A 128,667-nucleotide genomic window follows, 5' to 3' on the forward strand; every position below is an offset into this window, starting at 1 on the left:
AGTGTGGGTAACTTCCCTAGAATCAGGGGCTGAACAGGCAGGGGTTGGAGCTTGACTTTCATCTACCTCCACAGTGGGGCAATTTTTTTCATGCTGTTCAGTTCAAAACTCTCTGGGGTGGCTGGATGGGGGCAACTCTCTCTTCCCAAGGAGAGTGAAGGGCAAGGTGCAGCTTCTTGGGCATCAGGAGATGGGAAGCAGTGACATGACCTGCTCCCTGAAGACAGCATCTTCAGAGACTTCGGCTTTTAAGCTCTAGCATGCCTGTACATGCCCTAACTCCTGATTTAACAAAACCTAGGGTTTTTCAGGAAGAGGAAAGCATTCTTGGCATAAAGATTACCCCACTAACTGTCAAGCTTATTGGGTATCCACTGAGGGTCTACCTTTAAGAAACCAATTGCCTTTTACATTCTTCACCCTCTAGTGACAGGAATGAAAACAGGAGACCTGACATCGAATTCATAAGAGGCTTGGAGGGAATTATCCATTATGGGCTCTTTGCCTTTTCTCAGAATCCACAGTTAAATGCATTACACCAATGTCATGCACCTCCTTTATCAGAATTGCATCATAATCTTTGCATTACATAAATCCCTCAGAAATGTGAGCTCACAGAAGCAGATTTTGTATGGTTGCTTTCAGCTTCTTGAACACAGACAAGCAAAATAAGCTTCTGTTTTATGGGTTTCAGTTTAATACAGTTTGGAGGGGAGAAAATCCACTGCTTTTAACTGCTGAACTACCTTAAAAAAAAAAAATTCTACTTTTTACTCCACTAGAGGTCACCAGCACTATATTTTTCAAAGCATACTACAGGAAAGAACAATCTAATTTCAGTTCAAGGACTTCACTTGAGACTTAATTATGTGAAGTGTTTGATCAGCTAATCATTCCAGAATAACAGTACCAAACTACTTTTGAGAACCATCTCACAGAGATTTTTTGCTTTGATAGCTGATAATTTTTAAGAAAAAAACCCAAAATAAAAACAAAACAGAACAAAAAAAAAAAAAACAACCAACTAACACAAAACCCCACCCACCCACCCAACCAACAAAACCCCAACACTTTAATTTTGTACTAGTTTATTCACACCACAAAGGATAGCTTAGAAAAGTTAGATCATACAAAATAAGTACACTGAACAATTATTTTGAAGCGCTGAGGGCACAAGTAAAAAGAGGGATATTCACTAATGGCAGAGCAAATTAAAATAACAATTTGAAATTAGATTCTGTGCTCCTCCTTTCTTGTGGCCAGCTCAGTAAATGAGGACCAGAGAGGATGTTTTATGTCAAGACATTAACCCAGACTTGAGAGTAGCCCTATGGCTACTCCAAAGTCTGTAACACTTAGCAGTAGGCTGGCAGATACCCCTACCTGTGGCACTTCTGCTGCCTCCTCACTGCAGCCATATGGGGACCTAGTCTGGGGTCCCAGCAGCAATTTAACTCATGAGGGACACACTCAGGTCAGGCACTGCTTTTCCTGCAGTGCTGTTCTCTCAGCTATCTTACCTCTTCCTGGGGGCTTGGACCTGAGCTCAGCAAGTGGTTGTCACATCCCCATTGTGGGTGGAATCACAGCTGGCTAATATCAAATTTCTTGTGATAAGTTATAAAACACCCTCATCAGAGCCAAGGGTGGCAGTAACAGTTATTAAATTATTAAATTAAGTTATTAAATTGGTTCCCTGTCTCTCACATATCTGGAGATAGGAGTATCCTAAAGGGACCACCAAAACTGCCCTTCCACTGCAGCAATCTGAGGCTTCTCACAGCTCCCCTCTTGCTTCCCTGCAGCACTGTTGCATCCACTTTTCTCCCCCTTGAGCTGCACTGTGCAGTTATCTCCCTCCATGTCACTGCAGCAGTGTCAAGTTGAAGCCCTACTTAACCTGTTATCCTAAGGCCTTAGCATGGCCTTGTCTTGACACCTCATCCTATAAAAAGGATCAGGTCCTAGAGCCACAGCCTATCTATACTAGTCCACATTGTATTTTTCCATGGATAATGCAATCACAGGCCTCAGCATGCTTTTCCAGAGGGGAGTAGGGCCATCACACATCCTGCTGCTCCTGGAGATAAGGGTGCACAATAGCCCAGTTCATGGTGCACAGCCCATAGCACACCAAAAGGAACTTCACTTTTGCTGACAGACCAGGTCAGGGGCCAGGCAACGGGAAACAAAAAGAGTGTCTTCCCAGAAAGTCGTGCACTGCTCATGAATCAACAGATATCAACAGCAAATACAGCTGCCAAACACTGTGCAGCTCCATGAGCAATGGCTTACACATAAAACATTTCTTGAGTTCATATGCACTTTGCAGAAATCTTCCCTTTCTGTGTTCTGCCCCCAACACTTTGCAAAGCCTTACCCCAGTTATTTCCTTGTTCTTCTGTCCACTTTTGGGCCTACCCACATTCCCAACCTCACCCCTCAATGGACATCACCTTGTCTGTGCTCCACCAAAGGAGGTCAGCAGACAAGGGACCATCCTCCTACATGAAACTCAGAGCCCCCACAGTCCCCATCAGCAGCAGAGCAGTTCAGCTTCTGCCTGTGAGAGAGCAGCAGGTGTCAGGCAGGGAGCAATTCACAATAGGGCACCAAATGTGTTGGTTGTATTGTCTCTGGGCTTTTCGAGTGCTTGCCAAAATGCTAACTCCTTGCAACACTCAGCTGTGGGAGGAACATGGCAGAGAGATAGAGAAGGTAGCTGCAACTTCCTAGTGTTTCTGGCAGCAAGGAGTGATTTAGAGGTATCAGAGACAGCAAAACCCCACCTGCTTAGCTCGGCCACTCATGTTTGGGATGTCTGGAGCATGAACTAGAGCAAATACTTTCCAGTGCTCCACTGTGAACTACAATTTTGGAAGGAACAGCTAAGCCACTGTATATGTGAACAATTTTATTCCACACTTACACAAACATCAGTCATCCTTATTTCATGGCAGCTAGTGCCTCTCAGCAGCATTGTCACTGCAATGAAATCTGTGTGGTTTACAAAGAACACGGTGCTTCTCTAGTTCTCCTCCTGGTCATTGTTAACATCGCTTTTGCCCTTTCTTGTTCAGGGTCAAAGAACCAATGTGCACAGCTTAAGCAAGGCCCCTGGATGGAATAAAATTAGCCTTTCACTAAATCATGGATGTTCACCCCCCTTACTTTTGCTCTCCTCAAGCTCACTTATGAATCACAAGTGGCATGGACAGGGTGAACAGGGATTGATCATTCACTGTCCTCTTAACACAGTAATTCTAGGTCATCAGGGAAAAGAGGTAGAAGAGAGATCTGGGAGAAGAAATAGCTCACAGCCACAACCAAACACCATGGCTGTCCTCCCACAGTAGAAACTGACAGGCAAGACATGACCTCTGGTGTCCAACCTGACACTTTTATCTCATATCAGGAAACGTGGAAGATCTGTTGCCCCAAGAAGGTGTGATGACAGGACAGGGAAATGCACTTTGTTGAAACTTAATCTGGTGAGCCGGAGTACAAGCGGTAGTGAAGAACACTTTCTGTGGTTTCTGCACAAGCTCACTGCAGAAGTGAGCATTGTATGTCCCCTGTGGGCCTGCAGAGCCGAGACTGAAAGCCTAGCTGTCTCACCTTGCTCACTGTAGCTGTCAGAGTTGACCAGGATAAACATCGATCAAGCTAACGATGTCCCTGCAGCAGAATTGAGTGCAGGCTGTCACACCCAGCTAAGAAGCACAGTAAGTATTTGACCTGTCAAACTCCCTGCTAGCAGCCCTCTGCCGAGGGTTTGGGATGTTCACGCCATCTCCTTCGTCAGAGCAGCTTACAGGTACCTTAAATTTAGTTCAAGGCTGCCTGTGCGTTCATGCAGGCACGCTCTGGTTACTGGATGTACACCCTCCCAGGGTGGGTTCGACCTACAGTTTGGGAAAAAGGATTTCCTACTGCTGACATGCAATACCATGCCCCCTCCTAAGTATGGCAAACTGGTGCTTTCGTCGTGTAATTTTGGATTAACCCAAATGGGAAAAGCTTCTTATATCACTTACCTGGAGGGCAGAAAACCTGACCTATTGTGCTCTTCTTGCTATTGAGGTAAAAAGGATTAAGATAGAAGTAGTATACGTAGAGTGAGAAAATATCAGGGTATACCTCTGCTGATTTCAAGATGCAGCTGCTATCAGTGTTTGGGTTTGTGCTTCTACACCTTCTCTTTTGTTATATTTGGAGCATAAATTAACTTGTCATACAAGTCATTAAGGAGATGTCATTAATAAGCTTATTTGCAGAAAATCAGCACAGAATATTTAAAATAAGTGCAAATAATGCTCTTCTGATGAAGAGTTTATAAAAGTTCTATAATCCTAGCTTTGGAAGATATATTGGTAAACTGACACTATATTCAAAGGAGGGAAGGGGATTAGATTTTGCACTAGATGTGATCAGCTAGGTTCTGAATTGATTCTTCATTTTAGTAACAGTGCTTTTCCAGCTGCCTTTTCAGAGTGAAGATTTTAATAATAATAATAATAATAATAAAGCCACATTTATAGAGGACTAAGCTTCCTGGAAATACCGCAATTGAACTCACAAGCTTCTTAACATCCTTTTTATATCCTGATGGTGTAATCAGTGTATTTTTGTCCTTAGCCAGCAAGTAATTTGGCATTAGCGCTTCACCTTATTTAGGTCGGTTGCAAAAGACTCCTGATTTATGGTCAACATAAAGGGAGAATGTAAAATTGTAAAGACCAACAGCCTAAATTTAGGAAAGGTAACAGAAAGCATTGTACTCAGAGCTAATAGTATTGTGGGAACAGGGTACGGTCAGGTGTTTCAGTTCTTAAGCAAGACTCCCTATTTTGTGATGATAACAACCATGATGGCCAGATTTTGCCTTCAGTTTTAACTATGAAAACCCATAAGACTCTTTGGCCTTACTGTAATTTATGTTGACATAAATAAAAGCAGATTTTTCTCCTTTTTTTTATTATTATTTAAAATTTTACCTTATTTGAAAATTGGCCAGTTTAAAAAAGATTTAAACAATATTTTCAGTCTTTCAGATAGAAATAAATTTCTATTTGGATTTAGAGCCTCCAGGACTAATTTGGAACCTAACTATTCTGCAACAAGTTGTTTTTGAGGTTATGAATTAAAAATCTCAGTTAGAATAAAAGTTTCCCTGGAAATAAAATGTGAGCAATGGAGTCAGGAAAAGCTGAGATGTGAAAGGCCTTACATTTTAGATCTGAAAGGATATCGTTAGAGATGTCTACAACTCAAAAAAAATTTGGATCAGATTGTAGAGGCTTGCTATGCCATGATCAGGGCAGAACCTGAATCAAAAGACTTAGAAAGCAAGCTGTCAAAGGTGCACGTCAGTGCTTTCTACAGAAAATTAAGCTACTATCTCTAGAGGGAAAAGAGAAGATGTGAGATTTCTTGTTTGCAGAGAAAATGTGTCTGAATCTGACAAGGACTCAGAGATGAGGGTGTGACAAAGGGCAGACAAATAGAGGGGGTCACAGGTAACTGGGGTGATGGGTTTTCAGGTGTCACCTTTGTGAAACCAAATTCTAATTACAATTCACTACTCAGTGGTGGGTAAATAGAGAGGTATAATAGATCCTACTTTTAATATGCCATTACATGAGTAGCTGTTGGATTCTAAACTGTAAGCAATGTGTATCTTATCTCCACGTGTTGTGGGTTTGGGTACTGCATGTGCCTGTATGACTAATACTGTATACCCAAGTGTCATCCATCAGTGCTGAACACTGTGCCAGGAGAACAAGAGCAGTGAAAACTGAGTTCTGAATTCTCATCCAGGGAAGGGTATTAACCTCTGTTTTTAAGTAGTCTATTCAAAAAGGCAATTCTGGAACTATTGCAGCACTTTTTTTTTTTTTTTTTACTTGAAGAGGACTCTCAGGATGATATGGTAACATAAAGGTGTATTTGCTGCAAACAGATGAAAGACCTTAGCTGAAATGAAAACACTGAATAGCGACCATATACTTGGCTACACATGGAAAAAATAGTCATTTCTTGGCTCATGTACATCCATAAAATGCTAAAGGATAGATGAAAATAATCTGTTTGCAATTCCTCACACTTGGTAGATATTTGTGACTTGTTTAATTTAGTCTTATAAACTGTCCCCAACAGAAAATGGTAAAGATATATTGTAAAAAAATATTTTCACTATAAAAACTTGCTTGCAATTTTCAAGTGGTTGTGGGACTAAATTTTTTTAATTGCTCAGGAAGCTCAGACAAATTCCAGTAAAGTCAATCTTGTTGTGCCAGAACCAAACTGACAGAAAGAAAGGAGAGAATCAAGCTCACTCTGGTTTTTTTCACTTCACAATCAGTGATCTACCCAAATTAATTTTAGCAAATTATATTTATCAAACTTATCAAGTTAAAAGGTGTGAACTGCATTCAGACAGTCAAGTATGAGCATTCTTGGATTTCTGAAATGACTGGAGACCTAACTACATAATGGGAAGAAGAAAATCTTGGATGCACGAACATCTTTAGGAGAAGATTATCTTCCATCCGTGCTTATGTGAAAGATGACACTGCTTCTCTCAGAGCCTTCATGTGGACACTATAGTTGAAAGATAGGAACCGTGTCAAAATGTTGCACAATCCATGAACATTCCAAGTCCATGTTGGAGCATGGCTGTTGGGGTCTTGGGCCCTGACACATAGGGTTCTACACAGCAAAACAGAACAAAGGTCCTGTTGCCAATAGCCAAAAGCCTGCAGTCTCAAGCCAGCACCTCTAACCTCCAGTTGCAATCACACAACTCAAAGGGATTGCTTTCCCATAGCTCAGCTGGACGACCATCAGTGGCTTTAGCACATACGTGAGAATGCTGAGACAAAGTCTCACTTTTGCCAAAATATTGCTGTTCTGTGTCCCTTTACAATTCCACCCCTGTGCTGGACCATTATTCTGCGCCATAATAAGGAAAAGGTTATGGGACCCTTCTCTCTTGATTAAATGAACTGCTATTTTGGCTCAGTGGTCTGTGAAAACACATTGGCACTGTCGGTCTAACCCAGATGTTGAGTAAAGCAGCACTTACGTAGCTTGACCGTGTAAGTTTTACTTTACAGCCTCCAGCAGGGACAAAAGCCACCTCAGCAATGGCTCCATAAGTCAAGGGAGGGAATTCACAAGCTCTGCTAGCAGTTTTTCTTACCAGGCAGTTCCAGTCAAGGTGACATGGAAACCAAGAGACATTGTATGTCTGGCCTGTCCACTGCAACAGGAGCTGCACAGCTGGAGTGAAGGAAAACAGTAAATACATAACTCTTTACTGTGAGGGTGGCAAGGCACTGGAACAGGTTTCCCAGAGAAGCTGTGGATGCCCCACCCCGAAAGTGTTCCAGGCCAGGTTGGATGGAGCCCAGAGCAACCTGGTCTAGTGGAAGGTGCCCCTACCCATGGCAGGAGGGTTGGAACTAGATGATATTTAAGTTCCCTTCCAACCCAAACCATTCTCTGATTCTACAATTATATGAAAAATACACATTGGAATGTACCAGCAAGAGCTATACTACACGCAGCAGTAGAGCAGGTACCCACCAGCATTAACTTTGATTCATGTAAACTGTCCCAGTGGAGTGAATATGTCGTGGGCTTTGTGTGTTACAAGGCTCTAAAATCTGGCTCAGTGACTAACCGCAGTATTTTAGCATGAACAGTTGGCAAATTATTTTTGACCCAGATGGTAACAGGCCCTCATCAAATGTTTGGTTTGACTCATGCCAGCTGAATGGCTCTGCAAATGATGCTCTCATGTTATACGAGAAACTGGTTTACAGGTTTACATGATTTAGTATAACTCCCTGTAGATTTTGGCACTGTTTCACACAAGAACTACTCTGCTGATTTTCTAATGGAGTGTACCAGTGTCTTATCTATTTTCAGCTCTTTGTCATTACCTGTCATAATACTGTGCATGATGGCAACATGCCAAGAGATGCAATGTCATGTTAGTAATTGTTAATATATAATGTATATTTCAGGGCAGATATCCAAAGTGATAGGTGTTTTAGAAATAATAAAACAATTTTTTTTTTTTTGCTTTTCATATTTCTTTTCTAGCACTTTCTGTTTTATTGGCTGCTTGTTCTACTTCTCATCTCCTTGTTGTAGTTGCTGAAATACTTCTTTGTAGTGGCCACAAAATAAGGAGCGGTATATCACTAGTCATCTGTAAACCTTAAGTTAAAAATCCATGCTTTGGAAGCTGGTCATCACATCTGTTAAGCCTTCTACTGGCTTGCAGTCATGTTTTAAACAAATACAGCTTTTTTCTGCTAAATGTTTTTAATTGCTTGCAGGGCTTATCAGCATCTGCAGAGGTAAAATACTTCAACTCCCTAGTGAGCTGCACCATTTCCAGTTAGTTCCATGTCTTTTGATATCAATCCCATGTGCCCAGGATGTGATCTGCTAAACACACACCAACCGTGAGCAAAATATGCACATGCCAAATGATCATCTGAGAGGGAGGAGGAATCTGTTTTAAGCTACTGCATTAACAAGTCAGTGAAAACTCCATTTATAGGCAATGGAAAGAAACCATCCCCTCCAGAGCACCCAGCATCTCTGTTTAAGACAAGTGAGATCATTTTCTCTCTCTGGGTACCTGGAAAGTTGCTGTAAAGAGACTAGGTTGCATGCTCAGGTCTGATCCATACTGATCAAGAGACATGATTCAATTAACTTAGCCACAGATTGTTGACTGACGTGTGGCCCAGTGTATCTCAGTGAGATGATATTCCATATTCAGGGCTGAAAAATTAATAACTGGATCATCTCTTATTAAGCAGGAATGGTTCTTACAAGTCTGCAAATTTATCATTCACAGCGCGTCAGTGAAATATAACCTGATGTCTGGAAGCCAAAGTGATCTTGGAATACAGAGAAACTTTAGACCCAAATCTGGAAACATAAGTCACATTCAAGACCCTCTTTAGCATTAGCTGATTAAGCACATCCCGTAACTCACTTCATGGTCATCACTTAAAAGAAGTATATGGACTATTTTGTCCCTTCAGAAAAGCTAGGTCCCTGTATACCCACACATCATTCTTACTTTTTATTTCAGTGTTCACTTCAGTACAATCAGTCATTAACTGTGGTTGTATGGTATATATTACTTGTGTTCAAATCCATACGAAGTCTATTTTTTGCATCTATAATTGAATTGATACAAAAGAGTTCTCAGGAGGAAGCCACTCTGTATGGCACATACTTTGTACTTGGGGAGACATTAGCTGTACAGCTGTCTTAGAGCAGGATGTGCATTTACCTGAACTGATAAATTTATTTCCCTGAGAAAAGTAAAAATGGCAACTGATTGACTTCCAATATATTTTTGAAGATATATAGGACTGTCTGCTAGATTTCTACTCTCCAGTAGACCTTTAAAGAATATTATTTCTTTAGAAAAGTAAAGAGAGATTTCTGTACATTTCAAAAGTAAGTATATGGATTTTCTATACCAGAGCAGAAAATCTCAATACCAAACCACTAGAGAACAATCATAGGTATAGACTCCAAAGTGCAGAGGGAAAGATGTTTACAAGAACTGAGAAAGCAGGATAAAGTCTAAGAAGGCTTAGGCTTTATCCTATAAACCACAGCTTCATGTATTACATTCATAAAAGATGGCCTGAACTGTGGGATATCTCCTCCTCATCAACATGCAAGAGACCATCCACAGAGTACCGAGTTCTTCACGTCCTCACCCATGGGGAGAAATGATTCCGTTAACAGAACCCTAAAAAATAAACAGGCCGAGGCTGTGGATCATTTCCCACATAGCCTAACCTTTCCAAATAAGGAACTGCTGAAGGAGCCATGGACGCGGTGCAGTGTTGTTCTCGCCTGGTGCTGCCTATCCTTCTGCTGGAGAACAGGGAGAGAGGCAGCATCCATTGCAGCAGCTGGCAATCTAGGCACCCAAAAATACTCTGGAGGGAACTCCTGTGTTAGCCAGGTGCATCTCAGAGGCAGATGAGTCCAGATGGGGATGTTACAGGGAAAACTGAATCTGACAGAAGGAAGCCTGGGCTGAGTGACGCTGGCACAACTCCAGGAACGCAGCCCCTCTATCATCACGAGTTGATGCCTCTCTGCGCAAGTGACATCGCTCCTGCCCCTCTCTCAGCCGCAGCTTGAACGTGGCTCATGCAGGTGCAGGAGGAGGGCACCGTTTCCCAGACGCGCCGTCTCCCACGCCCTCCTGTTCCCGCGTTCTGGCAGCCATCCACCCACCCACCCCAGCCTCTCCCTTCCCAGCGGGAGCCGAGCGCTGCCCGGCGGCACCGCAGGGTGTCACCCTCGGCGCGGGCCGGCAGCGCGGGGGCACCGAGCGCACAGCGCAGCCCCGCTCCCTCGGGCCCTACAAACAGCGCAGCCCCGCTCCCTCGGGCCCTACAAACAGCGCAGCCCCGCTGCCTCGGGCCCTACGAACAGCGCAGCCCCGCTGCCTCGGGCCCTACAAACAGCGCAGCCCCGCTGCCTCGGGCCCTACAAACAGCGCAGCCCGGCTCCCTCCGGGCCCTACAAACAGCGCAGCCCCGCTGCCTCGGGCCCTACAAACAGCGCAGCCCCGCTGCCTCGGGCCCTACAAACACCCAGAGCTGCAGGTGACCAAACAGACGCGCATGGGGACCATACGCTGTCACTGCAGTGCCCGTGCCTGTGCAGGAAAGCCTCAAGCTACCACATTTCAGTCTGTGAAAATAGAGACCTTTCATTCAGAGCCTGACCTGACTCTAGAGCAATCTGCTGGACAAATTGTGTCTGACCCAAAACATAAATGCAATACATATCTTTATTAATTGTTTGGGGAAAGTTTTGGAAGCATTTTTGCAGAAAAGTTCCATGATCAGTTCTAGCCAGCATGGAAAATTTTATGCCGGTCTTGAAATGTAGACCTTCAAGCAGAAACTGCAACTGTGGGGAGCAACAGAAACCTTTACTGCAAGCTGTCATACCAGCCCTGCTGGAGTGACTACAGCCACATGGTATCACATAAACATCTGTAGATCTGGTAACTACAGTTAAATAGGAACTTAAGGGTGTGCAACATTTCATTTCTCTTCTTAGAAGAGTCCAGATGGGCCCGGATTCATGTCCCCTACCTTTAGGTACCCCAGGTAAGATGATGAATTAGGGCCAATAGCCAAACCACTTGTCTAAGCAGCATCCCTCATTTTTAGCACCTATCTGTAGAACTGTTTCACTGGAGGTGGAAGGCTGTGCTAGAATCTCGATTTTTTTCATTAATTTCTCCAGGCTCTTTATAAGTGTACAGAGGGTGGGCATAAACTACTTTTACTCATATTTTGGAGGAGAGACAGGAACCTCCTGCTTAATTTGCTTATGATCCAATCTGTCCTCCAGTCTGCTGAGTATAAGGAACTCCAGAAAAATAGTCACTAAGAAGTTTCTCTTATCTCCATAAGGCTCATGAAACGGTTCGTGGCTTATGGGACATGGAGATAAGTAGCATATACAAACCACGTGAGATGTCTGCATTTACGTATTTAAATGTTTTTGCATGCATTACCAATACACTCCACCCAAAGAGCATATGAAAGCCCAAGCATGCTTGCCATGCAGAATACAATATAGTAAGTGTTTTAAGTTTTGTTGCATCGACCATTCTGCTAAATAAAGCTATCCAAGCTGGTGGTGGTTACAACACTGCCACCAGCAGAAAGTGTGGACGACTATTTCCATTTTATAAATGAGTGAAATTAAACCACAGATTCAGCTCTTAGTCAAAATAACACATAATTCCTATGTCACCTGTCAGGAGTCCTAGCCCTTTGCTTCCCAGTGCAGAGACTTTTCTCTAAAGGAAATACAGACCTTACAGGCACAGAATTCGGTAAAACAAACCAACAAATCCAAACCCCAGCTGACTTCCACAGATTCTCCCTACAGGCATGACGGTAATACATTAAAATCAGTGAGATTAAAATCATGGACAACTTTTTCCCCTTTTCTACACCAAACAATTGAGGCGGCATGTGTTGAATATTCATTGCTAGCAGTTGCAGACTTTTGCAGAAAGCAGCAGCAGCATAATAAGCCTACGCATGGTAGAACAGTTAGAATTACAATCAGACATTGTTTTTTAAAAGTAACCCATTAAAATAATACCCTACGTCTTGGCAGAAATGAAAAGCACACGATGTACACCTTTGAGTCGCTGAAGTTTTATGCTTCTTTGTTATTAATTACTCCAGCAGGTTTTTTCCTTAAAAACGATAGATGGTATTTAATTTTCTGTTACCCTGGGGCTGCAGTTCTCGGCTCGTGTATCTGCACGCAGCACCTTGCTCATGACTGGGAAATGTGAGGCAAAGATAATGTGTATGCACAGCTTCGTCGCTTAGCAAGTAGAGTTTCATTTTCTGTAGAGACAAATTAGCACTATATATTTTAACATCTCTAGCCTACAAGTCATCGTCACAAAAGATGTTTCAGAAACATTATAGCCGTGGAAGACTTTGCAGAGCCTGTCAGTACACTATTCAAAGAGTTATTGAATGCATGAATTTGGGAGTTTGTTGGGAGTTTGAGGGGGAGGTGACTGCATCTCTTTCAGATAATAACGGGATCTGAAAGGTTTCTTGGCTGCGATAAATTAGCATTTTCAGCTCTGAGTGTGGTCTCCCAGAAACAGTTCATAGCGGAAGCCATACACGTTTTTCTGTTCCTACATCCAATGGATAATAAAACATGGAAAATTACTGCAGGCTTTTATCTCAGAAATGAAATGAACAGAAATACCACCCCTATTAGAGATTTGCTTACACTGCTGTTATCGCAGCAGCCTAAGCAACATGCAACTGTCCAACTTTTCTCAGCAACTGCTCATCTGGGTTCTCAGAATTGCTACCACCACCAACTGCAGTGCCCAGTGGATAATGGGAGCTGTAAATAAGGTGCAGATGCTCAGCTCCTCAAACAAGAAAGCCATCCATCACCACACAAAAAACTGAATAGGATCACCCCAGAAGTGGTTATCTTACTTCTTGGCCCAGGAGTCCCCCTCTTGCAGGCCATCTGGTAGTAGTACTCAGTAATAAAAAACTATTCAATAGTTTTAGATGAATAGTCAGTTTTACCCCATCTGCAAGCATATGATCAGTGGGTGAAACTCAGCTCCTGAATAGATTTTGGAACACTGGTAAACTCGAGGTACAGTGCACTGCCCCACATCACAGCAGCAATGTTTCTTGCTCCAGGACGGAGTCCCAGCAGGGACTGCTTCCATCAGCCTCATGAGAGCCGGCTTCTAGTGTAGGTCTGCAACACATTGTTAAACAGCTCCAGTCTTTGTTACCTAAGGACATAATTCAAGTGTAGTTATGCATTGTCTACACCAGAGAGCAGTACCTTTAGTGGCAGAGAAACTCATTTTGGGGAAGTGGGAGTATTTGCACCATGAAAGAAAACCCACTCTGATACACAACCACTCTTCACAGCCCTTGGAAGACCAAGTTGTATCCATGTACTTTGCCAAATTGTATCCATGGTAAGAAGTCTACAGATGGAATAACCATCACACACCTAAGCAAAATTATCTTAGCTGATTGGCAGCTTGGATTTATTTTTAATTTTTTTCTTTTTTTAAATCTTGCTAAAAACCTTTGTTTTAAAATAAGACAGAGTTTATGGAAGTATTTTTCAGGATTTTACTGCAAACCAATGGGTCTGGTCACAAAAAAATATGATACATATAACCAGGTTAATTATATTACATTACAATGACGGTATACATTACAAGTAAGTCTGTAAGTTTAAATATACATCTAGAGTTACAACTGAATGTACAGATCTTTTTTACAATACATACAATCAGGAATGAAAATCCCTCAAACCCCAAGACCATAAATAATGCCCATTTTACAGATGATATATTTTAAACTAAAAGAGAGAAAAAAAAAAAAGAAAAAAAAAAAAAAAAAAAAAAAAGAAACCAACAGCTTTGACCGACTGCAGTTGGGGCATTTTGGTCCATAAAAACCCTTTCTAAAAATAGAAATCTTTTTTTCATAGCAGCAATGCTTTCTTCAAGCATTTGGATACAAGTAATTGTGAGCTCATTTCAATAATTTTAGTTGACAGTATAGATTTACAAAAGAAATTTCAAAATTACACTTAATTTATCTTCCAAATATGGAAGAAACAAACAATGCCCCACATTGTGGTATCCTGCAAGTGTCACACTGATGCTTTAAACTAAGTCCATCTGTAGTACGCAGACCACACGCATACCATTTGTTCACATAGTAAACCCACATAAATGAACTGAGAAACACACTCTGCAACAGGGAGAGCTTTGGAGCTCACAAGATCTCATCAGAAAAAAAGGCACATTTCATAAAATCCTTATCACGTTCAGATAGATCTTCAGGCAAGGCTTTTCGAGCACGATTACAAAACAGCTTGTTCTTACTCCTACGATCTGCCGTAGCAGTCTATGGCAGCAGTCACTCTGTTTTTTCTTTCCCAAGGAGGCAGCACCACTTTGGGGGAAGAACAAATGGAAATGAAAAGCCTGTAAAGCTCATTTAGAGAGTGATGTGCTCTTCAAAAAAGCTTCCAGCAAACAGTGTTGTTGAAATTAAGGCTGCAAAGCTGCCATGGTGGAAATGTGCAAATTCTCTTTCAAGGTGACTGGTCAACTGGCAGTTCCACCAGAAGGCCAAACAAAAAATAAAAATAATGGTAGTTATTATTATTAAAAAAAGAATTAAAGAAAAACGTTCACAAGAAAGAGTCCACAGGTGGGGCATAAGAGAAGCCCAAAAAAGCCTCAGCGGCTTCTTTGACGCTGGCGGTGATGAGGATGCTGTCTGGGGACTGGCCAATGGAGTTGGGGACTGGCTCATCTGTAAACTCCGGATCAAAGTGTCGCAGGTCACTGGGGCCGCTCTGTGGAAAGGGCAGAAGAGGAATTTAGACCCAAATATTTTGTGAGTGGGCAGTTCAATTCAATATGGAGACAAGCACCCTTGTGTGGACACTCACAGTGTTATCACCTCAGGCCCACTGTTTAGCAGCTTTTGACAGTTTTAGTTTGACCTTTATTTTGTATCCTGTTGCACACTGTCTCACTAAAAAAAAGATGATTCAATTTACTATGGCTACACTCACACTAAGCTCATGCAGCAGAAGCTAAATGCAAACATGCCACTCTGCCTCACAGCAGTTTGCAGGGGAGGACCTTGATCTCCTAGTTATTAAATGTAGTTTATAAAATGCTCAGGAAACAATGGGGAACAACCTCCACAACCTGATCCCTCACTTCCCATGTTAGTATCTGACAAGCCAAATGTAACTCTGCCTTAGGGAAGCTCATTGCTCTCTGTACCTTAACTTCCCCTTGGTAAAATGGGGAGGCTGGGGATTATTTTAAAATTGCCATGCAAATGAAGCATGTGAGACAACAAAAAAACCAGCTAAATTTAAATGGATTATCAGCAAAAAGTCAATTACCACTTATTTTTAACTTTGGACAGACAGGGGAAGGAAAGTTGCACTCCCCAAACACAGCCGTCTGGCCACTTGCCCCTGGCTCCTGGGCAGCCCACAAAGACAAGGGGTAAAAAGACACTCTCCATGCACTCTATAATTAGAAGTGATACGTACCACATTTGGGTTAAAAGGGGGTGTAATCTTCTTATTAATGAGATCATCCCAGTTAATTGGGGAGAAGAAGATGTGATTCTTAATCTCCATCTGTTAAGAGAGAGAAAAATAGATTAATTCAGACCCAAGCTAATGTAAACAGAATGGCCCAGTCATCGTCCCGCACTCCATGTGGGCACTGGCCAGTTTGCACTTACAAAGTCCTCCTTGGCACCAAGTCTCTTTGTCCTGTCCTTCTGCAAGAGGCCTTCCAGGAGATGTCTAGCCGAGTTGGTAATATTTGGCTTCAGCTGCAAGGGTTTGTTCAAGATATTGTCGTACATTTCTGCGGTGTTCCTGCTGTAGAAGGGTGGCTGTGGGAAGCAGAAAAGAAGTTAATGAGGCTGACAGGCAGGCATGGGGTTTCTTGTGGGGAAAGGTCGAGTTAGCTAGTTTGATCTGTCATGAAGGATTCGTTGCTTACCAAGCCATAAAGCATCTCATACAGGACTGCTCCAAGGCACCACCAGTCCACAGTCCGGTCATAGGGCTGCTTATGAAGAACTTCAGGAGCAAGATACTGTGTAAGAGAAGGGAGAGATCCATGTGAGCTACAAGGATCTTTACATCAGGAAAGCCTCCCCATTCTTAAATGAAAGCAGCTTACTGAATCCCAGCAATAGCTAAGCTAAAGGAAAGCTACAAGACTTTTACAAACAGGCAGATGGTTTGAGAGCTGCTCTCTCCTGCTCAGCAAGCTCCACGTGTCCTACATGCCCTCACTGGCAGCCCTGTATTAGAAGGCCCTACTCATCTAACCAGATGTACATACACGTGGGACAAGTCAGTTTTCACTGATGAGAACAGCTCTTGCTGTTGCTCTGAGAGTGGGGGCTGAGGGCTGGCTGTACCTCTGGTGTGCCGCAGAAGGTGGAGGTCGTGCCATTGTGCTCTATGTTTTCTTTGCAGAGTCCAAAGTCAGTCAAGACAATGTGCCCCTGTGAATCAAGCAGGATGTTCTCTGGCTTCAAGTCCCTGTAGGAGGAGAAGAAAGAAGAAAAATGTTAGAGGAGGTGCAGTGAAAATATTTTGGGTGCAGATGTTTACAGAGGTTTACTAAGCCACCACAAAATATTAAAAGCAATCCCAAGCACCTACTGAGCTGAACTTTTCAATGCTTATTCAACAAAGCACATATTTCTTCTGTACAACAAACTGAACAAGGCTGCTCACCGATAAACGATGTTCAGGGAGTGCAGATAGCCCAGTGCACTGGCAATTTCAGCAGCATAAAATCGGGCTCTCGGCTCCAGGAAGCAACGCTCCCTCTGGAGATGGTAGAACAACTACAGGAGACAGAGAGAACAAAGTTGTGTAAACGGCGCCAAAGCCTGTTAACAATGCACTTAATTAGACTCAATATATATAGCAAAGGAGAACAATAGCAGGAAATGGCCTAACGATCCTTCGGTAGTTCAAAACTTGGCAGGCAGAAGCATTCAATCTAGTAACTTCTCCCCCATGACTTTTCCCCTTGCAACTCTTTTTGTATTTAAAAGGAAGGGTGAAAATGTCTACCCTACCACCATGCACATGATAGGAAATAATATTAAATTTTCTTACTGCTTACCTCTCCACCATTGATGTAGTCCAGGACAAAATACAATTTATCTGCAGTCTGGAAGGAAAAGTGAAGCCCGACCAGGAAGGGGTGTTTCACATTTTTCAGCAAGACGTTGCGTTCTGACATAATGTGCTTCTCCTGAAACACCAGAAATCATTAATGTTTAGTACACTTGCTTAGTAGTTGCAGTAAAAATGTATTTGATGGACATTGGAATGGCATCGTGAAAGGTAGCTTACCTCTTTCTTCTTCAGGATTGCTTTTTTCTGCAGGACTTTAACAGCATAGAACTGCTCTTCTGCCTTATGCCGTGCAAGGAGGACCTGAAAGTGCATAAAATTCCAGAACTGAGCAATACTGAAATACAGAACAACTCGTAAACACAACAAGCAACAAGCCTTTACGTTAACTGCTGAGCACTGCTACATCCCTCTGGTTCAGTGTGCAAGCCCTTTGCTGGAAATGCCTAACACTGTTACCATGCTGGCAGATTAATCTAGCCCAAAGATACGATGTCTAGTTTCTTTCCCTTCCAAAAGCAAAGTAAATCTATTCTTCACAGCTCTAGTGAACCGAATTCCCTGGCTCTTTTATGACTCATTCGAATGCAGCATCCCTGCTCCCACTCCCTCTCCCTGCACTGGGCAGCAGGACGTGCTCAGGTTTAAGTGACCACCATTAACCAAAGGCAGTACAAACCCCACTCTCCAGTATTTCACAGAAGAGCTCAAGAGTAAATAAATTAAAAAAAAAAAAAAGTTAAGTTTACCTTCCCAAAACTGCCTTTTCCAATCACTTTTAAGAAATGGAAGTCTGATGGTTTGGCATGTGGGTTGGATGATGGGCCAAGATTGATCTGCTGTGAAGGACTGGGCTAGAAAAATGAGCAGAAACCACATTCACTAAAACAGTTCAGCAGTGAGAGTCTCAACAATTTCTCTTTTTAAAAAATGTAATTAAAGTCACCTTGAAAATAAAGATTAACACTCTTCTTGCCACTAAAACTTGATTTTTAACAGATATATTAAGTTAATAGGCACTGCCTAAGAGGAGTCTAACAACCATAGCTTACTTAGAAGTTCTTGTTGAAGTCTTAGACTAATTCCAGAATGAAATAACAACTAATAACACTTTTTAAGAATTTCTTCTTCATGTTTGAAACAAAAAAGTTTCAGTCCAACCCGATTACTCTTTCTTGTTTACATTAGTGTGCTATGAGCTGAACTAGCACAGTATTCATGATGCTAATTTTGCTACACTTCTATTAGTGGCAGAACTGATGTTCTAAAAACGTCACACTTGAGTAAAATCTACTTACCGGAGGAGAAGGATTAGCATTCATAAGTTCAGGCTCTTGAGGCTGAGAGATTTTCAAGATAGACTGAACTTCAGGGCTGCAAGGATAAGAGCACGCATTATTAGGAGAGTCGCCAGGAGCAGCAGGCAGATCTTTCCACCAGAGGGCAAGCGTGTATCGCGGAAGAGAAGTTCTGGTTGAGCCTGCTACAGAAGGCAACCAAAACAATCCATTCGATTTAAGGAGTAAAATTTTTCTAGAGACAGTAAGTTTCATCGTACAAAGAAAATTATTTATACGCTAAGTACTGCACAAAATAGGGACGGGTCCCTAGAAATCTTCTCTGACTTATTTGTCCCAAACCGAGCTCACAGAGATCGTTGAGAAGTGAGTAACACCTCAACAAGACAAATTAACTCTTCCGTAACAGTCATGCCGGAGGCATTACAGTAAACAAGCATTATTTTTAAACTAGATCTCGCAATATGTAGTGGTATTTGTGACTGAAATCCCCCCAAAAATTCTGATACTTACTGCTTGCATGCATAGGAGTTGGTGGCTATCTTCTGAATGAAGTCGTTTAGTCCCATTCTTCTCTGCTTCATAAAAGCTATAATGTAAAAGGAAAAGAGAAACAAAATCGTTAAGCCAGAAAAAATCACAGAGAGAAAAACCACAGCCCCTTGAATATCTTCAAAGAAGCCCCCACGCCGCTCACCGATGAGGATGGCCACCATCCCTCTCATCTTCGAGTAGGTCAAGGTAGAACCAGACGCCTCAGCTGCTTTCACGGTCATTTTGAAGCGAGAGGGGGATAAACAGTAAGCGCACCACCAGCTCCCAGCACCGCACTGACTTGGCGGAGCACCCGACGGCGTTTAAGTGGCGGCGGTGATGGGCGGGACCGGGGCGGGGCGGCGACGATCGCCCCCCCTCGACGTCCTTTGGGGGGCGGCCACTGGTCGCCTCGGAGGACGTCGAGGGTGGGAGGGGAAGGCAATCGTCGCTGCCTTTACCACCGCCCTACCTTGGGCGCAGCCCTCAGGGGAGCCCCCCCCCCTCCAGTACCCGCCATAGCACCTTGCCTCAGGATGCCTAGCATCCACAGGCAAACGCATCAAATCCCTTTTTTTTTTCCTTGACAGCAAACTCCCGAACCCCGGCTCTCTCTCCCTCTTTCCTTTTATTTTTTAATCCGGCCCTACTTATTTTACGGTTATATAAAGTTGAAATCTGGCTCTGTCTTTAGGACGACCACCTCTTCCGAAATTGTGGGTGTCCCCCCCACCGCCCCGCAGCCCGCGTCCGCTCACGGTCCCGCCGCACCGGCTGAGCGGCGATAAGGGACGCTGACGTTTCCCTGAAGGAGCCGCAGTGACTCAGAAGAACAAAATTTCCTGCCCGGTTTTCAATAAAACAAACAAATGTCCCTTCTGTGCACTGCCCTGATCCTGGCTGGGGCATAACTAAAAGGAAAATAAAATTAAAAAACCAAAATGCCAAAAAGGGAAACAAAGGGGTGAAAATAATCTGTTCCCTGAACTTGAAGGAGAGAGCAGAAATCTGCTTCTAGAAAAGGTAGGGAGATGACCGAGGGCTGGACAAGTGCAGTAACGGAGGGGGGGGGAAGAAAAAGGGAAACAACTCTGCTCTGCAGATTTGGTTTTTACTGTACACGGTCATTTGGGAACACCGTATACCTGCGATTTAATGGCTCAGTCGCTTCCTTGCGGGCGCGCCGGGGGCACATCAGGAGCGCTGGTGCATGCACAAAGCCCAGGGTGAAAAACGATGCAGCCAGGGCCCTCCTGCCGGGGAGCGCGGGAAGGCACGGCGGGCTCCCGTCAGGCTCCCCCTCCGGGCGCATCCCCGCTCCCAGCCCTGGCACGGGTCAGGCGCGTCCGGCGGGTGCCGAGCTCCTGCGCCCTACCGGCGGCTGGAACTTTCCACCCGACGGGGTGTTATTCATGCGCGTGTTTCGCCTCGCTGTCTGAACGAAGGGCGCTGGGCTGCGGCCAGCGGCTCCAGCTGCAACCTGCCCCCATCCTCCCCCCGCCCGAAGACCGTCTTTTTACTCTTTATTTTCTTTCTCCGTACCCGCTGCTGCTGCCTCCCCCCACAACCACTGCCGGCCGCTGGGCGGCATCCCTTGGCAGCTGCCTGTACCTCCGCCTCGGAGGGGATGGCAACCACCGCAGCACAGCAGCCGTCACAGGCAGCAGCTCGCCCTGAACAGCAAGACGGATGACCCGGAGAAGAGAGAGACCCCTGTGAATTTGGCACAGGTCTTTAAAAAAGTGCTGGAAAGGCCTTATAGGGAAAGAGCAAAGAGGGATGATTGCCGGCTCCGCTCCGAGCCTCCGGTGTCCTTCCCGGAGCAAGGGGCCCTTCCCGCCGTGCCGGTGCGGGAAGTGGAAGGGAGCCGGCGCCAGGGAAGGAAGCGGCGACGGGAGAAGCAAGGAAATGGGGACCGCAGCTGGCAGGGATCTAGGTTCTCCCACTTGTTGCTTTCCTGACTCTGTTGCACACAGAAATTGCCACTCTCATTAATGTAAATGAAGAGCAAAAAAAAAAAAAAAAAATCCCCCAATAAAATGTGGGATTCAAAACTATCCTTAAAAAACCAGGCTTGATAGATTGGAAGAGACACAGTTTTTTCTTCCCCTTTGTACTGTTTTCAGAGTGCTGCAGTTAAAAACCTCTCGAGGTCCACTGTTTGGAGGGTCACCGGAATCCCCGTCCCCTGCCCGCTGCCCCCTGGCATCTCCAGGCTACACGACGACGGCCCCCCGGCACGCTCCTGCCAGCGTGCAGAGGCACAGAGGCGAGTGGCTCCCAGCCCCCGGGCAGTCTCCAGCACAACCCACCCGCTGTTCTGCCCAGCTTGCTGGGCTGACACCCACTGCCCTCCTCCCCGCTCAGCCGCGGCCCCCCACCCGGCCCGCAAGCGCCCCCGCTCCAGACGGCTACACCAGCGCCCTCGCCCCCGCTCCGCGTCGGTCTTATTGCAAGGGCTCTGCTGCTCTCGCCAAGTCACCTGGCCTCTGTTCGTGCCAAGAGCTGCCTCAGCTGTACCCCACACGCACCCGCCTGTATTCCCCGGTGCACCGCTGAGCGGGGACCCCGCTGCTGGAAAGGTTCTTTTCCCCGCGGAGAACAGTTCTCCTGCCAGGGCGGAACGGTGAACCCACCTTTCAGCGATGACTTCTCCTCTTTGCCCCTCATCTTGCTGCCTGCCGGGACCCCGGGCGCGGCGCGGCGGTGCGGAGGCTGTGGCTGGGCTCCCGCTCCCGGCCGCTGCTGCAATCCCGAATAACTCCCCTTCCTGGCCGGGCGGCCCGCAGGCAGGAGGGAGGCGGCGAGGGCGGCGAGGCCGGCCGGCGCTCCCGCTGACCCCTTTATGGACGCAATATCGAGGGCGGCTGACATGCGGGAGCGTTATAAAGTTCAGCACGGGCCGCCCCGCACACTCTGCCCCGTTGCAACATCACCCTCAAAATTACTGTAATCAGCGCGCACACAAACACGCACGGGCGGAGCGGGGCGGGGGGGCCGCTCCGGCCCTCCCTGACCTGCCGGCCGCGGCCAGCCCTGCCCCACGGAAGCTTGCGCTGCCCACGCTCCCCCCGGCAGGGCGCGGTGCGAGCGGCCGCGCACCCACGGCGCTGGTCCTGCGCCCTCTTCCCTCCGGGACGGGCGGAGGCGGGGTGGGGGCTGCTGCTGCTGCTGCCCGCGGGGGGCGCGGGGCTGCTGCCCCCGACCGGGCTTCCCCGCCGGCCGGATAGCGCCGGGGCGGCACCGGCGCCCCGCTCCGACCTGGCACCCTGCGCCTTCCGCCGGCAGCGCCCCGGCGGCGCCCCCCGCCCGCGCGGCACCGCTCCCCCGCCGCCCGCCACCGCCCGGCCCGGCCCGGCGCCGCGCACCCCGGCCGCGCCCCGCCGCGGGAAGCCGCTCGCCGCCCGTGCGGCACCCACCTGCCGGCTTCCGCAGCCGGCAGGGCCCTCGCCCCCTCCTCGTGCTCGAGGTGCCTCGCAGCATTGACGTTCTTAACGTGGAAGGGAGGAATGACACCCAAGGGACGAATTATTATTATTATATTAGTTAAAATTCACGCAGCTTTTGAAGATGATGAGCTGGGTTCTCCAAAGCCCAGTGTGTCCTAAGGTTGCATTTTAAAACTTTTCCCTACAGTGGCGGCAGCAAACCTCAACAGCTGAAAGGCATGAGGGAACACAAGAAAGGAATAAGTAACCAAAGATCCCATTTCTCGGATGCCAAACCTTATGGGAAAGCATCAGACCTTGTGAATATCTCAATAAATTGCATTAAGAATTTGTATAGACAATGGTACAGCTGAAAAATAAATACAGGAAAAGAATCAAAGAATTACAGTGATGTTCCACACTCATGTTGCACTTCTACCTCAGTGTAAAAAAATTGACAAACTGTCCTGAAATTCTAAATTAAGAGTTTTTCAAAGCAAAATGAATAATAATAAAAAAAGAAGGTGGATGTTGAAAATAAAAAGGGAGATTCCACAAATGGAATATTAAAAGTCTGTAGAACTCTGCCCCAGAATATGCGCACTCCAAAAGAATGGATGAGTTCAAGAATGGATGGACAAATTAATAGGAAAAAACACTCAAGATCTGACTACACAGACAGCATGTCTGACCTTCAATATTCCTGTACCACAAATTCCTGTAAGCCAGGGATAGGTTGGAGCATATCTCTGAATAGTTGCCTGTTCTTTCCTTCTCATGTATTAATGCAGTGTTAGATAGTGATAACTAACCAGCTAACCCAGTAACCCAGACTGACCTGCCCCTTCTGACCTTCTGACAGTCTTATATTGCACTTCTGAGTGGCATGATACTGCTTTATTAGTACCAGAGTTTAACCAACTCAGAAAACTCCAGGAACTGCTGCTCACTGGCAAGAAGGAAGATAACTGATTTGATTTGTAACCTAATGTGAAGCATTTGACTCTGCCAAGTAACTGTATTCCACGTAAAAGTAGCACTAGGTAAACTGATGCTCATCAAACTCTTCACCAGGACAGCATCCAAAACAGAGCCCTGCATCCAGGCTGTGAGAGATGCAGAAAGACACAGACTCTGCTGGAACCATGGGTGGCTTAGGCAGAGGGCAGAGCAGACAACGTGCTGGCTCACTGGTATGGGTCACGCCAGGGTCCTGCTGATACAGAGATTGGGACGTACCTGAAGTAAAGCCAGGAGGGATGTGAATCAATTTATCTTAAAGAACGAACAGCAGCTCATCACTAGTGTGGTCCCGTATTGCTCAATGCAGTTCAAAGCTCATTCAGCAGTAGCTGAGCTGTGTAAATTCGTCTCCCTAGAAAAACCTCGCTGCTTGGAGGGCTTCTTCATCTGTGGCGGGCAGGCAGGTGGTAGTCCTGCCTGATACTACTTACAGGACACACAGAAGCTTCTCCCTCTTGCCCTTCAGGAAGGTCAGAGGCTTCAGCAGCCCACATGGTAACTGGAATCTGTGAGCTGTCTTCTGATTCTGTCCTGGTCCTCATTGTCTAATGTGGAATTCAGTGCCTCAATCCTTCAGGAATTCAATTCTCTGATAGCTTCTGAACTTCAGTTTGGCAATTAATTCAATGCTGAATAAATGAATTCCTGCTTACTTATCTTGCTGAATCAAGACCTTAGGATGCAGCAGGTTCCTAAAATTACTTGGCTGACTCTGGAAGGAAACTTCTTCAAATTCTGCAAATATTTTCAGCAGTATTTGGCTTTGGGTTAAATAAATGAAGATGAAATTCCGGCTTTGGACTGCAGGGATGACACAGTCCCCAACTACAGAAGACAATGGCACTCATTAACAGCATCTGTCTTCTGAAGCAAAATCTCGGAAGCTTTTATTTTCCTCCTGTAAATCCTGAACAAACAAGTCTCTGACCTTAGTAATTTTCGTGTGCAACAGCCAAAACTTTCAGTCAAGACCTTCATGCTGTCCCCACAAATGATGTCTACAAGTAGCAGCAAACAGATAAGGAACTGAGTAACAGCTTTAATAACATCCCCAACAGAGATTTTAAATCGGGAGCTTTCGAATGCTGTCAACAAGTCTTGTGGACATTGTGTTGACAGGAAGTTTATTGGCTGAAGCTCCCATTGATCTGGAAACATCTAATTGATTTCAGTGTCATATTTTGTCAAATACAAATTTGGAACATCTTTTATTTCCCTTTTCTGATGCTTACAGAGCAGGTTTACTGCATAGTCAATAAGAGGCTTTAGTGCCAAGGGATTACTCTCACAGCATCATAGAGTGATGCAGGGCTCTGCTGAGAAAATGTAATTCCCATCCTTGTAGAAAGAGTGGAAAATTACAGCATTCTTTAGGTGAACTGACCTCTAGTTAAAATAGCTGATAAACAATGCCCTGACCTCTGATTTTATTTCCAGCACAGGGTTTTGAGTCTAACACAGTTGTTGTTGCTGTGACTTTATGAGTAAATGTTGCAGGTATTTCAGCCTGTAGCAGCCAGAGAGGGATGGCTGCAGAAAAACCATATTTGTGTGCCTTCCTCTGGGTGTGCCTTCCTGGGAGTGTGCTGCCCCAAGGTTAGTAAAAGTCCTTGCAATATTGTGTAGTCTGTCTAGCTTATTCTCATAAAACCTCATTGGATGACAGATACCTAAATTCATTATTGATGTTATGAACTGTGACTGGACAGAACAAGGTCTTATCAGAATTGAATAATGCTAATATGGAAAAGGAAGTGAAAACATATGATGGAAAAGTTATTAAAAAAAAACGAGTCATGAGAAAAATGAAGATTCTTAGTGATGCTATGAGTTCAGTCTGCTGGTTTCCTTTGGTCATGAGACAGCCGTATGTGAGGAGCTCCAGAATTAATAGTATAAGCATGTACTGTCAGCTGACTCTTGCATTCAGGTTTTTTCTTCCAGAACTTCAATTTTGAAAGGATAATAGCAGAGGGGCATTTAGGCATTTTCTATCAAGGACATAATTTGAACAAGTTTTCCTTGCACATCTTGCATGAAATACGTGGCCTGAAATACAAATATCAACTGAACTAACCTAGCTATGAGGTCACCTCTTTTTCCCTTATCTCTTCATCTGGTGTTCCACTAGGTGTTGGCTACCACGATATCTCGATGTCTTTTATGTATAAACAAAATCCTCATCATCATGATTGTCATCATCATCAGTTCATTATCTTAAAAGAAAGGGTGTGAATCCTCCAGCAACCTTGCAGATAAGGGGCCAAATGATGTAAATAGTGAGAGAATTTGTCAAAGAGAAGAATTTTTGCTAGAGAGAAGTTCATCTGGGTCCAAACTCAAAACAACAATTCAGATTCTTGGCAATGTGAAAACAGAGGCCTGATAAAGGAAGATGCACACTGCCAGGTGTCAATGCTCTTCCTCTTGGTGATACCACCATGTCTCTTGCCATTATATTGACTGCTTCAATATTCCTTGTTATTTGTAGGAGGTTTTCTTTCAAGAAGTGTTAAAAGGTGTCCCAGGCAGAAGGATGCAAAACATGCATGCTGAACAGGGCTTTATCTATAGTCATTTGTGTTCAATGATTTATAATTTTAGGAGACATTGGGTCCCTTGCATGACCCAGATAAATGTGGGGTTATTACAGTATCTCTGAGCATAGATTAATTAGTCTAAGATAGAGAGCAAGGGAAGAAGTGTTAATTTTGCCCTAGGTAACTGGTCCAGAATAGAGTAAAAATATTTTTATATTCAGTCATAATATATTTACTCTCCTTAAGTTTTGTTACTTGAGTTAGGCATATAGTCACCAAAGGTACCCTCCTTGGTCAGAAGAGACAAATAAGCACCCTGAAGGCAACTCAGTGCATCTGTGGCCTGAGTCAGGCAGTGTCTGCTGTTAAGTTGAAGGAGTTTGGTCCTGAAACCCACAGATAACAAGAGGCTGATTTGAATTACAGGTGATTTTTTTCTTTCCTTTTTCTGAAGCTTTACATATAAAAGATGTGGAATCACTTTAGGGGATCATTTAGTCAACATACACTGAGAGAGCTGGTCATTTTATTCCTGATCTATCTATATTTACAAAAAAGAAAAAATCCTGTGGCAAGTTTAAACAACACATATGTTAGCCAGAGATTCCCAACCTTAGTCCAATTTAGTTATGGACCTGAAAGAATACTTTCAACATGGTTATAACTCTCCATAGTGCTCCTCAAGATCGAATTATACATGTTGGCTTCCAGTTAGCAGCCCTGTGTGGTTGTGTGGTGCAGTGGATATACAAGACATACCAGTTTTCTTAAAATTAATTGACTTTATCTTGCCTTGCACTGAGTCTGATGTCATCTCAGACAGATGTGAAAGTATTAGTTCTGTTTTACAAAGGTGAGAATTGAACCACAGGGTAGACAATGTGTCTCATCTGAGGGAGGTCTGCGGCAGAACCAAAAATTAAATGTGGAGCTAACTTTCTCCCATTCTAGTATCTAGATTAAGATTACTGTACAGCAACGTATATTCCATATCTGCCTTTTTGTGTACCCTTATTTGTGTAATAACACGCATTGTAAACAGACAGTTTTGGATGGCAAGAGCCAGAGCAAGCACTGCAGGTATTTGCTGTACCTTGGAGGAATGCTACTGAGATATCTGATATTACTATAGCCCTGGTTCCTTTCCCAGCAGGAGCCACTCATCACAGTGAAAAATGAGGGACTTGGAACACTGACACCTAAAAGGCTGTTATGCCAGGAAGGACCTGAATCCAGATTTGTGAGGAAGGAAGGAAGTATAACCATATTCACATTGAACTGGCAAGTGGTAGCATCACCTGCCACCATCCAACACGTTGGAAATGCCAAGAAAGTGCTTTTCCCACAGCACAAGATCACCACAAAGAATATTACTGTAAGACAACAAGTCCCACAGCTGTTTCACAGGCTGACACAGAAACAAAAAGCCACAAATATTCCCAGCATTAATTTCTCTTTTTCACTTCCAGATGCCATCTTCAAACCTGTTCAGTCATTCACTGCACTGTGAATCTCTTTGTAGTGTTCCAATTAGTCAATTTTTTTTAACACCTTAAGCCCTAAAGTGAATTGGAAACCTTTGATATGGGTTTTATTTACTTTGCTAGAAGCTGTCTTTACCTTTTTTGTAAATGCTTTGTGTGACTCCACAAAGAAAAGCTCAAGTGTTTTGTCCAGATATTTACTAGGCTTCAAGACCAAAAGAAGATGCTGGAACATATAACCTGGCTGTCTGAGTAACAAGTCTTGCATTTGCTGCTATGTATATCAGATCCAACAACTTTACCTCTGAGGTTTCTTGTCTCTTCCTCTTAACTCATATTTGACTATCTCCAAATTTTCATCCAATTCAGGGATAAGAATCACAAGGCTTGACAAGCACAGACACCCACCCATGCACAGTCATGCAGTGGGCCACAGGCTGTGAGTATATGACCTTTCCAGCCTGCAGCAAGGGCTGCCTCGCCCCTGTACATCTGCATCTGCTCATCAGCAGCCACATGGTGGGTGTTACCAACCCTTGGATCAGCTGGCAGATCTCCGTATGGGAGCTCCCACTGACTTGCATTAGTCAGCCAGGTGATGAGCAGCTGGGCACAGCCTCTTTAGCTGCCGCAGCTGAAGCTGGAGGCAGACATGTCCCAGCCCACTCAGTGGGCAAGGCATAGTGCCATTGGCCTTGCACACCTTCCCTGCACCGTTATTTTAAACTCGTAAAAAAAAAAGGAATACAGATTTGCAAGTGTGCCATGCTCCAACTACTTCTGAAATTTCTGTAATGCTCCTGTCAGAACCTTATAATATTATATTTTTTTCAGAAAATGCTTGCATGCAGGAATGGAGAAGAGCAGGTCTAGCTTACTGGATTCCTGGTGAATGCAGTGTGACTGGTACATAATTCTCAGTGTGACACTAATCTCTGTACCCTCAGTGAGATGACCACAACACCTCTCTGCCTAGCTGAATATAATGCCTCAATCTTTCACACAAGGCAGGCTTAATAACACTATAGAATTTATTTTTTTATTAAAAGGAAGAACATGAGAAAGAAAATCGACCATCTCTATATATTTTTAATAGGGCATTAGAAAAATTAAGTCCTGGAACTCTGAGTTGTTGTGAATGTGCCAATGTGCCTTGTTGCAATAGGAAACATTACTAAGCAGCTTGTACGTTGTTGACAGTGGAGTTCTTTAGAAATACGGATAGAGTGCCAGCTGAAGAAATAAAAGCATAAAGAGATTAAGCAAGGTACTCTCCAATGAGATGGGGGACTGAAAACAAGACTTTTGGCCTTTGGTATTCTACCCCTAGTGCAGACAGACGAACCACTGATGGCAAATTTAAAGTTTAAATGCAGAAAGGCTAAGAATAATTTAGCTGCTAATGGCAGCATTTAGTCACTTGCAAAGCATAACACTGTGGACTTCTCTACACTTATAGGGAACTCCATTACTAGTGCTGTTATTCACGATTTTCACTCAGCAATGATTTTCACTTATGCATGTTTTTATCCTGAGCCCTTTAAACCTTCACACAGGCAAATATTAACGGTGACATTTTAAAGAATGAGGAGATGGGGAAGTTGGATGACTTGGGCCACTGTCATATGATGATCCTGAAACAGAATAAACATTTTGTAAGGCTTGTGACTTTCAATCTCATGCTCAACTCATTTGATATATAGCCCACCTTCTACAAAGCAAAACATTTTTTGCTCCTTTGGTGACTGACCCAGACAGACTGACTGACTCAAAACAGTGGTTTAAATTACAACTATTGGACTTGGGATCAAAGTCGAATGCTGTCTTCTCCCAGGTTCCATGAGGTTTGAAAGTAGCACTCTGTTTTTGACCTGATCCACAGTTTTGAATTCTTTAGTGCTTAGTGGCAGACAAGAGGCACAGAAAGGAAAGATATTTCTCAGAAAGGAAAAGGTGTTTGTGCCAGTGTTTGAGATATGAAAGTATGAAATAAGCAATGATCTGCATATGCCAGATTCAGCTGAGTAGTAACTCTACAACTGCCTAATCTATTTTGATTTCACTATATCTGTTTCAAAATGAATAGAATGGTAGTAAAATATGCTTAGCTTTGTCTGGAGATAGCATTATGAAGCATTTTTTACAGACCACATTTTTCTCGTATTTAGCAGTATGTATAGATATATATTTATATATTTTTTGCTGTGATTGTGTTTTTAATGGAATACATATTTATTCTATCTTGTTTAACTCTTCTATGTTGAAAAGGATACACAGAACTTACAACTCTTTCATCAAGTCTCAGGTCACACTGATGAAAGGTCTGTAACCACTCCAACCCCAGAGCATTTGCCTTGATTATTTCATGTATATTTGTCTTTAGGTGCTGCAACCACAACTAGAGAACTTCCAAGTCACTTTGGCTGTGTGAGTTGAATCATAGAATAATATAAAATGACTTCTATTCATGCGTTTGTGCTCACTGAAACATATGTACAGTAGTGACTAATGAATTAGTGAACATATTTGTTAGAAGCAGCTTAATAGGAAAATGTGTTTTGTTCTTGGAGGGGGGGAAGGCTATTACGAGGTTAGAAACTGTGAGAACCAACATTATTTCATTAATATAATGAGTGTTTTCCCTTTATACATATTTTTATTCTCAGATGTGGTGTTTTTAAATATTGAAGAATATTATGAGACTGATACATCAGGTCCCACTTTGTTAAATAAGCTTATTCGTGGCTGCCAGGAAAGGACATAAACATCTCTGAACATTTCTCATTATCTTGTGCCTTTAACAGTGTCTCTCAAGTCCTGTTAATTCAGGGATTGCTTAGTTTTTTGGAAAACTATCAACGGACCATCTTGTGCAGCACAGCTACAGGATTCAAATTCACAAAAAAACCCTATAATGAAGCTAAGCTTTGAGTGTTCACTCACTTGCCTTTATCAAGAGTGTTTTGAGAATATTATTTCCTTTATTTCTGTGTTTCTTCTGCTTTACTGATTACCTAGAAAAAAATTTGCAGCTATTACTTTAGGTCACCATCTGATGTTTAATGGACTTCCTGTACTGTCAAAGACCGTGAAACACCTCTGCATGGTACCTAACACGAACCATTACTGGAGATGAGATCCTGGACCAAGAGAACCTTTGCTTGGAACGAAGAGGCAATTCAAATTCTCTTTAAGCAATTTAAGAATGCTAAACTGGTTAAAAACTATTTTATCAGTATATTACAGCTATCGACTTGTAAAAAGTCCTGTTTCGTAAGACACTGTCATTTTCACAGAAAATCTTAAAATAGATTCCAAAATCACATTTTACTCTGAACTGGCTCCACTGGAACAAAAACATGCTTCCAGGCTATATGCCATCATCCACGAGCATGGCTCAGCATCCTGACACTTCTGTGAGGCCGGCTTACAAGAAATGCAGAACTGCTGAGATGCTGAATTCTTTTCACAACACGAAATGTTTAGACTGCTAAGAAAAGAAAAAAAAAAAAAAAAGGGAACTGGTGTGGGAGTGTGTGGGGAACTCCATATAGAAAGAGGAAGTATTGAGTGACTGATCAGGAAATGGGTACAAAGCATGTGTTTTGGTAGTATTTTCACTTGTTTTGGGGGCATTTCCATAGAGAACTGGAATCTGGCCCTGCATTTAGATATTACTTCACTCCAGAGTGAAAGGCAGGCACTAATTTGGAGAGAAACACACCAGCTGTCAGCCTTTGCACATAGCAACACGGCACAACAGCTGAAGGTAGGTCGCACAAACACAACATCCCACGGAAATAGCAGTGTTGTAGAGCCATTCTTGGCTGCAAGAATCACAAACAATGCTCTGACTTCTATAAAAAGAGAAGGCTATTTTCCAGGCTGTATTTTCTGAGAGGAGTTTGTTCTCTTTTACCTCCAAAAACTCTGGAATACGTCTGTGCTACAAAAACTCCAGGGAAATAGGCACGGCAGCAAGGTGCGAACACAATGAAAGCCCTTTCTGATCCTGCCTGCCAAGGCACTTCTTTACCATGCACAGATTTGACAGGATAGAAATTTAGCCCTCATCTTTCCATAAACATTGTCTGGTCTGAAGTACACTGCCAGCCCTTGTGATGTCAGGGCTGTTCACTCCTTTGGTTTTGTCACGTGATTATTTTTTCCAGAACCAAGAGAAGAATTCCAAAAATGTGACAGTTCTTCTTGTGTAAAGTGAAGTTCTGCTTATTCATTTTCTCTTGAGCAAGTTGCTGTTAATCAGATGTTCGCAGAGTTGTGGGAGGGTAATGTACTGCCCTCAATGCAATGAAGTAATTTTTAAAGGAAGTCCTTGTCGGACAATTTGTTCATTGTTTTGGAAGACTTCAAATAGCATTTCCAGAAGGGCCAATTAAAATTCCAGATTTGATTCCCCTTACTAAGTCATTCCTCAGTCAGCTGGGAGGCAGAGAGGGGAGCTTGGGTATGCTGGTGCAAGTGAGCAGCACAGAAAGCTGAGACAAAATCCCTAACAGAGGATATTTTGGATCTTCTACTCCAGAACAGAAATGCAATTCTCCTGCAGAGTTATAAAGGGACTGAAATAAATGAAAGATATATTTCAAGGGCTGTCATAATAAAGCTCCTGGGCAACGTGCTCAATGATGTAGAGTGGGACAATTATTTGGAGGACTCGTTTTGCCATTGACTTTCCCCTCTCTGGAGAATGAAACTTCTTAGCTTAAATGATTTCAAACTTGACCCATCCCCCTTTGCTAAGTAGATCATATTAGTCTACATTTCTCCTGTATCACAGTGTAGCAAAAGTGTCATGGTGTAATTTCCTGCACTGCTCCCCTGGTCTTTGTCATGTCTTCTTTTTCAGCCTTGTTTTTCCCTCTGTCTTCTTTCCAACCTTTCCACTACTCCTTGGAGTAATCTTTTTGCCTTAATCTGCTTCTTCATTTCTCCTTCTACAGATGAAATGAAGCACACAAACCAGTGCTCTCTCAGGCCTTTCTTTCTTCCTAGCTGCATCACGTTGAAGCCAGCACTCTGAAAGCAACATCATCAGCTATAGTCACCTTCAGTGGAACATCATGAGTTCAAAGTCATCTTCAAAATTATTTCAAGTAAAAGAGATCATTTCTCATGGTTTTATCTCATAGGGCGAAGTCAAATAGGATGTGGAAAACGGGAGAGTTTTGGCCACCCACTTAGAGATGGACATTAAGAAACTGGAGGGAGCCAGAGTGGAGGGCTACTGGGTTGATCAGAGTTCTAGTGCACCATATCACTGAGGAGAGGCTGAAGAGCTGAGCTTGTGTAATCTGATGAGGAGGGGGGCAAAGGCAGTTGAACAGCAGCCTATGACTTCATGATCAACAGCTATGATGACACCAGAACCAAACTGTTCCCAGTGGTGACAGAAGGTGCAAGAAGAAGCAGCAAGATGAGTGTTCAGCTTGGCCACTAGGAAACAAAATGCAATACTGGAGCGTAGTGCAGCCTGGGTACAGGCTGCTTTGAGAGCTGGAGGAAACCCTGTCCCTGGAGGTTTCCAAGCCTTGATCAGACAAAAGCCACACTGACCTGCTCCAGCACTGATCATAGTCTGGCCTTGGAGTGGGATGGGTGATCCACAGGGCCCCTCTAAATAGCACTAAAACACGACAAACATGTATTTATCCCCTCAAAACACTTAGTGAAGAGTTCTCTGTGCTTCCCTCAGTTAGCCAATCCCTCCTGAATGGGAAGAGGAAAATAATATTTTTTCTTTTTTTTAAGTGAAGGATCATATAAAGCAACTTGAACAGCTAAGGTAATTCTGGCATAAGTAGAATACCTCTAACTCTTGCTTTAAATGGGATACATCTCATGCAGGTATTGTCCCATCGGTTTTTCCTCCCTTTCAAAACCCTACATTTGTGGAAGTGCTAGAAGATGTGCAGGCAGAGCACAATGCTGAGAGCCCAGGAAACATGCCCAGCAGAGCAGAACCTGTACTTTCTGTTGTTAAAACTGTGTTGGGATTCTGACACATCTGTTATGTAGTAACAGACCTAGGAGGAAAAAGCTTGTGTGCATGGAGAAGTATCTCTATCCCCCATCCAGGCTGCTCTGGAGCTTGAAGGGTATCTATAGAGCCCAGGCCATGTAGGTCACCCTGTATTAGAATGTATACTCTCAGTTCTACAAACCAGCGCAGACACGGGTTTTTATTTTTTAGGTAGACAAGTAGCCTTTTAGTTTTAGTGGGATGATTCACATCCATGCACTGATGTATATGTGTGCCTCTAGAATGAACATTCTTTATTTGTTGTTTCAATATTTATGTCTTTTCTCTGAGTTACTCTAATGAGATCTTTGTTCAATTTTTGTTTTTCCTGGGGCTGTCTACAGGCATCCAATGCTTTTTACAGGGCTGTGTTTCTTTTAAAGTTTCCAATTCCTTGGCATGAATAAATTCACTTTTTTTTTACTGGGATGCTTTAAATACTTTGTTTAGGACAGGTCGTAAGCCACAGTCTTGCATTCTCTTTTAACATACTTGCAATCTTATTTTTTGTCCAGCCACATTAAAAGCAACAGCAATTTTCCATCTGTTTTAATTTGCAGTAAATGAGTTTATGCTGCTGTGTTTTACACAGACAAGATCTTGTCTTCTTCAGTAATTATTTCAAGACAATACTGTTTGAATGATGTGATAGACTAAATGAAAATGATAACATATCTCAGGTAAACTAAGCAATTTTCCTCAAATATATTAAATTCTGATTATAATAAAAGGGTTTTAATTCATTTCCCTCACCACTGAACTGATTCACAAATTGCCTTCTGAGAAGTACAGTGACAAAGCATATGTAAGTATCTACTTGAGACTACAGAGGATATCAAAGAGCATTGTGACTGTTGACATAATTTAAAATGAATCTATGCCAGTGACTGAGATCACACCCCTCAGTCCACAAATTCCTGAGAAGTGGGAAGATTTCCGAGGTTTTCAAACAGTCTTAGACATCAGTCATTGCTACTGTTTACATGGAAAAGTTTGAAACATAGTTTCTTCTCCACATGAACAGAAGTCTCTTGTCTCCTGTGCAGGAGCTGAAGAAGCAGAAGGTGTCCTTGAAGAAGCTTTCAACTCTTTCCTAAGGCAATCAGTCTAGGGACACCCTGCTCTTTGCCTAGGGCCTTGAAAGGTAATTAGGGGCTAGTGCTTAGCAAGCCTGAGTTAGCCCTTCTCTCTTCTGAAACACCTCAGAGCACTTGCATTGGTGCGAAAAGAATTAAAAGTCTCCGCAGTCAGCCTGTTCTATTACGGGATCCATTCGTGCTATGTGGTGGTAAGGGCTGATGGATTCCAGCATGCTGTTACATTACATTCTGCCTTGGTTAGGGTTCCCCTTTCCTGGACAAACCTCACTCATTGAGAAGTGCAGTCACACAGATTTCTTTGCAAAATGTATTGCAGAAAAATATAACACAGAGAAACCTTGGACCACCAAGACAAAAGAAAAAAAAAATTGTATTTTTTCCTTGTAAGGAAGCAACATAAGCACATGCCCACTGTCAAGGTCACTTTTACAAGCAACATCAAAAAAACCCAGAAAATTATAGCAACTTTTCCTGTGGGATCCTCACAATATGACCTTTTAAATTAGTTTATTTCAATGTCTATAAAATTCAGAGCAATAGTTCTCCTTGGGCAGGAGTCAATCAATAGAAATGAACAACCAGGAGACTCCTGATACTCCTCTTCTCTGACACATTTTCCTAGAACTTCACCCTAATAATCTTGCAACAACCCATGCATTTGTGTTATTTATTGCTTAGCTGTGTGCATAACACACAAAAAGCTTGTAGATGATGGCCCCTGTACTGCTTTTCAAACATACGGTGCTCTCCTCTAAGGTCTTGCCAAAATGTGATCCCTGCTGGGGAAACAGAACCTCAAACATAATAAAGCCACAGTTTAGATACTGTCTGGAAGGGATACTGTGAAGGAAATGTTAGGGCAAGAGAAAGGTCAGATCTGGATATAGTACCTCCTCATCACTCTGCTATTTTCTCCACTGGTGTTTTTTTTCATCCTCTTGCCCTCCCTTACCTTCATCCTCCATAACTGCAACAATGTAGCAGATCCTCTGGAAACCTCATCTAATGCCACACTCGGGAAGAAATCATCCAGAGTTCTGGTTTGGCCAATTTGGTGCTGACCTCCTTCACCATATGGTATAGTAGGTCAGCTGCCAGACTTATAAATCAACAGAAAAAGATGCAAATTAAAAAAAAAAAAAAAAAGTATTAAACCCCGCAAGTACTTAGTTCTGTGTTATATCTGAATGGGCTGTCCAGGAAAATGGACATCAAGGATTCCCTGCCACTGAATATCTCCAAGAATAAGTTAAACCCAGCTCATCCAGCCTTCTTTCATAGTCAAGGGAGAGAAAATGACACAGGTAGGGACTGATTCTTCTCCTCTTTAACCAGTTCTCCTGTAAGTCAGAAGAATGGTGTCTGTTCTTTGTCACAAAAACCAGTGACAACTGTGACAGCAGCACCCCCTTTGCAGAGGTCTGAATTCATGTGAAACAATGGTTTTGGTTTTTATTTGAGAAAAATTCTTCAGAGCTACAGGTACTGGAAGCACAATTTTTTACAAAAAATTTAGAATGTGAAGTCATCACAGACCTTGCAAATTGCAGCATCTGAGTCGCCATGGAGTTCTGTTTCCTGCCTGACACCAGTGGCTCAAGGTTGACCTGCAGGGAAATCTGGAAGGACTTCTCATGCCTTCAATCTGGACTGTTACATTTCTTTTTTAGTGCAAGTTCAGTATGACACATAGAGAGACACATATTAACTGCAATTAAGCTTATTAGACCTTTGATCTGCTACCATGTTGTAGTGTATAAATGAATGCATTAAAAGAAAAATCAAATGTAAAATAATTCTCTTCTGTAAGTTGCAAAGCTGAATTTCAAGCTGTGCCTTTAGAGCACCTTCATCACATTTTTTAATCGAGCTAGCTTTTGTGTCAGGAAATAGGGCTCTTGTTGGAAAAGATAAGGGAAAAGTAGAAAAAAAGCTGATGTTTCATTAAACTGAGAAATGCCATGGGCATGAAATTGTAATCTTTATATTTGGCAGTTGTGCCCTGGCAGAACAGCCCTTAAACTTCAACTACTCTGGGACGAGGTCCCAGATTAGCAAACCGTGAGCACTTTTTCTGCTTTAACTGAAATTAGCCTGGATACCCAATTAACATGGGTAAGAAAAGAACAGCTAGCATCCCCATCTCATCACCACTGCCAAGAAGTGGTCCCTAAATACTGTATTATTAACTGGGTCATTTCCCAGATGGGGTTCCACATGTAGCCAGCTGTGGACTTAACTGAGAAGACAATAACTTGGTAGTGAACAGAGTGCAGGAGCGAGCAAAAGGACATTGAGAGCCCTCCCACTGCACACATAGCTCGTAGCGGGGTAATCACTGGCCTAGTGCACTTCAGGCAGAAGAAAACACCACTCGAATGAGTTAAATCAGCTTCCCTGTGTGGACTACCATATTTTTTTAAAAAGAATCTGTTATAGCTATAGCTACCACTGCTTAGGAATCAGTGTAATTTGCAGCATTCACACACTACCGTGAGATCTCATGACTGAGTGAGCATATTAAGCTAATTGAATGTATTTCTAAACTTGTTTCATAAAAGTTTATCATCTAGATCAGGATTTAATGTCTATGCATAGAAGCCAAGACTGGTTATAGGTCAGGGGAATTAACCAAGACCATTAAGTATTTGAAATCAAAGCAAGGAAGTGAAAGATTTCCTCCTAATGGGGACAGAGGCTTCTGGGATTTTTCCCAGGGGGGCAGTTGCAAAAATGGCAAAAAAAGCAGGAAAAAAATCACCCAAACATCCAAGTGAAATCTGCCTCAGGATCAGACATCTACTGTCATGTTAGGAGCAGTTTATGTTTACTGGGACATTTGCACTGTGTCGTCACAGCATTTTTAGGGGTAGTTTTTTCTTGGTTTAAATGTACTTCTGACATGTCATCTAACCACAATACCAACAATCCAAGTTAATCTGGTATACTTTTCATTTGTAAATAATATCTAAGCTTATTATTAGGCAAAGGGAAACAAAGACAAACAAAGCACACAAAAAAAAATCCACATCCCTCTAAAAAACAAAACTCCAAGATAAAAAGGAGATGGAGTAAGAAGAATGCATGTGAGCTCAACATATTCAATTTAATCTATCTATGCCAAAACTACTGAGGCTCCTCTTTGTGCACAGCTTAGTTCTCCTGCATACAGACCAGGGGTCACTGAGTGGCCACTTTTGCCCTCAGATGCATTCAGAGGACTCTAGCTATAGCTAACAAGAGCTCTGCTCACACAGCAGGTCAATGCTGAAACGTGTCTGACAGCTTATTAAACAGATCTGCTAGAATTCTGTTGTTTCTCCTCATTATGCCATTGCATAATTCCTCTGGAGCCTTTGTGCTGCACATTGTGCGCTGCGGCCATGCATGCAAGTGCGGTTGTTGTTGTTTTCGCCCAGCAAACACTCCGCGGGTGAGAGCCTGCGTCTCACTTTAACATGAAAAACATCCTTCAATTAGGCTTGGCTTGGAGACAAAGCACTTCAGCCCAGAATAAAGGCGCATCAGAAGCAGAGCACGCTGCCTGCTCAGCCCCGCTGCCCGCCCTGCAGCACACCACCCGTACCTGTGTCCTCCCCACCCCAGAGGGTCCTGGGCTCCGGCTTGGGCAGCAAATCTCCTTTGCTCTGGGGCTCCTTCATCTGAAAAACACAGAAGGAAACATCAGGTCATGAGAGCTTCCTATTGAGGTGGGTTTTGCTTTACAACACTTAAGACCAAAATTATTTTCCATCCAAAGTGCATATTTCAGGCAATAGTGCAAGGCCCCTCTCCAGCTGTTTCTATAATCAGGGGCAAACTTACGAGGTGTGAGGTACTGCGATCTTTCAGAAAAGAAAAGGGCCCTGTGAGTCACTGTATTTTGAATTGCATTTTTCCATTTAAAGTATGTGTGTTGATTTTATACCACAGACCAGATGGTCCAGCCCCATTCTCCTGCCTTGGCCCTGCAGAGGTAGGGGAAGGGAAAGGAAATGGTGGACAGGGACCCAGAGGGTCTGTCTCCTGGTATGGAACCGTTTGCAGAGAGCAACTTTGCCTGCTTTCATTCACAGCAGGGACAACCTTAACAGAGGTGGGATTTGGTGTAGGGGATGCACAGGTGTAATCCTTTCACATATCCTTGGCATATCGCCAATGTGGAAGCTACAGACGCATGTTTCCCTTCCTGATTAACACTTCATCCTCATCCCTGCTATTGCAGTACATCTAACTTTTTGCCCTCTGTTTGAATCAGAGCTAGGCAAGAATTTTGAGAACTAGGGGTGTGACTGTCCTCTGACACCACTTTGATAAAAACTCTGGCCTCAGTGGTGCTGGTTTCCGGGGCGATAAACTGAGTGGGGAGGGTGAAGTCAGTCAGCAGGATACACCTTTGCTAACCCTATCTATCCCAAAGTACTTTCCGGGCTCTCCATCCTACTGAAACGCTGCATCCAGCATTAGCATGGGAAGCAGCAGTCAAACAGCAATTAAGGTGCTGCAGAAGAACAAGGTGAAGAACTCCCACTGGAATTTTGGCTTTTGGTAGAGTTCTGGTGTCCAAAAACAGGAGAAATTTTCTTGTTAGCATCAAAACTAAACATTTCTTCATAGAAATGCATTTTTCTCAAAGTCTGCAGTCCTGATTGATTAAGGAGTTTGTCAGTGTGGGTCTGGAACTCTGGTGGGTCGCTCATGTAGTGTTTTCAACTGTCCTGTTCTTTGTAGTGTTAGTTTTAGAAATACTTTCATCACAAAGAGTCACAACTCAAATGGCACTTCCCTCCCATTACACACACTCTAGACAGGTGTGAAGCTGTCTGGAGGATGCACAGGATTGCAAAACATTTAAAAAGTGGCTCACTCTTCTGATTGCATATTTCTGATTATCTTATTTCATAAGATTAAGCACATGACAAATAATATGGAAGAAAATGGCATTCAGGACAGCCACTGTTCTGGCTACTGTAAAACTCCCTTGATTAAAGAACCAGAGGGGACTGTGGGAAAGAAGCAGCACAGAAATAGAAAGTAAGTGTAGGATGAAGGGAGAGAAGGAGAGAAACTTTGATGCATTCCAGGCAGAACTGTGATAATGCCCAGAAAAATGCAAGCTCAGAAAACGCAGGGAAAAGCATTTAAGAGAAAGTACATGGATCTGCATTTACAGAAAAGCACATCTTTATGTATGTACAAAACAATATAAATGCCAAAGCCACTGCGTCAGAGACAGAAGTGTTGTGTCCACAACGTCCATGAGAAATACAATTCAGACTTCGGGTGCTGCGAACCCTCAACTCTGTTACTTAATGGAGTCCAGTAGAAGTGGAAACTCTTGGCTACCCTGCCATGAGATGAGAGGCATCGCTATCACAGTTTGCAAAGATAAAATCTGGGAAGTTGTACAGACGGGCCACATGGAAAGACTCCCAAGGAAGCAAATTTGTGCTAAACAGGTACTAAAGAGGAGCAGAGCAGAAGAGGAACAGTGCACTAAGACCAATGACTTCCTGGAGGATCATGCACATCTCTCCCTCACCTCATGCACACACAGTGTCCTGCATGTGCAAGCAAAGGCAGTTGGGGCTTTTATCAAGGGACCTGGATCAGCAGTGTGTCCATCAAACAGGAGCGGCACTGGGTGAGAGTGAAGGCACGCATTTGTACCTGCTGACAGAAGGAGGGTTCACAGCAGACACTGACACTGCAGCAGCATCACCCTTGTGTGTCTCATCACAGGTTAATGCCAGGAAGTCACAGAGCGGACAACAACCTGACTGCACTCCAGAGTTTGCCAATCTGCAGGACCACAGCCAGTAACATTTCTGTATTCCACGGCAGGGATGGAAGGTAAAAGAATTAAATTAGTGAAACCCCGAGAACACCAGGTACAGAAGTGACACAAATGGCAGGAAAACCTAGTTTGAAATAGCTTGCGGAACTCCTTTAGCACTAAGTGTGCCCACTTTTAATTGTATATTATATTGCTAACAGTTACATCCATTTCAATAATTTTGTAATTTACTTTTTTTCTCCTTTAATTTCTTCACAATTATCTGTATGTACAGCGCGCACTTCAGTCACACCTTCCATTTTTATGTCTGTGCTTCCATTTCAATGAGGTTCTTAAAACCTGAGGCCTCCTTAAGAAGAGCCCACTTGTTAATGTATGCAGAATGTTTCTTTTGTATGTTTTCCTGGATTATGTTTACATACTACCAATCAGTCGTTCAATTCTATAAACAGTTACACTGAAGAAGTTTTTTTTTCATTTTTGGCAGTCAAATCCTTACCACGGTGCTTGTAAAATGCTGGATTAAGTCTGTTTCCTAGCTGACATTGCCCAAGCTTAAAGTTCAGTGAGGGGAAAAGAGACAAGAAATTTAATGCAAGTGGCCAAGTCTTTGTGGTAGCTGAGTACACATAAGCCACAGCAGATAAGACCTCAGCAGATCAAATACTTTAAAATAATACCCATACACTAGTGACTCCGTATACTAACCAGCACATTTTTCATACCACAAAGCAGAACTTTTCCCTTCCCACATTTCTTGTACTCCAATAATGTGACCGTGAAAGACCAACTGCCCAGGTGAGAGGGACTGCTCCCACTAAGCCTTGCCCTAGGAATCAGCTGTGGAACACTACATCCTTTGATTTGCAAGGGGTAAACCATGTTGGAGGCTCTTTCTCTGAAGCAGAGTTTAACAGCACTAGACTATGTTTTGAGTTTTCTCCTATCTCAGTGTCACTGGAAGAAGATAAAGGGAAGTAGAAGTCAGAAGTTCATATGTCAGTGCAAGCAACACTTAACTTGAAGTACCGATTTTGGCTAACATTCAGTGCTTTGTATATCTTGGGCAAATATGCCATTAATTGCATGATCCTGCTTTTTCTTGCTTTAGAAAGTAAAAGGATGGCAGCCTTTATAAATGTTTAATAAAATAGCAACTGCATCACTTCCTTCTCTGCTCGTTTTAACCCAGGCACACAGTTCTCTTCAGCTGTAATGTGTCTTGTTGTGTCCTCAGCCTGGAGACCACCCCTAAAAGAAAGACTGGGAAAGAGACAGGGTAGGCAGACTAGCTACCCGTTCTTGGTGTGGGACAAGGAATGGGAAAGGCTGTTGAAATTCAAATACTTCATGAGATACTCTGAAAAAGCTCATCTTTCCCATGGCATCCAATATGGGAAAGGTTAAGGGCATCCAGACATTCATACAAGTGTCTCTGTGGCTAGACAGAGTTGAGCTGTTCAGTCTGGAGAAGAGAAAGCTTTGAGGAAACCTTATAGAAGCTTTCAGTACATAAAGGGGGCCAACAGGAAGACTGGAGAGGGACTTTTTACAAGTGCATGTACTGACAGGACAAGGGGAAATGGCTTTAAACTGGAAGAGGGTAGGTTTACATTGGATATTAGCAACAAATTCTTTACTGTGGGTGTGTTGAGGCACTGGAACAGGTTGCCCAGAGAAGTTGTGGATGCCCCATCCCTGGAAGTGTTCGAGACCAGGCTGGATAGGGCCCCAAGCAACCTGGTCTAGTGGAAGGTGTCCCTCCCCATCGCAGGGGAGTTGGAACTAAATGATCTTTAAGGTCTCTTCCTGCCCAAACTACCCTATGATTCTGTGGTTGCAGGAGCCCCAAAGGAGCTGAGACCTGGGGAAACTGCTTCCTCCTTTGCTGTGGTGTGGGGTCCACATTCCTTCACTGCACACAGCAAGGTATCAGGGGTGGAGAGCACCAAAAAATGGGAAAGAAGATGGTTTAAAGAAGACATGTTATTCTCTCAAAACAATGTTAGCAAGGCAGGTAGCACTTTTGGTCTAGAAGTGACCTGTGACTCTAATGCATGTGCTTGTAGAGGGATTGCTGCTGCTTAGCTTTCAGCCAGTTCCCACCTGCTCTGCTGAACCAAGAGCCAGAGAAATGTGGTTTACAAAGGCAGTTTCAACTCTGAAGCCTAATTTACACATCAACTTTGTTAATTATTTCATTGCTGAACATCTTAACAGCAAGAGCTCATTATTGGCTGCATATTCTGTTCACTTGAAAGAACATCAATACCAACAGTGGAAGCAGAATATATTATCTAGACTAAATACCACAGCCTCTTTGTATTAGAAAGAAAAGATGTTGCTCATAGATACAAAATGATACTCATTTATTAAACTGTCTGCTTTCACTGCTGTTTTCTGGAGTCCTGTAGAGGATCTACCTTATTCAGCAAGACATAGCCTGGGAATCCAGCATATTTTTGCCAGTGGGGTGACAATGAATATCCTGGTTTTGCTTGAGGTTATCAATTGTACAAATAAGTCACTGAATCTTTTATGACAGTTAGCATATTCTGATTTACAGCTTAATTCCTGTAGACAATCTCTTCCAATGACAAAAACATCAGAAAGTGACAGGGCCAAGCATGCATTAGCTCTGTGTGTTTGTGAAACATTCACCTAAAGTTAAAACATCCATAAAGTTGGTGGCTAAAATTTCTACAATCAGTCATAACAGCCAGTTACCCATTGAAATGAATGGGAGCCATCCATACTTCTCTTGACATGACGACTTCAGCACTCCTGAAGTCTCAGTGGTGTTACCTGAGTAAATGTCCAAAACATCTGCCAAGACCACCATCACCAGGCCTAGCGCCCAGGAAGGGCTGTCACCACTGCTGGTGACCACAGTCATCTGCAGCTTCTAAAATGAGAATAGACTGGATGTCCCCATGCTGGTGTCCAAAGCAAGAACCCCAGGTGAGTCTGGAATCTGAGGTTGCCTAGACCAGCACATGGCTCCTGTAGCTTCTTACTGGCAGGTTCTCCCAACCTTCCTATGAAAGAATATTCAAAGGTTTACATAGCTGTTCTAAAAATTGTGAAAAGTCTAAGTTCTTCCCATGGGTGGAAAAAGCAGTGGTGCAGATTTCCATAAACCAACCATGACTTGGACTGGGTTTGATTGTGCTGCATCACAGGGCCATAATTAAAGGCCATAACTAAGTGAGCTGCAAGGTGAGAGAAAGCCATTTCATGTGCTGCAATGCTGTTTCTCCAAGCTCTGTGTTGCTCCACACAATACTCTGCATCCTTGGACACCATCTCTGCAAAGGGTGCCAGTCCTGGGTACAGCGAGCTGCAGGCGCTCATAGTTTCAGGCACAGCTCCCCGGGCTATTACTACCATAAACACACAACACAGAGCAGCAAAGGCAGAGGTGTCTTTATTTATCTCTCAGGAGAAGAGGGTTTTCTATCTTAGCAAAATACATTTTCTTTTGTCTGTGGGACAGCCACAATATAGATACGCCAGTGGGATCTGAAGGATGCTCTTCCATGAAGAATCACCAAGACTGAAAACAATAATGTTCTTCAACTGTGTTACTGATTTATTCAAATAATTTCCTGCCATATCTTTGCTAAATAACAAAAAAGCACTCGGTGGTGCTGTTAATTATTGGAAAATATGTCCTCCTTTCATTAAAGCAATCTTACAATCAGATAGCAACTTTAATTTTCAATAAATATCAGGCTTTTGCCTCGACGTTTTGAGAAACCTTATTATTTGTGGCAATGTTTTGTTCAGTTAAGATTATCAGGGAAGGGAGAAACACATGTTATTGGTGGACTAAAAACTAAGTTAAAGCAGAGCACGAAGATCTAATAGCATAACTAGATGCATAAGATATTGTAAAACTTGCTGCTAATCTGTTCAGGTTCAAGCTATTTGGAGTAGCTCACATCTAACCTGCAAAAACATAATGACATAACCCTCTTCCAGAGGTTGCTTGACCATTGCCAGGGGACAGAAGATGCATTTTTCTGCAGAAGGACATATTTGGCACTGGGTTAACTGTGTTTTTGAACCAAAGACCTTATCCCAGCCTAAAGCCAAGCTCAGGGACATGACTGAACATTCTATGAATCAGAGCTTTTATGATTCATTGCCTTCAACAGCGTAAACCAGAGCTGTATTTGATGATGCTGGGAACTAGATCAGTTTGAATGGGACTGGTTGGTGTAACAGGAGGGGGGACTGTGTTGTGCTTCACAGGACAGGGTCCCAGGGACAATGAAACTGCAAACCTGCAGTGCAGTGTAAATGCTGCGTCAAACAGCAATTCATTATGAATGTACAGCATGCTGTAGCTATATCACCTGTTCAGTTAGTGAAGGAATCCTTCCTCCTGACAAAACAAAGTCATGGAACAAGCAGAAGTGAAAATCAGCACTTTTCTTACCTACACTTACATGAAATTTCACCAGTGCTTTTTCTACAGTAGAACTACACGAATCCAAACAATGCATATAAATGTTATTTGGATTGATCATTATAAAGCAGTCAATGGCTTTATTTATGTCAAGTGGTGGAAGTAAGAGAGCACTGAATGGAACATTTTTTTAAAGCTACATTTTTCTCTTTTAGTGTAAAAATTCATTAAAGCCAGAATATGAGATCCAAGGTTTCTAGCCTCAGATTTTGAAAGAGTTTGAATTTGGGTTCAGATTCATATCTGTGTTTTGTTCCATGGGACTGAATAGGAATCTTGAGACCAGACAATGCTGAATGGAGAGGAAATTCAGGTACATGACTGTAGATTTGGAAGTAGATGATACAAGGATCTTGCCTAATATTCTGCATAATGTGGCTATGGAATCTTGCCATATTTATTGCTACCTCACCCCCTCACCTCCGGCATTTAATGTCTGATTTGGACTTCAGGATTTCCAGCGATGTAAAATCCACCTTTCCTTATATGAGTTATTTGTTCAACATTTTTTTCACTTTTTTTCCTATTGATTGCTTTTGCTTGATCTTCCAGTCTTGCTTTTATATCTTTTCTTTGAAGAGCTTTGTGTTACAAGTAGCTGCTTCACCAGGGAGATATTTGTAGGCCACAGTCAAGTTGCCTCTCAAATTCATTTTTAATGGAGTCATCATGGCCCTCTCATCCAGGGTTAAGCAATCTTGCATTTGACACAAGGAAAAACACACACAGTTCCTACAAACTAGCAAACAGAACTATAAATTTGAGTCCTTCCAGTTGACTCACAATAACACGACCTATATCCTAAATCAAGTTCATAAAAAAACCCCCAACCTTTAATTAACATTGGTTGTGTTTTCCAAAATAAGGTGTAATAGAAACAGAAAACCTGTCTAGACTATCAAAAAAATGGGATTTATTGCCATTTTTCCTTTTTTATGTAGTCTTAAGGAGGTCAACCTAAAGACTGCAGTTTAACTATCACAATGCCTTCTAGACTATATCCTCACTCTGTCCTGGGAACTAGTAGAGAAAACTAGATGCAATATTGTTTTGTTCTGTATTTTTCTATATGTGGCAAGAAATTAAAGCGGTGACTGCTCATGCAGTGATGTATGCCTTCCATGAGCCAGAGAAAATTGATAATATGTGGCATCTTGAAGTACTGAGCCAAAGGATTAATTATCTCAATTTTACAGAGGAAAATCTAAATAACAAAGAGTTTGAAGATTTGTTCAAACTCAAATCTCAGTTCAAAGAATCTGGAATAGGCTTTAGTTTCCAATCCTCCAATTAATTTTCGTGATGAAGTGATATCCCCTAATACATTCTTACATAAGTATGACAATCAATTTACACATACAGTGGGGTTTATACCAGTGGAGAAGCCCTTTCTCTCTGTGTATTTTCTTGATGCTCATCAAGAACTTGGGAATCATTTTTCCAAGGCTTCCAGTTCTGCCATATATTCAGATACAAAGGGACTGAATTCGGTTAAGTGAGACAGTGGATCTGAAATTCTGCCAACAGGACTAATAAGCTTTCAAAACCTCACATATATAGGATTTGCTCAGAAAAGGGTGAATTACTCAAGAAAAGGGCTAAATTTGTTCCTGAATTATTTGTTTTGTTGCAGCACAGCTCCAGATCTTGGCAACTTGGTGAGAGGAGAAGGATTATGGCTCTGATGTGTGCAGGGTCCACCCTGAGCCAGCTGAGATTTACAGCTGTTGAGAGAATCAGAAGCAATTTATCTGACGGGTTCTGTGAGACCTATATGTTCTCCTGGTAGTAGCCAGGTGTCCTGTTCCACCCTAAATGCCGCCATAGCCTAAGCCCTCTTGTGTCCCCTAGCCCTGTGCGATGTCTATGCTGGCAGTGATGGGGAGCTCTCTACAGTCGTCTCTGTCCCTGTGTACAAGGATGCTTGTCTGGAACACAAACTTATTTGTACAGGAAGAGGGGCAGATATGCTTGACTGAAAACAGAAGGTGAGGCTGAAGGAGGAGCAGATGACTACCTGGACCCACCAGTAGCAAGTGCATGGTGCACTCACCAACTGCCCTGCTTCATCGAGACTTCCACTGCCACTGCCTGAGATGTACATATCCTGAGGAAGCCAATGTCACTTACTCTAGGGACAGCTTCAATATCCTACTGACTGGGAAGTGTTGATATTTTCATAGTACTGCAGTTCTGTACTGTGACAGCAAGGTCAAGAACATATTATTACAAGAGAGATTGTCTACTATACTTAGGTTTGACCCCTTCTGTTTAAAGTGCCTGATCATTCTCCATTTCATATTCCCTGCTAAGGAATCATTTGACCTGAAAATGAAAAGGAAATGAGGCTTAGAAGCAAAATGTTTTTTGGAGAGTCATTGTCTACCTATACTATACTTAAAATCATATTTCCATTAATTTCTGACAACTCAGTGACATAGTGAGGAAATAATCTTGTTCTCTGTTTAAAACAATGAAAAATCTCACTGTCTTCAGGAGACAAATATCTGCAGGGAAAGAAAGCAAATTAGCAAAATCTGTACTTTTTTACTTAAGTTCATTTATGGTTGCAATGGTTGAATGCTGAGAGGAAGAAATGAAGCAAAGCTGTATATGGGACAAAAATGGGTGTCTAAATAGTGCCATTGTTGTATGCTGTGTGAGTGCAAAACTTGAAATGTAATTATATGCAACTATGACAAGCCCGTGTTATTCTACACTCATATTTTGCAAGAGGTGGTGGAGGTGGAGTGATGCTGCCCTGATAATGAGGACAGTGATTGTTATTTGCCATTTAGAAACAGGTATAGACACTGAAAATACTTAAATGGATAGGTTACTGCTATGTCAGGGGTATGATTAGCTCTTATCAGTGGGTTTCTTCTGGCTCTGCTGACAGGAAAAAAAAGAGGCTGGGTCACTCATGCAAGTTAGCATGCAACACATGCCCACTGCATTGAAGCCAGTCACAGAGGTATCCCCCACCTGCCTAACAATGGCTCTGTCCTGAGGAAGCTCCCAGCACTGGGGAGAGTAACAGCATGGTGACCACCAAAGCATTTCTGACATCCTTTGAGTGGCTTCAGTATGGGCTCACCCACTGTCAACAGTACTGGGATCATTTCCAACACTTCCCTACGACTGGCTGTCAAGGCAGCTTAGGTGTCCAGCGTCCTATCCCTCTCTGCTTTTGCTGTCAGCCACCCTGGGTACAATACAACTTGTATGTCAGTATAAACATACATGTTGGCATTAAGACATGACTTTGGGATAGTGTTGGTGTAAAAAACCTCTAAAACTTCATTCTACCCAAGAAATAAATTGAGGGACTTAAGCCATAAAGTTCTATATGAACATCATTCTTATCTGGATGGATGTTTTTTACACTGATCAGCCACACAGCAATATCCAGTTTGGCTGAAACCTGGTTTAAATCACACTTAAACCAAATTTCTTTCCTCCAGTTGCAATCCACAATACAGGTTCTAAGGAATGAATGAGTAGGGCCTGTATGGTCCTTGCTGTCTGGCTTTGCATTTGCGAACAGTCTTAGCTCTGAACATTTGACAGTTTGATATTTGATGCTGTCATCATTAACAAGACGTGATCTTGCACAAAAGGGCTGGCCAAAGGTTCAGCATAAAATACCCGACGACTCTCATGTCCACTGAGCATATATGTTGGTCCTTAGTCTCTGCTGCTGTGAACTGTCTCTAGCCATGTGTTTTGAGAGGTAAGGGAAGAAAAAGGTATATTTCACTGCTTATTTCAAATCATAAAAGCACCAAAACAAGACTTCTGGATGTGTTAATACTTTCTCTTCCAATTCACTTTATGTCTAGTCATAGCAGCAAGAAAAATGGGATTTGTTAAGAGGGAAAAGATTTAACACACTTTTAAGTGTCAACAATCATTGCAACTCTGAAAGGCAGTCGCTCCTTTTTTCACAGCACAAGTATTTGCTTGCATTTAGTTACCTAATCAGATATGAGAATGCTGGTTCATAGCTACAGATCTCTCTGGAGAAAGTTCCCACTTGTGGTTAAAGAGTCAGAGATTCAGTTTTTCCATTCCTCCAAAAGATTTATTCATCATGCAGGTGTTTTTCTTTCCAGCTGCCCACAAAACTTCAAAGAGGATGTAGTATAACCAGTGGTCCATCATTATCACTAAGACCATCAGCAGGATTAATTGATTTATAAATTGTGGCTTTGGTCCAAGAAGACCCTATGCTTCCCCCTCAAAGAAATTGAAGCAGCATTCTTAGTGAAATGATAGCATATGATTCCAACCCACCCAAAACTGGCAACAATCAAGCTAGAGCCAAACAGATTTTGAGGTTGTAACAGAATTGAGCAAGTCTGTTTCTATCAGCCTCACCACAAGACTGCTGCCAAGACACCGAAAATTCAAAACTCAGCATACACAGCAGTTTCACTGAAAGAAAAATAATATTGACAAATGTTCTATGAAGGCACCAGACCCTTTTCCCCTCCCCAAAACACTTTTGCAAAACTTAGAAAGGAACAACAACCTCTGAAGATCTGCTGACAGCTCATAAAGGAAGCTGTATGGGGTTATATATCTGCAAATATTCCTAAAGGTCTTATTTCCACTCTTCTCAGTATTGCTGGAATGAAATGTAAGGAAGAATCAGGCTGCTAATGGCATCCATGGCAGTGATACAATCTGAGTTTTGCAGCAACAGGTTTGGAGAGTGTCCAAATTGCCTTTTTCTTGTGCTCCTCCAGTTATAGACTGGGGCAAGCGTAGGTTCACTAAAGACTTCAGCATGTGCTAATGTGGTAAAAACACAGATTCACAGACTACAGCAGCAATTCCACAGCTGTAAGAGGACAAAGGGGACAAAGATTACAATCACTGCCACCAGGGACAAGCCTGGAAGGACAAGGAGGGGCCAGATCTGTGGTTAGAGTGTCTTCTGAATTGAGTGTGAAATGCCCCTCCAAATGCAGGCAAAACCTTGAAATGAAGTGGCTGTAAGTAGTGCAGGAAATGACAGGTTTGCGGTTGAGTTTCGTCTTCCAGTTGTGCCTATAATGCAGCAAGTACAAGAGGCACATTTTGACCAAGGAACTACCTGAGCATAAAAATCTTTTACGTATGTCTTCTATTTCCAGTTCCTGATATTCAGAGTCCACCCAAAACTGTAGAGTGTGGAAAGTATTAAGCAGTGCTTTATCAGAGTGGAAAGTTACTCTGCAGTTCATGTGTGAAGTGACATCCTGAATATGCAATGTGTTCAAACAGCCACACAACCTGTGGTAAGAACTTCACTTTGCTGCACCGTTATGTCATCCCTGTTTCACGTAGCTTTTAGAAATTGATGTGGTCACAAAACTCTGGTCTGCTTGCACATGGGGCATGTATGTTCTGCAGATCACACTGGATAACACAGTACTGGCAGAAGTTTTTCTATCTCTTCCTCAGGACAAGATTGCATTGATCGAAGTTGAAGAATTTGAAAATCCCTCCCAGGCAGTTGCTTCATTATCTAGCCAGAATGTGAACCAAAATAAGACAGTGAAAACTAGCAATAACTATGTAACTTCACTGTAGAGCAGAAGTTCCCTTCTCATCATATTGCCTTGTGTGCTCCTAGAGAGGGGAGCACTTCCTTTTAAAAACTGTTATCCCTGAAGGTCACTGCTGAGTAGCTTCAATTATGAGAAATAATGAGAAAGAGTTCCTAGAGGTATTGCCGGCTCTGAGTGCCACAGTTTCTGAGATCCTGGCCTGAGCCCTGCACTGGTCCCTGGCATATGAGGGGCCTTTTTTACTTTCTGCAAAGTTATTAAATAGCTCAGTGCCTGTGCATTCAAGAAGCAAAGCACCTAACATTGCTGGTCACTTCTGACAACTTTGTCAGTATCAATGCTTATAATCAATCCAAATGTTGATATTAAATGCTATTTTGACACATTCGTAATATAATAAGCATAGTTAGCTGACATGCTGAATTTGAAAAACAAAAGCCACCCTCAGAGTCAGCTGGAACTGAAAACTTTGTAACATTTCAGTGATGCATGGGGAAGCAAAACTAAACAGAAAAATTCTGGACTTCCAATTCTGACAAAAACAACTGATGATTGAAGTACACAGATGTCCGAAATTCTTCCAGTTATAGTAGTCGGATTTTAAAGATACTTTTCTTTTCAGATATATGATATTTATCTTGACAGAGTTTACTCAACAGTTTCATTGTTCCATGTGTTTCCCTTTGGTGCTTTGAAAAGAAAGCTAGTTTGTTCTTTTCATCTGTAGCCATTCCCTCAGTAGCTGTCATTTACTATGTAGAAAAAAGGATTGTGTTGTATTTCTGTATGCATTTGGCTTTGCGTGTAGCTATATTTTTCTTTCAGTAAATGTATCTTGGGGCTTGGGGAATTGTTTTGATGAAAGGACTGCTTTTTAAGCCAAAATATCTTTATCTCTCAAAGAGCCTCAGCTCCTGCAGGCTAGATTTAAAAAAAAAATCCTTAAGAAACCAAACATCTTCATCTTAATAAATGCTGGCTTTTAGACATCAGCCTTCTAGGTATAATCTGTAACTCTAAGTTTATAGGAACCTGTGCAGGTACCTGTTTAGCAGCACTAGGAGCTTCATAGTAAGAGTAACAACAGCCAATATCTTGACAATAGAGGGAAAAATGTTAGCATCAGCTATCTAACTCCTGCCTTTCAAGAGCGACTTTTGAAGAGCTTCTCAAGGGCATTAATCCCTGTTTGTATCTAATAGACCAAGCCTGTCAACAAATGCTCCAATTTTGACAGGTCTTTCCAACCTGTAGAAATCAGATCTCTTTCTCCTGCCTTCCACGAGTCTGCTTGAAATCGAGGTGAATCCCCGATGGCAAATCTTGGCCACTCTCAAGAATCAGACCTTTAGGAAGCAGGCAGGAGCTGTAACTTTCCTTCGCACCTGTACTTCAACCTGCAACCCCTTAATACCCAAATAAGGGGTCTCAGGAAGGCTGCCCAGGGTTCAAGCAAGCTTCAAGGTTTTGTGTGTGCTCTTAGAGAGGGATGCAGCTGCAAAAGGAGGCATTCACAGCATCTTCCATTTTCACCTGGACAAGCTTATTACCGAGTAGTAGTTAGAATATGCTTTGGGAGTAGGGAGGTGCTTGTCTTCCCCACCTAACAGATTTGACAGTTATCTAAATTGTAGTCCTCAGATTTCCACTTCACACTTTCAGTAATAATATGCGGGAGGTACTCCCTCTCAGCAGCTCTTCTTATCTTTCAAGGGCAAGAGTGGGTCCTACTACATTCTCTTTAAGACCATTCTTAATGCCTATGGGAAATACAGCTAACCTCTTTTTGTCTTTTCTATTTGCTTGCTCAGCACTGTTCTGAAGCACTTAAATGTGTGCAAGACTTCAGCATGTAACTGTAGGCAATAGATGTTATCAGGTACTGCCACATCACTTGTCAAATGTTTATTGGAATTAATACATTTGTGTTTTGTTTTGGTTTTACTTCTGTCTGTAAGTCCACTTATCTGCAAAAAAATTCTTAATTTCACAGGAAAGCAAAACCCCACATGGTTTCATATGACAGCTCACAGCTAAGGATTTCTTGATTAGAAGGTTTAGATATATTTTCAGTTCCTTTAAACTGGCATTTCTAATCTTTGGAAATCCCATGGGCCTGACTCCTTCTTCCAGACTCATATGCCTTTTATAGAAATCAGATGGGATGACACCCACCCCATAATCCCCCTGAGCTCTGTCTCAGAAAATTTTAAATTTTTTTGCCCTATAAAATGAATTCTCCAACTTATGCAAAACTACCACGGGATGTTAAAAACAGTAATGTCTTTTCCAGTAAGGCTCCAAAATAATTTTGAGAGAGTGTGACTGTTTTGGGCCTGAGCAGGGTGGGGTTTTTTTTGTTTCAATGGTAAATGTTAATATGGTGTGATGCAATACAGGCCAAGTTTTTGTGCAGCTGCACTGCTGCTTTGGAAATAATTATTTTTCCATTAATGCAAGCGGTCAAAAGATTTGATTTATCATGCATCCGTCAAATCCAGAGAGTGCATTACAGAAACTCTTAGAACATCCTGAACTGACTATTCAGAGGGGTGAAAAGATTTCACAAAATGGAAACTCTATAATTAGACTTAGAGCAAGCACACTGTACTAAGAGAAGGGACACTGAGGAGTCCTGGGGTGTGGATTCCATTAAATTACCTTAAATGGGCAGCAGGCAGTGTATTAACTAACATTATAATGGGATTTACAGAATACATGACTTTACTATGGAGTTCTTAGCCAATTATTATTTGTGCAAAGAGGAAAATTGTAAATAAGACATTATCTAGAACTTCTAGATGGAAAAATGGTGACACCAATTTATAAACTGCAAAGGAATGCAACATCTCCAATGCTAAGATGAGAACAAAATTGTTCACTGTGTTACTAGCACTGACCGAAACACTTTGGGTATCTAGTTATGTCTGTGACTTCTAGGGGTAGACACACTGGGGCATATAGAGTAGCCAGAGGAAGAAACAAGGTTTTCTTTAAGAAACGTGTTTTGGAGTCAGAGATGAATTTCTTTAGAGAGAAAGGACATACAGGACTAGCCCTTGCCAATATTCAAAGCACAGTCTAGGCAGTCCATGAAATGTCTCATGGCAGGGAGGGGTGGACACAAACTGGCCAGGGGATGAACCCAGCTATTTTGCAGATCTTTAGCTGTCTGTATGTGGTCTTATCAACACATATATGAAAGAGTTTGTTTTATCTTTAGTGCTGTTACTCTTTAAGAGGGGAGTATCAATTGCCTGTCAGACTGTTTTTATGACCTTGTCACACAATGCAACAGACTCCTTTATTTATCTACTGTGAAGGATGGAATTATCTTCAAAATGAGCTGAAGCAATGATTACAAGATGGGCAATAAACAGATTAAAATCAAACTCCAGTTGCTCCTGCTAAATAGAACCTTTGTAGACCAAAGGAATCTAGCACAGCATTTGACTGTAAAAAAAAAAAGTTCTTTTCAAACTAAGTGCTTTTTCACTGGTTTTGTTCACTTTCTTCTTCGATATCAGGTACTAAATATTACCAGAAGCTGAATTCTGGAGAAATGGAGAACATTCTTCAATTCTAGTGAGCAAATCTCTTGACCTTATGGGGCTGACCACTTGATAATCAGAAATGAGCTTTGTCTGTCTTGCATGACAGAACAAAATTAAACAGAAATTTGGTCTACTGTGTTTGGTCCAAATTCCTCATACCCACTCTGCTGAGTATTTTCAGGTTACTATCACTAATGTAGGAAGGAGTACTTTTCTCTGATCTCTTTGACTGTCAGCAAAGCCATTCAAATCTCTGGCTCAAAAAGGTGCTAGATAGATACCATATTAAAAGAAAAATAACTTAAGAAAGAGAGAGAAAAGGATGTCATTTCCAGTTCAGGTATTATGGGAACCCCATGAAAAGAATAATGAATCATTTTCCAGCTGTAGATATCCTCAGGGAAAACACTTGACAGTTTCTTTAAAATAAGAGATATTCTAATTATCTTCAGTAGTGTTGAACCAGCATTCAAAAAGGAGGAGAACATGGTTTTAGATTTTGATATTGACTTGTCCAATTAATTTACTAAGTCTGTGGCACTTGAACAGACCTGTGATGGACATACAAATGACTGAGTGCCTCACTGCATATTTGTAAAGCAGATGATTGATGTATCACATCCTTTCTTTGAGCCATGTAGCTGATTTACATGCTCTGTGCTGTATAGACAATCTCTTTGTCAGTTGGGACTGTAAAACACCCCACAGGCAATTGTCTGCTATTCAGTCTTTCCCATTCACTGAAATTACACATAATTTTAGCCTGTGCATTTGCAAACTATGCTTTGCCATTTCCATCTGAAAATGCCTTTGTGTTAAACATTTTTGACTTGTCTAAATAAATATTATCCATAATAACCGTATATCAATCCATTACAAACCCATGGAACTACGTAGTGCATTTAGATTTAATCCCTCAAACAAAGCCTGTTCCCACCTCACTCACGTGTTGCTTTCCCAGCTGATGCTCACAGCTGCTGAGAAATCTGAGCAACAGAGAAATCTAAGATTGCTTTCATCTTGCTAAAGCTATAGGATCTGCAATAGAATAATGTTTGAGTCCTCGGTCTTTGTATATACACATGATCAAATTCCAAAAGCACAGAGACCTACTGGCAGGTAAATAAGCCTGTACTTACGGGTGGAGGTAAGTATTCAAACATACTCCATTCCAAATTCCATCAAAACCTCATTAGTGACGCATTTATGTCATTAGCTGAAAGAGCTTCGGTGTAGCCACCTAGAAACAACTATTTAGGAAATAGCTGTAAGCTCTGCTGGTGAAAAATGGCTTTTTTGTTAGAGACTGTCAACTCACAAGATTAAGCTACAACTTTGACTTGTGATGATCCAGAAAAGACAGACTTTCTACAAGCAGAAACTATGGAATGAAGAGAAGTACAAAATACCTTCTTTACTGTCCTAATTGCTCATCTTGAACCACTTTCCTCTCTTAAACTCTCTTTAATCTTCAGACAGTGCTATAATACATTTCTGGAGCAGCATATCATGACTGGGTTTACTTGTACATGAAAAATAGTCAAAGAGAAACTGTGGAGTTCCAGTGGTTGTGGTTGTCTGAAGTTAAATTACACATAGCATGGAACTATTTCCTTTACTGGTTTTAACATTTTCTTCCTTAGGATTATGTTGCAAGTATCCTTGTCAGTCTAACATGGACCATTGAAAAAAGGGTTATCCAATAGATTATCTCTGTGTGTCACTTTTATGAACACAAGGTACAGTTTCCCAGCTCAGTGAGATAAACCCCCATCTTCCAGTCTTAGGGGGCATAGGAAAACATACCCTGAAATCTGGAATAACCAACTGTAAAGGCAGGAACATTCTATGCATGAATATATGAAACTTCAGCCAGATGTCAACAAGTTTGAGTCTTCTGTTTTGGCAGACGGTTCCATATCCCTGTAGCTTTTATATTTAAAGTCTGCTTATAATGTTAAGTCTTTTATTCCACAAATATTTTATACAATATTTTCTTGTTGTTTCTGTGCTTAAATAGGAATTTTTCAGTTGTTTTTAAATTTTCTCTTTCCAGATCTATTTCTACTTTTCGTTACTTTTCATTATATGGAGCAGGAATATAAAGCTGCATAATTTTTCTGAAATTATGTTAATAATATGGTTCTTTTTCTCCAGCTCCTTTTCCTGGAGAAAGAACAGGAAGGGACAAAAGAAAAACCAAAACTCACTGAGATGATCTTCATAAGTCTTTCCTAAATCACTTTATGGGGTATGCCAGCAAGACAATAAAGCTCACACCAGTGTCAGCCTGTGCTATAGGCTTGTGGGAGCATTGGCCTCTTTGTCCGTCCTTTGCTCTTTGACAGCCTCTTTCCAAAGGATCCTACTTACCAGGGTCTCTGCCAGCCACTTCAATGTGGATTTCACTATATGGATGAAGAAAAAAGTGATATAATTTGCTCTGCAAGGCCTTTCAGAGGCATGTGTTACCCTGGTGTTGCTGCTCTGTCCTAACCCACACTAGATATATCTATTTGACGTTCTTCCCCATGTCACTCCATATGGGACAGAAGTAGATTCAGTGGATGGAGGGCTGTACTCTTAAATAAATGCAGAGATTTTCTGCTTTGCTTAGTGTGGGATTGACCTGAGCCAAGCTACTTTCTGTGGCATCCTTCTAGAACAGTCACACTTTATTCAGGACCCAACAGTGTGTGTTGAGTAGTTATAATTATTCCGTCAAAATGCATTACTGTGTTTCTGTCTCTTATCAAGTGTAATCTGCCATCAGGTTGTTAATTTGTCTAGGTTTATTAGAGCCTCTCACAGTCCTCTCCAGATTTGATTTCACTGAACAGTTCTGTAATTCTGTTACCCAAACTTCCTTTTTTTAATCTACTTTTCTTTTCCAAATTGTCTTTTATTGCAGCACTTTTCACACATATTGGTTTTAGGAGTATTTTTTTCCCTTACTGGGCTTTCAGGATTTTCATTTCCTCTGTCGTGTACGTGCATATGTTAGTGTATTAACTAGCACTTACCAGGGTGTAAATCACAGGGTGCCTCATTACCAAAGCAGATTATTAAATGTAGGAGGGTTATTTACCCAAAATGTATGAGAAAACCATCTTTCCACTCAGATCTGTCACCAAACTCTTTCTTTATGGAGAGCTAGTCAGATTTTTTTCATCTCCACATTTTTATAGTCTATTAAAAGGCATTTATTTTTATGATGCCCCTTTGTGCAATATATTTTGCCTGAAACATATTCTTACCCCATTTCAAATGCAAGTTTCTAGAAGCTGTAAGTTATTTGTAGGAGAGATTTGTAAGTAGAACTGTCTCAATTAATTGCCCAGCCTTTGGCTTGGGTACATTACTTTCAACATTCCTCATCTCTGAAGCAAGACTTGAAATATGGTAAAGTGCTGAAATCTGACTGAAATCAAGAGCTCTTCTATACACAGGAGCCTTGAATGACTTTCAATAGTAAAATAAATTCCTGCTATGGATCTAATACTATGATCCAAAAGTGTCCGTGAGAGTAATTAACTTCCACTAAGCTGCAAAGGACTTATCCAAGAAGGTGGCAGCATTGAATTCCCTGCAGCCCTAATTAAGATTTTCCTGGTGCTCCTTTACAGAAGTCACTAGGCATGGATGGACTGCTGTGGGTGGAGGAAGACAAGGCAGCTGCCTCAGGAGCCTCCATCCCTTTTCCAATGCCTGCCTCACAGAAGTGATCAGAGAGAGAGTGATCAAAGCGCGCCATGTGGCACCTGGCATGGGGACAGGCCCCTTCTGGGGCTGAACGCCCCGCTCAGCGCCCCGAGCGCCCCTCACACTGCCACAGCCGCACTGGACGTGCTTCCGACAATCTGAAGTCACGTTGCCTAAACGGAGTGAACACATTAGCTGCCCCTTTCCCTGCTCTCATCCCTTAGCCAGGGGCTGCACAGGGGTTTTAGCTTTGGAAAGAAAAGACAGCTCTAGACATTCAAGGCTTTGGTCTGTGAGATGGAGATGTGTCTGTGGTGCTTCAGGGCAAACGCCAGCTGATGGATAGGGCAGAAGAAGTTTTTTTAGACAAAGAGAAAAGAACAAAACAGGCCTTGAACCTAGCTCTTGGCTCTGAGGAAAAAAAGAAAGATATTTTGAGCTCACTAACAAGGTCCTATCTTTTGCTTATTTATATTAAGGTTTGAAACAAGGACATAACAATACAGTGCAAGTGGAATACAGAGGTCACGCAGAGCATGAAAGAATTTTATGTGTGCGTGTGTGTGTGTGTGTGTGTGTATGTGAGTATGATTTGCTTCTTATAACCCAGCTTGGTAAACCCTCACCTGAGAGATTTAAATCACACCCAATTTTCACCATGTTTGCTTCTCCCTATTTAGCAGACTGCCATGCAACTCTTAAGAGGTGGGTTGCCCACTCTTTCAAAACCAGCTTATTCACATGAGGTATTCATTGCACAGCATGGTAATTTATTTTGAAAGCAAATTTACCCTCTTCATCAAGCCAATGAGTTATGTGCAACCTGAACTATGCAGATAGACATAGAAAAGTGAGGTTTGGTTATTGTAAATCACTACCCTGGCAGTGGTCCAAGCCCCTAGGGCTTCAGCTGTTACACTAGTAGAGCAAATATAAGCTCCCATATAACTAATCCGCATCGGTTACAAGAAACAATAATATACCTAGGTAAGCCAGTCATGTGAAAATTAGCATGATTTTCTGGCAATGCTTGGTAATTATCTAGTCCACTGTATACAAAGCAGAAAAAAAGTCATCAAAATACAGACATAATACATTATCATACAAATAACCGAGGAGACTTAGTAGGGGTTACATCAGTAATAATTTTTATAAATTCCAACTGGCACATGCCTTAATGGAAAAGCCTGGGGAGGTAGAAATGAGGGCATATGGCAAGAAAGAAAAATCATTATTTAAAATACTTTTAGTTTCAAAATAATCTTACTTACACTAAGTCAATCTTTAAAGATTCCATTACATAATTACGATCACAGTAAACAAGCAGTAATGATTTTTTCCCTTGTTCTGTGTTAGTAATAAGAATGGGAATACAGATATTTGTCCCTTTGGGTGACATGTTTTAATCAGGTTGGTTTTTATAAGGCCTTTTTCAAACTGATCAGAATAGCCTGAAGCCTGTCAGAAAAAGCTTGTTGCCTAGAATAAGCCTTTAATAATAATTCACAGCTGATTTGTTTTTGAGTTAGGTTGCCCTTGAGCAAAAGAACAGGGTCAGTAGGACCCTTGTATGAGCTGGTGTTGAGCACAGCGCAAAGGAACCATAATCATTATACCAGTACCTGGTTGCATTATTGAAAAACAGAGAAGGAAGAGCAGTGGAGAAAAAGAAACAAGAATTATCCAGGAGAGACGACTGGCACAATCCAAGCTCCCTGCTGATTTAACAGAGGTCACGTTCTCTTCTCCTTGAAATACAGAACTATCTGTTCAAGTTCATTGGTTTAAAGTGAAGGGAGTTATTTCACATTTATGCAGCTTGTGCCATTTGTAACCCTCGAACACGATCTCACCCAGAAACTCTCTTTAAACCTTGAAAAGGTCAGACACGGAACTCCTTCAGCCTTTATTATTAAAAGCTTCCTGCCTGGTTTTACTGTAGAGAGAGAGGCAGTGACCTTACATTTAATCACATCAAGGACTCTGTGCTTTAACTTACTTAAAAGGCTCCTTATGCAGGATAGCTTTATCCAAGAAGTCTTTTGCCAGATAATGATGTTTTTAAAGCAGCGTGCAAAATATCTCTCTTGCTGCAGACTCCAGCTGCTGAGTAAGCAGCCTCTCCACTGTCTGCAGTAAGGAGACTGCGAGAGAGGTCCAGGGGAATCTGCATTCAGCCAAATCTATCCCATATGCATGTGGAACCTAATGGAAATCAGTTGTGAGGCTGTACAGGAGGAGTACATGTGATTTACAGCAAGGCAAAGGATTTGCAGAATCCTGCATCTTTGGTGCTTTCATTTTTTTAATGCTTCAGCCTGAGCAAAATTAATCTTCTTAATGAACTAAAATGGAAGAGCAATTAGCTCCTTCACTTGCACATGTTTCACCACAATGCCTTTGCTGTGTTTCAGAAGAGCACAGGACTTCCATTTTTACCTTCTGCTTGGATTGCTCTGTTTAAAAATGCAGCAGATGTAGCTTGAAAAAAATGTTTCTGCTGTGAGCTGTATGCTAAGGCTCTGATAAATGCCTTGTCACATTTGCTCTGCTTTGTACTTGGAGAGATTCTTATTTGTTTGCTTTTATGTTTCTACAACTCTCTCCCTTTTTTTGTGCACCATTTCCAGACAGGGATAATTCTGTCAGGGATGACGGGCTCTGAGCAAAACTTTCTGTTCTGCATTTGGCTTTTCTCCACAGGGATTAGGTGGAGCTGAATGATGAAAGAAAGGTCCAAAGTCTGCCTCAGAAAAGCCCCTTCTTGACCATTTCATCTCAGCCCTTACACTTTTGCCATCCTCACATTTGTGTGTAGCTGCCCAGCACTAGATGAGGAATGGTGTCGTCTATAAAGTACTGACATGGCTTGAGGAAAAACAGGGTTCCCCTTCTGCAGGAAGACCCACTGAATCATCCACCTCCTGTCTGGGAAAACTCCCTGAGCCAAATTCTAATTTCTAAAAAGAAAGCTAGACATGGTTTGGGGGGTAGGGGGGATAAAGGGTGGTCTTGTGGGACTAAAGGAAAAAAATTAGCAAGTCCGTGTCCTTTTCATTATCTTGGAAGGATGATGTCACCTATCCTCACCTCAGCTTCTGTAAAACAGGGAAATAATACTTATTGTTACTGCTAATCTCTTCAAATACTGTGAGAGTTCATCACAGCACTTTAGTGAAGAGTCTTTTGTTTTTCATGGGTACCAAATTTCAAGGTAGAAAGCAGAGCCCAGATGTGCACAACAGCCTTGGTCAGCAGAGTTTCAGGTTTTGGAGCATCCCTTCTCTTCCAGGGCACACAATCTCATAAATACAGACCCACTGTAAGTACAGACCTGCTATCAGCGTAAAACATGCAAAGTTTGTGGGGAGGAAAGAGTGGCTTACTTTGCTGTTTCTCTGGGTCTCCCAGGAGCAGGACTCCACCTCCTGAGGAGCAATCCCTCGCTGGAAAGGGTGGTCGCTCAGGCAGGTCTGGCAGAGTGGAGGCTCAAGCTCTGAATCCCCTGCAGGTAAATTCATCACAGTGGACCCCGGGTATTTCAGGCTGGCTTGTGGATGCTTTTCAACGTTGACCATCGGGCTCTTAATCCACCTCCGCACCTGCCAACACAGAAAGAGATTATGGACTCTCTTTGCTTTACAGCAGTTGGGATGGCACAATAGGGTTTCCAATGAGGATTACAGCACAGACTGGGAATTTTCTGTAGGAGAAAGTACCTGGCCAAGTCAGGATGAACACACATCAGCATAGCCAGGCTCTTTATGCTGAGAATTTTTTGCTGCTTTGTGCAAGTCTGCCATAAGTTTATATACAAAATAAAGGCTTTATAAATATATTGAAATACACAGTAGACTGCTAAGAAGAGAGAGACAACTACCCAAAGCAAATACTTCCAGCCTAAACAGCTCAATTTCCCCCATGAGAACAAGCAGACTGGTTTTGCAGGAATAGAATTGTAAGACTTGCTTTCTGCAGTCCTTTCTTTCAACAGCAATTTCTCCTGTATCATCTCTGACTTCATAAACTATTTCAGCCTTTTCTGTGCCTCCTATCACTCCATTCAAGAGTTGGCAGGTTGTTGACCTGCCCCAGATTTTGACCCTGACTCCTCTAACCTTCCTTCTCCTCATGCCTGTAGCTTCCCAGCTAGGTCCCAGTGCACTACAGCAGGAAGGACACTGGTTATGAGCATAATACACTGCGCTGGCAGGGCACAGTGTCAGCCTTGTGCACTTTGTTTGCTTTTCCTTTCACTTCTGTGACTGTCTCTTTTCTGCCATGTGAATCAAAAGTACTGGATTTTCTAAGGAGTTAAGTGAGGAGTGAGAGACCTTTCTGAGCTCTTTTTCCAAGTTATTTTGCACTGTGAAAGCCAAAAGACCACTATGTGAGCTGTGATATATTTGCACTGAATCTGATCAGAAATCTGCCATTTGAATGCAAAGGATGGATAGGGATGTCTCAGGACACACTCTCCCAGCCTGGAGGGGGAGGGCTGAGACAGCCAGGGCTGACAGCCCTCCTAGTGACAGGATGCAACCTCTTTGCTCTGTGATCTTGGTGTCCCTGACCTCAGCATCTCCATTCTTCATTAGAAGATGATATTTGCCATTGGAGGATGCTTTACATCAGGAAAACAAACATTTTATGTTACATTAGTCATGAGCAGGATGGCAAGTGCATGATTAACAGTGGAAGTCTATATCACAGCAACTGGTTGCCAGGATCACGTATGATAAACAAACAGAATGAGACATCTCTAACCAGCCTTCTGCTGCTCACTCCTCCATGAGCAAAGCGCCTGCAATTGCCCTGCTGTGCTGACCTGCCGGAAATCTCAAGATTAGGAAAATTTCTCTTTCCTCTCTATGGAAACCAAGCAAACACTTCTCCTTCTGTGGGCAAATGAGCCACTTCCCAGTGCATTCCCCATTTGCATGTTTTAGTGTCAGTTCGTGTGGATAATACTACCCTCTCCTTCCATGCTCTGGAGGATCCCCACAAAACCATCCAGACTGCTTTAGCTTCAGGTTGGTGGGTTGAAGTTGTAGGGGGAGGGATTACTTTTTTCAGAATTCATTTCAACAAATATATATTGAAACTAATCTTTTAACCCAGACAGATTTTTTTTAAAAATTCTTTTTGCCACGCGTAATTGATTCTATGGTTATTAAGCATATCACTAAATATATTATTCCTCCCAAATAACTACGTGGTTATGTGTCTTGATCTAATTTCAGATTTTGGTGTGTTGAAAATAACAATTATATTAGTGGCAAAACAACCCCCATGCTTGATTTCCCAGTGTAGTTTTATTATGGGAAACATCCAAAATATTTAATGTGATTCTGAGAGAAGTAAATATCTGTTGAATTTGTCCTTTTTAAGTTAGACCTGGTGATCAGTTAAGTGTTTTCTGACCTGGTTCTGCCTTTCTTCCTTGATATCATGCAACTTCAGTCATATCTCTATGGGTGCACACAGTGTGCAGAAATGTGCATGGATGAAGAAGCAAACTGACAGCAGAAAAGGATGGGGGCTGCAATGAGCTGCAGGTTCATTTTTCTTTAAAAATTCAGGAAACATAGGCCAGTCTTTTCCTTGAGACTTCTCAATTGAATATGGAATTCACATGTAAACGTGGATTTAAGCTTTCATTTAGACCCTATGATGTTTGGTTTTATGATTTCAAATTAATGACATTTGCAGTGATACAGTTAAACAATAATTTCTATTGTAACTTCACCTGTTTTTTCACTGTCCTGTGTTTCCATTTACATATCTCTAGCCTGCCTGTGTTTGAAAAAGCACTCAAAATGTGTCCTGGGTACTTCTGATACACCAAAATCTGTTGGTATGGAATGATCTTGTAGCTGTACCTTTTAATGGCAATGAAATATACATTCTGCAGTATAATGATCATAAATTAAAAATTAACCACCAGTGCTTTAATGTTGAGGGAAAGTAACACAGAGTGTATTTTATGAAGCTTCACACATCAGAGTGTAGGTGGCATCTTCTATCTCTAGCATCAGCAAGTGGTCCCTGAGTTCAGGCTGAATTCTAAAGAATTTTTTTTACTATCACTTATTCCAAGCTGACTCCTGATTTTAAGTCAGATACATATCTTTTTTTATGGATTACTTTTTGCTGTTTAAAAATGTTGGACTAAATCAAAGTTTTCATGCGATAGGTCCGTATTATTTGTCCATTATATCCTGTACTGAGAGATGAAAAATAAGTATGATTATGAACACTGATCTGATCATATTATTGTTCTGTTTAATGATGCAGAGTTTGGGGGAAACTAAGGTGAAAAAATTTCAGGAGCATCCAGCTTTGAGATTGAATGGAACAGCAGGAATTGTTTTTTTCTTTTTAACAGTTGGAAACAGTTCAAATAGGTTAGCACACCCACAGTTCAAATGCACTGTCAGAGGAGAGCTTTAAAAACTGTTTTCCTTCCTTAGGTCGGACAAAGTCCAGGTTCACGTACATCCAGCCCGGTCTGCTCAGTGCAGAATGCCGTGCTGACTCAGCGAGACACACCTAACATTTCAATAAACTTCACTGAGTCACTATGAAAAGTAATATATAATCTACAAATTTTCAATAGAAACCCAAGGCCAGCATCGCTAAGCCCAGGGAAGCTGTTTTTCTTTCCTCTGAAGCCTTTGGCCCACGCGCCCCGACGTGCCTGGCAGCCGCCCGAGGGGAGCCGTGCTGGGCTGGGCTGGGCTACTACGGCTGCCAAGGAGCTGTGCCGGCACCTGGCATGTGCGTTGCTTCTAGGGCTTGCCTACATGGATGTGCTAAAACCTGCTGGTCCAATCACAAGTTAGGTAAATACACATTCAGCCCTTGTGTGGATTGCTTGGTTCAGAGTTACGGTGGGTTTAATTAACTCTGCAGCCATGTACTCCATTTATCTAAGTTAAAATTTCAGGTTTTATTCTGAATTGAGAGGTTCAGGAGGACTTTAATGACATTCAACTCCTCTCTAATTTTACTTCTTCAGCTGATTCAGACTAATTCCCCTCAGTATCCCTTTGCAGACAAACACTACATTTGCATTTTGAAACTCATAAATAACACAGTTAAATGCACAGAAGAGTGTAGAAAATGCAATGATTCACCACTGACTTTCAACATATATCCATGTCCGAAAGCATTGAAAATACCCATTTGAAAGCAGGAATTGGCAACAACTTCATAGCAGCAAGGTCAAGATCAGACTTTGGAAGAAAACCAATTTCCGTGGCCACTGCTATGCAGGTCTTAGGTTTCTATTGATGCTTGTAGATTATATGTTACTTTTCAGAGTGTCTCATTTAAGTTTATTGAAATGCTATGTGTATATATTAGTCACTGAATTGTAAGTCTACACTATAGGCTTTTGTCTAGTTTTAACCTTAATAGATTTCAAAGATTTTTTGAGGCTTTAATACTTATATTTACATTAGACAAGTGCCTTAGATCTATAGCTCTGTTTGACTTGGGCTATCTTAACTGTCACTAAAGGATTCAAAGTGCAAAGGTTCATTTCTTTTGAATTCACTTCCACTAAAAAAACTCCCACACTAAATTGCACAAAAATAAAAAGAATTTTAAAGAAATTTCTCACAGTTTCTTCCCTGATTTGACAAATTGAGATTAACAAGTAGCAGATGATAATTTACTATTTAGGGCATTATATGATCATAGAATCATAGAATGGTTTGGATTGGAAGGGACCTTAAAGATCATCTAGTTCCAATCTCCCTGCTGCGAGCAGGGACACCTGCTAGACCAGGTTGCTCCGGGCCCCATCCAGCCTGACCTTGAATGCTTCCAGGCATGGGGCATTCACAACTTCTCTGGGCAACCTGTTCCAGTGCCTCACCACTGTCATAGTTAAAAAGTTCTTGCTTGTACATAATCTAAGCCTCTTTCAGTTCGAAATCACTCCTCCTTCTCCTGTCACTACATGCCCTTGTAAAGTCTCTCTTTAGACATCCTGTAGGGCCCCTTCAGGTACTGGAAGGTGTAATAAGGTCTCCCCAGGGTACCAATACCACAGTGCCAGATGCATAATTCTTCGTGGCACCATGAGGAATATTTGATCATTCAAATACGTTCTTTTTTTATTCTTATAGTGATATCAATCTACCATTTAATAAACTAGAGCCTGCTCCTAACTGCAGGAAGCAATTCTCTTCTGAACTTCCTCTGAAGATTTCTGTACGTTTGTTTCCAAGGCAAGGCCCTTTAATCTCACCCAGCAATTTCATCCACTGTCACAGAGTATAAGCAGCAGACTCTCTGAGTGTGTCTGAAATAATCCAAGTAGGATTGAGCAGAACAGAAGGAGCTCCCAGTGTCTCTTGCTGTATCGTGACTACAGTTTCTTTGTGCCTTCTTCTCATCAACAAACCGTATCTGCTGGAAATTGCTTCTACTACATGCCTGTTGTGGAGCACCCAGCAGTTTCTGGTTAAACTACAGCTGCATTCCTGAGAATCACAGTTCTCACACTAATTCTGTGAAGGGACAGCCTCGTAGGCCTGGGCAGATGGACAGGGGTCTGAGAAGCTGGTGGTGTGTGCTGAACAGTGACTGGTCAGCCACCGTACTGAAGCTGCACATCAGCTCTGTCACACTCAGGGCTGCTGTCTCTTGATGCCTTCTAAGGCTGACCAAGAGATCAGCTGTACCCATTTGTGCAGAGAGGCTTGAGATTTGTCAAATGTTGCCTTACTGCTATTAGCTAGAAGTTAATTCAAAATGCTTCAGAGAACCCCTGTCTTGCCTTGCTTGGAGAGGATGAAAAATGCAAAGCAAGAAAAAGGAAGTTTACCAAAATTATCTGTGAAACCTAATCAGCTTCAATATAACTACTCATCTGAATAATTTCTGAAAAGAAAGAGTTCTGAGGTTTTCAAAGGAAATAATTCCAACTTTTCCAAAATAAAAAAATTCACATTTCCAAGTCAAATGACATTTTTACTTTCTTTTTATTATTATTTATTGAGGTAGAACAAATTATTTTGAACAAATGCAGTCAGCTTCATATTCACAGACTTTCATGACTGGGAATAAACACTTCTGCATTCTGTCAAATTTTAGAATTTTTTTGCTGTTGGTAGTTTTGTTGGACCACCAAAGGAACTCTGGAACTAGTCAAAGTTATTTGGTATTTCTGGCATTTCTTGCAATGACAACAAACAAAAATGATGAAAATTTTCCCTGTTCTTCCAAGAAAAGTGAGTTCAGAGGAGTCTTGTGCACCCTTCTAATATATAGCCATGTTTCACTAATCTCAAACTAAATTGAAATGTGACTGTTGTTAGAGAAAAGCTCTAAATGCCCTTTTCCCAAGCATGGCCTGTACCATTGCTGAAAGGTACACAAGTATTTTTTTTAAAGGCCCTTTATTTTCTGAGCCTTGTTTGCTGAAGTTTCTTTGTTTGCTTTACTTTCTAAAAACATGATATCCGACAGTGATAATCTCAGACTAGAAAATTGCCAGATGTGATTAAATGAGATTTGCCAAGTTCCAGGTTTTTTTTCACTCCAGTTTTTTCCTGTTATGTAATAGCAAACAGATACAGCTTTTAATTTCATATGGCTCAGTTGTCAGTGGTATCAGTCGACTCAGCACATTTTACACTTTAATCAGTTATCCATAAGCCAGTCCCCATCACTGTAATCATGAGCAATATTTTCCATGAGAGAAACACCAGCCTGTTCTCTGGAGCCATCACCGATGCAGGTGTGGCTTTTGCTCGGAGGAAGAAGATGCCAGTGGCACCAGTGACCACGCTGGAGCATCCTCTCTATCTCTGGAGACTCTGAAAACCTGGTGCTTCCCAGGACATGACAAGCTTCTTTTCTGGCTTCACAGCTGAACATTTGACTTTCAAAACTAATGAATATAGGAAAGGAAAAGGCAGGTTATGCAGGGACATAATGTCTTGCAGGATTAGGTCCTTTGTGGATGTGGGAGTCACTTCCCTGCACTAAGCCCCAGTGTCTGTAACAGACCAATGATTTTAGTTGGATTTGGGAATAGGGTGGGAAGATCCATATCCTGGAGTAATGTTAGTGTGAAAGAAAAAAGGTACAAGTTTGTAGACAAATTTGATAGGCCATTAGATATCTAAAATTGCAGACATTTGCTGAGGACTGAGCGTAAACTGAATGATGGAATGGCTTGAGGGAAACTGTGGAAAAAACTGCTTGGAGGTCCAGTATTATCAGGCAGTTCTCAATGAAACATCACACCCATCAACACAATAGTATCAAATGTAATCTGACAGCCTGTGCAACCATGTGGTCTGTACAGCAGAATTTTCACCCTCTGAAACTTTGGACGGGCTTTTTTTCATATTTTTGTGGGAAGTGGGAATAAACCACTCTGTGCCCTTGAACTTTTCTGTACTGAAATGTCCATTCTTCATGAAAATTTGTTTGCATCAGTTATGATTATTCTGTCTTTTAGTCAGCTCCTTTACTCTACATGTTGCATTACAAAGTCTCAGCATATTCCTTTCCCTACCGGCCAACACCACATGCCTCGACTGTGATCTAGGTCAGTGTGTGTGCCCGTGTTTTAGTTCTGCCTTCCTGTGATATCAAATGTACATTTCTCCTTCTCCGATTGCAGTTCATCCGACCCCTTCTTTCCTTTTCCTGACGTTATCTAATTGCACCCTAGACAGGGATTTGAATTTTCATCCATTATGTAAACCCGAGGTGGACACGGAGCTCTTGGAATCATCTCCCCTGCAGTCTTGAGGGCGACTGTCAGGAAAGCTATTTAAATTACAATTAGGGAGATTAGGGAATGAAAAGCTCCATTGTTCAAACTGTATAGAGTCATCTACTTAAGTGGAAAGTGGTAAACGAAAGGCAGGCTGATTAATGCCCCGACTGAGATATAGCACTACTCTCTAGCTGGCTCTGACGTTTAATTTGTCATGTCCCACGGGAAATGCGGCACCGCAAAAGAATCAGTTTGCCAAATCACCTCGAGCTATTTTTTTCCCTGCAGATCCCCGAGACATATCACTTTGTTGATTAATAATCACATTTTATTTTAAAAGGGAAAGTGAAGGGCAACTCGCTGCATAGTCATCATTTGCTGCTTTCCCTGCAAAGCCGAGAAGCTGCTCGCTGAAAAGCAGACCGAGGCCAAATAGCAGAGCACATTGTTCCTGCCCGAGCCTGGGTGTGCATGGCCTGGATTCATAGAGAGCTTAGTCCTCCAAATGTGCCAGGAGAAAGGTTACCTGCACGTGAGAAAGATCTGGCGAAGGACAAATTGGCCACAGCTCGGGGTGGAGAAGTGCAGGGAATTAGAGTGTTCTGCAGAGGAGCCCCAACACACTTTGGTATTGCAAGACAGGGGAATGAATATACAGCATCTGACAGAAGTCAGATCTACCGAAGGGAAAGCATAGCAAACTTTTCAGTACTTGTTGTTGTCATCACTTGCAATGTTAACACATCAAGTAAATAAGGCAGATTTTTATGATCTTAAGTGTGAATGACATGTCTCCAGGCCACAGAAGAAAGTCAGCAAAGTCCTTAAAAAAATATGTCAACATGTGACTGCGTTCAAGCACTAATCCCAAAGGTGTTGGAGACCAAAACGACTGAAGGAATCTGGAATCCTCTAAATATAGGTTTAAAATACTCCTGCTGGAAAAGCTGTAAACCATGTAAGTCAAGACATGAAGAGCAGCAGAAAATTTAGGCACACCAGTATTGCAAATAACTAGTGTTAATGAGCACAAAGAAAACTACCTGGCTGATTTTCCTGTTCCAGCAAATGGGAAATCCCTTGCCAGCTCCAGCAGTGCAGGAGAAAGTCTGTAAAACCCACATCTCACATTGATAACTAAATTAACTTTTGCTCTGCCCTCATACTGATTTGTTTGTAATGTAGCACCAAAAAAATCTAAACAACTGAATAGGTACCACTTAGGATTTTCCTCTCTTGCTTCCTCCCATGTTGTCCATGATAACAATTGTTAGCGTCATGGGATTCTTTTCTCTGTGAATAAATAAATAACTGATGTGTTGGAATCAGGTAAGAGCTCTTGGATCGATTGCAAGCACTGATGGCACTTGTTACTACACGAGATGAGACAATAGATTCATTGTCCATTCTGGTGTATAAACACCCTCTGCGTATTATGTCAAAGAGGAAAACAAAACAAAATGGGGCTTATTGTGTATGTGCAAGTCTAATCTTTCCAGGCTACCAAGTTAAAAGTGCTTTTCATCTAGATCAAATAAAAACAACAGGAACAATACAACCCCAAATCCTATGCGAATAGTCCGAGGCTGCTCGCTCATACCTTCTCTTCTCTATTCTCTGTTTTATGTGAGCAAAGCCAATTGTCAGTAAACCTAGGCAACGTTTATTTTAACTCCTGGTCTGATAAACACCACATCCCACAGCTATTAGTCAAAGCCTCAAATCAGTCTGCAGGATACTGTGAGCATCTGATCCAGACACAAGAGCCAGGGAATTCATGTTTGGATGTGAATGGGCAGCAAAGGTAGGTGAATGAAAAAAAGTCCAGACAAAACAAAGATACCTCAGTGTACTTTTTCTCCATCTCAGTTTCTTGATGCAACAGTTATTTTGCATCCTTCAGTAAACTGGGCTGAAATAGCCCAGTATTATAAAGTTTAACTGCAGAGCAAGAATAATGACTGCAGTGGCAGAACACTATGGATGACTGGTTACAGCACCAAGTCCCATTCAATAGTCATCCTTAGCTATTCAAAAGCTTCACACTGCCAGAGCACGGAAGTATACTTTGTGTGGCCTGAAATTAATAACTTTCCTATTTCGAATTTGAGCCTAATACTGCACTTCACTAATCTCCTTTTGATTTGGCAGAAGGTGACCCTTCTAATTTGTTATATAACTTTGCACAGCATCCTAATTTTTTGTCAGTCTTCAAAGCAACCAGGACCACTGGGGGGAGATGATTTAGGATGCTTGGTCCTTCTGGCCCTGCAGGAGAGACATGCCAAAACCTTCACAGAGCTGTGAGACAGACCATATATCTTAGAAAGCTGCAATATTCCCGGAGGGGCTCCTGGTGAAAGATGACAGTAGTTTTTTACAGATCATCTCCTTTGCCAGGCAAGGCTGGGCTGGGACCTGGCAGCAGGGACTTCAGCAGCCCGTGCAGGCCCATGTGTAGTGTGGCACAGCAGTGCCATGGGGGAGGCTGCCACAGCCTTGGTCAGAAGCCCCACTTGAACTCTCTGGGGTGCTCCTGTTACCTATCAGACTGGGTAACACAGACACGGCAAGTGCCTTTGCTTTTCTGTTCCAAGTCAAAGGAGACATAGAATAATAGAATCATAAAATAGGGTTGGGATGGAAAGAACCTTAAAGATCCTCTAGTTCTCAACCCTCTGCCATGGGCACCTTCAACTTGACCAAGTTGCTCAAAGTCCCAGGCAACTTGTTTGCTCAAAGGCATATATTTCAGGAAAATGTCCACCATTTCTTTTCTTAACTTTTTCTAGTGGCCAGTTTGCCTTTGCTAAGAATAATGTTTGAGAAGAAACAGAAAATTCCCATCACTCAAATCAGCCATTTCTAAATGGCATCCCAGCTGAGATGCAGTGTGCAAGACACCAATAAATTTCCATCAGGATCTAAAATATTCTTTTATTCTGAACCATGCAAGAACTTATGACTTAAAACGCCGTCATCAGCAGGGATTTAAGCTAGGAGAAGGATTTATAGTTCAAGTGTTTTGACAAATTAATTCATTGTCAAATGTGACCAATGTTTTTTAAGATCATTCACTGATTTTCATCACTGATTGTTTTCCCCCTAGGATGATAGAAATGAACTTATGGAAAGCAGACCACTTGATACATACTCTGTCACTATAGGAGAACATATGGTCTTGAATAATTTGAAAATAAATCTTTGTCTAGCAATTGCACAGAGTGAAAGTAAACCTCCTTGATACAAGAGACTCTTATGAGGTTAACATTTGTTGGTTAATGATTTGAAATTTTCTGTGCATGATATTCTTTAGAGATATGTAATGAAATCTTAGGCGATCTGAAAGGTGGACCAAATGTTTATAGCATTTCCCACTCCAAAAGCTGCAAGCAACATTTATTTGTAGTCCCATGAGGAGAAAACCATTATTTTCTAGTTACATTTCAATCTACTCTGAAATCTGTTTGAATTTTACCAAGCTTCCTCTCACTCTGTGGTGACTAGATGCCTCCTCCACTTGGGAAATAGGTCTTAGGAGTCCTCCTTGGAGAGGGGGAAGTGACTCAATGCTTCAAAAACAAAACAGCAAACACAAGATGAACAACAAATGTGAAACCCCATCCCATTGCAATTTCATCACCTATAAAACTGCAGCTGTTTCAATTTGTGAAACTAAGCAATTTCTCCTGCACCTGTCAAACCTGCCTGGCATTTCAATAAATTGTTCCATGTGGTGTTTTTGCTCATGCTTTAAAATAGCTTGAGAAATACGGTTTTTAAAAGAGCTAAGTACAGACAAAAAGTACAGTTAATCAGAGTAAAGCCACATTTTCAAACTGCTAGTCAAAACCAGTCATTCATATATATTAAAGAAATAAGTGTTCTTAAGTGAAAAATGTAGTAACAGATGCAAACCAGACACACTCAAGAAGTATGAAACAAGGGAGGCTTTCTTTCTGCTGCTTACATTATTTCCTTTCTTAGCTTAGTATTTTTCCAGGGGCACACTCACACAAGAAACATATTACCCAGCACTTTTATTCCTTGTGGTCTTCACTTTATTTACAAGATGATGGCAATAAAGATCTTTGTTTTAGAAACATGAGTTAAAGTGTAAGTCACCAATGCTGACTTATCAGCTTGTGGGTTGGAGTCTTCCACATGTGTAGGTTGTTGGTTTTGGGAAGACTGTGATTGAGGCAGCTTGTTTTGAGTCTCTTATTCCATATGCTTGGTTATGTGTGGATTTTCTTTTGCTTAACTCTTGCAAAAAAAAAAATATTCTGAAGTTATTTCAGGCAAAAGCTACTGAAAACTAACACTTTTTTTCTCTGAGGATGCCAACATTTTTTGAGGGTTCAATGCCAAACAGGTTAAACAATAATTATGACATCAGAGAAAATGTTAAAAATACCCTGCAGGTAGGATGATTTACATGGTTTCAATTTGGTGTGTAAATCCTTTTACAGGACCTCTAGTCACCAATATAAGTTACTGTGTCAGAGAATAAGTGAAATGGAGAAAGAGGTACCACTTTGCTTAAAGCAAACAGAAAATGAAGAAGGCAAGGAGAAGGAGAAAATACCTGAGACAGATAGGTTTCTAAATGCACTGAATAGTTTTCCTAGTAATGTGCCCATGAAATAAGGGAAATCAGATGATGGCCTAACATTGTGCACTTGGCCAGTAACTTCTTCACTAAAGGCAACATTTGGAAAAGCAGCAAATGCACCAATCTCAGCTCCTTTCCATCCCTGTGAATCATTTCTCTCACTGGCAGAGCATCTGGGCATGTGGCACACCTGCTTTTGATTCACCTGCTAGGCCAAGGGAACTAATTTTTAGGTGGCATACCTACACTGGTATGAAACCCAGAGTGGTTGTCTGGATCCCATATAAACACACATCTGCAAAGATACTTGGGTGCAGAAGCTGCTGGGGTTTTCCAAGACTCATACAAGTTACTCCAAGAGCTTCATAAAGCACACTGCTAGGCTGAACTCTCTAGCAGCTTGCAATGGAGAAGCAGCAATCTCTCTCTTCATCTCTGTATGGGCCTATTCAGTACACAGGTTACTATATGGGAAAGGTCCAGGTAGGTTAGCCCTTGAAGAGAAAAAAGAGACAAGTATGGTAAACAGAAGAAATTTGGTGAAAAGAGGATGATTTATTTATATATTTGACTTCTGGAGGACTGCCAGTGTTCTTGGAACTGCACAGAAAGAGAACCTCACCAGGCTTGTCTCATATCTAATTACAGCTCTTTCAGGCTTAGTATATACGGAATAATTGGGGAATGGAATGAACAATCTCAGAGCAGCTCTGACCTTTTTTCCCTTCAACATTTCTTAATTAATCTTAAGTAGAGAAGGAAATAATTTATTTAGTCCAAGCAAGATATCCTGGAGCAGTCACCTTTGCTCTCTTACAACTGTACCAAAAAAAAGAAAAAAAGTGCAGCACAAAAGAAGAGACATAAAAAATAAGGGAACTTTTGAATCTGAAATGAGACCTGTTCCTCTCACAGGGAGCTGGTGAAAGGTGCATGCATGGATACCATAGGCTTAGGAAAGAATGGACACTAGTGAATGCTTCTGACAGGGTGAAACAAATCTCACAATCTCCTTATCAAAAATATACATCTCCCATCTCCACCATGTGCATCATAACTCCTGCACTGGGGAGACATTGTCAAACTGAAATGCAGGAGCTAAAACAGAAGTGTCAGGGCCAAGATAATGAAGAGAGACTCTAAATCCCCTTCTGATGACTGTGTTGTTTCTTGCCTCTCCAACTCTCTAAAGGTCTTGGTGGTGTTAAAAATACCTCGAGGTGAAGGCTGCATCTTTAGGATGCCTATCTACAGTGCTGCTAAGCATCAAGCAGCATTCATGTGTATCTTTTTTTTTGAGAGTTCAAGACCATCCCTGACTAGTAGTCCTAAATAAAAAGGCTTGGTTATTAATTAACTTTGTCTACCAGTTTCTGAGATGAAGAAGAAATCAGCCTGAAGTCAGTCATATTGCTGTATAAGGGGACAGGGTGTCTGTGGAGCAGGAGAGATGATGACATGGAGCCAGGATGCAAACTGAACACAAAACTTGGAGGCACAGCAGATTTGGTTTTAATCACACCTCCAGTCTGTTGGCTTGAGAAGAAAAGGTCACAATACTGAGCTAAAGGTTGCTTTGCTTTGTGTATCACAGCCTGTCCTCCTCCAACATTACCTTCCATTATCTTCTCATCACATGAGTTTTCTTACAGTTGTTCTTTGTATCACAGCCTAACAGTCATAAAGGTTTTACACAGAGGATTCCCACAGTGACTTTGCTCCCATAGCATAGAGGTTTATTCCAACACTCCAAGCAGAAAAGTTGTTGTTACAACTCCTGTCCTTGCAAGGAGCCCTCCTTTAAATTAACCCTTGAGGAACACGGGATCCAAAGTTTTGCATGAATCAGACTGTGTCAAACAATGTCAATGTGCTTCAAAATGTAATTAATTTTAAAGTAAGAAATAAATTATCATTATTCAAATTCCAACCTACCTACAGTTTAGGCTATTAAAGCTTAACAGTCTTTCATTAGAGTAAGGCAGGGATCCTTTTCGAAAACTAAAGGTACTGAAAGAACCGTGTATTTTTTTCACTGATCTTAATTAATTAACATGGAAAGAATTTCAAGCCATTTTACAGACCTATTCTTGGGTAAAATTTTTTTCAATACATCTAAATTTTTATCGTTAACCTGCAGTTCAAGTATTTGACTTAATAACCTTTTTCACTTATTTCTGCTACACACTTGAAAACTTTTAACAGCCCCAGTAAAAAGCATACATAGGAACTGACTGAAGCAAGACAAATATCTAATAAAAACAGAGCATAAAATAAAATTAAAGATCTCTTTCCCAACTCTTTCCCAGTCAGTCATATAAAATAATTTTGATGGCAAGAGTACCCAGCGATTTTCACTATCTTATTTGTGCCCATGAAGTCTCAACTGAGATTTGAACCTGAATTATTTAGGTGTTGTCAGTCTCTTTTTCTCAATTTGGAAGAGCTTGCAATCTAGACAGCTGGCCAAATGATGTCTCTTATGATAGCTGAGGTAGCTTCCCAGGGTCAAATGTTACACAGGAGTCTGAGTAGCAATGAGTTTGTTTTCCTGCGTACTCCTTTAGCACCCAGTACTGGTGCAAGGTAGCTCCTTAAAAATACCTCCTGAAAAGGTCCCAGCCCACAGAGATGTTGAAAGAGTGCTGCTGTGGGTAGGTGAGAATGGAGCCTTTCCAGAATGGGAACCCCAGGGCCATGTTCCATCCCCATATCACATCTGTAATCAGCTGGCAGTGGACGCAGGGTTCCCCTTCCTCCTTTTGAACATTGACTGTTTTGAGAAAAGCCCTAATGTGTACTGCCTGACAACAGAGATTTTTAGCACATGTAGTCCTCTGGACCTTTTCAGAAGACAACTGAACGTCCACGGGACGGTTTGCACAGTGTACAAATATTTGTGACCCTGAAGAGCACAAGCAGACTGGTTGTTGGCATCTGTAAAAGTGGCCCCTTGACTACTGAGCTGCAGCATCTGACTGTATATACAGCTCCTCCTTCACTGGAGTTGGGACATTAAATGGTTTGCTGTTGCTGGTACACCAAACCAGAGTCTGTCCATATCTCCAGCAAAAAGAGGCTGTCCCCACCCCGTGCACGGCTCGCTATCTGTGCTCCTGATGTTATGCAGAAATTTGATTATTGGGGTTTGCTTGTGGGAGACACAAAAGCAGTGAAATAAGCACTGGGTTATGGAGCACAGCAGGCTCCAGTCTCAGGCTGTCACCTCTTCAGCCATTTCCTGATGCGCCACAGTACAGGAACACGCTTGGTCATGCTGGAAGACACTTCTAATACAAACATGCCCCTTGGCACTCTTGACTTTGCAGGGCAGGCAGAATCCCAATTTGTCATGGTTTTTTCTTTTGCAATTTTTTAATGAGCTGAGTAGACTGGAAATATTAGCTTTTCAACTTAACACAGTATCTAGCATCTTGTGATGCCACTGCCATGTCAGCAAGACTGTATTAAACATTTCTGACCACTTGAAAGAAAATTATTTTGGTCCTGGTGTTGTTAAGCTGCTTAAAATGCCTGCATAAATTTCAGCCATACAAACCCTAGCAGATGTTTGCTGCTGCTCTTTCAAGAAATGGAAATTTTTATTTTAGTGGTGGAAACTTAAAGTAAGGGTCAGGAAAGAAAGAATAATGTTTGTCTTCTATATGAATTTGTCTGACTGACTGAGTTACCTATTTTCTCTTGGTGCACTTATCTGTGAAATGGGTATGATTATTCTACCTTGTAAGGGCATTTTGAGTCTTGGTTAATTGCTTGTGAGCTGATCTGGAAATCTCTCAGTGCAGAGTCTTCAATAAACATTAAGATTTATTGCCTTTGGAGCTATTGTTTTCTTACTCCCTATATTTAATCGTCTTGCTATAAAAGCGACTGTTGTAAATAACAACCACTGGCAATTATTTTGTGATAACATGCTCTTTAGAAAAAAAAACATACTGCGTTATTGATTTGATTTTGCAGCACTCTTTTGTGTATTTAGGTCTTGCTTGGTTTTCCACGGCTTTAGCATCTCCATTTACATGGTTTTCTGTAGAGATGGTTCCTGTCCTTCTGTTTTCTCCTCCTTCCATCAGCCAATTTGTTAGAAAGATATAAGCTTTCTCCTTGCTTTCAATTCTCTGATTCCTTTCTCTATGGACACAACCCTTGACCTCCCCTGAGCTTTCAACCCTCATCAAATCCAGGTCTTTAATTAGCAGATAGGGTAACATATACACAGAGTTGCTCCAAACTCTTAGTCCTTCCCAGCCCCTGCAGATTCTATTTATCAATCTCCCCATTTGGCAGAGGAATCACATTGATTTTTCAGCAGACACAACTGCCTGCTTTCTTAGTATCTCAGTTTGCGTCACCTCTTACCACACAGCTAAGGGTGTCCAAAACCCTCTGTGGTGCTCTTCCTGCTGACATTTTCTTGCATCACAACGTTTTTCAGACAATTTGGATGTTTAGACTAAGGGTAAATGATACTGAGGCTGCTGAGCTATGATAGCATATGATTGTGTCAGGGTTAGAATTGCTCTAAGAATTTGACTTCAGACTCTGTGGCATTTAAAACAGTTAATATGCACTTGGCAGAAGACTGGGAGATCTCACAGCTGGCCCTTCCCCAAACAGAAGCCATGCTCATCTCTGAAGGCATGTAATGAAGGCAGACCAAAGCACTCTTCAGACTCAAGCAATATCTAATCTGATCTTGAAAGGAATGAGCCAGAGCAGGCTCTCAAAGGAACCTCCCCCCACTACTATTTGATTTTAGTGATGGTGGATAATGAGGACCTGAAAGTGGTAGAAGAGCTGTGAGTGTGTCTGGAAAAATCCAGTCAGAATCTGAAATTAAAAAAAAGTTAAAGAAGTCCATTTGTCAGAGTGAGGTGAGATAAAAAGTAAATCCTTAGATGAATTCTGTGCCCTGAGTTTTCCAGGACACTGATGTGCAGCATAGAAGAAAAAACCTTACGGAACTATGTAAAAGACACATCTGAAGGGAGAGCAAATTTTAAAGAGTTCAGTAGAAAACGAGATAAACATGCAACATGCATTTACAAGTATGCCAGGCTTGCCTGATATCTTCCTTTGATGAAGCAAATGCAGATAATCCAATCCATATGTTCTTTGGTAACTCAGTAACACAGTGATAACACAGGGGAAATAAGTTAAAATGGAGAATAAGAATAGTCTTACAAAAATAATCATGAGATAAAGGAACAAGCTAAAAGTGTATTGTCAAGAGGAACATTACTACTGGAGATGGGTTTGATACAGAACCTAGGTTTGTGCTCAGAAAATTTGCCAGTGACACATAGATCTGCTTAGCAAAAGAGGACGAGAGTGGCAGGAGAAGAGTGGGATGGAGGTTAGAAGTGTGTAGCAGATTCCATGAGAAAGAACTTTGAAAGAGGACAGTATGGATGTTTCAGTAACCCCGAAGAGATCTCTTGGCCAGCATATATGATAGCTGTCCCTCTGCTAGAGTTACTGGGCAATGGAAAGTCTATCCCAAAGGAAGAGACTAAAGGAAGTTGTCTTGTTTAGCTTAGACAAATACAGCTGAAAGGAGAAATGACTGCTCTCTGTAAATACTCCAGTGGTATATATGAGGGAAGGACAAGAGCAGTATAAGTTGTTGCTTTGTGTTAGTAGAAGAGCACATGGGAATAAATTGGTCATGTGTAAAACTAGGCTGAAAACGAGAGGAGGATTTCTGAATTTTCAAGCAGAGTGATTTTTCCAAAACTGGAAGAGAACTGGGCAATTTCAAGCATTAGCTTGACGTATTTGTGGTAGGAATTACAAGACGTGTTTAGGAAAGAAGATCAAGCTTAAGCTTAAAGAGTGTGGATGTGCTTTCTAGTATTACATTTTTTATGAAAGAGAAAGAAAGAGGTTAGAGGAGGGAGAAAGGAAAAAGAAATAAGAAGACTTTCCTCTGTTTTGATATTTTTTCTTTCTTTCCTTTTCTTTCATTCTGATGTCATTCCTCTATCCTTCCCTATTTCTTTTTCCTTTTATTTATTTTATTCCAAGCTTTTATACTTTAGTGTTAACAACATTTTCATATTTCAGTTTTGAACAAGGGACTCAGATACTTTCTTGTCTAGGTGTTGCCAGTTTTGTCTCATAAATTTTTTCCTGTATGCTAGCTGAAAACCAAAATATTAGCACTGATCCCAACCCAAAACTCATCTTGGTTTAATGGGAAGACAGAACAAAACAGATTTTTATACGGAAAACCAGTACTGGGGCCTTACACTGTTTCTGACCCATTCTCATATTTCATCCCATGTGTTTATTTAATAGGCTTTTTCAGGAAACAGTTGATAGAACATGAGAAAATTACTGGTCAGCTCAATGAGCATCTGTAGCAGGTTTGAAGACTGACAGAGATATAAGGCCACCTTCATCTCAATTACCTTAAAGCCCCGTGGCAGTTGTGGCCTGCAATGCTCAGATTATAGACTGATGAAGGCATTTGGGGCTGTGGTGGGCAAGGCTGAGTGCTTACAACTTTGGCTGATGCTAAGAAGAGCCACAGATTCTCAGCACCTCTCTGCACAGAACAAGGGATATGGGAAAAAAGTCTCTGCTGAAGCAAGTCTCTGCCTTGTTTGCAGTCAACCAAGATCCTTGTCTCTGGAAATCAGCTTTAAAATTTATGTACTTTTGTGACATTGGCCCAAGCAGCTAAGAAAAGTAGCATTATAATCAGTCATCCCATATAAATCTGAGAATTTCCTCAGGTACAGTCAGCTTTGTCTCTCATTTTCTTCTAAGTAAGCTCCCAATTACCCTAAATAAAAGGTAACTCTAGCCCTGAAATGAATTTCTAGACTTGTAAAAGTGGCAGAGCAGAGAGCAGTCTTCCCACAGCACAATCTACCAGAGGGAGCATAATCTGTAGGAAGTCAGCTGGAAGTACTACATTCAAGGGCTTTCTGTATCACTAAATTACTGTAGTCCTAAAAATGGTATTCAGGTAGTTCTGCAGTCTCCTCAGCCATGTATTGCCTTGAGCCCTAATGCAGCCTGAGCTGTCATCTTCATGCATGATGATGTTTATGAGTTAGTGTCTTCAGCTTGTGTATGGAGAAAGCTGCCGGTATGTAGTGCCATAAAATATCAACCTAGAAAGGAGAAGGGCATGGCTTCCACAAACTACTTATTTAAAAAAACTGCGTAGAAACAAAGGTTGCTATTTTCTCTTCCTTCCTATGTGTTCACTCTAGCTTGACCTAAATTCCTAATTAATGTAGATTTTCTCAGTGAAAAAGGATTATGGATATTCTTTCCCTTATCAGGTTTCAGACTAGCAAATCCTTAATCCCTGAAATAAACTTCCTCCCTAAGACATGCCCTGTTTCTTTTTTTTCCTTTTATGGAAAACAGCTATTTCTTTTCCCATTTATCAGTCATTTATCTTCTTCACATTGTGAATAAATTTGTATTTGGTCTGGGTCCAGACCTAAGAGGATAATGAATTTCCATATTCACTGAGGTTACCATAATGAGTACAGTGTTTAAGTGGCAGGGACAGTTCATGATCATTCATCCTGGTTTAACCATGTTGGTTGGCATTGTGATATATGACATGGCATGTTACTTTGATATGAAGAAGGTCATATATTGTAAAATACTATCCAAATCTTTATAAGGTAGGCCAATGCAACAGAAGAGGCAGTGCAAATACCACAAACAGCCACGTGCCAAAAAACACCTGGCAGGGATGGCAGTAGGTGAAAATGAAAAGCCACTCTGCCCCGGGATATCCTGTTGGCCAAAGAGGAATAGCGTATTTGTAGGTTTACCACATTCAGTGATCTTTTGAAGTGGCAGGGTCCTGCTGCGTGAGTAATCCTGCCCAGCTCTGAAGAATGAGACCTGCAAGCCCCTCAAAACAGAGGGATGTGACTTCTGCCAATTAGCAAAACATTTTTATTTAACTTTGGGAAAGTCAAATTGCTGCTAGTATATGAAAAAGAGGGATTTCTCAGCCATTTATAGCCAAAGCTGTTTAATGGGCTGTTTATATCAGTATCCAGTATGCAATGTCAGTGGACAGGGAAAAGGATGGCAGTAAAAAAGAAGGTAATTATGTGCCTTTAGACAACAATGTCTTTTAACCTCCCAGCCTTGTCAGAAGGTAATCCTTTTATGCCATGACCCAATATTATTTGAACAATGGTGTTTATAATTTATCTTCATTGGATTAACTTCAGATTTCCCCCTTATATCTATATATGACCTATCTTCTTCTCTCCCGTCCTCTTTTTAGACTTGTGCCATCTTTACTTAAAATCCAATATTTAACTATTAAAACTTCTGATTCTAGGCACAATTACTTGTTACATCTCTTGCAATGAAAAAAAGGCATTGTAAGTCCATTGGTTTTCTTCCAAGCTGCACCCATTTTAAGTGGATGAAGTCCCCCTATTTTGTTGTTCCAACCCCATCAAAAGGGAGTGCTACAGGCTTTTCTGCAAAAAAAAAAGTTTCTATTTCCCCTTTTATTTTAATTAAGTGTGCTGCCCTTAATTTCAGCCTTTCCTTCCTGTTCTCTGACCTCTGGACATGATTAGTCCATACCCTGAATCATCTGACACAGCTGGCAGCATCCCAGAGAGTCAGTACTTTGTCATCAGAGAATAAGCCAGGCTTAAAAAAAATCTGTTCCTCAAATTCAAGTCAATGTTTGAATGCACTTTCAGCCTAGTCTAAATCCACAGAGCTCTGCCAGTCCTTTCTGCACTCGGACACAGCAACAAACAGGATTGCAATTTAATGAAAGCATAAGTCTCAATGGAAAATGACAACAATGAAGATATGTCTGGCACCTTCTTCCAAAAAAAATCTAACAGAGTTGAAAAAATAGTAGAATTTCCCAAAAATTAGTGTGTTTTAATCTATATTGATTTGGATTTTCTAGAATTAGACTTGGAAAGCACCTCTACTTGAAATGTGAGATTTTGAGGAGACAGACACAGTGATTTCAAACTGGAGAGATCGGAGCCCCATCCTTTGTTTCATCATAGACCCTGCTGGTGATCTGGGAGAAGCCTACGCAGTACCCAGATAACAAATCTCCTTCTCTGGGTTTCAGGCATCTGCCAGTAAGGAGGGACAGCAATACGTCACCCAGCAGCCAGGACTGCCGGGCTCTGCAGTGCAAGACCTGCCCCTCACTCTGGATGTGGGATGCATCCACTGGTTATGGAGCACTGGTGCTGTGGGACTGCAACCTGACAAACCACTCTACCACACACTACACTCAGACCTTGCAAGTATGCTTCTGTACACGCAGGATTCTGGTGGCTGTTCAGTCAGAGAGTACAGATCACTGGCAGGGGACCAAATCAACTCTTGAACCATCTCTCCCTGTTCTGCCAGTAGTTAACATGCAGCATGTCACCAGTCCAGCAGATGCAAGATATATTGCTGGGAGCCAGCAACACGTTATGAACATGTAGCTTTTTTTGGTTTTGTGTGTTTCAAGCAGTGACATTGGACAATAGGGATTTCCTGTGAGGAGGGTAAGAGGGGTAAGAGAAACATCAATGAAAACATATATCTATTGACCTAAACGTATAGGGAGAGAATTCCCTTCTTTTTGTCTCTAAATTGGTTTTAGTGATTTCATCTATATTCATCAAAATAGTAAAAAGGCAACATCTGTTAAAATTAAAACCTTCAGAAACCAAAGACAGCTATTTGTCCCGATCCACTGTCCAGGACTGTATCAGTATGCCAGTTTCTTCAAATGTGAGTACAATTAACAATTGCTTTCAACTGAAAATTCACTGATTATCAGTATAGCTCTGAAAAAAAAACCAAAACCACAGATCAAAATTCTCCCTTCTTCTAGAACAAAATTAGGTAGAGGTTTCCAGTGGTAACTTGTCAGTGGCTCTAAACAGAGATAGAAGACAGTTGCCAATACAGGAACCTTATACAGGAATTGCATGCCAGTTACTTTCCTCTTTAAAAATACAATTATATTAAAACCTTCAAGCAGTTTAAAAAAAACCAGATAAACCCTTGCTGGAAAGCTCACTATCAGACATACTACTACAGCAGTAGTGTACTTAAATGAGAAGCATCTTGGGATGAGAACCATTTTTATGGGCTGAATTTGCATGCTGTTTGTGTTATCAGTCTGAGACTTCTACAAACCACCTTGGAAGCAACAAATGTTGGCTCACACTGCACTTTTTTCCTCTGAGTATTTTCCTGCCAGTATTTTCCACATCTGCCCTTAAATGTGGTATCTTCATGCCCAAAAGGGTTTGACCCCAGCTTGCAAATTAGTTACTGGTGTAGGTTTCATTTTCTTGGCCTGAAGGGTTAAATGGACTGGCCATATTCTTGCCATAATGGAGAGAGAGAGAATGAATGGGGATGAATGAATGAATGAACTAATGAGTGAATGGAGCAGCTTATCTGCTCCTACTCCAGTCTGTTTAAAAAGAGGGTTGTCATTTTAATCACTCAGGAAATCCTTTCCATAGTGTAGTCCCTGCTAACAATCTCTTTCTGATGCTTTGCTCCTCCTGTCTGGGTCTACCCAGACTTACTCAGAATACCTGTCCTGCTGCCACATGGAAATGACTTTGTTGCTCAAGTTAAATAAACAGTGTGCAGTATTGTCACTATAAAAGAGTCAAAGAAACAGAAAGGACATAACTAAAGTGATGAGAGAGTTACACTTGCATTTCCTTGAGGAAAACATCCAATAAAATACATAGCAAATGTTTTCTAAATCCTAATATATCTAAGTTAAAGGATAGAAAAGAAAATCAAATCCAGGTGTAGCTCAGTCTTACTCTTTTCTCCTGCATTAATTATGATTACAGGCAAATTACAAGCTGTGAAGTATTTTCCTGAGCTCACAAATGCTTTTTTGTTCTAGTTTTTTTCCTACTTTGTGAGATGATGAATGGATGTGGGTAATGCCACACTTCAGGAAAGTGAATGGAAGGTGTGGAGGGAGTCATAACTGTAGGTGGTGTGGAGGAGCGTGTCAGAGACAAGCTGCAACATCCCTGCACTCTGCTTTGGAGAGCCTTATCCCAGCCTGAATAGCTGGCTGTATTGCGTCAAGCCCTGGGGTCAGCTGCGATAGAGGCACACATTCCACAGCAAAGAGTGCTGACACAATGCCTTTCGGGCCCCCAGCCCCATCCCCCTGCCCAGCTCCTCTTCACCTACGCTGCCACTGCCCTTGGTGTTCAGTAGAACTGCCCGTGCCATGGACTCGCTACAGTAGGAGACCAGTGCCCCTTCCTTCTTCAATGACTTTCTGCCTGCTCTGGCTGAGTAACAAATGCAGCAATAATAGAAGAAAAAGAAAGAAAGGAAGAAAGAAAGAATTAAAGGAAAATCTTACCCTCTTTTTAAAAAACTGAAAGGCTGAGCACTTCTTGACTGGAAATCCATTCATGTCTTTGTTGACCATTTTCCACAGTGAAGGGTACACAGTGATAGATCCAGTGTGCCAGTGTGGCACTTGCTTAGTGTTTTCTTCTGTATCCTTTCAGTTAATGAAGACAGAGCAGGACAGGAGGCTCACTGGCACAGCTGTCCTTTACACGTTCATCCTGCTGCACCAGCTACTGCAGCAGCAGCAGCAGCAGCAGCAGCAGCAGCAGCAGCCTTTTCCAGCTTTCAGATGCAGCTCTCTATTAGCTTCTTAAAAACATCCCCTAAATATATATACTCCTGTAAAATTCCGTGACAGCTTCCAGATCACAGGCAGAAGACCTCAGGCTAAGTGGGTCTCACATAAACCCAGGTCCATCCATCCTGAGTGCTACTGGTACCACATGCTGTATAAGGATAGAGGATACCGTGCTCAATTTGCTATTCTTCTTCAGGTGGTGTGATTCACTGCTGTTTGAGATGAGATCTGGTTTTGATTGTGCAAATTTCAGTGGGAGCTGCAGTTCAGCAACAGCATAGAGAGAGAGAGAGGGAGAGAGAGACAGAGAGGGAGGGAGGGAGAGAGGGAGGGGAAGGGGGAGGAAGGAGAGAGAGAGAGAGAGAGGGAGAGATGCACAGGCAGAGCAGCCGAACACAAATAACCATACAAAGGATAGTAGGAAGGCTCAGGGAAAGAAGTGCTGAAAGGCAATATCTTTCCCTTGGGAGAGTGACAGGGGTAGCTGTCATTTTATACGTGATCAGCCTTTGAGTAAAAAGAAAAGAAACACAGGTCAATTTTAAAAAATGGACTTTTTATGGTGTTCTGATTTAAACAGTGGTACTTCGGAAAAAAGCCCATCGGATGATCAATGCAACACTGGGTTATGTGACAGGACATGATGTAGGGAGTTCAATGAGCTTAAAGGAAACCCGCAGTTCCTATAAAGTACATTTGCTATATATGATGCAGATAAATGTGAGCCAAGCAGACACAGACCCATTTGTTCAGGTATTTCTGTAGAAATATAGATATATAGCTCTCAAAGCCAGAAGGGTTATTTTATTACAGAAAAATAAGACTAAAAGGATCAGAAATGACACCTTTTTAACTTCGTTTTTATTAAATTCAGTTGAGTTAAATTTCACCAAGTCCAGTGAATCCAATAATATGTGGGTTTTCATGACTTCCTATCAGCCTGTGTTCAGGTTAATAAACCTCAGTTTCAAGAAAGGACTTAATTCCTGGTATTGATCTGGCTTCTGGTTCCAGCCATAGCTTCCCATCCAGCCTTTCTCTGTAAGATTGGTGAGCCCTGTAATATAAAGTATGTTTGAGGATACTGGTCTAATGTCAATCATCTCCATGGTTAGGTAAATAGACTGAGCATTTCACATTTCTCAGTGGAAGACTTTTTCAGTGGTCTTTGAAGATACTCTGTCACCCTTCCCTGTCCCTTTTATCCCCTTTTTTGAAGATCCTTTAAAAATAAGAGTACTTATGCTGTATATCCTATCCCAGTGCAAGTTTCTCCATACTGCATGTAGAGGTGAAACTATGAACTTACATCTACTACCATGGCTGCTTCCCAGAGAATCCCACAGGTCTTCGGACCTCTGCAAGTTGCTGAGACCCCAGGCTGAGCAGCTTGTAGGCTACAATCTTTTTACAAGTCAGCAACATGTATTTCCCCACTTTGTACCTTTAGTCTCAATAACTGTTTGTAAACAATTTGACTCCACTCATCTTAGACTTGGAATTTCTTAAGGACATAGCACCATAGCACTCATTCAAAACCTCCTTTCCTCTTTCCTATTTCCCCATTTTTTGCCTTTCCCTTTCCCTTTCCTTTTCCCAACCTTTCCTGTCCTTTTTCTGTCCTTCTCCTGTCCTTCCCCTTTGTCCTTAATTGTAGCAGTCACAGTGGTCACAATAATACTCTAAGAGATATTTCTTGGGCTCAGGATGAAAATCCTGGTCAGAACTATGAGGAGAAGGTACAGCCCCATCCCAGGTCACAAATGAGAACACTCATTGGGAAGCTGCACTTCAAGGTCCAAGCAGCACAAAAGACATAATTTTGATTTTGGATGTTCTTCCAGGACTGTCTGAAGCAAGGGGCTGAAAAGCCAATATCTCATCAGAACTGTTTCACTTTATATAACTAATTGTCACTGGAGCAAGGACAAAGAGAATTTTCCACTCTGTTCCTCTGTCTGGGGCTAATGGATTTTACCAAGGAGCAATTCAGCCTAGCCCTTGAAAACTGATCAGCGATTCAGAGGGCCCAGCTAGAGGGACATTGAGGGGATTTTCAGAAAATATGGAATTCTCAACATGCCTCAGCCAGGCTCCCCTGGAGTGAGCACCACCCTCCTCCACCTTGCAGCCAGTCCCTCAGTCTCATTGATCTCTCATTAATCCTCTGCTGTGCTTTAGAGCTGTCAGAGCTATATTCTGGTGCTTACAGATAGAGATGTAGACAATGGCGAGTGCCCAATTTCTACTGGTGGTGTCTCTCAGTACTCTGTTCTGAGCACCACGTGCTTTGTTGGCTAATCTGAAATGCAAGAAAATGACTGCCAAAAGAATGACTTTCACTCAGGCAAACCAGGCAGCTTGCTGTGCACGTACATTTATTTTTGAGATCTTTGATCTATTCAGCCACACCTTTGATCTGTCTCTCAGCCTCAGATATTTCTCCTGCAGGCACTGTCTTCTCTTCACAAAAGCATTTGTGTTGTCTCTACCTCCTCCGTAAGATTTCCAGACTGCTGACTGAAATGCCATTCTCCTTCCAGCCTTCTAAACCTGGCACCCTGCAGGCTGCTGGGGGTGGCAACTGGCCCTGTGAAGATATCTCATGGGTCCTGGTGCCAGGGCCTTGACCTCTGGACCTTTCTTGCTATTTATTTTGTTTGGGTGTTTGCCTCTTTTCAGCCAAACAAATTATGCACTTAAGCATATTTTTATTAGAGAAATAAAAACTCCAGCTGTTTTTAAAGTAGTCTGATAGTTTTAAAGTACTGTAGGAGTTTATTTTTCAAGGCAGGTGCATTGCTGCAAGGGGAATGACCTAGGACACTATCCCTGAATCACAGAGAGCCCTCCTTGGCCTCTCCAGGATATCCATATTTTGATAAGAATTCTTCTCAGTTGAAATCCTGTTGGCTCTGTGGCCTCAAAGGATTTTATTTGCAAACTTTTTTTTTTGCTACAGATATCAGAGGGCGACTCTGTGCCTGCAGAGCTTGTATCAAGCACAGGAGATCAAAAATATAAAAGAGGAGGAAAAGGGGAACACCACATATTTGTTTTTACACCAGAAGCTAAAGATTTAAAGCCAGAGATATTTTTCCAAGAAAAAGTGTTTCACTTTTTTATGATGCCAAAAGCATGGCTTCATAATTAAACCTAAAATGAAAATAAAACTCCATGTTCACTGCATTTAACTTCAATCAAAAGGCATAAAAATTGAGTAGGAAAATAAGAACTTCAGCCAAGCCAACCCCCTCAGCTGTGTTTTATTGTGAGTGTCACGAAACATCAAGGGCTTTCATCAGCTTGGTGGCCTGCCAGATATACCAAACACTTTAAACAAGTCCTACAGGTACTTCATGCTTTAACAGCCTTTAGCCATTCCATTAAATTGTCATATACTCCCTCAATGATAAAATAAGTTTTTTATTAGGGCAGTCAGGAAAGAAATACACATATATTCTAGCTACAAAATTTTGGAGAGCTGCAAAGCACACAGTAGCATCTGAATCCCCTCCCCTGTGAGGCAGCCCCACAGGGAGAGCATGAAGGTTTTTTTTGTTGAAGATCTTCTTGAAGAAATAATATAACTTAGACTGACATAGTATGCAAAGGGCACTAAGCCTGGACCAGAATTCTAATTCTGTCATGCCTCTTATGAACACAGCATACCAATAATTTGCCTTGCTTTAAATGCTTACAAGTGTAATGTCGCAGATAACAGGTAGTAAATCAGTCCAGGGTTTATCATGGAACAAGTAGATTACATTGGCAAGTTTAATTAGCTGCAACCTTAACAGACTAAATCTTTTTCTCCCACTGACTAAGAAGAATGTTCAGTGTGAAGTCACAGTTTTTAGTATCACAGCCCTTTTTTGTGGTTCTCTTTGCTTTCGTAGTTGCTTACATCTCTGGCAGGGGCCAAAACCACATGTGGCAAATAATTTCTAGAATGTTATGGGTTCTCACACAGCTGCTCAGTCTGTGAGTATTGCTTCCCTTCCTTCCTTTGTGGGCAGGGAAAGGTGGATAGCTTCAGCACCCATGACTGATATTTTACCCTGGTATCCAATGATGAAGAAGGGCACAGCTCATTTACCAGAGTACCCCAGAACCACCTCAGAAAGTAAGAACGGTAACTGAAGAGAGAAGAATGAGTGTTTCAACATTTTCCAGTCCTTATGCTATCTCCAGAAATAAGACTAGTTGAGTGTCCATATGGCTTTCATCTCAGCTCTGCCTTAGAGCAGTTCTTGATACCTCTGTGGTTGCTCCTCTAGCTACTGGCCTTGCCAGCATCTACCTTGAAATCCTGTTGTGTGGACACTACCCTCAGGCCAGCTCTCATGTGCTCTTTGTCTTGCATTGCTCACAAGCATCACTTTTCCCCCAGTTTCCATTTGTATTTGCCAACCCTGCCCCTCACCATATGCAGCTCATGACCTCATGGACTGCACGGTGCAGGTTGTCAGCCAGATTTTCCAGCAGTTCTTCCTCTGTGCTCGCTCCATGCTCTTCCAGTCACTGTGAGGAACGGGGCAGTGAGTGACAGGGTAACAGATCCAACATACAGGCACCACATTCACACACCAGAAGTTAAAGCTGGCAATACAGTGCCTAGCAATAAAAGACTAACATTAATAAAGTTGTTGGGAAGAAAAAACTGCGTTTTAGCACTTTGGAAGCTTGATCAGAACTAGCACTAGTTTTATTTAGGGAAAAATTAAGACAGGTTAGGATCCTAGGTAAGTTATGGTACTTTCCTGCAGTAAGATAAAACCCACAGTATTGTAGGAAGACAGAAGAATGCAGATGGGGGGGTTTCCTCAGCTGTGAGAGAAGTACAGTGCTGTCCAGAAATATGGCACAGCTAGAGGCACTGAGCTGGGCCCTGCCAGAGCACTCCAGGCTGTCCTTCACCTGACCCAGTTGATTATGCCAGTCTTCCACAGCTTGTGCTGGTTGAATAGAAAAGGAAATCTAGCTCCTCCCTAGCATTTCAAGCTTCTTAAAAATGGCTTACAATGCTTTCTATTCTATTCATACACAATATCAGAAGCAATTTGAAGGTCTGATAGCCTGAAATCCTTCCAGGCCTGGAAGCAATTGTTCCATATTTTATAGGTGAGCTGAAATCCCCTTCTGTCCAGCTGTATGTAGTTCCCATTTCTAGCCTACAGAGAGCAGGGGATATAAAACCTATTCCATGGGAAGAAAACGTCAATCTATATCCTATAGGCCACAAAACAATCACCAGAAAATAATGAACTTTGCTTGCTGCTGACCTGAGCAGAATTCAAACTATGAAAATTTCCATGACCAAGATCAGTCAGCTTAGCTAAAGTGCCTAAGTGGGTAGCTGGTTTTAATTTTTGCATACTTGACTTTCACTGTTTGATTATTTCAGGCATCTCATTTCCTCGAGTGTTACTTAGAGGAGGAATGAAAATAAAATGATACATGAAACCATGAAATGAAATAAAACTGACATTCATAAAAGAGAGAGAAAGAGGAAATCTGGTTCTAAAGCAAGCAAAACTTCACTGGAATAGACAGAGATGCTTTGTTTGTGCCAGGACTCTGTTTTTCACAGAGAAGTCCAATCTAGGAGAAAAAAAAACAGGATAGAGGAAGGTCATCATTATTACTGTAGGCCCTTAATTAGATTTCCTAACTGTATCTTGATTGATCTGTAAGGTTTTTATAGATAGGGAGCCAAAAAGCATTAGGGGGAAAAATTGAATTTTATGGAAACCTTACTGAGTCAATAATTTTCCCTGGCTTCTTTTTTCACTCCTCGAATCCATTCACAAAGCAAAACCTCCCTCCAACCCCAGCAGTACCTTCACGGCAGTGCCTGCCAGAGTCAGAGCAGGGCTGAATGAGTTCTCTGTGCCTGCTCTCCCTGCAACTCTGCCTGCTTCACCCACAGCACCCGGGCCACTGCTGGCCCTGGCCTCGGCACAGCACTCCTGTGCCACAGCCCAGCAGCAGCGGGATTTCCCCAGCTGCCTGCAAGCTGCTGCTGGGTGTGTTATCCCAGCCAACAGATAGAGCTCGTCAGGTAGAAGGAAGCCTGCAGAGAAGTAAAGCCCCTACAAAATACCTAAGCAATTGACAGATAAAAAAAGCATTAAAACTGAAATAAAGGTCTTAACATGAGAATATTTCACTTACATTTACTTCCCTTGCTATCCACCAGGACAAGACTGTGTCATAAGATTTACAGGGATGGGGATTTATGAACCATACAGCTTCTGAGCAGACAGAAATTGGTAAAGGTCCAAGCTGGGACAGATTTAAACAAAACCATGGTGTTTCGAGAGTGGGTTAGCAGCTGCCCTGAACTGAAATCCAGGACTGAAAATCATTAATAATACCTAGTTACCCACAGAAGACTTGGTCTCAATCCTCCACCACTGACAACTTAGATGTGGAATCAGTACTGGGTTTAGATGACATTACAAATAAGCATGCTTTGTGGAGGACATCATCATTTTGTAAGGATTTGGTAGTCTAAGCTTCCTACTGCAAGTTCATTCAAATATATGCATTTTGTTTAAAAAGAAAAAACATCTAGGACACACACTTCTCTAGGACATTTCCCACTGCTGTCAAGGTGGAGATACTGTTCATTTTCCCCAGCAGGCTCAGCATGCATGCTTGAGTTCTCATGCTGTGGAAATCTGCTCACTCTGACTAGCAGGTGGAGAAACGAATTACAGCCACCATCCCTCTAGGCAAAAAAAAAAAAAAAATCGATTGGTTGTCACAGCAGTTAGGTGTGAGCTGCCATTGTCCTTCACTTTTGGGGGAATTCTTTTTGTCTGCAGATCAGCTAATATCTGCTCACTTCCCAGGTTGTTGTTTTATCTCAGCTGCCTTTTTCACTCATATCACAGAGCCATTAGATACAAACTGGACTGGATTGCCTAATGAAACCCAGCGATTGCCACCCTCAGCTTTTGCTCCCTCTCCCTAGCCAGCTGGCCCTTGGGGGACTACCTCTAGACATCCCCTTCTTGATTCCTTTTCACCTGTTCTAGGTCACTGCCTCCACACTCCCTATACCACAGCAATTTCCCTCTGTTTCTTTAAAAAAGCAATTCAATAGAATGGAAGTTTTCCAGCTACTTCAGTCAAGTAAATAACTACATTTAATTTGGGACCTGAAATTCCTTTGTTTCACTCTACCTTGCCATGTAGAAGCAGAAGAAAAACTCAATGGTACAAAATCAACATCTTGTAGACAACAGCATGTAGTCCATCTAAAATGAGCTGGCTTATGACTCTATGGCACAGAGACGAGAAAAATATTCTGATATGACCAACATCAACTTAGAAATATTCCAAAGAAACCTGATCTCTCAAAAGTATCAGATGAGTCACAATTACTCATTCATTCCCTCACTTGGTTGGGGAGGGGGACACAGAGAAATAGCTTATTAATGCTGGCTCATAAAATCTAAAAATTTCAACAACCCACATGCAGTACAGTTACAGTGGCTGTCATGTAGGGGAGACAGAGCCAAGATCCACCCAGTCTCCACTGTTTCTCTCCCAAACTTGTAGCTCCACCGTTTCCCGTTGCAGTCAGACCCAAGGTATGAGCTGTCTGTGTAGGAGTGTTTGCAAGTGGTATTTCTCCAAGGCAGTGTAACACTGACACATTCTGATAAGTCACATCATCATCCATCCCTGCAAAAGGGCAACTGAGGATGGCTGATTTTTGCATTATAGCTCCAGATCTGCCAACCAATCTGTGCCTGCTTGTAAGATCTGGGCTAAGCAGCAGCACAGTCCAAATGAGCATGTGACATATTCTCAGGAGGAAAGAGGGATAAGTTGCCTGTCCAGAAGCATATGCTTTTGGTGGTTTGAAGACAAAAGAGACTTGTATCAGAAAATATTTATATATTGGAGTCATTGGAAAACATCCAGGTAATGTTACAACCAAATAACTTGACTCTATTTTCAGAGTAAACTTAGCCATAGCAAAACTCCCTTTTTAGCAAGGCAAATTAAAGTCACTAATTGTTTCATATGTGCAATGTGGGAATTGCAGTTTCATTTATAATGAAACTTTGATTACACTGTAATTGTTCTAGCAGAAAAATTATTCCATTTTCTGAGGCTTCTGCTGTGTTTTCAGACTCTGTCTGTGTCTGCAGTAATTTTTATATTTCTTGACTAGCATTGTGTAATCACACATTTTTAGGCTTCCCCAGAACTGTGATTCATATCGCCTGACTGAAATTCTGGAAAAACTTAACAGAAACACTCTCCTTTAGTTGTAAAAACTAACAGAAATGCAGTGTTTTGGATAGCCTGGTAAGTCCTGACCATTCTGTGCAGAATCCCAGGGGAAATACCAACTCATGCTTTTTACTTTACTTGAAAGTATTCTGCACTTGACATGTCCTCTAGTGCTTTTCCTGTAATGCAAAGCCACTCTTCCCTTCCAGAAGGTGCTTTTGTGACTTCCTACCGGAGTTTATTTAGTAATTGCCTACAAAGTATGAGCATGCCTGCACTGAACATCTGGAATGAGAAGGCATCATTGGAAAGACCTTCACAAACTTGTTCCTAAGGTAATTAAATGCATATCACATTACTCACGACCTTCTCCCCACTGTAATATGTTTTGCTTAACGCTCATCCATGAAGATCACCTCCAGGTGGTTATTGGCCTAACTTTGAATTTTACAGTTGTTGATATTTCTCCTCTATGTTTGCACTGGTGAAACAGCGATTTAAGACTCTGAACTGTTTGTAGCAGGGATCCGGTTTTCTTGGATTTCTGTGTCCAGTGCCTACAGGTCTGAGAGTTTCATAGAATAATACATAGTAATGAGCTGATGTTTATCACCTCTGCTTCCTTTACAGCTTTTCCACTGTGGTCTCCTATTACAAAGGAATATTGTAGCTATCAGGTGGCATAGGAGGGGAGCAACTCTACACCTTTTGTTGCTTAGAAACCCTAGGATAATTACACATTTTACAGTGAGGGAAGAAGTATTTGTAATTAATGTCAGCAGATATGGGCATGAAGTGACTGACAACAGTGTGCAATTGTGGCCCAAAGCAGGGACACTTGCAGCTGAGACCACGGGTGTTGTTTCCATGTCACTGATAACAGGACTGAACTGCGAAGAGAATATTCACATCACTGAAGTGAGAAGTATTCAATTTCCTCAAGATAAACTCTCTGTAGTCTGAAAGTGTGAAGAAAATGTGTCAGGCCATTTTCTGGGCATCCTTTTGTGAAAATGAAACGGGTTTTCAAGATATGAGAAAATGAACACCCAGATAAAGCTGTTTTGCCAGATGACTTCAGCCTTTTCATATTAAACACTCTTCCACAATAAGACTTGAATTTTTCTGAGTAACAGTTGTGGGCCTCAGCAGTAATGTCCCTTAGCACTTAGCTGGCTTTACTAATGAATTTTCACGTATGACATAGTTCTGGATGGGAAAGCTCCAATATGAACCATTGAAAAGTGGAACCATTTTAGCTGGGATTATGTAGAGGCTTTTCCGATGCTTCCATTTTATAGACACTAATGACATGTTCTACTACTCCTGTTATAAATCGTCCATGTGACACAAGCACTCACTTCTAAATATTTGAGTAACGCACAAGACGTGTCGCTATTTTAGATCTCAGTGCTCTCAACTGGAGAAACTGGTAATTCTAAAAGTCTGTTCATCCCTACACAGGACTTGCAATCTTCTGAAAATCTCAGTGATGGAAGTCTGGTGCCATTAAAAACCTCCCTTCAAATTTCTTCTTGTGATTTGTGTTTTACTCTGAAGGTTTTCATTAGTCTTATATTTATCTCCTTGAAATTTCATGGCATTCACAGAGGCTGGATTTATAGTAAATACATCTGCATCTTTCAGTATGTTGTCAAGTACCAGGTTGGCTGAAGAAATCCTTTGATCACTTAGAATAAATGTCTCAGTTCAGATAATGTCAAAAATATCCATTAACAAATAGCATTAGTGCTGAGATACATACCATAATGGATTATGTCCGACTGTATTCTTGATCACACATAGAGACATCTGATGATGCTGGAAAAATATAATTAGAAAATTTGATTTTAATATATCATAAACAAAATTAACATATGGAAAATGATTCCATTCTCTAAAGAGAATTCTTATTATATTAAAATGTCATATGTCAGACATTGCCATGAAAAGAAAGGCAAAACTAATTAGAGCATTTCCAGTAAAAAGCACTTTTCATTTCAAAGGTCTGTATGTCAAAACTGAAGCTATTCACAGAAGGGGGTTGGTTTTAGTAAGTTCCAGGATAATTTAAATTCAAAATTGTCAAATACCTCTTTTCGGTTCTTTAAAGCAGAAGTCTTTTTTTCTGATATAAGATTATCTTTTTTTTCTGCAGCAATTTTCATTATGGATCATGGAAAAGGTTTAAAAAATAAAAGTCAATTATCAGGAAAAAAAAACCATGTTTTGACTAAAACAGTCATTTTTATAACTATAACATCACAGAGAATTTATTTTCCTTTTCCCTTTGTCCTGAGTGCTTTGAAATCTCAAAAATTCCTACAGATCAGAGACCTGCTTTGCATTCAGCTCTTGCACACATGTCAGCATTTGATTATCTCAGCATACTGTACCATTGGTTTTAGTCAGGAGGCATGAGACAATGTCAGTGTTGTGAAACCTATCCAAACTTACAAATTCCTTATTTGAGGGCATATTATTTTTTAGCATTTCTTTTCAGACAGATGTAAGTTTAAAATGGTTAATATTTTGCACTTTTTTTTTCTCCCTAGACTTTATTACATTATAAAAATAGCTACTGCATAATGTTAGGCCTTTATCAGCCAGCAATAGACAGTTGATCCATCAGTGTATATTTCATGTGCAAATCCTTTGATTTTCTGTTATACAGTTCTGTTGCTGGTTCCATGATTTATTAAATGCCGTTCCTTTGATCTTAAATAAACTAATTTGGAACCACAAGTAATTGACTGATTTTCCAACAAAAGAGCATTTAATATATTACTTTTTGACCTCTTCTCTCTCACATGCTAAGAGGAATGTTAAAATTCTTACCATGTTTAGCAGAAGAGCAAATCTGGGCTTCTCAACTACTCACTGCTTAATTGGATGGTTTTAGTTAAGACTACGGTGTTGTCATGGCCAAAAAGACACTGCCTCTTCAGTAACAGCTCTGAAATCACTGCAGGGACTACATGATAAAAGCAAAACTTTGACCTTCACATAGATCCTTATCATGAACCAAACCTAAGCATCAAAGCACTAGTTCAGTGCACTACTGAGACTTGAGTCAGAGGCAGGTCTCTGCTGTATCAGCTTCACTTTTGCAGGATTTTGTCATGAGCACGAGAGCAGCCTGTTCCCAAAGTGACTAGGACTTTTGGTTAACAGTGAGGCAACGCCTGTGCTGTGTGTTGAGGCAAGACACAACCACGGTCAGGGTTACTGTCTGGCAGATGCCTGGAGGCCCTGAACCAGCACTGTTATTCAGCGCTATGTCTTGCCTTGGAGCCCCATGAGTCTATGGTTGGTCTATGGTTGGTTTTATTCAAAGTGCAGGCAAAGCAATCTCTCTGTATGCCATGAAGACTTATCCAAAGTGATTGCAAGGAGAGTTTGTGCCTCTTTCACCAGCAGCAGGTGCAAAGGTCCTCACAAGTACAAGAGAGCCAAATGCAAAAGGCTGGTGCCTCTGGGCCAGTGGCACAGTGAAGCTCTTGACAGTTGTTCTGCCAGCCCTGTAATGCAACTCATTCTTTATCTGCTTATCACCTAATTACTCCTGGCAGGACAGTCACTGGATCTGTGCAGGCACCCTGTCACTCCTTTAGGTGTGTGGCATGGGTCAGAGCAGATGGACATGCAGAGCCAGGAATCATTAACATACTGATACATATCTATCACTTATTAATGGAGTAAGACTCTTATGCATGTTCAACAGGGCACTTAAGAGGTCACAATGCCACCCGACAATGCTTTTAGGGCAAACTCTGATCCTCTCAGGCATCAAGGAAAGGAACAAAGGCTTCAAATCATCAGTCTAAGAACCAGTAAGGGTCACCTTGTCAGTCGCTGACAGATTCTGCTGATGTCTAGACTTAGCTGAATTAATCTAACTTTGACTTGGACCAAGGCCTCCATTTCTGTGACCCATATTGAAAACCTTGGACTTTATCTATCTCCAAATATACAAATCTGATTGAGCTTTTCTGGGCAGGCTTAAGTTAGGGCTACACAGAATTTAGGCTAAAATACTCACCCACACTAATTAACCTTTCAAATCCCCCTGCAAGGCTCTTCTGAGGGAGACAAATGCTCTCTTGGCACTGTGAGAGCCAATGAAAACTATTAGCAAAATCATTTACAGGTGAACTTCATCTCTTCTGAGTGCAGATGGACAAGTGAAGGGCAGGGAGGACATAGGATGATGTGTAATTGTGGGGGATGTTCATGTCCAAGTTAATGTAGGTGCTCAGAGTCTGGCAGCCACCACACAGGATAAACCAAAACCCAGTAATTCCCTATCTTGCTTCACTTTTCTGAGAAATAAACTAGAAATAAGTCATCTACAATCCATAGATTGTGTAGCATATGCAAGAAGGAAATCAAACAGTTGCTTAACCTGTCATTAAAAGAGCAACGATCCAGTTCATTATCTGATAGCCTGCAGAGGGACCCTGAACTGTCCTAATACCACCTGTATTCCTAATGCACCATATTCTTGATTTGTCAGAAAAGGAATGGCTCTGTCTAAAAATACTCACACTTTCAGTCTACTGTTTCCTAGAGAGGGCCACCGCAACAGCATCCTTCAGATTGCAAGCATCCAGTTTGTGGCCAAAAACATTCTAATGCCTTCTTTTTCTCTATAATTGCTGCTTTTAATATTCCCTGTCTGACCAGCTAGGAAACAGGCAAAATAAAAAATCAAAATACATTGATATTTACCTTCTCGGTATATCTTAATGCTATGGAACTGCATGTAAAGGAGAACACAGTTACAAAGGCTTCTTCATGACAGAGTTAAAGACAACAATAATTTAGCAGCTTAGCCAGCAGCAACACATTAAGAACTAAATCCAAAGGCAGATGTCTTCGGCTTTGTAAGCGTATACCATGGCTCACCTCCAGCCAGCCAGTCTGCTATTACAGGAGATGAGATTTTGCACCTTTACACTCAAATTGGTCTCAGTATAGATGCCTCTCTTACACAAGTTTTGCCATGCCCTTGAGGTTATGTTAAATATGAGAAAATTGTATCAAGCATGTAGCAGAAGAGGAGGCTTAGCACGTTAGAGGCACATCCCTGCATCACTATCCAAGAGTGCCCATTCGAAACATGTTGAAGCAGAGAGGGTGAGTTCTGACTGGATTATGTCATCCACCTTCTACCCCTGCATTTTGACACAGATTGATTTGGCCTGTTCTCAGTACTGCCTCCTCTGAGATACAGAGTCAAGAAGTAAGAAGGTTTGGTATATCTCAGGTTAATGCTGGGTGACCCTCTAGCATAAGATGTTGCTCAGTGTTTAAAGGTGAAACCTTACCACAGCAACCTCAGGACCATGCATGCAAAGTTTGGATCAAATAAAGCCAGATTAACTTTGAAATTAAAAAGGAGTTTTCCACCTGATACAGATCTAGATGTCAGGACAGGTAGAAACCATAAGGATCACAAAAGCAATAGAAAATATCAGCATCTGCTCAGGCTTCATCTGGAACAGACATGTTATGCTGTGTTATGTTTAATAGAATCCAAATTCTATACGTGATTGAGTGAAATATGCTGAAGTTTGCTTCCTGTCATTATACATGGAAATTCCACTTAGTGATTATAAGTACTGAGCCATAAAACTCCTCAGAGTTCAAAAGAGATTTCTTGTTTTCAGAGCATTCTTCTGTTGTTACAACGATGTGACTCGGGACTTATTACACAGAGCTGTTTCTTTTAATCTTGTGCTCTTAGCTTCAATGTCAGTTTTAGACACTCCCCCTGGAGCTACATGAAAAACAAAGTTCCTGATCATTGCTCAGCTTTATGGAAATGCAGTGCAAGCAATCATGAGCTGAACCCTGAGAAGGTCACGCTTACAAGAGTGACTGAAGGAGCTTAGTGAGAATGACTACTCAGAGTACTGAGCAACAGAGACAAAACAAAGTGTAGGTGTGCTCAGGGTGCTCGCTGCATCCATGGTGCATGCTGGCCTGATACCAACCATCACATGAAATCCAGGATCCCCTCCCTCACCACTGCCCAGCTTCCGAAAGTTTTGGGGTAGAGTTACTTTTTCTGAGGGGTCTTTGGTTGCAACTTAAAAAACCCCCAGTTTCAGTGCTTATGTCAAATTGAATTATCTTGGCAGGAAAGAACTTAATGTCTCTCCTCCTTCCATTTTATGTTATCATTATTTACCTCGGAGTGAAATAAAAAAACACAGATTTTACAAAAAAGAAAAAAAGTTTGTTTGTATTTTGCTTCTCTTTTATTGCATTTCCTTTTTGGCTTTCTATATCATACCTTTAAATTTTTCCACTGTTTTTTGAAAAGTTGCCTAAAGGTAACAAGTGAAACAGGACATTGCAGTGCTGCAGAAATTGATTAATTTCAAATGAAACTACCTTTGGTATGGAATGTTTTCCAAGAAATCCTTTTTAATTTTGCCAGCTCCACTATTCAATTTGCAGACTTGAAATTAAAGAGATGTATGGTGTTCTATCAGTCCTGTATGACTTCTAAAGAATTAAGATGACTTATATTTTCATCAGTCGTTAAGGAATATTTTGGGAACTGTTAAGTGTCTGTAATTTATTTCAAGAAAAAACTGTTGAATGAGTAGAGGTATCATTTATCTCTTCTAGCCTACTCAGAATTGCTATATTACTGTACTGTAAGCATACTGAGATAATTGCTAATGGTGACTGACAGAATACTCAACAGCTTGCCTATGGACAAGCTCACTCTGGGTATCATTGACACTGAAGAGCTCTTGTGAACCACAGTGAAATCAAAGAAAATATTGTTTCTTTATGGACTTACAACAGAAAATTGCATTTTTATCCAAACTGCAAGTGCAGTAAAGGTCTTATATAGTATTTAAGGGTTCAATTCACAGGGGTTGGGGTTTTTTTTTTCAGTCCTTATGGGTTTGCATTTGAGCTAAAACAGATGCAAATTGTTCCTGTTCTGCTCTCATAGTGTTTCAGATAATAACTGTGAAAGAGATAAACCAAGTAATTACACAGCTTATATTTGTGAGGTGATTGACAAAAGTGCTGCAAAAGGTGGGGCAGTATAGGCTGGGAGTCACAGCATGTCTGCGTGTTTACAAGACACATGATTGTAAAAATTATGGGGTTTTTATTTATGTATTTTCTGGTTAAATTTCATAAGAATTTATTCTATAGCTCTCCTAACTTACTACAAACAGTATATCAGCCTCCCACTCCTCATTCTTTTCTTCTGGTACATAAAATTTCTACAGTTCCTGTATATTTTGGCAATCACAGGGATTATATTGAAAACCAGGGAAAAATATATTTTCATATGCACACTGCTTTGTGCCAGGAGACTTGCCATCTAATATTAGACAGATGATTTCATACTTGACACAGATTAGTAGTGCCTTAGACCTAGCATCTCTAGACCCACATTTGTCCATTAAATATCTTTGACTCTTTTGTAATGCAAACTAGCTGGATGATAGTTTCCCAGGCGTACAGAGTTGCTCATTATGTCAGCATCAGTGTCTGATTTGTGTTTTCAGTTGTGGCAGTAAATGGACCTGCAACTCCCATTTGTGCTAGCTGAATATTCCATGAAGGGAGAGAAGAAAATGGAAGGGGTTTTTTTTGCTTCCTTTAGTCTTTATTATTGTTATCACTCAATAGTAACTTCTACCTCAATATGGTAACATGGAAACGCAGGTGTCATGGGTTAGCATTAAATCCAAGTATTGTAAAATAATTCAGTGCTGAAAAGAAAGCTGCCACAAAATCCATTTGCACTGCACATGGAAAAAAAAGAACAAGTGCAACTGGAGAAATTAATAAAACCTGACCACTGGAATCTCTTAGAGAAGACTCTTGAGAAGTGGGTCTGCATGGACCTCATGAGGCTCAACAAAGCCAAGTAAGGGTCCTGCAAATGGGAGAGGGTGGTGACACACTGGAGCAGGTTGCCCAGAGAAGATGGGGATGACTCACCCCTGATTCAAGGCCAGACTGGATGAGGCTTTGAACACCCTCATGTAGCTGAAGATGTCCCTGCATGTTGCAGGGGGGTTGGAACTAGGTAACCTTTAAAGGTCCCTTCCAATCCAAGCTGTTCTACGATTCAAAACACTATGGAAATTCTCTAGGCTCTGCTGTACCAAACAAAGTAAACCTTTTAGGTTACGGCTTGGCCCTAAATGCATAGGATTTTAAAAATAATGGTAATATTATTCAACATGGATTAATTTGATTTGAAACAAGAACATTCATAAGCACTGAAGTGGGAGCTGCTGGATGTGATTTGATAAGCTGGAGCTCAGTGATTTTTGCATTTCTTTTCAGCTACTAAGATGTTCATCCTCCTCACTGCACCCTGAGTGTGCAGGATGGATTCAACCCAGATCACACAGATAACAGTGGGCAGCCATGAGATCTGCCTCAGTGCACACCTGCAGCTGCCGACTTTGTGCCAAAGCTGCAGGCACGTTCAGCAGATGGCTGGGAGCTTCTAGGGCATGACAGAACACATGGAGCCATTGTCAACATCTAGACACAGGCAAGTAAGAGAGATTTTTCCCTCTCACACACACAGCCAGTCTATTTGGGGAAATAAAATGAAGATTTAAAAAAAATCCAACTCAAATTTGATAGAAAAAATAGGACATTGACACCAGAAATTAAACTACCATGAGAGTTTTATGTCAAAGGGTACCCCTAAATAGAATAGCTCCAAGTTGCATTAATATTTTCAAGTTTGTATTCATAGTCCTCCAAAAGTCTTACTGCTTCTTTTTCTTCTTTAGCTTCAGACAGTCACGTGCCTGTGAAATGTTTTGCCTGACTTGGGAGGGAAGTACACCCTTCTGCTTTTCTATGCTAGGTTATGTTAAAGGCTTTTCTGCCTGCTAATGAGAGAAGGAGAGGATGAGCTTTCACTGAGAACTTTTCTTTGAAGTTGAAAATCTTTAGTAGAGCCTTCTCATTTCTAAGGACACTATAATCATCTTGATGGGAGGAAAAAAAAAAAGGATTCTGGCTCTGTACCTATCTTCCTCCCACTCTCCCCCTCATTTTCCCTCTTTCTCTCCTTCAAGCACACGTGCACGTCTGCGCACACACACACACACACACACACAGAGAATCTTTATGGAGTACAGAAACAGCAACCTACAATGCATGTATTTTTGGAAATGCACATTTACATCTACGCAGGTACAGACTTCTTTTTAAAATGGTTCTTACCTGTAGCACATGCACGCCAACACTCACACACCATACTTCAAGGACTTTACTTTTATCCTTTTCAGTACGCTTTTATGGTTTTGACCTTTATTTTCTGCACACATGCCGTCAAATCTTTTGCAAATGAATTTTATAGACACAAATATTTGCTCTAAAGGAATCTGGAATTATAAACACCCACACTGAAGGAGACTTTACTTTAAACATGAATACTTTGCTATGGAAATACTTGCATTCTTCACTCAGGGAATAAAATCTGCATCTTGTGTGACCGCTTCCAACCAGACAGCGCAGCTTCAGTTACAAATATGCACCGTAATTCCCTGTGATAGGATAGTGACAATAATCAATTCAAATGCATTCAGATAAATAATTTTAAAGTAAATGCATATTGCTGGAGGATGCTCAGCAAGCATAAAAAAAGCCCAGTAGCCTAATATTTTATTTCTTGGGAATAGTTCTGTCTGCCCTTAGGCTGATATATTCTTTGGGAATACTTTAATGCAGTTCCTATAATTAGCGAGTACTTCATAATCACCTTCTAGAGAATGAAATCTCTCTGTAACATTCCGGTGTGTTTTGAAGGCATCGAAGCGTACATGGTTCTTCTATCAGCAGCAGAAAGGTTGCAGGGCAGGACGGGAAGGGCTTTAAAAGGTTGCCAGGAGGCATCAACATCGTTTCACTGTAGCAGACTGCATCTCTCCTCTTTGAGAGATACTAGTGAAATCCTGGTCTCACTGAAGCCGCTGGGCATTTTGACAGCTGCTCCCCCAGCAATCCAGCTCGGGGAATGGCGTCATTTGCATTGCGCAGGGGTGGGGGAGAGGTATGTGGGGACCGAGTCAGGTGCTCCTTTCCTTACCTGGATAAGGAGGTCACACGTGGGCTGGGTCCCGGCCTGGGGAGGCAGCTGGCAGCTCTCTCCCGGCCATTTCCCTTGTGCCCTTCGGCCACTCCTGTTCTGCCCCGCGCACCCCTCTCCTGCTCACACCCCGAGGCTACGATGTCTACAGGCAAAATGTGTTCCTTCAAATAAGATTAACTGCCTGTGATAGTATGGGAAGATTACCATGTGGTTTTTAACTCTTTGAGTGTCCTGGGACGAACTCTGTCTATGGGGGCTCTCCCTCCGGCTGCCGCTACTGCTTGCCACTGCATTTTCTGTTGAGATGCCATGCCAAGAGATGTAAAAATCATGTCTGAATATCAAGCTGATATACTGTCATGCTTGGTAATTATTCTGTCAAGTGTCTTATGGGAGGCAAGAGCAGAAACAGCTGTGGAAAACCGGGCAAGGATATCGTTCTTGTAAATATCTTCGAGCTTGTTGTTCAGTAATTGCATAGCTGTAGGAAGGACCAGAGTTTATATGACATATTTCATTTAATTTTAAAATTAGTCTGGTGAAGGAAATGTCTAGAAAAGAAATCGTGAGAAAATTTTACTTCTGATACTGCTTGCCAGGAGTTTGAGAATTTAAAAAGAATAGACGACTAAAAAAAAAAAACAAAAACTCTTTCAATGCAGTTTTTTCCCTTTCTTTCTTTTTCTCTGTAAACTTGCATTTGGTAAGAGAGGGTTGCACATTTACATAATGCATTAGCTGATTACAGATCAATCCCTGAACCCCATGGATCCCTGTACCTCTTCATGATAAAAATTTTTAAAAATTCCCTATTTCTTATTTTGAACCAAAGAAGGCTTTTATGACATTTCATGTTAAAATGTATTTACTTGAAATAATTTCTCAGAAGTGACCTACAGGATTAGGATTTAGACTGCTCAGGATTTAGACAGGGATAGTGCTCTATATCTCAAAAAAACAGAGCAAAACACTTATAACCAAATGTCTCTGTGGTAATCTGATTAGACCAAGCCTTCACCTTACGCGTAATATAACACAGCTCTTTGATTTCCTGTAGAATTTCTAATGCACTCACGTTTGCTTGGTTCCACAACTACTGGAATGCTTGGAGCAAAAAGTTAAAGGCAATTGATCAAGCACTAGGCAGCATTTTTGAGACGTTCAATTAAAATGTTTAAGGGGTCTATGTTTTTCAAATACCTGAAAGCAGCTACTTAAAAAGGTGATTTTTTTCATCGTTGGAAGTTGAGGGGAAGAGCATTTGTAAAACTAACCTCTCTTGCAAGGATAAGTTAGATTAATGGTTTACAAAATGTTCTGGGTAATGTAGCTCTTTTACCTGCAGGGTTTTATGTAGGCAGGCATGTGAGAAGTCTGCTTGCAGTACTGCAGGGTTGGCATGCACTGTTTATTTAGATTCATACCTGCAAAGCCGGTAGTGATTTCATGCCATCAGAATGAATTTGGAACAGAATTAATTGCTCTTTCCAAGAGAGAGAATTTTTGAGAAGCCCTCCTGGTGCAGGTTAGACTTGTTCTTTCTTTAACCTTCACACCGTTTGAACCATATGCTTCTGAGGAGGATGATATAAGGACATTGAAAGACTTTGGTCAATGTATAAAACCATATTTCCAAGTCATAGAGTCTTTGTCAATAGTACAGATATCCTGTGGAGCCTGGAGCTTGTCATCTAATTTTTTATGTGCCTTAAATTTTCTCTGAAATTGTAAAATTTGTCCATCTCCCAAATAGGTAGCTGATATTAAAACATATTTTTACTCCAGGACATGACACAGTATGTACGAGAGGTGGCTGGGAGTTTCACTTCATCACTGCTTCTATCACACTTTCAAATTACCAGTTCCTAAGGTGTAAGTGGAGATGGACACAGTTCTGGGAGTGGCCAAGCCACATATTCCACTAACCAAGGTGCCAGTAGAGAGAATTGAAAATCTCCTACAAGAGCACAGAGAATCAAGGCATACTATAGAGCAGAGTTGTATAGATGCACATGCATGCATACATATCTATGCACAGATATCAGTCAATTAGCCTGATAAACCTAAATCATTCTGTGATTCTATAAACTGTTTAACATTCAGGCAGAATTGTTTTAGCTATAGGTTAAAATGGCTACATAAATCAGACATTTCCCTTTGCAGTCCCAGCCACTGTCAGAGAATATATATGGAGATTATCCCCTCAAGTACAGTACAAGTAAAGAGCAGCCAGCCCTTTCCTGGCCCTCCATTTCCAGGACTGCTTTTCCATAGTTCTTTCAATAAGAAGGTCTGACTTTCCACCCCAGTTGAAGGTGACTACACTTTTCTTACTATCTGTTTACTTCTTTCACAGCTTTCAAGAGGTGTGAGGACCATGAGCCTTTGTTGGGGATATTGTTTGCCATGTGACAAATTGCCTGGGGCAGCAAGTTCTAGAAAGTCCCATTTTCTCTTGCTACAAAGGGCTGTCATTGTCTCTTCTAGTCAGTCATAAATGTGTCTTGCACATGTGACAGGGAGGAACACAGTCTCTAGCTGTATGGCAATGAAATTGTCTTCAGAGAGGAACTGCCCATACTTAATAGACTATAATACCTTCTCATGTTCTGTAATAATAAGCTTGACACAAGTACCAAAAATTCATTAAAATGTACTTTTAATCCTTTCAAAAAGAAGACTCAAACAAGATGGGTAGCCATTAAAGAGGAAGCCATGCAACACTGTAGAATCAGCCTCTGAATATATGTAATCTGAATTGATTAAATTCCAACTTTGTAAAACTTCCCCTTCTAAATGAGGAAGAAACCTGTTCCCTGTTGTTTTTCTTACTGGAATAATTGCAATATATTAAGACACACCAGGTAAGCCAGAGCAAAGATTGTTTGGAGTTCTCATTTCAACTGCACATTATGCACTTGCATTGTAATATATTCAAACTGACAACTTTATTATGGGGAATTAATCTAAATTATGTCTAGACATATATTTACAAGAACAAGCATCACAGAGACTGTTTGGTGGCTGACTGTTCAGAGGAATTAAACAAGAAAATCCCAGGCTTAAGCCTTACAAATAAATGGTTAAATTGATAAACAAAGGAATAAATGAGTTTAGGTCATGCTTCAGGAACAATAGCAAAACCTTCTCCCTAGATTTTTACTAGTTTACACATTCCTTTGCCGTTTTGCCATTTTAATTATCATCCCCTCTGCCACCACAGAAGCCCACACAGCAAGGGTGTAGGGAAATCATAGCAAGCCATAGGAAGCATTACATGATTCTTGCTTCTGTGCAGTAGAAGTGCCTGGATATGCCCATACTTTGAAAGAATATTGTGAATTTGTATGGCTATTTTACATCATATGTGTCAAGAAGCTTAGCTATCATTTTAACATTTCTAAAATCGAAGAAATAAATTTAGCACTGCTCCACCATTAATGGTGATGGGGGAAAAGGAGACTTGTAGCTCACAATGTTATTACTTATTATTTGTAATGACAAAGGCTTTAGGACTTTCCATCTGGAGATAATAATTTTATTACCCAGCTGTAAAATATCCACAACACTGCTAGTGGATCGTACGATTAATAGTAGGTTTAAAAACTTGCTGTACACAGTACTTCAGACTAAACTCACTGCAAGCTAAAAGCTTGCAACTGCAGGGCAAGGGACTGCACATGAGAGGTTTGGTGTCTCACTGCAGCTGTGACTTTCAGGAGAGCTCTCAGGGCAGCTGAGCACACAAGAGATACTCAACCCAGCAGCTGTACCACCCGAGGAGTCTCTGTCATCAGAAAGCACCTTGATGCTATATCATGACAGCATTCCCAAGCAGCAACACAAGGACAGCATGTTCCCACTTCCAGAGCAAATTAAATGCTTTCTGCCCTTGTGTGGGATTGGTGGCAGGGGAAGGGCTGCCTCTGCCAGCCCATTTGGTTTTGAGACCTCCATCTGCTGTAATGCAACCTTCATGTAGCCCTCCAGAAGGACTGGGGAGGGCTGAAGGAGGAAATCGGACTGAGCCCAGTTAGGGCAGAATCAGATGCCGGACAGGAGAAATGTGAGACTTGAGACAGCTTCAGCACCAAGACTCTGTATTTACAACAGTCAATTCAACTCCCTCACTAGCCTTTTTTTTCCATGGGGAAGCAGGAAAAACTAGCAGGGACACAGCCCTCAGTAACACGTCCTAACAGCTTCCAGCCTGGAGAAGGCTTTCACTCGTCTGACTCAGAGGGAAGGCAGAGCTACTGTCTGTGCAGATGTGCCTGCAGATATACCAGGTGGAAAAGGTGCAGTGCAAGTCCTGTACATGTCCTACAGAAATGAGGATGAGGTAACAATGATGGCAACACAGGAAGGTCACATTAATTTCTTAAGATTGCCCAAAGGGTCTGTGCCAAACCCAGAGTTTGAACCCTGGCACCTCCTGAAACCTGGGTGAGTAACCGTGAGTGCAGTGGAGGTTTACCTTGAGGAACACTATTGCTGCTACCTTTAATAAGTGCTTTAAATGCTCTGTCAAAAGTGTTTAACAGCTATTTAGAAAGCAGAAGCAGAGAAGTGAGTGTATGGCATTAGTTAGCCATGCTGGCTTGCCTTTCTGGTCCCTGCTGTTAAGGTAGGCTGAGGAAAGACTACAGAGGTTTCAAAGGGGAGCCACAAAGCTGGCTTGTGGGCTGCCAAGCAGACTGTAGGAGGGAAGACATACATAAAGACCACAATTTATTCAAGTTACTGAAAAAAAGAAACCTGAAGTGATTTGGGTGTTTTGTACAAGTGTTAGCACACAGGATAAATATCTGAGAGTAGAGAGCTTTTAAACTTTTACTGACGAAGGTGTGACAAGATCCAATCACTGATAAATGTCCTTTGGTGGGAGAAACTCTAAATCACAGCCTGTAATCAGTGGTGAGTAGCTCACATGATTGACTTCAGGCTATGAAAGAATTCCTTCTCTCTGTCTCCAAGATATATTTTGATTACTTCCCTATCAACTTACTGCTTTCTGAAGTGTCAGAACTTGGTCACCAGTTGGAAACAGGACAATGACTGGGTAGACCACTGGCAAAAGGCACTAAACATTCTCAGCATTCTGCTTTGTGTATCTTCCCCTGGTGCTCAGGGTCACAGCAATAACCAGACTTGGGGTGGGAAAAGCATTTTTGTCCCAAAGATAGCCAAGCAGGATCTTGAGAGATTTTTTTTCCCTTTATCTTCAGCACGGATTGTAGTTTGCAGGCTGGAATTCCTCATTGTCAGGGGTCTTCAGGGTGCAGTACTTGGTTGTTCTTGTACCTGGTACAGAGCTTTTTCTCAAAAAATCTGAAACAATTATTATAACCAATGCTTAATATAACTGTAGTCTTTGGGACATGCAGGAATTCAAACAATTCTCTTGGGCCATTAAGCCCACCACCCAAGTAAACTTTTAAAACAAAGTCACACAAACTCCTTCTCAGCCATTGGCCCATCCTGACAATGCCCAAACTCCTCATGCAAGTACCCTGGCAGCGATGAGCATCTTGAAGTCTGTCTCATTTCTGTTCCCTATCAGAATCAAGAAAATGGAACTCTTTCTCCATATCTCCCTTTAATAACCTAATCTAGCTGGAGTTTCAAGAATATCCCAGTGTGAGCACACTGCACTCAAAATGCAATTTAAAACATAGCTGGACAAGAAAAACATAATTATGTTTCTGGTAAAGGGTTAAAATGTCCAACCGAGTTGTGGTCAGTTGACACAGGTTTAATTGTCCTTTCTCTGCCTGGGGGAATTTAAACTTCAGAGGAAGAAATCTTTGCTTCTGGCACTCTTCTGAGCACCAGTTAAAAGAACATTTTACAACCCGATAAATGCCAACATCAGTCATGGTACTGAAGAAAAGTGTAATGTCCACTCAGTGTGTTTGAAGGAAGAGCACTGACACAGCCTTTCTAATGTAAATTAAAGCCTGGGAACACTAAGTGAAAGTATTCAGATACCTGTCTGTAAGTAGATTTGGAATACAGGAGTTTGGGCTTGGTTGTCATAGTGCTCCATCAGCTTGTCTTCACTTCTGCTGTTATCCACTGTCACACGCAGGGCTCCCCACTACACTGTGTGAGGAGCCTATCCCAGGACTAGCAAACAGCCATGGTCTTGTGCCTGGTAGCCCTTCTGTGAACTTGAAGATTAAAGTTTTCAGAAACAGCTGGATAAGAAAGAAGCAGAGAAAGGCTATGCCAGAAGAAGAAACCTAAAATTATATTCAGTATGTGGTCACTTCTATAAGATGCCCATGAGAAATACCTAGTTTCTTACAAAATCTTTTGTCACAAATCAAGTTATTCAGTGAGAAGGAAAAAAACCAAAAACAAAACCTTAGGTGTAAACCAAGAATTATTGGCATGCCTCTTTCAGTCACGTTTTTAGCCTTTTATTTTTTAATGGGACATATCTAAGTGAGCTGTATGCATTTACTCTGTTTCTCTTTAGCTTTTGAACCTACTCCTTGATTTGAAGCAAATTCAAGACATGACTGAAACCCTCAATGGTTTTCACTGCTAGAACATTATTCTGGAGGGGAGCTGAAAGGTGAAAAAGTACAAGGAGAGGGGACAGAAAATGTTAATATTGTTATGTTAAATCAGCCAAGAGATACATCTCTGTAAGAAGACTGACTTGATGTTTTGTACTCAGTGCTTTTATCTGACTTTCTCTTCCTTTCTGCAGCTAATACCCAGAGTTTCTGAAGGTCTGAGCCTCACTCATAGGCCCCTCCAATAGCAGTCTGTTCGTGTGACCCTTGCAGGAACCTCGCAGGAACAATATATCCAAAGGTTGTCAAATTTGGTTCAAATCAGCCAACAAGTTCTGTGACTACTGAAGGGGAAAATATATTCAGGGTGCAGTTCAGACAAAAATAGAAAAGCTTGTCAGCCCTGAAGCCATGAACAAACCACCTGATACCAGCTGGAGTTAATGAGAGGAGGAGGGCTCAAGCTACTTTACCCATTCCAACATATTCCCCTTAAAATCGCAGGTTGAAATGCAGGCTAGTAGAAACTGGTTTATTGGTTTTAAGTTCTTCAACTTCTGCTTGTGATTCATCAATGAAGAGCAGGCTACAGCATGCAGGGAGGTTTGTTTGGCCAGCTGTGAGCCAGAGCAAGTCCAGACTCATGTAACCAGTCATCACTTTCTCACTGTTAATACAGCCATGCAGAGCTCTCTGTTGTTTTTCTTGGAAAGAGTGGGTAAGGATGGAGGTAATATGTGGATGAAATATAGTTTCAGGACAGCAAACATCATTTGATCAGCATGTGGAAAGGCATGGGAGAGGATCATCTGCACTGTGCTATCATACATAGAGATCGCTGTATCCTGGTGCTCTAAATACTAGAGATATATTTAAAAGGTTGCAAATTGATAAATAACTTTCATGTCCAACATTACAGGGTAAGAATCTTGTTACTGACCATTCGTGATGGTCAAAGTGCATTCATTTAAAAAGGCACATTTGTTCTTTTTATGCATGTTTTCTGTGCCCTTACATATTTCAAAAAGACTTAGAAGAAGAAAGAATTAAAACATCATTTTCTAGGCAATGCAATCTAAATAATTATAGTAATAATTATGTTTGCTGTCTGCTTCTGGGGTGTAAATATAACCCATGCTACCATGTAATAGAAGTTAATTTTAAACAGTGCACATTTACACAGCTCATGTGAGGTCTGATTCTATTTTCAGTTATTAGCCATGAAAGCTACCACTGTACAAGCTCTCAGTTCAGTGACAACCATTTGGAGGGTAATTGCGTGACTTTCATTAGCTCAGTGCCACATGTCAGCTAAGGCATGCAGCCATTGCTCAGGAGTAGCTCTGTGTCTGATTGCAGTGTTCCGTTAGACTTCTGCTGAGGAAATTTCTGCTGGCCCTGTTTGTGTTTACACTAATGACTTTATACACTGTCAAAGAAGAGAAAAGGAGCCTTAAACCAAGTACAGTTTTCTCATATTTCATCCCCTGGATCCCTTCACACTTCCTGAGCTATGTGATTATAACCTACGTATCTGGATATGAAGGGAGCCTACAAGGAAAGACACAGGGACCTTTTTACAAGAGCAGCATGTAGTTACAGGATGAGGGGAAGTGGATTAAACCTAAAAGAGAGTAGGTTTAGATTTGATATTAGGAAATAATACTTTACAGTTAAGGTGATGTGGCACTAGAACAAGTTGCCCAGAAAAGTTGTGGATGCCCTGTCCCTGGAAATGTTCAAGGCCAGGCTGGAGAACTGGAATTCAGAGCAGCCTGGTCTAGTGGAAGGGGGTCAGAACTAGGTGATCATTAAGTTCTCTTCCAACCCAAACCATTCTATGATCCTATGATTCTACACAGAGCGAGTAGGCAAACACAGCAGGTGGATCAGGCTCTACACAGATGTTTTGCAAAGCTGTATTCCTGTCTGGGAAATCACTGATCTCCTGTCTGGGAGATCTTCAGTGCTGCAACAAGAGGTGAGGATTGGAATCAAGTATGAAGAAAGGTGAGTATAAGTGGCAGTATAGCACCTTCAAAACTCAATATAATTTAAATCAATTTAACATTTCCCTCCAAACTGATGAAATATTACTTTTGGCACAATGTATGCACACTTCCCTCTGCCTTTGCAGCCAGCCTGCACTCCCTGTGATTTTCAATTGACTGCATGTTTGACAGCCATGTCACCTTCTCTGACATCTAAGTAGGCATTTCCTTCAATCCCTGACCAGCAACTTGACAAGCAGTGCATCAAGAAGATGAAAAGGCAATGGTTTTACGAGTAAAGGACAAAGAAATGCAATAAAAGCTGTCCCTGTTACTGATCATGAGGCTCTCTGGTGGACTCAGCTTATGTTAATGTTGCTAAAGTTGCAATGCTGAAAAGCTGGAAATTATCAAAAGTGAGGAGCCATGCTGCTGATCATCTGCAAACAGCCTGGGAAGTCAGTGGCTACATGCTGGACTGGCTGATGGGGCTACTGGGGCAGCTGTGCTGACTGGGTGCTGGGGAGGGACAGACACAGAGAAGTGGGGGGGTCGGGGGAAACTCCCACGGCAATACCAGCATGCTCTAATAAAACCCAGAGCTCTGGCGCCTGGGCAGATGCTCTTGTTTTTCAGAGAGTGTGGCACATGGCAGGGCTGTTGATGGTGCTGCCTGGCCGAATACAAAGAGCTCCTTGTAGGGCTGCCTGTAGGGTGGCTTGTCCTGGAGTGCTGCCACGCTGGCTGTGTTTTCTGGTCTCAATCACCTGGTCACTTGCTCGTGAGTTTACCCATGCCTCTGGCCACCATGATTTTAACTAGAATACCGCAACATCAGCTATTAAAAGGAAGTATTTGGGTGAGGGGCATGAACAGTGGCAAGAGGCTGTTAGGACTCCCTGCCTCCCAAGGAGTCAAGGAGGCACTGCTGGGCTCTCAGAAAGGCCACAGGGCTGCACTCCACACGGGCACACAGGGAGAAGCCCACATGTGGGTCTGGCCTGTTCCAGGGCCAGTGCCAGCTGCTGTGGCGATGCGATTCTAATGCCCCCAGCATCCCCATGGCAGGGACAGGGGGGAGCATGGGATCTGCCAGTGATGGCTGGTGGTGGGAGGAGAAAGGGGAGGTAAATGAGCGCCCCATGAACCAGCTTGGGAACTGGCGGCCGTCTTAAGAGCCTGGCCTCTGCTGCCACTGGGATCAAGGAAGATATAGTGGCTAGAGTTTGTCAAGGGGCTGAGCTCCTGTACCCCTGCTGCCCTGCCAGGGCCTCTGCAGGGGTGGGATGGGGACACCTGAGCGGCTGCTGTCAACTCCTCACACCACTACAGCCTTTTACTTACTCCCTTTGGCCCCTTTTACTTGGGGCCAAGGGGAGTCACATCCTGGGAGCACCTGTTTCTTGGCCTTACAGAGGAGGAAACTCTGAAGGGCTGTCTTGGATGCAGAGGCATGCAAAACCAGAGTGCAAAGCTGCAAGAGGGATCCAGGTTCTAATTTTCATCTCTGTTAGGTTAACTGAATCTTCCCAGCAAAATGATCTATGGAACCTTAAAACTGGTATCCACAAAGTGGAACAATTTGCTTTAGTATGGAGCACTCCCAGCTCCTGATGAACTCATCAAGACTTGACCAAGGGCAACACTCCTGGAAACAGGTAGATGGCTTGTAAAAAAAATGCTTGGCTGTCAGCATCGTGTCAGGAAACACTGTCCTGTGCATCAGTCACCTCCACAGGCACAGCTGCTCTGGGTGGGCACTACACAGCACCACACCTTTGCATATGGTTAATCTGTGAAAGTGCCATCAGGAACAATGAGCAGGGTGACCAGAAGACTCAAGTGCATGTAGCAGCGTGCTTTTCTGTCCTGTCATACTCTTTTTCCTTGACCTCTTTGTCCCTGACTGCACAAGCTGTCCTGGTTTGCACAAGCTGTCCTGGTTTGCACACCCCCACATACCAAATTTGCAGCAAGTCACACTAATGTGGTCTCACATGTCAAATCCCCAGGTGTTAAAGCCTCTCCTACACATCCCAGCTCCCTATACTTTAAGCAGCTGGTCAACCAGATCTGTGACCCACTGAGCAGCTGCAACTGCTGAAAGGGACCTCAGCAGCAGGTGCTGCTCTGCAGGTGTTTGTGATACTGGGCATGTGGGAGAAGGGAAGAGATGGCAAAGGGGAGAAAAAGCAAGACATGCATCATCTACTTCCCTAGTCTTATGTTCAGCCCATGAGACCTGACTGCTGTTGCCAGCATGACTACATAGGGACTGAGTATGATGATGGAGGTACTGCAGGAAGACTTAAGAGAGTCATGAATCTCCCTTCATTGTGCATGTGACCTGTTTTACTGGGAGTAGCTGTGGCATTTAATGAAATCAGGTGGTGAAAGCAGACTACAGGGACTTGGAAATGTGTAGTTAAATTGAGCAATTTCTCCCTCTTACATTAAAAATAATTTTGCTATGCTGACCTAAAGGCTAGGTTTTGTTCATCAGATCATTTAATCAGAACTATAGTCCACAGGATAATTAAAATTTAAAAGTTAATTAAACCAGCAATGATCTAAGAATAAGTCTATAAGGAAGGCAGGGAATTCAGATACCTTATATCTTCTCTTAGAAGTCATGACTTCTATCACATATAATTGCTCTCTCCTGTGGTGTGCATGGGAAGGATCTGTTTCTAAATGAGGACATTTTCTATTAAAAACAGCAGGAGAAAAGTTCAGACACCAAGGGCTTAATCTGTAAAGCTGATTTTTGAATGAAATCAGCCCCATTACGGCCAAGCAGTGGCACAAATGTTTATTTATGAGTGTGTGAATAGCCTTGTTGCCTTTAATGCCATCACTTCTCCTAACTCAGGCATGTCCTCCAATGCTTTGTTCAAGCAGTCCCAGAACACTCACTGGAGGCTTGTTTAATTGGCAACACACAAACCAAACACCTAGGAATCATGACCTTCAAAAATGTGCCAGCAGTACACAGACCCCAAGAACCCGGCACCTAGCTGTTGCTCTAGCAATGACGTGACTGGTAAGTGGGCTGTGACGGAGGTAGGACTTGGGGAGCAGAGCTCTGTAGAGACTTGTGCATGAATTGAAGGGAAAATATGCTGAGGATGAATTCCAGGGTTAAGAGAGTTGACCCATAGGGTTTTTCTTGAGACTGGGACAAAATGGACTGCAGATCTGTGTGGAAAAGTGGTGAATTCATCAGAGGTGAGCTGTGGACTATGCCTGGCGTTGGGAGAAAGGTGGTGTAAGGTTTGGTGAAAGTCTGTGGTGCTGCACAAGTATGAAAGTCCATGGCAAGCTATGGGGAAGTAAACTGAGAACTGTACAGAAAATTCCCCAGCTAGCAGTGACAGCTGTAGAGAAACATCTGGGGATTATTTCTCTTTCCATAAACACTGCCAATCTTTCTTTCTGTTCTCTGCAAGGTGAGATTCTGCACATATTACAAGCTGATTTAGGTAATTTCAGTAGCATGGATTAATAATGCATAATCCAACTGTACATGCAGGTAGTTTCTACAGCCACTTGAGTTTTGTAAATGTAGCTGACATCGTGATCAGAGAATGAGATTGTTGTGGAAACTGCTTCAAGATGCTCTTGCACTTCAGACGAGGCAATGACCTAAATGCACTTAAAGTGTACTGGGAGGGGCTTGTGCTGTAAACAAGTCCATCGGTGAAACTGCACTTGAGAACAGACCTAAGGAACCATTACACATTTTTTTCTTAAGTAGTCATTGTTCGGTTTTTTAATAAATGAATAAATGGCATTTCCTCTTTCTTACAATCGTCAGTTTCTCACACTTCTGTTTTCCCCCAGCCCACCTGGCAACAAGGAATGAGAGTCACTATTTGATTCCTCATGTCTCAAGGTAGAGGATGTCTTCTCTGTCTGATTCTGGATTTGAGAAAGGAAGCAGAGGTTTGCATAGGAAGATGGCTTCAATGAGCATCAGTTTAAACTGCTCTCTGCCTTCCCCATTAAAGTATTTTCTCCTTCTGCAGACAACCTTACTGTCACAGTGGAGTCTTTGCCATTTGTCTGCCTTCTTCTTTTTTGGTTCAGAGGATGTGTGGCTAGCTTGTCCAAGCAGCTCCAAGATAGTAGCACAATTTCATTGTTGATTACACATCATTTGTCCAAACACTGAAGAATCTGGGGAACATGGCAAAAGCATTAATGGGTAAGCAGTGTACAGAAGATAACAATAATACTCATTGAGAAGCACTTAGTGCAAATGATTTGCTGAGCTCTGTTCGCAGTAAATACAAAGTTTAGATAGATGTATATACACGTGTGTGTGTATATCAACAACAAGGTCTGAAGATGTGCCTGCCAGTTCACATGGTGTGTCAGCCTATCCAGAGAGTAGCAGCAAGAATATTGCATGAATTTCATGTCGCTGAATGTCTTTGGGCACACTTGATCTCTTGCTAATTCCTGCCTGTAGCAGGAATGCATTTCAGAGCTCTCAGTACTTCAGGCTCTTTCTGCCTTCCTTTGCTGACTTAGAAGGACAACAGTAAGTGCTGCTAAGACACCTGCTTGGGATCACTTAGCTAAAAGCAATCAGCCAGCATCATCTGAGTTTTTTCAGTCCTGTTGTTTGCACACAGGTGTACTTTGCTTTCAGCCTTTGAGAAGCTGGGCTCATCAGGCAGGCCTTCACAATCATGCTGGTATCTACCCCCTAGCAGGAACTGCCTGCCCATGGACTATAGCTGGAGTTATCAGAAATCCGCTGAACTCTGGGTTTGTATGAAAAGGCGCCAAAGGTGACAATGACATGTAACCAGATGATCCCCCTATTCCCTTGGGAGACAGACTGACCTGAGCTCTGCAGGGCTTCCATTTTATATTATTATATAAGTGAGCTGGTTTGTAGCTACCACTGTAGCTCAACTTGCATTTTTTTCAGCGTTCATGACCTGGTGGAGGTAGAGGTTACAGAGACAGGTGAAACCTGAGTGTGGATGTGGGGGAGAAGAAAGGCTCTGCAGTCACAGGACTGCAGCATCAAATGACAGGGAATGTGTGTACAAAGCAGGGAGGGTGGTGGCAGGAAAGGGCAAGAGCCCTCATGCTTGTGTTTCGGATCTGCATCACTGTACTGTTCAGTATCACAATGACCCCAGCTTTCTTGGGGAAAGCCCCTACTTTCAAAGCAATTGGCAGTGTCCCTCATATTCCAGCAATGACTATGTTTTAAACAACCCTGTTGAGCTACTGGAATGAACTTCTCACCAGGTAGAGGTCACAAATGTTTACCTTCTCACTGAAATACTGGGTCTCCTGCACACGCTTATTCAATGCACAGGCATAAACACACAGCTACATCCGGAAACCAAGCAGTGTTTCAGTTTTGTGAGAAAAAGAATTGCAGAGGTTTGGTGAGCAGGAAAGAGGCCCCACAGTGTGGGGGTTGTGACTGGACCCTCCCAGGGTCCTGATACAGGCACATAGCTTGAAGAATCCTTCTTTCCTGTCTATCCTCCTCTGCCCATTGATTGCATACTACTAACTCTCATTTTATGTCAGTAAAATCCCTATGGATCCATGCCCAACTAGATGGAAAGATGGAACAGGGAGGGAGAGATTGGCTCTATTTCTTATTCTGCAAGTTAGCTTCAGTCCATTTTGCTCATGGAACCTGGTTTAGTGCATGCTGCATGTGGGCAGGTGCAGTAAAAAGGAACAGACATGGTAAAAAGAAATTTAATATGAGAGAGGACAGGATCTTTTTTCTCATATAAATGAAAAGCAGTCGGGTTCACTTATGAGTTCACTTAGGGGTCTATGAATTTTATTTCTGAGCTGTTATTATGTTCTTAATGTAGAAAAACAAAGGTGGTGATAGGGAGGAGTAGGGATGCTGAGCCCAGCATTTCAGCAATGTCCTTGAATTCTTGTTTTACCTGTTCATCTGTAATTGTAACTTATCAGAAGCACATCAGAAGCCTCAGGTAGAAATAGACAGATCACTGGGCTTGAAAAAAATGAAGCCATGGGCTCCCAAAGAGCACAAGGTGAGAACCAATGCCATGCTTTGTGAATACATAGTGAAATGCATTTGGCTCTCTTATAACAGTGAGATAAATCCTTAAGTTATGCAGAGGAATGTCTTAGAAAGGTCCAGTGTGCTTCTCTCCTCAGCTCAAATGCTTATTTCTAAAAGTGGAAAAGAAAATCATTCTCTGTTTTCATCCACTCCTCTGGCTTATGTCTAAAACACTTGCCAGGATAAGCACCTAGACCCTAAGCCTCAGTTTCATGAAGGTAAACACATCATTTCTCTTGAGGGTCTGGGCTTCAGCATGAACTTGGAAGGTGTACTTCCAAATAGAGTATCTGCTCATCATACATGAGTACCACTAAAATTAGTTCACTGATTTCTCCTTAAGGAGATGCATTGAGATGAGCACATACAACTGTCAGTTCTTGAGAAAACCAGTCATAAGGTCAAAATGAGCACTAGTTTTATTTAATCTGGAAAAATCATGACCAATATGAGTACCAGAAATTCAGGAAAATTCTCACAAAGTATTCAATGTCTCCTCTTAGAGCACTGGAAGGGAAAATGCATGACAGAAAAGAGCACATTTACTACAGATGGCCTTTCAAACCTCCTGCAAACCTGACATTACTCAGAACTGCAGATTTGTGTCTTCTCAACAGGAAAAATATGCAGAAAATCTGCAAACTTCTGGAACTCTCTCAAACAATCCTCACTTCTCCATCAAGTGTTTACTTACAGAGATAGTGCTCTAGAGATAGACCATTCAGGAAAACAAATTAAAAAAAAAAAAAGGAAGTAAATCTTTCACCTGACAAGAAGGTAGTCTTGTGATTTCTGACATTTGCTGAATTATCTTGCAGCATTTTAAAATAATAATCAGTATGGGAAAGACAGAACATTTACATTCTGTGTGCTGTAGATCTCAACATGCCAAGACAGTAGCGTGCAGCAAAGTAAACCATTATCACACTAAGAACTTGTCCCTCTGTCTTGGCATGTATTACTGAAACCGTGAAAGGTACATGGCTACACTTGGTTAATCTGAGGACAAGATCTCATGAAACTAATTTTGTTATCAGACTGGAAATAAGAATAAATGACCCATATGAATACCACAAAACCATACAAAACACTATATAAAATTAATCCTGATTCAGTCTGAATTAAAATGGAATTCTGTATCATTTCCTGAAAGGGATTCAGTTAAGAACTGTGATCTGAGCATCCCCTCTTTCCATACATGTTCTATAATACTCAGGTTGCAAGCAGAGACTGTGAATAAATGGAGGCAGATGTCCTTTTGGAAAGGCCTGCAACCATAGAGTAGGGCATTCCCTTCCAAAACCTGAAAATTCACACACAAAATGAGAACTTTACTGGAATATTACTGCATTCATTAATATTTAGAAAATATAATATCAGCACCACCACACTGCAGATTTTTAGGCTGCACTTCAGTGCATCACAGCGATGCTCCTCCAGATTTAGAGACTTTGAATGTTCAACCCAAACACTTCCAGCTTTAAGAAGTGCATCCCATACCTTCCTTTGCTGAGATAACCTGGAAAAATGCACATTGCCATGAGACTGCACATAACCTATTTGGCTGCAAACTGAGTTTTGCAAAAATACTGGTTGTCACAGGGTAGGAAAGCTCAGTTTTGAGTAAAGCAGAATGGAAATTCATTTTTATCCTGCCTAGAATGACAAAATGCATAGATTTACCAGAAGGGTTTAGAGGCAACAGAAATGGTGGCTCCTCTCCAACTGGCACTGCCTGGGGCGGCAAATGAGTCTTTCATGGGGTCAGAGGAGACATCCTGCAAGTCCCCACCCCCTCCTTCAGATTAGTATCCAGCTCTGTTCAGAGCTCTGATAAGCAGTAGATTATTTCCAGACCTTTAGATGCCAGTGATATCACCTGGGTGTGGTACTGTAGCACTTCATATTTAATACTGTCATGACCTTGTATATAATAACTGCATTAAGATAATTGGTTACATATACACAAAGTCCAACTTGTACATGCTCAAAGAAATTTCTGATTCCTGATATGTGAATAAGTTTGTCATTCACTCAGATTGTCTTCTTTTCCCAGTCTTCTGTCCTCTGAGACCTTTAGTTCATGGCCAATGCTTACAATGTGGTGGTTGCCTGGAAAATTATAATTGCTTGTAGATAAGATTATTTAGAATGAATCCCCCAAGGCTGAAATGAAATGGGAAGGGCCTCTCAGTTTTACCAAGTGTACATGCGTTCCTATTTTGGGGTTTTTGCCTAGCTGATATTCTACCAACTGGCTATTTTGTTATGAGCACAAAGGATCTAATCCAATTTTCACAAAAAGCAATGGAAAAAATTCCTTTTGTTTTTCATGGAGCTCAGATTCTGCATTAATTTTGATTCCTCTCTCAGCCTAGCAGATATATGAATAAAAAGCTGCAGATGTGGTTTTGATTGTCATTAGATGTTCTTTAGATCATGTTATTCCTCTACTGAGCCCAGATATATTATTAGAACTTCTGTTTATTCCAGATTTTTTCATTTTGGATACTTTTTAATCTCTATTTTGAAAAATTCAAAGTTTTTCTTTTGGAGAAAAAGGAAGAACTCTAATTTTTAACACTGTAGAGATACAACATAGAAAAAAATAAAAAAGAAGAGCAGCACAGTGTCAGGGACAAAATATTTCTGCTTCTGAAACATGGAAGATAATTGGTTTTTTTCGAGACACCGTGCCTCTCTCTTGTATTTAAAATTTAAGTGTCTAGTGTCCTAGCTATTGTATCCTCTCTTGTCTTTTAACTGGTCTCCCTGTCCTTCCCTTTTCAGTCAGTGCAAGAAAGGAGCCCTTTCTTTTCCTGTTCTTGAGGACAGCATGCATTTGGATTCTTTTAGAAATCTGGGTATGGATGAAGGGATACGGGTCCTGGCATTGCCTGTTCCTCACCATTAATTCCAAGGTGAGTTAAAACAGCAGAACCAGGTGCAGAAGACAGCATTTGTAGATACCTTGCTTAGGTCAGCTAAGATATCAGCTGTTGCACGTCTGGACTGTTACCCTGTTATGTGAGAGGATAGACATAATATGATCCTAAAGAAAGAATGAAGTAAAGTTATAGGCAGCAAAAAGGTGGAAGAGATATTATCTGAAAAATATAAAACTCCAGCAATGTCAGGTTAATTCACAATGACAATTTCTGAGGATTGGCAAACGAAAAAGCTCAGTCACAGAATGATAGATTATGTTGAGCTGGGAGTGACCCACAAGGATCATCAAGTCCGACTGCTGGCCCTGCACAGCACCACTCCCACAAGTCACACCGTGTACCCAAAAGTATTGTCCAAACACTCCTTGAACTCTGTCAGTCTGGTGCTGTCACCACTTCCCTGGGGAGCCTGTTCCAGTGCCCAACCATTCTCTGAGCGAAAAAACTTTCTCTAATATCCAACCTAAACCTTCCTGACACAACTGCAGGTCATTCCCTTGGCTCCTGTCACTGGTCACCACAGAGAAGAGATCAGTGCCTGCCCCTCCTCTTCCCCTCACAAGGAATTTGTAACTGCAATGAGGTCTCTCCTCAGTCTCCTCCAGGCTGAATGGACCAAGTGACCTCAGCTGCTCCTCATAAAGCTTCTCCCAGTTTTGTACCATCTGGGAACTTGCTCAGTATCCCTTCCAGTCCTTCATCCAAGAAATTTATGATGATGAAGAGCACAGAGCAGAGGATGGAGCCCTGTGTTACCCCACTAGTGAGAGGTCACCACTCTGATGTCCCCCCTTTCACTACAACCCTCTGTGCCTGACCCATGAGCCAGCTGCTCACCCTTTTCACGATGTGTTTATCCAGCTGTGTGATGGACATTTTGTCCAGAAGGATCCTGTGAGAGACAGTATTGAAAGCTTTACTGAAATCCAAAAAGATTATATCAGCAGGCTGACCTTGATCACCTAGGTGGCTTACCTTGTCATGAAACTAAATTAAGTTTGATAAGCTGGATTTTCCCCTAATGAAGCCATTCTGGCTGTGACCAATGACTGCATTGTTCTCCAGGTGTTTTTCATTTCCTCCCAGAATAATGGCCATGGGTAATATCTATTTGGCAGTATGTAATTGTGTTGTACGTTGCACTTACATTTCCCATAATTTCAATTTTAATAATTTGCTTCATTCTCATCTGAAATTTTGAACATTGGCATGCTGTGAAGTCACTAAAGTAGCGTCTTATTTAAATTGAGCTTCTGAAGCTGCAAAACATGAACAGAATCAATAGAATGAAGCTGTGCATAATTTTTTCATTTTCTCCAACCATTTTCCACCTTCACATGCATTTTATACTAAAGGCTTCAGTATTCTGAAAGTGGGTGGGCAGAAGTGTGTGCATACCTCTGATAAGTTAGAGAGTTATATATACACTTCAAGCAGCAATTATGAAAAGTCATGAGGGAAGTGTGTTTGGAGCTTGGGCAGCATCAATCTATTTTGTCACCTTACTGGACTCCTCTCATGCTAGGAATATTGGCAAAATCTGTTAAAATTCCTGCAGAAGTCAAAACAGGTTTTTTTTGGTTCTGCTTGCCATCTTTCTGTGGCAAGCACAAGAGCCAAGCTTCTTTTCCAGGCCCATATTTGAAAAGGGGCATTTGTCATGGAATCTCCCTGATTAGACTGTGCAAGGAACCCTTGCTGGATATGGTGCAGGAATGCATGGGTGGTTGGATGATTACTGCAGTGGTTTCCACTATGGTCTTCTTCATCGTTCCCTCTTGGTTTGCCAAAAAACCCCATGTTTTTCATTCAAGCCTCTCTTCCCCTTAAACCCTTCATTGGTTTCCTGATGAACTACATATCACATTCACACTCCTACTGGCCTGAAAGACTTCCTGTAGCACTCCAGACTGCAACTTTAAAAGCCTCTCGTTCTTGTTCAAAGTTATGTCACATTCTTCACCTGGGCCTGGGTGACCTCTTCTCCCCATTCCTAAGCTGTTCATAGTGGAAGGGCTCTTAAGTCTTATTCGCAGAGGTGTTGTGCCCCTCTTTCCATGCCTTAGTAAAGTTTGCTTCTATTGTGATGAAGCCCAAGTTTATTCAACAATACCTTTAAAATGAATGGAAGCATCAACAAAACATTACTTGCATCATATGTGAGCAATTACCTTTTGAGGTGAAGGCTGTGATTTTCATACTCCCTTAGTCCGTAAGGACCATGATGGTTGTACTCATTGTGGCACCACACCTAAATTCAGTGTGCAAATTCTCTGCCCATTAGATTGCTTATTTGCTGTGCCAAGTGCAGAGCACAGTTTAGGCCCTGCATAGTTTGGCTGTGGGTTGGGACTGCTTACAGCTGGGGTGGCACGCTGTTGCTGGCTTGTTGGCCAGGCTTTCTTAAAGGATGCAGTCTGTGCCATGCTCTGTTTCCATTTCATTCCTGGGTGCAAATTGGGGTATTGTCTTTCACCGTTAAACTCATACCAAATCTGGAAAAGGTTCCTTAAAGGCTCCCCCATTGCTTGTTTGAGACCATGGAAGTGGAGGACTCTGAGATGTTTCATAGGAACCCCTCATTTCTATGCAAAAACTCTTCTGGAAAGTTAATTTCCACAGAAAGAGATGAACTCCAGAGCTCCTTTTGCTCTCACCTTGAAATGGCTAAGCTGCAGAATAACATAAAGCCATTTCTGTTTTCTCCAGTGTTCGAACAAAAAGGTCTAGTGTCTGAAAAACTGAAAGTAAGCTCAATTTTGTTTTGAGAGCAGGGTAAGCAAGTATTGCTGGTGATGAACAAGCAGAATTTTCTGAATCAATTAATCAGGTGTACATTTGTCTACATCACCTTAAAAAGAAAGAAAAAGAAGAGCAGTGTGGTATGCAAAATAATTTGTTAAGAGGTTAATGATAGTATTAATGATAAATGCTGACTGCTTTACTTAGTACAGCCACAAACTTTTCATTGCATTCTTTCATTTGCTGTCAAATAACTCTAGGCTCATGTTGCATACAGGACACTATTTTGTGACTTTTCAGGCTTAGTCAGTATTTTAAAAAATAATTTAAGGCCCAATAAAATGAGGGTAAAGTTTAATCCAATTAATTTAAAAATAAATCCAGGTAATATTTGTTGAAAAATTTCAAAGTAAAATATTTGAACTTAAATAAGCACATTCCTTTATTTTTTTTCCATTACTGAAACAATTTCAAGTATTTTCTAGGTATTTCCATGTAATTTTGCCTGATTTAACACCCCCTTTTTTGGAGAAAAAGATACACAGACAGAAATGTTTCCAATTCTTTCCATATTTAGAAATGCGCAAGAGAAAAGTTATATCTGTCAGTAGGTCAGGGACCTCTTGTCCTTCCAGAAGTGTGGCTTTCAGGGACATGACTGGTCATTTGTGCCAACAGCCAGAGAAAACATGAGATGAGCCTCAGGGACACTGATAATATTTTCTACAGCTTTGACTAGCTGGTGCCAAGCAGCTGTTTGCTGTGATGCACAAGCCTTATCCAAGGCTCTTCATCCCTAGTCTCCCCTGGACTTGCCTCTGATGATTCCACTCTCTGTCCTGTCTGCCCTCCTCTCACTCCTCCGTTTGCTTTGTCTTCTTTCCCTTATCACATTCCTGTCCCTGCCCCCATTGAAACCAGGGGTACCATAGTGTTTGCTGGTGTGGATCTCTTGTTTTATCACCTTTCTCTAGCTTTTGCCTGTCTTGTCTGTTTTGACTGCAAGCAATTCAGTGTGAGACTGTCCTCCTCACCCACACAATGCCTAGGACAGGAGATCTCCACTCCTAGTTTAATCTTAACAACATGAAAAATAAGTATGTAAATAGAATCGACAACAGAGTTTTACTCACCTAGGTAGGAAAGGGTAAAAAAGCATGATCCTTGCCCCAAAAACTCTTCTTAAATGAAGCAAAATAATTCTCCCTTCCTCTTCTGAGTTGCTTACATGCCAGTTTTACTTTGTGTTTTGTCTTTTTATCTTCCACTGGCAGTCTTATGTGGCTCTGCATAGCAATCTTTCTAGCACAATAATTTCTCACTCATATTTTTCTTCCCTTTTTCCTGCAGACCAAATTCAAATTCCTCAATCTCCATATCTGGAGCCTTCAATAAATTCTCTCTTCTATCCTGCCCTGCAAACCTAATTAACAGCAGAGTCCTGCAAGAAGTCAGCCCATGGAAAAGCTGGGGTAGGCTCCTGCACTGCAATTTCATTCTAAGTAGTGATGAAACCAAGGTGCTAGAGGTATTCGGTGTTCCCTTATCTCCTGTGAGGTAGTCTCTCACACAGCTGCTTGCCAGCCTTTCTCTGACTCACCCAGCAAAGCTGGGATTGGAACAAAATGAAAGGAGCACAGTTTCCAGACTTTAGGCCTAATGTCCTACACCTAGTTCCAAACCTGCACTTACAGGGATTGCTTACATCCTTTCTCCTTGATCCACAAAGTCGCTTATATAAAATGTTCTCTTAGGTCACTCAAAAATCATTGCATGATGACTCAGTGGGTCCATAATCTTTAATGAGCTTTTGGCACTTGTCAGTGTCTGCTTGGAAATTTCATGAGTGCAAGTGTAAGTTGCACTGCTTAAGCGTGTCAGGGAAAATACTTCTTTGGTGCTCATCATTTATAGCTCAGCAAAGATCAAGCATGAAAATAGTACATTCCCAATTAGCTGCTGGTCTGGATGGAGCTGGGAAAGTGTAAATAAAATATGTCTGTGTTTTGCTGGACTGTGAATAGGCTGCTTTGAGGAATGCCTTGAGCTGGCTGTCCATGACAGGCTGCTGTCCTGCTCAGCTGTTGGCAGTTACCTCATAGTTTGGATTTGGTTTTCTTCTTCTTTTAAATCAACTTGTAATAAAATTGACCTTAAACTGAGGTCAGTCTAAGGCTAGGTGAGTGATATATATGTGCCTGATGCTAAAAGTATCTAAAGGGTTCTGATTACTTTAATTCCTGTCAGTCTAGTTACAGACCTTAATATAAGATAGAAAGTATTCTGGTCCCACAAATCTCTCTAGTCTTCCTAGCAATAGGATAAGAATAGGCCTGTCGGCTATTTTTTTAGATCCTGGATTTTTTTTTTTTTTTTTTTTGTATTAGTGATCAACACACAGTGTTCATTTCCCTCCTAAAGTGGAACAACCAGAGCTGAATGTAAACACAGATGAAGCACGTTTGTTGTAGACTAAAAGCTCCTGGACAAGGAAACTTTCTGCTCTTACAGGGAAAAAAAAAAAAAAAAAGAAGAAGAAAAAAAAAAGAAAAATAAAAATGAGGGGAAAAAGGGTAAAAAAAGGAGATTGTTTGGCTTTCCTACATGTTTCTAAGGTCCACTTTTAAAGAAAAGCCAAAAACCACCTGCAAGACCTTGGGTGAGGTAAATTGCTTCAGCATGGTCACTGAGAAGTATCTGATTTTCTCAAAAATGTATCAAAATTTGTTGTCCTAGAGTTTGTTGCACCAGAGGTGTTTTGATAAGAAGTCTTTTACTGAACATTAAGAAAAAGTTGATATTGAAATTACTCATGAGTGTCAGTTGATTTAATTAAACTTCTACTTTGGTAAAGCTTTAGAAGAATGTTTTTAAACTACTCAAGTACCCACTTGTGTCAAAATATTTTTCTGGTTAAAAAAATTAGCTTGGTTTACAACAAAAATACACGGTCTTTTTAAAATGGTTAGAAGTAAAGTTTGTTTAAAATTGCATGCATGGAATATTTAGATTTACCAAATCAAAAATTTTTTCTAACCTCACAAAAATAGTTACATATTCCACTTTTGTCTGAGCAAAGCTATTCAAATCTAGAATGTTCTTGTAGAAGCACTGAGTGTGAAAAAATGGCTTTTTAGGTGACATCATTTCATTTTGCAAATCTGCCAAAGCTATTCTTCTACCCCCGTGAAGTGGTCAGGTGTTAATCCACATTACCCTGTTAACTATGGAGTTCTCTGTTTTAATTGCCTGGGGATGGTATTGTTTGCACAGGTGCCCTAGCTGGGGAGCTGAATTAATGTCAATTTTCCTTGGCTAAAAGGCTTGTTTTTCATGTCTTGTCTGTCTTTTTGCAAACATAAACGTGGAATCTGTCATGGACTTGCATTTACAATTAGCTGTCTCGACACTACAGGCTCTCTCTCCTGCTGATGCTGCGTCATTAGTATGTAGATATATTTTCATGCCTTTACCTAAGGGCCCGATCCTCTCTTCACCGAAATAATTAAATATCTTGCCATTAATATCAGAGGAAACAGTTTCTGGCCTTACATCAGTACTCCTCTTTTCCTGAAGAGGTTGTGGGCTTTCCCAAAATTAGTGATTAGACAGCAGATCACTCTTTATTAAACACAACATTAAGGTGTGCAGCTTTTCCTAGTTCCTAGTTCCTGGAGTTTTCAATTGAGTGTGCCCTCTCAGCTGACAGTACTCAATCTGTCATAGTCCTCATATGTCCCTTTCACCGGAATTTGGATACACACATCCAAACAGGAAATGTTTCCTGTCAGATTACCTGGCTACCTAACAGTCTGCCACTGCTTAATACACTAGTTTATTTAACTTTCCCATGAGTGAATAGTTTTCAAAAACAGATCCTATTTTTCTCATTTGGAATCTTTGTTTCTAGTTTGTATTTCTATAACTCTTTATGAAACAGCAGATCAGGAGAAATCAGCCTTGTATTTAGCTCTGAAGGTGGAAAGGCTGATTTGCTCTATAGGACACATCCAGAGTCTATGACTTATCTTCTCCCCAGTAAACTTAGGAGGGATTCCTAAGCGAGCTAGGTCTTTCATTAGAAAATTATGCCAATTTTCCCTGACACAGTGCCCAATTAAACCAAGTGTGAATGTTCCTGGGGTTTCAGTGAGATTTGGCTCAAACTGTGAAAGGAGCCCTGCTCCACAAAGCAAATATGGGCTGTCTTTTCCAGGATATTTGGTCTTGCTTCCAAACAAAATGAAGCTTACTTGAGTCTACTACCCAGGCATGGACACACACTCCAACCAGTTCTGTGCAGGGTAATTTTTGGTATTTATTTTTAATTCCTAGCAGTTTTTCAGATTATTTAAAGCAGTGAAGTGAAAATAGCGTTATGGCAATAAAATGACCCATTACTCTGTTCAAGCATACCTTTTCCAAAGAAATGGCTGTTTTCTGCTGCAGCAGACAGAGTCTCCATCCAAGAACACCATGCAAATACAGGAAGCCTTACATACAGGGGCATTTGGCGTACAATGGCTCTTCTGCCTACACCTGCTTGATTTTACCTCCAGTTTTGAATAGCTCCCTTCTGTGAAGGTGATGAAAAAGAGCGTCCAAGAAGGAAAGAAGCTGGCAGTTTCTTATTTTACAGCATCAGTATCAGCCATAAGGTCAGGCTTTGTCCATAACTCCTCTAGAAATCCACATTATAATGGCAGCTGGGAGACTAGGTATTACATGTGGAAAACTAGGTGTGTAAAGACAACTGTGGTCTACCCTAACCAGGCTATATATCCACAGGTGGTGAAGTCTACAACGATAAAAGCAGAGTGATGATCTTATGTATTTCACCACCTTGTTGGAGAGCATTTCTCCCACTCTGCTGGGGATGCCTGAGTTTTGGGAGTGCGAGAGAGGGAGGTAGGGGTGGAGGGACAGAAGCATGGGGGAAGCTTGGAATATAGCATCCAGCCTTCATCAGTCTCCAGTCTCTCTGCTTGCATGGATGCCATTGAATAATTCTGAACCAAGCGAAATTTTCCTGCTTTAGGAAGGGAAGGGAACAAAATGGCTGATCCATGTCTTTCATATCCCTTGGCTAAAGTGAATATGAAAATGGGGGT

At 41.7% G+C, this 128,667-nt stretch overlaps 1 protein-coding gene and 1 long non-coding RNA gene across 4 annotated transcripts; both read right to left on the bottom strand.

Moving 5' to 3' along the window:
* Nucleotides 1-13,719: 13,719 nt before the first annotated feature.
* On the bottom strand, nt 13,720-85,138 carry SGK1 (serum/glucocorticoid regulated kinase 1). 3 transcript variants are annotated; one of them, XM_032101783.1, is made up of 14 exons: nt 84,615-85,138; nt 61,238-61,453; nt 38,353-38,428; nt 19,128-19,203; nt 18,615-18,690; nt 18,066-18,170; nt 17,536-17,619; nt 17,303-17,434; nt 16,906-17,018; nt 16,584-16,707; nt 16,157-16,252; nt 15,891-16,046; nt 15,694-15,783; nt 13,720-14,976 (listed from the first exon to the last, which is right to left on the bottom strand). In XM_032101783.1, exons 1-14 carry the CDS (start codon nt 84,681-84,683, stop codon nt 14,809-14,811), a joined length of 1,581 nt encoding a protein of 526 aa, XP_031957674.1. In that variant the 5' UTR covers nt 84,684-85,138; the 3' UTR covers nt 13,720-14,808. The 3 variants fall into 3 exon arrangements, with proteins under 3 accessions (XP_031957674.1, XP_031957675.1, XP_031957677.1); XM_032101784.1 differs by lacking the exons at nt 38,353-38,428; nt 61,238-61,453; nt 84,615-85,138 and adding an exon at nt 21,785-22,163; XM_032101786.1 differs by lacking the exons at nt 38,353-38,428; nt 61,238-61,453; nt 84,615-85,138 and adding an exon at nt 19,312-20,634.
* A 395-nt stretch (nt 85,139-85,533) lies between these two features.
* LOC116440717 lies at nt 85,534-103,506 on the bottom strand. Its single transcript, XR_004238743.1, has 3 exons — nt 102,937-103,506; nt 94,927-94,982; nt 85,534-85,962 (listed from the first exon to the last, which is right to left on the bottom strand). It is a non-coding gene; the product is annotated as an uncharacterized LOC116440717 (long non-coding RNA).
* Between the last annotated feature and the right edge of the window lie 25,161 nt (nt 103,507-128,667).

Source organism: Corvus moneduloides, chromosome 3, assembly GCF_009650955.1.
Source record: "Corvus moneduloides isolate bCorMon1 chromosome 3, bCorMon1.pri, whole genome shotgun sequence".
Lineage (NCBI taxonomy): Eukaryota > Metazoa > Chordata > Aves > Passeriformes > Corvidae > Corvus > Corvus moneduloides.

What these genes read in the sequence shown, in the direction of transcription:
- SGK1 (XM_032101783.1), bottom strand. Translation starts at nt 84,683, where the DNA reads ATGGTCAACAAAGACATGAATGGATTTCCAGTCAAGAAGTGCTCAGCC. An exon ending in TCCCTGAACATCGTTTATCG is followed by an intron (nt 16,708 to 16,905) that starts GTGAGCAGCCTT and finishes CTCCTCCTACAG; the next exon opens with GGACTTGAAGCCAGAGAACA. An exon ending in CCCCTTTTAACCCAAATGTG is followed by an intron (nt 14,977 to 15,693) that starts GTACGTATCACT and finishes CCCTTTCCACAG; the next exon opens with AGCGGCCCCAGTGACCTGCG.